The sequence below is a fragment of the Aspergillus costaricaensis genome (genome assembly GCF_003184835.1).
Source record: "Aspergillus costaricaensis CBS 115574 unplaced genomic scaffold BO79scaffold_42, whole genome shotgun sequence".
NCBI classification, from domain to species: domain Eukaryota; kingdom Fungi; phylum Ascomycota; class Eurotiomycetes; order Eurotiales; family Aspergillaceae; genus Aspergillus; species Aspergillus costaricensis.
Genome location: NW_020291842.1, coordinates 32,022 through 144,554, shown reverse-complemented (window position 1 = coordinate 144,554; position 112,533 = coordinate 32,022). Strand labels below are relative to the sequence as shown.

Here is a 112,533-nt window from a genome sequence, read left to right as displayed (position 1 = left end):
TAAGGTTATGAACTAACCTAAGTAAGGTGTATATTCTGAAATTGCATTATGCATTTCCTGTAATAAGCATAGGATCTACGTAACTAGTAAAGAAGCTTTGTACAGAAGAACGCAAGAGTACGCATATCAGGAACATCCTGTTTTGGAAACCGCCTAGCGACGGAGACCTCCGTCCTCCGCCTCTCCAACTGATTTCCATTACTGATGGCAGGAACAGACCATACCCAAATGGGATTCAGAAACCATACTAGCGCATAAAGATACACCCTAATAGGCCACAATACAGTCCCCGCATCCCGAATATGGTAAAGTCCCCCATGGGCCCATGATTTGATCTGTCTCTGTCGTGTGGCAGCGCCGGCGGGCAAAAGTACTCGGCAGAGAACCTTATCCAGTTATCCAGCTTGTGACGCAGGTGTTCCTTTAATCCCAATTTAAAAATTTGAGTAAAAAAAAACGAGGGGTAAAAAAAACGAAAAGGAAAAAAAAAATTTCTGGGTTCCAATTTACCCCTCATATGTGATCTTGCCATCTCCGTGCTCACTAGTATCCTCACCTATCCATCTCACTTGTACACGCTCCTGACCTCCGGTCAAGCCTTTTGATCATCTCCAACTCTACTTATCATATCTCCTCAATCGGTCAATTCCTGCGAACCCCTCGCACCCGCCGTCAAAATGCCTCAGAAGGTTTATGTCACGTACAACCAGGTATGCAGGTTGCTTTCGAAATCTCTACATTTTCCGAGCCCTTCAGCCACATGTAGATGGTCTTGGTTTTTGGGCTTGTGTGAGGCGTATCTGCCATTGCCGGTCTTGCATGCTCATACTTCTCGGTCATTTGGCCACATACCTACGTCGCAGCCTAGCTTGGCCGTCACACATTCGCCCGTTCAGTTTGCAACAATCCGCTAACATCCGAATGTCCTTGGCAGGTTCACAAACTATGCCAGGCCTCCGCTGACAAGATCCTGGACACCTTCCAGCCCAATCTTATGATTGCTATCGGCGGTGGTGGCTACATCCCTGCCCGCATTCTCCGGTTCGTCGGAATAAAACGCAACCTCATTTAGGAACCTTATTCTGACACTTATATTTCACGCAGTTCTTTCTTGAAGCGCACTGGCGAGCCTAATATCCCCATTCAGGCCATCGGTCTGTCGCTTTACGAGGACCTGGGTCGTGGTGACGCTGAGGAAGTTCCCGGAACCAAGGTCACCCGTACACAATGGCTGGACCTGAGCTCCTTGGAAATGGCCAACCTCATTGGCAAGAACATCCTCATTGTTGACGAAGTTGACGATACCCGTACCACCCTCGAATATGCCGTCAGCGAGCTCCAGAAGGACGTTGAGATTGCGCAGAAGCAGCTCGGCCGTGAAGGCGAGAAGACCAACTTCTTTGTCTACGTTGTTCACGTACGTTCATTATCACGATTTCGTTGCTTTCGCCGAAATTATATCCTTCATACGACTAACAATCTCTTCAGAACAAGGACAAGCCGAAGAAGGGTGTCTTGCCCGAGGATATGATGACTTCTGGCCGTTACCACGCATCCGTCACCACCGCTGATGTTTGGATCTGCTATCCTTGGGAAGCTAAGTACGTCATTGGACAAAGCGCCGGACTATGGATATATGAACTAACATATACATCTTACAGGGACATTGACGAGCACGACAGACTTGCTCAGGAGAACCCTCTCGTTTGAGCTTCTTCTAGTCAGCGCGATATTGCTCTCGCTTAGCCACTCTTTTTACCTCGTCTTTCCATGCCTAGAAATCCTGGTTAAGCCATCCACGCATAGATACCGGCTCTCGTTGGTTGCATATATGCTGCGTTTCGCGTTAGATATTGGAAGAAGAGTTTTGCATGTTTCAGGTTTGCTACGGAAAGGTGTTTTGATGGGTTTATTTGATAGAACAAAAGCAATTTTGGTACCATGAATGATGAAGATCTTAGTTTATATTTTGCTCAAGAACAGCGCCTGCGTATCTTTCAAATCACATAGACTGGTGTTGCCTCTTGATAACCGTTGCGATTCAGATTCGCTCACACAGAATTCGAAACAATTCCTTTTCTCCATGGCGTTCAATATAGAATGTAGATGGCAATGTGTCATAATGCAAGAGTCCCCAGATAGGGGAGTAACACCACAATTCAACAGTAATTCCAGAGTAATACACATGCCATGCAAAGACATACAAACAAACAAAATCGAATTTGACCGCTGAAACCCAATTACCCAGACTAATATAAGAGTTTATTTCAGTGTAATGGCGTGAACCACACCTCCACATACAGAACATCAAAGGAACAATGCTCCAAGGGCTCCTTTTGCCCCAGGAAAACCTAACATTGATAAGAAGCTAGTAGTAATAAACCGCCCCCATCCAAGTAAACCAGACCACCATATTGCACAAACCAGCCGAATCAACAAGAAAAGAAACTGATATGGTATTGGGAAGTGAGGGATTCGCTGATTTTAATCGACATCGACATTCGCTCTGCGCAATTCGGCCTTGGCCTGTTCGATCTCCTTTTGTAGCTCTTCATGCGCCTCGGGCACGTCATTGAATGTGAGGATGGCCAGACCCAGTCGGCCGAGAAGATAACAGCCAAAACATATTAAGGCGTAGAATGGGAGCTGCAGAAGATGAAGTGTGATGGTTAGCAAGTTGGGAGTGTGGAATTGCGGATCGGAGATATTGTAGATGAAGGAGGGGGTGGTATGGGTTGTTGGTCGCAGAGGTGGGCGATGGGGAAACGTACAACAGGGATGACTTCAGTCTGGACGGTCTCGTTGAGAGGAACGAGGCCAAGGTAGAGGACTAGGTAGAGCTGGACATGGTGGAAATTAAGCTGGTTAGTGACGTGGTTTGCGACAATTGTACAGCGTGTTTGTTAGACGGAGCTAGTAGCATACCGAGGAGACAAGTAGGAGAACGGAGAGAGTCTGCTGAGCACGCGTCATGATGATGTTTGTGTAAAGTCGAGAGGAAAAGACTTGGTCAAGATGAATTGAAGTAAAAGAGGGTAGAAGTGATGTTACAATGTTGCCCGGGTTTAGAATGAGAGACTGCGGGAGAGTTAAGCTGGTGTCTGTCTGTCTGTCTGTCTGTCTGTACGGAGCGCCTGGCCAAGTTGCCATATCGGGACTAGTCGGGCCGCCGTACGCCATCCCAATGCGGGTTTAGTTTCTGTTGCTCCTTGGTTATGGACACAAAATTGATTAATCAATTATTATTAACTAACTAGACTGCAGGGTAGTTACCTGACAAGGTAAGTAAGGGTCAAGGAGGGGTAGATTTACTTCCCCCTCTCATGACGTTGGGGGGGTCAAGTCTCTGGAAACTAGGGACCTGCGTCTGTCCCGTGGTTAGTTGGTATGTTGTGAGTGCTGTGTGCTGTGAGGTATAGAATGTAAAAGTATGGATTATTTCTGCAATGTTAGATTTGGCATGTTGAATAAAGAAACAAGTAAAAGGCTCCAGAAATTGCTTAATCTGGATATTTTGTCTCTTCTCGCAAGTAGAGCCTCTGGAGTAGCAGAGAGTCAGTAACTACTAGTACCTACTTACTACTTTTGAGAATACACCACCTGCATTTTATTTGCTCTACCTGCACCTTGGATTCCTCGGGTGCAATAGTTTCTCGCGCTAACTCCGATCAGGTGAAGAACACCATTGTCGCTCAATACTCTATAGAATTCATCCTAGCAATCATTTACAACCTCATGATTGAGCAGTTCATAACTCTGACATAGCATCAAATTTTAGAGGACAGCGCCTTTTTATTGTCTTACAATAACCACCTAGCTTGGGCTTGCCATACCGACCAAAAAGTGGGCTTCAAGAAATGGAACCCCCTAGTGGCAGGACTGACGTCCCAGGGAGCATGCAGAGCAACGACCATCAATCTGATTTGAACCCAGGGACAGTTGGGAGTGCTCATAGAGTACAATGTCCCCCTCTCAGTCAAGTTCTCTCCGAATTGGCTTCACTGCCACCGGCCTCCACACTTGCGGCAACTGAGCCGTTGCCATCTGAAGAACAGAAGAACTTGTTCGAGTCCCTGCAAAAATGCCTCAAAGCTGCAGAAAATGCAGACGTTTCGGACGCTCTGAAAGAGACTCCAGATATCCTTCAGAAGCTGTGGACGTGCAGATCACCTTACCTAGTACCAGCTGCAGAGGCTATGGCGAATGGCAGCAGAGCCCGTAAGTCATCAACCACTTCGGTGGTATCATCATCACCATCAACCAAGCACTTTTTGTCTTGTAACCTAGCTAATATGTTTGATAGCCTTATGGCGGGTATCCTATGGCAAGACTGGGGTTTTCGACTTCTTCCTTCAGCTTATAGCGTCGAAGGAGACCATTGATAACAGAGTCATCCTCCATGCGTTACGGCTCGTCGGCAATTCCTGTGCTGACACTAGTGAGTTCCCTGGCCCCAAGGGAAACTTGAAGAAAGCTCAATTCTGATTGTTTCCAGATGAGAATAGAGAGACTGTAGTGGAGCACAATTACACGGCTGCTATTGTACAGCACTCAAGCAATCCAGAATTGATTCAAGTGGTCATCCCTGTCCTTTATAATATTTGCATCGACTTCGGTAATTGGAACCCCTGCTCGGATTTCAAAGCTAGTTACGATGCTGACGGTTCATAGGGCCTGCTCAGACACAATTAGCTGCCGATAAGATAGTCTATATCCTCTTGAAATTAGTGAAAGATGGTGCCTTCAAGGACAAGGATGCCCTGCTTGACTACGTCTTTGAGCTTATCGAATTGGTTGGAGAACAAGGCATGACTTCGCTCCCCCCCCTTTTGCATTTCTATTCTAACTGTGGGAATGTTCAGAGCAAGGAATCGCCTCGTCTCCCGATGGGACTATCTCACTTCTTGTAGAACTTGCTCTTGACGAAGATGTCGCTTCCACCCCAGCCCGTTTCTCCGGTCTTGTCAGTGGCCTGGCGACATACCTAAACAATACGCGCTTTCAAGAAATCTGCATATCCAGTTACATAGTGCCCGACATTCTGGGGGTGCTCAGCCGGTCACTGACCTTTAAGACTGAGTCATCTGCTGAGGATACCCAGGCACTAGCACAGTCACGGTTGAAGATCAACCAAATCCTCGCGGAGATCTCTGGATCCACCTCATTCGCGCAGTACTATCCGCTGGATTCCCCTCTGGCCCAATCTCTCAAGACGTGGCTAAAGTCGACGGATGACCAGCTGCAGATATGCTCCTGTGTTATCCTGGGCAACTTGGCTCGCTCAGACGCGACCTGCGAAAGGATGGTTCAAGATCTAAAAATACATGAAGAACTAATCACTATCCTTAAGAGTGATGTTAGAGGCGCGGTCTTACACTCTGCGCTTGGATTCTTGAAGAACCTTGCGATCGCTGGTAATAACAGGCTGGTACTTGGAGAGGCTGGCATACTCCCAGCGGTTTCACGTCTATGGCAATACGAGTCCGTCCCCCAGGTTCAATTTGCCGCCACAAGCATCGCACGGCAGGTGATAGTGGCAGCGGTTGATAATATTTCTCGTCTCCTAGAGGGACTCCCCAGGGACGGCACTGATTCTAACGACGAACGGACGTATTTGTCTTTGCTACTTGCTCTCTTCCAGAAGACAGACTCTACTCCCATCAAAACAGAGATTGGACGCACTGTAGCCTCCATATGCCGTACTTTGGTGCCAAAGTCTCGGGAAGGGGATCCTACTGCTGTTGCCCGGCTGGACAGGTTCTTCGACTTACATGAGGATATCGCGCTGCCGGTTGGTGCTATGATCGCCCAATCACAGTGGCCTGTCGTCCGGAGTGAAGGCTGGTTCGCAATGGCCCTTATGGCGTCCAATAAAGGGGGCGCCATGGCAGTTTCAAGATCCCTACAAAGGATGGAAATTCTTCCACTGCTTGAGAAGACGTTGAGTGCAGAAGCCTCTGAACCCGCGGAGGAGACCGAACAATTGCAGACAAAGAAAGATCGTGACAACATTTCTGTCCTGGTGCAGGAGTTGCTGAAGAGCGAAGTAAGTCTATTCTCAGAACCAAGATTTTAGCCATGATTGGTATTGACGCCCCCTTGCCAGCCCGACACGCTTGCCGAAACCGATAAATCTACCATGCAGCAGTTAATGCACGGCCATGTGTCCAGGCATCTTCAAGACTCCAAGCCAACAGTAAATGGCTAAGAGAGCCTCATGCCTATCCATCCTCACAAGCATCTTATACCATCTTATGTCACCTCTGGTCTGATACAAATTATTTTTAGACAGTGGCTTGCCGGCCGGTATTGGCTGCAAAGATTTTGTAAGCTCTGGATGAGCTTTCCTAGTCAAATGGATAAAACCGGGTAATTAGAAGACTCCATAGAATGAAAGATGATCGTGAAGCGGGCGCCTGCATGAATGCGTAGAATGCGTAGAAATCGTATGAACTACTAAACCACAACTACGTAGTAGCAGTAAGTAGGAGAGAACAAGTGCTACTACTCGATGACGTCGCCCCACGTGCTTGGCCCGCCGGCTGGGCTTCCTGTCCATCCCGAAACTCCAACAAACAACCAGAAGCAAAGCAAAGCAAGCGCATCTCCTCTTCGCTCTCTCCCTCGCCTTTATTATGACCGCCCAGGCCAGCTATTGTGCTTTCGATGACTGATTCACCTGCTCTCGAGCCGGTGTCTTTACGAGAACATGAGGACGGCCGTCCTCGCGAGCCGTTTCTGTTTAAGCCGTGGTAGAAATCCACTGCTACTGTCCCGCCTTCTTCCGCAGCCTCGATTGCGTTTCGCGCGCAGGCCATTATGGACGCAGCAGCCTTTGCGAAGACCCCCGAGGGGAGGTCCCTCGATCAGAACTGTTCTCATTGCTGCTATGACGCCAGGAGCATTCCTACAACTGGCCGAGGATGGAGATGACGACAATGGGAAGACCGGCGAGATGCAGATGCTGGAAGTCTCGCGCCAGGAGGTACGAAAGACCGTCGACGACGATGCGCGAGGCTTGAAGCGAATCTGGCAAACACTCTACGTCTTTACATACTGTTACATATATGATCCGATTGCGACGGGCTTCCGGTTTGTCCATCTCGTCATAATCTTCCTACCTGTCATCCTTACGGCTCCGACGATATGCTTTGGAAAGCAGTTGAAGGATCGCGAGGGCATACGCACAGGGACTCTCTGGTGGTATAGGTTTTTGGTCCGATCTATGGAACGCGCAGGCCCAGCGTTCATCAAGGTAAATAATTAGTCGTCGAGCTCTTTCACTCCGTACTTTACTCATTCGCGGTCTTCATCTAGCTTGGACAATGGGCGGCCTCACGTACCGATATCTTCCCACCGGAACTCTGCGACATCATGTCATCACTGCATTCTAATGCACCTGCACACTCATTGCATCAAACGAAGCGAACAATAAGGAAGGCGTTCAATTGGCTGCCATTCGAAGACATATTCGAGGAATTCCAAGAAGAACCATTGGGCGTGGGCGCTATCGCGCAGGTATACAAGGCGAAGCTCAAGCCCAATCTTGCGGGGACCGATGACGACATCGATCTTCATCCACATGGTCTACGAGACAAGGTACGAAAGAACGTAGGGGCGTTAGTCAAGAGCTCTCCTCAAAGGGTACCATCGTCCTATGTAGCCGTCAAGGTGCTTCATCCGAGGGTAGAACGCGTGATTCACAGAGATCTGAAAATCATGTCGTTCTTCGCATCCTTAGTCAACGCCATACCTACCATGAATTGGCTATCTTTACCGGATGAAGTTCATCAGTTTGGTGAAATGATGAAATTACAATTGGACCTACGCATTGAAGCCACAAACCTTGTCATGTTCCGTGAGAAGTTCAGGTCACGCACCACAGCCTGGTTCCCATACCCGTATCTGGACTATTCTACCCGCGAGGTGCTCGTGGAGGAGTTTGCACAAGGTATTCCCTTATCGACCTTCCTCGAGGTAGGTGGAGGCGTCTATCAAGAAGAGATCGCGAACGAAGGCTTAGATGCCTTCCTCCATATGCTGTTGATCGACAACTTCGTCCATGCGGATCTGCACCCCGGGAACATCATGGTTCGATTCTACCGGCCGAGTGAATTGGACCTGTCACTGGGAAATAAGTCTCGCGCATCGGAGGCACCATCTGCGGAAGAGGTTGATGTTACAGAATCTGTGCTCGCACGGTTGCGCCCACATATCAATAATCGGCGCGACTGGGTGAAAGCGCTTGATGATCTAAATAATGAAGGCTATCGACCCCAGCTCATATTCATCGACACTGGACTGGTGACTCAACTTAATGAACTTAACCGGCGCAATTTCATTGACCTGTTTCGCGCCATTGCCGAGTTCGATGGGTATCGAGCAGGTGAACTCATGGTCGAACGATGTCGTCAACCGGATGCAGTGATTGACCCATATTACTTCGCTCTGGGCATGGAACACCTGGTGCTAAATATCAAGTCACGCACGTTTGCCCTCGGTAGCGTCAAGATTGGAGATGTACTGAGTGATGTCCTATCCATGGTCCGTAAACATCACGTTCGACTCGAGGGTGATTTTGTTAATGTCGTTATCTCATGTCTTCTCCTTGAGGGCATTGGACGTAATTTGGATCCCAACCTTGATCTTTTCAAGAGGTAGGTAGATCCTCTGGCTCTGTTACTTGAAACGGCCCACTGACTGATTCGTTCTGTCATTTAGCTCCCTTCCCATTCTACGGAAATTGGGATCTAACACTACCTCTTTCAAATCCGTCCGGTCCGGCGACATGTCCATGCTTCGCGTATGGGTAGGGCTCGAGGCGCGCGGATTGCTCCAAAGCAGTTTCGAAACCGTCGAGCAGTGTGTCAAATACGATCTCTTATCGCCTAACATATGATTGCAGATGCAAGGGCAAGGATCGAACAACACAGCCAGCATCCGCTTACTTCTCCAAGCGGTCCAGGGACAAAACACACATATTCAGCCAATGATGGTTGAGAGACGTAACAGGAAATCGAGGCGCGATGTATACTCTTGGTTCTATACGCATAGAGGTCCACCTTGATACCCATCTCGCCGCCAGGCACTGAGCGACAGATACCCATAACAGCGCGGGTGGTCGAGCTTTCCACTACTCCCCACAATTGGCACGGTTAGCACCGATCTTCCTTTTCAGTCGTGTCTCGAGTGATGTATTGCCGGAATACATCAAGCAAATGACGGATTGAGCTGAAATAACTGCCGAGGCAAAGCCATCCTGTACAGTATATTAATATATAGTAGCCAGTCACTTAAGCACAGCATTACGATAGATTACAAACACGAATTGTACCTTTCATATCAGCGCCCACGATTTGATGGCAGCATGGATTCATATATATTACAAATCAAGATAATTAATATCAAGACAAATTCCACATGAAGGGAAGAGAGTGGAGCTGAGAGGATGGCACTAAAAGCCCAGAAAAAGCATGCAACCAATAGAGAGAAATAACCCCGGTCGTTCGATTTGACGACGAACTTTCCTGATACTACAGCATCCACATGACGTTATAATAAAGACATAGCCGAAATGAATAGAGAGGGGCGCGCAAACCAAGTGATCCGAACGAACAAGAACATCAATACTATAGCAGGGCGGTTCCACAGAATGAACGAAGAACCGAGATCAGACGCCTGCGCCTTCCCAGAGTGTTAAGAGTATCCTGCTGAACGTTGTCGACGATGCTTGCGGCCATGCGATGCTAACGACAATCAACTGATCGATAGATCAACCAACCAGTCGGTTAGTTTTCCCGAACGGAGGCGCCACTGGCACGCCACCAGACATCTCCTCCCCATCTCATTAGTCGCTCAACAGCGGCAGTTGGGGTGTCCAGGGCAGGTCGGATATCCAAGTAGAAAACAGGCTCTCCGGTGGGTTCGGGAGGACCGGAGTAGTAGTCAATAACATAACGGACTTCCTTAGGACCGGATGGCGTCTGCCGCATTACGAACCAATCGTGGCGATCGAAAGGTGGGTTTGATCTACAGTAACAGGCAAATGTTAGTTAAGAATCCCCAAACGGAAGAAGAAACAGGAGCTAATGGGAGTACTGACTCGAATTTGGCAGGATACACCCAGCCCAAAGCCTGAAGGATCCGTGCCTTGGGCGTTAGGTCTTGCGGGCGACCCTGGAATCGGATGAGTCGCGGCGGAGGAACATCCTGCTTGGGAGCCCTGGACATCTGCTCCTTAAGCTCGTCCATCACGATGTTCTCCTCTCCGCGACGGCATTTCTCCCAGCCATCTGCCAAACCCTTGGAGAATATACGCTCCCACCGAACAATCTCGTCCCAAGCGCCCTCGTTCAAGAAGTTGTGAACAGCAACCATGGCCTCGACGGCATCCTGCGGGGTATCGGTGTAACCTTTGCGCAGCATGGCGTTGTACATCTGCTGGGGGGAAGGATATTCCCAGTTCTCATTCATATCGGATCTGGGGATGGACGAGACTTCTCGCTCCACCGGGAGGTCTACAGTCTGGTTGGGCGCCCTTTCCTGGGAGATCGAGGCGAACATGTAGTTGAGAGGGTTCAGCTTTGAGAGCGTAGATCGCGAGTCGGAGCTGGGAGCTGGGTTCGAGGGAGGCTGCGACTCCGGGGACTTGGACTTCGGAGGCACATAGAACGGGGAATCTGTAGACCGGACTGGACAGGCACTGGGTGGTTCGGAGGCGGGTGACGGGGCTGGCATAGCCGGTGTGGTGTTAGATGCGTGCATAGGACATCCTGGCTATAAGAACCCGTCAGATTTCTCGCATCTGCGCATAAGTAGGGTTTTTTACGTACGGGAGGAGAGGCATCTGAAGATGGCACAGGGTGCGGAGCCGCGGGCGCGGGCTTTGTTTGAGAGTCTGCCCAGAACCAACCCATTATTGATGCGCGATGGAACACAAAGAAAGTTTAGACGAGAGGACGAGGAAGTTGACGACAGACTGCCGGACGCAATATGCTAGGGAGGGAGTGGGGGGCTGTCAGAAGATATCTCCAGCAAAGGGCGAGGACAAAAGCGATGATGTATAGCGACGGTATCGACAGTAATTTCGGCGATACGAAATGATTTTATTTGCAAGCCGGAAAATTCCCGCCCGCCGCCCACGTGATTCCGATTATCTCCGCCATTGTCCGCAGCCAATCAGGTGTGAGCTGATTGACTTCCCTCTGCAGGCCTGAGGCACTGCTGCGGTCAGAGTAGAAACAAGTACTTGATACTGTGGAGGCCACCACGCCTGCAAGAGTGATTCTTTCTAATATTAAGCAGACTTACTTATGTACAAGTATTCGCTCCATCCGGCTCCAAACCATCCTTACCATCCTGGTTGGGCGACCTCTTAGATAACAACAATGGCATGTTCCAAGACGCAAAAGGGCTGGGATAGAACAGACCCAACGACAAACGGTTGAGGAGAAGTGATGAATAATCTGATGAATGTCTGGAACGCCAAATGAAATCCCCCGGCGCCCTCCAGTAACTGAGAAATCAGATAAGCCCATAAATATCTGCACAAACTCTCCCGGACCACTATACTGAAACAAGAAAACTGAAAGCGGGGTCCTTGAAAGAAATAAGTCGATCAGAAACAGCACTGGCTGGGAAAGACAATAAAAGGAGAAAAAAAAAAAAAAAAGACAGAATAAGAAAGGGAAATCGTTCGGGGGTGTCTGCATGTCCGATCAAACGCTTAATTGGGCAATCTGAAATATACAAAGGGAGCGGAAAGCCGAGCCAGCTCGACATTGACAGCCATTAGCCTTGGACATCCTTCACCAGCCTGGTCAGAAGTGCATATCCGAATAGAATTGCAAACCCAAGCCAGATCTTGTTGCGGCGGACCCAGCTTTGGCCTGCTTCTCGGGCGACATGGCCGCCTTCCATCACCGCACCGAGCCCCGGAGCGCTACCATTCGGTCGTCGGCGAAGCGCACTTGTCTCTGGAGAGCATCTAGTCGCACTAGGATCAGGCATGAGCTGGCCAGTGTTGGTGTCGATGCGACTATCCTTCATCCACCTCCAATTTTCTTGGTCAAGCTCTGGCCACTCCGAGCGAAACTTTAGACCGCCGTCTCCAGCTTTCACATTGTTGATACCCTTGGCAGTAGGGGTCACGCCTGGGGTCGCGCTGACATGGGAACCGCCACCAGTAGAATTCCACCATCTAGACCGCGCCGCCAGCACTCGTCGCTCTGCCTCCGATGCGCTCACGCTTCCGGTGGTCATCTCCTCGCTCGTCATAAAGGAGAGCAAGCCAATGAGAATGGTTGAAACCTCCCAAGCGGGATTAAATGACTTTGGATGAAAGTCACTGATGCTGAGGCATAGCCGAGTTGATGGTTGAAAGCGACCGCTAGGAGTGTGCATACGAATAGCCGGAGGAGCGAATGGGTACTCGGGAGGGAACATTAGGGTACCCCAATACTGGCCATTTTCATACGGTGTGCCCGGGGGTCCCGTGAGAATGTAGTGCCATCTAGATGAAAGGTCAACTTTAGTCGCAAACAGGCGACGCAGGTAGTGATAGACTGCTACAAATGACGTACTCAAGTATATTGGACTCTGACGGATGTGCCACAATGTAAGGCGGGGGATTCTTTTGAATGTTCTGGTATTCGCGAGTAAGCTGTTCATCTGTTAGTTATACAATGCAATGGAATGGTTCCTTTTTGATAGGGCGCAACGTACGCGCTTGAAAGCCGCTTTTGTCGCCATCCTTTTTATAGTTCGTTCTGGGTCTGTTTGCAATAAGATCGGAGACGGGGGCGAAGTACGGGAGGACAAGAGAACGAAAGTAGCGAAGGTCAGGGGCGACAAGGGTAGAATTAATAACAGAGACTGAGCTGTTGGGAACTGGCCCAAAGTCAAAAGGGGCGGACAGGAGCAGATCGCAAGGCAAACGCTATCTGACACCAAGGCGATGGCGGAAATGGGGGAGAGAGGGGAGAGAGGGAAGATCTGGGTCTATAGTTGGTTTTAGTTGCGTTGCGGCCTGGCTTGTAAGGAACCCCCCGGAGGCACCTCGGGGAACGGTCACGTGCGAGGGCGGATGGCCTCATCTTCGCCGCTTCGGAAGGGAAAGCAGGAAAGGAAAAGCAGGTCTCATCTGGCCATTGCCGCCGCAGCAATGTCCTCCCCACTTTCTGCTGATGACGAAGATGTTCGTGATGCGTCCCCATTAGTTTAACCCTGAAGGAATTACCCCGGGCACTATGCACTGACCACAAACGGCATTCTCTCTCTTCTAGATCTTCGCGCGCCTGCAACAGCGTGCCGATCCGAAAGTACTGAATGAGCAGCAGCAGGCAGTCGATGAGCGCGTTCGTGCGATTTATCAGAAGGCGCAGACTCGTCTTGGTGAATTGGTAAGCTACTGTTCCCTCATGGTTGGCTGTGGGCCATGTATATGATCATTACTATTACTATACATCGTGCGTCATGATAGCTGACCTATGAGCTTGTATAACATCAGCTCGACCAAAATTCCACGTTGCCATGCACTATTTCTTCGGTAGAGGTTCACGGAGCTCGCAACACCCGCCGAGGCTTCCTGGAGCGAATCTTCGATCCCCTTCTGAGCAGTAATCAAGACAGACCCTATACGCTCTCCGAGGCCTTGCGGGAAGTTTCGGCACGTGCGGACAAGCTCAACAGATTCGGTTCGTCCCTTTCCTGACGATAGCTAGCTTAAGGCTCGACTCTAATTTCATGTTTAGACATCTTCCAACAACCCGTTTCGGTATACTTGGACCAGTCCGAAGTAGACGGGTCGGGTATCCCGAGCATTAAAGTTCATCTCTCCGGCAAAGAAAGGTCCCGGGTGCTGTTGAAGACAGGTACTGATCTTGGAAATGCCGAAGGTTCGGCTTATGGCAACCTCCTGTGGCGTAATGTGTTCGGAGGTGCAGAGAACCTGAACCTAAATGCGTCTCTGGGCACCCGAACAAGGTCTGCTTATCAAGCCACTTTTGACACCCCAGTCCTGAGTAACCCGGATCTCCGTCTGGAGCTTGGTGGTATTGCCAGTGCCACGCAGAAGTCCTGGGCGAGCCACGAGGAGGTGCTTCGAGGAGGATGGTCCAAATTCCGCTGGGCAAGTCCTTCCGGTCAACAACATGAATTCGGCTACAACGGTTTCTGGAGACAGATGACTGGACTTGCCGAGAACGCATCCCCTACTGTTCGAGCTGATGCAGGCGACAGTGTCAAGAGCAGCGTGTTCCACAGCTGGACCAAGGACCGAAGAGATAGCCCGCTTCTTCCCTCTCGTGGTTACTACGCGAAGTTGTTCAACGAAGTGGCTGGCTGGGGCCCTCTCAAGGGCGATGTCTCCTTTTGGAAGTCGGAGATTGAAACGCAAGCTGCGATTCCCATTCCGATTCCTGGCATCAAAGGAGACAGTGGTATCAGCTTGACTACTGGCTTCCGCGCCGGCCTTCTTTACCCTCTTGGCCTCGACAGTGACTCCAAGCCCCAGCTCTCTCGCACGAACGACCGGTTCCTACTTGGAGGCCCTACGGATGTCCGTGGATTCCGTCTCTGCGGTCTTGGTCCCCATGATGGAGCAGATGCTGTCGGTGGTGATGTGTATGCTGCAGGAAGCGCCAATCTTCTGTTCCCGCTCCCCAGGGTAGGCGCGGAGAAGCCTCTCCGCCTGCAAGCTTTTGTCAACGGCGGACGGCTGTTGTCCCTCCGCACGGCTGATAAGAACGCACCTACTTCGGGAGCGGAGGTCCAAAATGCCATGGCTTCCACGGTTTCAGAGCTGACCAACGGTCTGCCCAGCATCGCAGCGGGTGTCGGACTTGTCTACGCCCATCCAGTGGCCAGGTTCGAGCTCAACTTCTCCCTACCCCTGGTACTTCGCAAGGGTGAGGAAGGCCGGAAGGGGCTGCAGTTTGGAATCGGCATTAATTTCCTGTAGAAAATATTTTACAATGTAACAAACTAGATAGAGGAGGGGGAAGGGAGACTGGGGAGAGTTGCTCATATTTCTATTATTTCCTAAGGGAGTTTCCGTTCCTGTCAGAAGCATGAATCAATTAAGCGTTGATGTTCTACGATTATTAGTTCGTTAAGTATACAACTAATAACTATATCTGTAGCAATATGAAGGAAGCGATGCGGCTGGTGGCCTTGAGGACTCAGGCAACTCATCTCACCGCCCGCCAGCTGTTCTCTCTCTACTTGCAACTCCTCGTCTCCATCTCCATCCTCAACTTCCCAAATCACTGTCTCCCCCTTTGCTTACTCTTCTAGTCGATAGCGCGACATTCCGACACGTACACTAGGTCCTACAGTTTCTACTCATCTCTTCAATCCGACATCAACCCCAAAGCCTGGCCGCAATGGCCCAGTATTACCCCCAGCAGCAGCCTTACGGCGTACAATCATCGGCGCAAAACCTCCAATTCTACCCTTCATCCTATACCTCCGTCTCGGGCCATACGACCCCGTCACAGGCATCCTACGGCGGCTTCGGTGGTGCGCCTAACCCAGCATCTCAGGCATACCCCGTTGGAGGGGTTGGTGGCGGATATGGCGGCTTCGGGTCCCCTTCTGCAGGAGTCAGTGGAAGGATGGGTGAGCAAGGAGGACTGAGGACCGGATGGCTCGCTGCATTTGGCACGGAGGGCTACGATGGGGAGCCGCCACTTCTAGAAGAGTTGGGAGTCAATTTCGAGCATATCCGCACGAAGGTGTGTACATATTGCAAGCCCCCCCCCCCCCCCCCCGGTCTGATCAACCAGCTATATACAGCAGGAGCTCTAGTGAAACCCAAGCTTACCATTGCTCCTACCTTATAGACCCTAACAGTGCTCAACCCTTTTGCGCGTATCGACCAACACCTCATGGATGACAGCGACCTCTACGGAGCCCTTCTCTACATCGTCCTATATGGAACATTCCTACTCCTCTCCGGCAAGGTCTTCTATGGCTACATTTACGGCGTCGCAGTCTTCGGGACCGTAGCTTTACATCTCATTCTCAGTCTGATGTCTCCCGCCCTCGATACGGCCCCCGTCCCCAACGCCGCAGATCCCGCCAATTACTCTCCCCATCACAAACCCACGATGTCGGACTCCTCCGCTGCCGGCCACTTCTCCGCTACTTTGACCTTCCCTCGATCCGCTAGCGTGCTGGGATACTGTTTCCTCCCGCTAGTGCTAACCAGCTTAGTGGGGATCCTGATCCCCATGGACACTCTGTTCGGATACTTGTTGACTACCGCCGCCGTGGGGTGGTGCACGTACAGCTCCTCGGGAATGTTCTGTGCTGTGGCGCGCATGCGTGGAATGAGGGGCCTAGTCGCGTACCCACTGGCATTGTTTTATGTGGTCTTTGGGATCATGGGTATCTTTTCGTCTCGGGGAAGTGGGACTCTGGCTGCTAAGACGGGCGCGGCGTGATACATATTATACATGCAAGCATGCACAGACGATATCTGATTGAAATCATGACAACGAATCATTAAGCTCTCCCTTTCTTCTATACATACTATTTAAGCAGACATGGATTGTTCCTTGAACTGCGTAGATTTATAAATTCTGAATTTAGATGTCCACGAAAAGAATTCAAATATAATATCAAGTCTGAGGGATATCTTCCAGCCACAAGTGCGTAGCAGGCCTCATTAGATATAGTATTCTAACAGTGATAGTGATCCGCATTCAACACGCGAGAGAATACACAATGCTTGAATAGTATCGTTGCTTAAGTGGCTGATAATATTCTGCATGGTATTTGACCACCAACAAATTTCTATTTACCGCTGAAGCGAATACGTGCCTTCCCCCTGTGCAGGCGCCCAATTTTCTAACCACTCTCGCGCCTTGTCTAGATTCCCCGCCGTGGTTTCAACGGCGGAAACGCACCACGGCAATGCATAGGTCTTGCCGTCAGCTACTGCGCTCTCAGCTGAGAGCATTTCTGCAGCAATACGACGTTGCTGGCCTGCCTGATCCGTGCAAAAGTAGAAAGGAGCGGTGTTCGGCGCATCTCCTTGAAGATTGACGGCGTCGAGCAAAGGCCGCACTGCGGCTAGAATAGCAGCCGCGCCCATCGGAGCAGACACACCAGATGTGGAAGACGGTCTAGCTTGCTTGCCCGTCTTGCAGTATTCGTTTTGACACCATGACTTGCCGCAGCCGCTCATCATCTGAGAGAGGTAGCGGCGCTCGATGCGCCGCCGGAGCGCTTTGCCTTCGGGATCGTAGGTGTCTACGTACAGTGGTCCAAAGCAGATGCTGCATAGACCGAGCTTGACTGCAGTCTGCGTACCGCGTCCGTCAAGCGTCCGTCCGCAATTTTTATTTAAGCATATGCGAGGAGTGGGTCGAGACAGGCGTTCTAGATCATGATGACGAAGGTGCATCTTCATGTCGCGAAGACGGATGATTTTGTCACAAAGGTGGCATTCGGTTGTCCGGCCACCGTCCACCAATTCATGTGGTGTGAGGCCGGAGACTAAAACGTCCGGATCATCCATCTCAGGGTCTGATTCACTCTTTTGAGGGACCACAAGATGACAAAATTGGCACAAAATGGGCTTGGCTGGACAGACAGTTGTGCGGTGTTGAGCGAGACGTGGTAGGTCCTCCGCCTCAAATCCACAGCTACTACAGGAGCGCTTGCTGTGAAAAAAGAGATTGTGTCGAATCTTTTCCGCGTCGCCGGTGCCATAAGCCGAGTCATGAGGACAATGCCAATGATTTTGCCATTCCGAAGACCGCTTCTGGAACACGTTCTGGCACTGGGGGCAGAGGATGTTGTTTCGAAGGCAAAAGTTCTCATGTAGCATCAAAGTCCGTTCAGGTACCCATTGACGACAGTTCTTACACTGGACATCACCCGGTTCATGGCTTTCTGGCTCGATGCCTGCAGCATTCTCAGCTTGTGCGGGTGACGAGCCCACATGAACCTGTAGACTATACGGCAGCGCCGAAACTCCAGTTTCTGAACTGGCGGTGGAAGTGGGTGCATGTACCGATATGTACAGCATCTCAGCGCCTTCCATATCCACATTCGTCGGTTGGATCCTAATCCGTTTAGTCGGCCGATTAGATAGGTCACTGAAAACATGCTCATCTTCCCGCGGTCGGTTCCTCTGGTGAGCAGAAAGGGGACTGGCAAAGAGGCAGAGATCTGCCTCATCGGCACCCTCGACAGATACTTCCAGTGCATTCGTAGGATCCCATTTGTGGACCTCGTAGTCGACATAGTCCCCAAGCGCAACCTGGCCAGTTACTACTTGACCAAGTCGCAACTCGCCCCCAACAGATGTGCCTGCCCTATTCCCAGAGACACGAGCAGATTTCTCCAATCGTTTCTCCAACGTTTCTCTGGCTTGATCCTCCGTCAAGGCGACAATATCCACTTCCAAGTCCGTATCCACAACGCAGATGCCATTGCCATGAGGCTCGACTTTGTCAACCAAGAACTGGAATGACCGATCGCGCCCCCCTGCAACAGTGAGGACCTCTCCAGAGGTTAATGTGGTGTAATTGTCCCGCAGCTGTCGTTCAAGCAAAGCCTTCCAATTCCCCGGGTCGTATCCAGCTTCTAGAGGGCGCAGACGGACATAAGTACCTTTTGGTAACTGCTGCGCATGGACCGTGACCGTGGTCGGGGCGGCTGGCGCATCGTCTGTCACTTCACCATCAGTACCATCATCATCGTGTGGTGACGGTCGTCCAGTGGCATCAATGCCAAGTGCCCCGCGCAAAAAGGTACTGAGACCAATCTCGTTCTCTGGCGCAGAGAATTCACGAACGCCAGCATATACCACCCGCTCGTTCTGAGGATTCACGATGCGGAACGTAAGCGGATGGGGCAATTGCTGCTGGCGATCCACCGCCCGTTCGCGCGCCTGGGACTCGGCGGCGAAGGTGTGCGGATTAAAGGGATCGAAAGTGCTGGTGTATGGGCGTGCTGGACCTGACGAAGTTACCTCTTGAAGCGGGGCAGCCGCGAGAAGCTGCTCGAGCGCGGATGGCGGCAGTATGATCTTATCGCCGGAAAGCTTGGGAATTTGCTGGGCTGGAGCAACGGTCAATTGCGACGACCAGCGCAAGGAACCTTGGTTCCCCGTCATGATATCCGAAGCGGGAGGGAAAGAGGTATGTGAGGAAGCAAAGGGAAGGAGAGTGTGGATGGGAGAGTGGAGACGAGGGCAGTAGCGGAGACCATCATGGGTCAAGAATCAGAGATTAAGAAGATGGTGGGCGGGGGGAGGCGATGAATGATGAAAAGAATGCATGCATACATCAGCCATTGCGGCTCATCTCAGGTTGCGAAACACCGCGTGCCTTCTGGAACTCCAAGCGCCGATTTGTCATCTAACTTCAGTCTGTTTACTGTCCACTTTTCCTACTACTACTACTTCATCTTACTACTACTTTTTGACAATTAACGATCCTTGTTTTACCTCCTCTTGCTTCCTAGGGCCTACAACCCTTTCAAGCTTGATACACTCAAATTATGGCTAAATCGTACGCGCTGCAGTGGTATTCTGAGTGGCGAGAAAAGCACGCCGGCTAATATAGTACTACCAAAAGAAAAAATATATATATATATATATACATATGAAGAAAAAATGAAAGAGACGAGATCGTGAACCCTAACGAAAAAAAAGCCTCAATATAGCAAGATGAGATCAGGCTGAGAGAGGTTGAGCATACTTAGATGTTTGAAGGATCTCAGAATTGCGTGTCTGCTCCAAACTAGCTCATGGGAGCCTCGACTCGCACAGGATGTCAGTACAGTTCTCTCACCCGATGCCGGGTACTGGCATTGCACCAATCGCACTGTGAGAATGCCAACAAGGTCAATGTGAGTCGCAAAAGGGGTTTGGGTGACTTAAGGAGCATACCATCGTCGACGAACATCCCTCATTGTGCTCAACACAATATTCACCACGGCAGCTTTGGCAAGTTCGCTGGCATTCCGTCTTGCACTGGACACACTGCACAAGCTGTTAGAACAGCGGTAAATATAAACGTAGTCTCATTGACTTACCGTTGGACCGCATTCCCAGCAATCTTTGCTTACACCGCGGCTGAAGTGCTGTTCGATTTAGTCAGCCAATTCTTCTACACCATACGGCGCCTTTCAGATACGAACACTATGATCTTCGGACTGTTCAGTACTACCCAGATTGCTCTGCGGGTTTCTGAACGCTGTCTGGTGCGGCGAAAGATTGTTCCGTACACGCTCTGGATGAGGCAGGCAATCCTCACAGAACCATTTATTGCAACGATGGCACCACCGATCTGTCAAGCAATCTGTGCAGCGAGCGATTAGACTGGGCTGCTCGTCCGGAATCAACACCGGCCTTTTTGCCTTGACTACAGAGGAAGAGTGGAGCGGTGGCGGCGTGAGCAGGGGAAGGTTTTCATCCGGGGACTGGCCCCAGAAGATCGGGCCTTCGGGTGAGGTGTGGCAGCCATCGCATCCTCGGGGCCCTAGTGCAACAGTTGCCAGTTTTGGCGCAAGCGGCGGCCGGCCCTCTGGCTGAGATGCACTCTGGCCTTCCGGCATGGGAGTGGAAAGATCAACGTCGTGACGAGGACCACGGCACAAAACAGCGTCAAATGCAATGATACCTTCGCACTGCTTGATTGTCTCTGCCCAGCCATCCTCAATGCTCCGCTTGAAGAGCTGCCCGGACGAGCGATACCATGCATCCTGTTGCTGTGTGGCACTTTCAGCAACTTCACCAGTTGCAGACCCGTTTTCCGGACTCGGAGTAATGGACGATTGGCTGCCACATCTCGAGCTCCACCAGTCGCGGTATCTGCTGCGGATCACCGCACGAGACTGTTGGAGGGGAGTAAAGTGATAGATTCCTTTAACGCGGGGTGTGCCCTTAGGGCGGGAAGGCCGTACCGCATGGGTCAGCACCTGCATCAATTTCCGCTCATTGAGATGGCGGCACTCCCTTATAGATAGAATGTTGACGTTGAAGCGATCTGTGAGGACAATTTCCGCAAGCAAATCCGCTGGAACGGACAGTCCATCCAGAACCAATGTGCGCACGTCCTGCAGGATCGACTGCCTTTGGAGACTAGCAAAGATGCCCCTCAGAGGCGCAGAATGAACTTCATCCTCGACTACGGAGTCTTCCCCTTGCTCACCACTCCATACTTGCTCTGCCGAGTCTGTCGTAGATGTGCTGGCTGGTTTTGCACCACGGCATTGGGTCAGATCAAGGTGGCGGAAAATGTAGGGAGTGTCCACTATCGATGACCGAACCTGGCGGGAAGTAGATGCTAGAGCCAACAATGAGGAGGTTGACAGATATGGGGCCATATGGTCGAGGATTAGACTGTTGGATAAGACATCGGCCAAAGAAGCGCGCTTGGGCGCAATCGGCTGGACAGGCCGAAGGTGTTGCTTGGACGCGGTCTTTACATGATCATCTTCATCATCGTCCGCCTGTACTTCGTGGACAGCCGGGACAAGTCCCAGCTCCTTGGGGGTCAACCGACTCGCGCCGTAGAAAAAGTCCGGCGCACGGTCGATGAGATTTTGACGATATGCTGCCACGGCACCCAAAGCGAGCTCATCTCGCTTCGTAAATAAAGAGGATGCCGTAGGTTGGATCTCATGGAGCGCCGCTCTAGCCTTGGCTAGTTCTGTCTCCAGAAGATCGATGGTCGATTGAAGGATGATGGGCATGGCTTTGGTACTACCGGGATCGATTGCGGTGACTAAAGTGGACCATAGCTCACCGCTGGACATACTAGGGAGTTATACAGAGGCTCTGGGCGCCAAAAGAAGAAGTGTCACGGGGGGCAGCGAAAGGAAGAGTGGCAATGCGACAAGAATGAGATCACCGGACTAGTGGACGACGATCAGGAAGTTGTTCGTGCGCAATCTGCACCACTCAGGCCAGCTGGTTGGGTAGTTGGGCAGGGTGGCTAATAATAGGATCTAGAAGTGCTATATAATGCTTGGATGTATATAGTACTTCTTTCTCCTCTGACGGGCTGGTCGGGCCGATTTGCGCAGGACAGTCAATTTGTATGCTGCATCACGATAGGATGAAGTATGAGTGTTCTCTGTTACTAGTTCGCGGATATTGAAACAAGCACGAACAACGAAATATTACCTACCCAGTAGACAATGGAAGTGACTGAACAAGCGTGTCCGTGGGACCCTATCGGGGTGAAAGGACCAGTAGGCAGGAGGAAGGCTTCAAGGGGAGGAAAGATGGCTTCTAGAATGCCGGTGGAATTTGGGGGGGGGGTGCCTCAAGAGCTTATTTTCAAATACGGGGAAGGGAGGGAAGATAAAGAGCCGTAGATAGGGGTGCATACGAGCCTGTAGGCAAGAAGGTTTGGGAATAAAAGGAAACCTCGTTGACAACAGTAGCTGGGGAGGAGGCAGTTAAATACTTATTCTTATATAGCGAAAAAGAAAAAAAAAAAAAAGAAAAGAAAAGAAAAGAAAAGGTAAAAGAAAATTAAAGGAACAACACAGACGGCAATGAAGAGAGAGCCAAAAGAAGGAAGCCGGTGTGGGAACCCAAGAGGATAGAGCAGACTAAATTCATGCAACCACTTGAAACGGACAACGGGCAAGAAGGCGAGAGGATGGCAAGATCCTCACCTCAGCAGCGACCTACATGGGGGGAGGTTTACCATGCGAGCCGAGCCAGTGATCTACTTCGGATGGGCCTGAGAGAATGAATAGATAGATGGGAGCTGCAGGTTGTACTCGGTACTCCGGACAGATCATCAGACGGGCCAAGCATTCATCCAATCCGCCAGGGTGGGTCGCAGGTTGGGGGTGAGAGGGGGGAAGGAAGGCAAAGGCAAAGAAGAGGAAGAAGGAGCAGAAGAAGCAGCCAGAGATCACCTAACTAGCCAGACCATGCATGACTCCAGACGGACCGAAAGGATAGGCCCACACCTTTTTTCTTCCCCCCGGGGGGAAGGGGATACTAAGAGTTGGGTAATTGGGAAAGATTGAGAACAGCTAACTACTACTACGTACGTACTTAGTAGATTATGCATTAGCCATTAGCCAGTCACCAACTTACTACTGTACCACGCTGTAGAACTACTAGTACTACCTACTACTATCTGCTATCTAAGAAGGGGGGTGGTAGCATCGGTGTGATTGGGGGTTTTGAAGGACGGACCATCTTATCCGGATGGAGAATGCATCTTGCCTCCTGTCCAGCCAAGCCCTCTTTTCCTCCGATTATCAGTTAAGTAAAAAAGGAAAAAAGAGGACAGGGGGTGAGAAAGTTCAAGTCGGATAAGGTAGTAGTACTAGATAGACTACATAGTAAACCAGAAATGGTGACGGAAAATGAAAGCCGATAAGCATACCCCAACATAAGTCGGATAACAAGGTAATGACATAAAAACGGACAACTCTCTCTTATTGGAAGAGATAACAGAGAAATTAAGTAAGATAGTGAATAATAATATTGAATCAGAAATAGAATAGCTAAGACAGGGCTCTAAAGTTTAGGCTGGATGATGATGATCTGGCAAAGAATAAAAAAGATGGACGGTGACCAATGCATGGCTGCCGAGGCCGGCGTCCTGGCAGATTACCTATTTGAGCTGCCTTGTCCCAGATGGGTTGAATTCCGTGGGGAGACGAGGGAGAAATTTAGGGCAGATGGAAATAATTTCTCCTAGAGTCTTCATCTTATCTAGAATACCATGGAATGACTAGTACTCTACTACCAGGTAGAAGCACTACTATAGTGGAAAGAAAAATTGGGGGAAGAAAGAGTATAATGAAAATACCAAAGATAAAGTAGTACTGTGTAGATAAATTTGGGAAAGTACAGCGACCTGTGCCATCCTAATCATCCAATAGTAGAAATCCTCCCCGCTTCCCCCAGTAGTTCCATTAATTCCACCCCATTGCATCTCCCGGTTTCTCGTACGAGACTGTCTATTATGGAGTGGAAAAATGGAGACCTAACTGTTAGTCCATAACCATTCAGAAAGAAAGGGGGGAGGGTAAAAGGAAAAGTGATCCACCTTCTGGGAAGGTCATCAGATCTGGACTGCCCCACTTGAGCCGAGACCCTGAGCATTTTCCATTCAACAAAACAATACTAGTACTCAGTAATCCGCGGAGTACTTCCTGACCGTAGTTATTTTACTGTATGGAGTAGTAATACTTCATCCCCATCCCAAGAGACTGCAGCACAAAAGTTGATTATTAAGACAAGGACCCGCTGGTCACGCGCACGTCAAAGTTCTTCCTCTCGACGCGTCAACCGGAGATCAACCGGCCAGTCGGGATTCTGGAAAGCCGCTATGAAGCCTATCATTACTCCGTACCTGAGTTTCGGACTTTGTGCTCCGGACGTCCAGACGATGCTAGGGATGAGAATACAATTAGGCGTTATGGGCCCTGCTTTAACGCCGAGCGAGTCTCTACAGTAGTCCGTTACATGGAACATATCTATTTACATTATCCACAGTCCCAACTTCCCAAGTAAATGAATGGCGAAGTTCCTTGAAAGTATCTTTTCAAGTAACCAGTAGTAAGTATTATCTTGATGTATAGTAGGCGGTGACCTGCTCATGCTTTCTCCGCATAGATGCTGGCGATCCACTGCCAACACAAGCAACAAAATAACATGTCATGCCATCTCCTCCTGTGCAGTACTATGGCCTGACCCAAGCTACCCCAGACGTCATCCTATAAACCCCCAGAGTCACCTTAAGATTTTTACCTTTCATACTTTCATACTAATTGATCACGCGGAGCTTGAAAGTAAGATGTGGTAAAATTGGCGAAACCTTCCTAGCCTTGCAGCTGCACACCGTACATGCCGAAGTATGTTTATGGGGGGGTTATTCCATTGTACAGGCTAATTCAGATATACGTGTCTCACAAGAATTTTACTATATCTGCCTATCACCTCGCAGTCAAACTTCCTCCCCTGCAAACCCTACTTATTCCAGGTCCATCTTGGCGGCTTGGCTGTCGCCGAATCCATGTTGCCCATCCCTCTGCCAAGCCTGGTGTTGCACAAGATTCCTGGCGATGGACAGACAAAGAGTAGGTAGACTTCGGCATAGCATAGTACATATCAATCTAGTACATAAGTGTACTATACAGTCAGTAGTGGACTCTTGGCGGTCAGTTGAGCTCACTTGCTACCATCTTGTCGATCACTGCAGCACACAGTACTAGTACTTACTCACTAGCTGATCTGTACTTCCCTTATAAGCCCAAAAAGAAACTCTTGCAATCACGTAAAGAGGCAGGTAAGCAGCCACCGTGCATGTGCCTTGACCTTGATAACATTTCACTAAGACTTCACCCTCCCCTGATCGGTCTTGAAGAAACATGGCGCTGCAGTCTCCCCATTAAAAGCTTCCTTTCCATACGGCATACGTCATACAAGCATCCGGGGAAAGGGGAGGCGATTGTGGCACATCTCCCCGGGTTAGGCAAGATATTGGGCATGAATAAGATCTATGACACGACCATCGAAGCATCATGTAGTTCATCCATTCATCCGCCAGTAGACAATGCCAGACTTAAGACCAAATAGATAAGGTAATCACGCAGTAAGTATTGCCCAAGTACTACGAAGTAGGCCATGCCTGACTATGTGAAGTAGATGACGAGATGATCATCTCCTGAGCATCCAATGAAAGACGCACTTCATTGGTTTGCTACGCCTTACTTACTCTTCCGGACTCTTAATGATGGGCCGTATGTCAACCAATTATTCAGTCACAAATCACAAGGGTGTACTTATGCCTAGTAGTACAGCCAGATCCGAGACTTATTCTTCGCGTCCACCCGACCGCTAACAAACCCCCGATTACGATACTGTATGAGCACAGGGAGGCCCATCTTAGACCTCAACGTCACACACAAACATACCCGTTCTTCAACAGGGACACGGGGAAGAATTATGTGTGGGTGTTATGATTGGAATACATATGTGGCGATGTCGGCGAGGCGGCCATCAGAGAACATCGAAAATAAATGCCAATAGTTCTTGCTGTAGTAATCTGGTACTATTCACACGCCAACCCTTCTTTACTTGAAAAGCTTGGAGACCGCGACTTCTTTGTCGTCGTGCTTGTTGAGGATCTTGGCGGTGGCTAGGTCGAAATCCTCCTGAGTAACATGTACTCGCCGCTCTCGCAGAGCGTACATGCCTGCTTCCGTGCACACACCCTTCAGTTCAGCTCCAGAACAGCCGTTCATCTTCTCCGCAATCTTCGTTAGGTTGATGCCTCGCGTCAAGTTCATCGACCGCGAGTGGATTCGCAAAATATCGGCACGTGCTTCCACCCTGTAAGACGGAAATCGATTAGCAAACCGTAACATAATCTTCACCTGACAAGAGCCAAGTCACAAGGAATACTCACGACGGCGGGGGGAACTCAATCTTCCGGTCAATCCGGCCAGGACGTAACAAGGCCGGGTCCAGGATGTCAAGCCGGTTGGTGGCCATGATGATCTTGATGTTCTTGGTAGGCTCAAATCCGTCCAATTGATTGAGAAGCTCAAGCATCGTCCGCTGTACCTCTGAATCACCCGAACCCGCCGAGTCTATGCGGCTGGATCCAATGCTGTCGATCTCATCCATGAATATGATACTGGGAGCATGCTCTCGAGCCATTACGAATAGCTCGCGAACCATGCGGCTACCTTCACCGATGTATTTTTGCACCAATTCCGATCCGCTCACTCTGATAAACCGACAATCGGTGTGATGGGCTACCGCTCGGGCAAGCAGGGTTTTGCCGGTTCCTGGAGGTCCGTAGAGAAGTACTCCCTTTGGCTGTGCGATACCAAGCGACTCGAACAACTCCGGATGTTTTAAGCCAAGCTCGATGACTTCCTTGATTTCCTTGATCTGCTGGTCGAGTCCACCAATCATGTCATACGTGCTGTCAGGCACCTTCTCGACCATCATTAGCGACACCAGCGGGTCAACCGACGAGGGTAGCATCTTCTCCAACTTATAGGAATCCGAGAGCAAAGCGACCCTCTTTCCTACAGTGAGCTTGCTGATATCAACGCCATCCGCAATGTCCACCACTATAGCGTCGCAAGAGAAGTTAGTAAGAGACGCACGGAGTTGAGCAAGCAAAGACTCGAGCAGCAAATTTGCAGAGGGTATTTACCATATTTGCCCTCGGGATGCACTTTGACGAGGACTTTCTTGGTGCTCATCACTTTGACTACCTCCCCGACATAGGATCCAGGCTGTTGAAGCAGGCCGAGCTCTTCCCGAAGTAACCGCACCCTCGAATTATAGTCATTGCGCTGTGCTTCCAGTCTCCGTAAGACAGCCTGACCCTGAATGATTTCGAGCTTCATGCTCTCAATCTTGTTGCGATAATAGTTGTCGAGCGCCATGATGGACAGCCAGGTATGACGCTCCTAGATACGGCCACAGCGAGGCGTGAATCACAAAGAACTGGACGTCGGCGATCTATTTGACTTGGGGGCAATCTCAGGAACCAAAAGAGTCCTTTTTGAATCGGATCAGAGAAATCGGAAGAAAACAGTGGAACTGTGAGACACAGTGAAGGTGATGAAAGGCGTGGTTATGGTAGCTGGGTCGAGAGAGCTCTTGCGGGATAGGTACCGCAGTTAGCTGTTAGTTTAGGTGAGGTAACCCGAAGTAGGCTACTACTAGCTGATATCAGCAGAGCGCTTCGGACAGACACCAGCCACAAGGGCTGAGGCTAGTGCAACAGGTCATGTGATGTAATACTCTCTGGTTACCTAGTAGAGTGGGTGGGTAAGCCACCCAACCAGGACTGTTAGAATAATATGACACCATTCCAAACACACATGTTAACAACAGTCACGCTGGAGTTAGGCCCATCATACAGTCAAGAATAGCGGCACAACAGCGTGAAAGCAAAGCAATAGAATGGGGTCATTCAGGCAGATATGATGGGATCCCATATTTCGTATGGTGAATGTATGTACTGTACGTAACGAGGGGGGTACACGCATTACGTAGCTGGTCAGCGCTGTGGTACGCAGTAGATACACATCCACATGTTCTCCAGTCAAATGTTGATCAGCTTCAACCCACAGCCTACCCAGGTCAATCTTTCGGCATCCAACTCGAATACTATTGCTGGACTCGTCTTTGAAATTGTGCAATCCTTCTTGGTCGCGTCTGTGACCTGCATATCTACGGTCTCAGCTGACTGCGGGGATGCGAGTGAGACCTTATCTCATGATCTCACTAACTAGCTAGCTGCTTTTCTCATTTCGCGCCTGCTTCTCTACCCTCTCGCTTTCTGTCCGTCCCGGATTGTTTTTTTTTCTTGGGCTTACTCCAACATGTAACTTAGTTGCTTTTTGGTTCATGTTAAAAGAAAGATATCTCCGTTTCTGTTTCAAGTGCAGGCCACTCTCTTTTACTAGTGTTTCTCGAACTATCCTTTTCCTGGCATCCCCCAGCCTCCCTGTTTTTCCAAGATCATCACAAAGACGGTCAAAGGGGGCTGGTAAAAAAAAAAAAAAGTTGCTAAGAAAATCGAGTCTCGAAACAAACTGACCAACCATGTCAAACAACGACGAAAGGGAGGGTCAGGGTCCTTCTCATCCCATCGATCCCGCCGACTCATCGTCAAACGTCGATAACGAGGATATGTCATCTGGAGCTTACCGTCAGCAGAGGAATGCGACACCTTCCAGGCGGAATTATGGTGCGCTCTCTCGCTTCTTTGCCCCGTTTTGATCCAAAAGACTAATTTCTCCTGTAGGGACCTTGGATTCTCCCGCAAGGATGGACCTTGATCCCCGTCTGGAAGAGAACCAGCCAGAAAGCTCGAGTCGCATGCCTACCTCTCAGTCGACTTCCACCCCCCCGCTGCAGCCCGACAGACCGAGAAAACCATCTGTAACCCGCCGTATGTCTTCTAAGCGACAGGTACCTCACAAGGGGCAGGAATTTTCTACGGAGGATGATGTACAAGAAGTAGAGGAGGATATAGCTCTGCAACACGCGTCCAATCCCCAGTCATCGCCTAGGATACGTCCCTTGAGAAAACAGAGCTCGACTCTGCGACGAAGACTCAATGCCCGCATGAACAGCCCATTGATTCAACCGGAAACCGAAAACGAGAGCGAAGAAGTGATTGGCCTGCCTGATCCGGGTACGGAATTAGAGCCTTCGGCTGAACAGTCGGAGAGTGGGAGCCCTGATAGTAACGATAACAATGATGAAGATGAAGCAGAGACTAGTGATGCCGAAAGCTTCACGCTGAAGGATCGCCAGCAGGCCATCAACGAGACTCACCCTTTTGGGATAAGGCTCTGGAAACCTGCCTTGTACAAAAAGAGCCGTTCGGTAGAAAAGACCGCCGAAGGCGATATCCATTCGTCGCCTGGCGGTCGCGTGGGCAACTTGTTGTTCTTGACTAACCTTCTGTGGACAGTATTTTTTGGTTGGTGGTTAGCCCTGGCTGCGCTTACAGGTGCTGTCGCTTGTTTCGTCTTCGCATATTCACCCAGCGCACTAGAATATGGGAGGGTTTTCTCGGGACTTTCGTGGTACTTGATATATCCATTTGGCTCCTTCGTCCGTCTGGACACGGACGAAAATTACGCAGAAGAAGACGAGGGCGAAGGCCGCAGCATTAGTGAGTACGAACAATGGCAGAATGGCGACTTAGAGCATGGCCGGCTGTTCTTCGGACCTCGACGCGATCGGTCACTGGTCGGGAGAAGAAGAAACAGTGTCGACTCGGCCAGCGAACAAGATAGTCTTCTAGGGCGAACGCAAAGGGGCAGCCCTCGAGAGAGTCCCCTTAGCCATCCTAAGCGGCGCCTATTCGGTCGTGGCGAGTGGACGCTTGGCCGCGTCGTATTCTTCGTCTTTTTCTACTTTCTCGTAGGGCCTCTAATGCTTCTAGTCTCGCTACTTTGCTGGTTATTGGTCTTCTGGATTCCCATGGGACGTGTGACCATTATCCTTTTTGATCACCTTCGTCGTCACCCCTTGGCTCTGTCGTACCATTCCGACACCACCTACACCAGACTCAGTCCCGGGTCCTCCTCATCCGTCCTGTTATGCACCTATCGTGCAGCAGGATTGAGATATTGGAAGTATACTGTCGGCGGGACCAACATTTTTTTGATCAACCTTCTTGGTGTCGTATTATTTGTCATCTTTGACTACTTTCTTCTCAGCGAGACACTGGGCCTCCAATCTGCCATCACGCACCCAGGTCTTATATTCACCCTTGCGCTTGTCTCCATCATTCCCTTGGCCTATTTCATTGGACAGGCCGTTGCATCGATTTCCGCTCAATCCTCCATGGGCATGGGTGCAGCTGTGAATGCCTTCTTCTCGACCGTAGTTGAAGTCTATCTTTACTGTGTTGCTTTAACCGAAGGCAAAGGGCAACTTGTTGAGGGCAGCATTATCGGTAGCATCTTTGCAGGTATCCTATTTCTTCCGGGACTTTCCATGTGCTTTGGCGCTATCAAGCGCAAGACCCAGCGGTTCAATGTGAAGTCTGCGGGCGTCACGTCGACAATGCTGATGTTTGCGGTTATTGCTGCATTCGGACCCACGCTCTTTTACCAGATATATGGCAGCGTAAGTGTCACTGCCTGCTGTGTGATTGTCCATCTAGCAATTTCGCTGACAACCTGGTTTTTAGCATGAGCTCAACTGCCGCTTATGCGTTACCACTGTAGGAACAGAGGACAGCGATTGTCGTCGCTGTTACTTTTCGCAGACGCCGGCCGTGAATGACAGCTTTTTCCGGAAGGCCGTCCAGCCATATTCGTGGTTCGCTGCTATATTCTTGTTCCTATCCTATGTCATCGGGTTATGGTTCACGCTGAGGACCCATGCTGCTCTCATCTGGGCGACAGAAGTAGAGGAGAAGAAGGCTGTAGCTCTTGCAAACGAACAAGCCGCCTACGAAGCTAGACACGGCGATTTCCCTCACATTCAGGCTGGGAGCACTGGTGGTTCCATCACCAAGGGCTCGGTTCGGGATTCTCAACTGTACAAGCGCATACTGGGGCAGTCGCTAAAGCAGGTCGGACTATCTGAAAACCCCAATGATCATAACGCCCAATCCGACTCTACCTCCTCTTTGCAAGGAAAGAGCACAACACCATACCTTGTGCCCCCTCGGACGGAAGGCGACGATAGCAACCCCAGATTGAGAAATTTCACTGGTCTGTCCAATGAAGACAATGAGGATCTTGTGCGCCAGGTGACAGAGGTTGCCGCAACGGCTGCTGCTGTTGCCGCTCGCGATGCGGCCCGAACAAGGAAGCCCATGGCCCAGCAAGCAAGCACGCGTCAAGCGGCTAAAAGTCCCGCAGATCAAGTGAAGACCTTGCTTGAGGAAAGCGAGGATATCGGGTTGGAGCCTGGCCATACTAGCGGCGGTCATGATGCACCCAACTGGAGTAAAACGAGAAGTTCTATAATACTTCTGGGTGCTACTATTCTTTATGCTGTCATCGCAGAAATCCTCGTGAACACGGTGGACGTGGTCTTGGAAAGTGTCGACATCGATGAAAAGTTCCTTGGAATCACGCTCTTTGCCTTGGTCCCCAACACAACAGAGTTTCTGGTATGTATTCCTCAATAACCGCTGCCAGCAAGATCAGATTAACTTATTCATCTGGCCCACAGAACGCGATTTCGTTTGCTATGAACGGCAATATCGCGCTGTCCATGGAGATTGGTTCAGCCTACGCTCTCCAGGTCTGCCTTCTGCAGATTCCTGCTTTAGTTCTATTCAGTGCTCTCTACGCCCGCGTCATCGACCCTTCTGAGCTACTAAGCCACACCTTCAAGTATGTTTGATCATGCCGTACTTTTTGTCCCTTAGAGACAATGTGTGAAGCAAGAAACCTTGCTAACAACCTTTCCCTTACAGCCTTATCTTCCCGCAGTGGGACATGGTGTCCGTAATCCTTTGTGTCTTTTTGCTCTCCTACGTGCACGGCGAAGGAAAGAGCAACTATTTTAAGGGCTCTATCCTCGTTCTTACGTACCTCGTGGTTGTGATTGGATTCTATCTCTCTGGCTACAGCAACTTGGAGACCATGGGTGTCGATCGTTTCGATACGCTGGCCCTTGGTCCGAGTCCAGTTGAGAAGTATTACACGATCGGTAGGTCCAGGAGTGGAAGGGCTTTTTGAGTGTAGATTAATTTGTGTGTCTGCCTGTCAAATCCTTGGTGAGGGCTGGAAACCCGTCCGCCCGAGGGTTGAGGCAGACACTTTCGCTGCGGATTATGCGTGCATTGCTCCCGTGTTTTAGAGTCTGACAAGATTGCCCGAAATTGTTTAACATTTGCGTGTTGGTTGGGGCTTTTCGAACATGTATATCTGCCACATTATTGAAGTTGTATAATTAGACTTTCATAATCGGTTACTCATGGTCTGCTTGCATGTCTTGCGTAATATTCTATGGTAGATGCGTGTAACAAGTACGGCTATCTTTGCACGCTAGCTAGTAACATTGCCCGCAAGTTTTGTCAAGATCTCTCTGCATCCTTCAGTAAAAGAAGAGGGACTGTAATTTTCCGCAACGCGAAAGAAAAATGGTGAGTGGATAAAGTAGGTTAGGACTTCCAGGAGGCGACGGCTTGGTCTACGAGAGCTCGGTACTCCTGCTGCTTGTAACATTGCTCCAGGAAGACCTTGTATTTGGCGTCAAGCAAGGCCTTCTCCGTCTTATCCGTAGTTGGGACGACTTTCTTTCCCGGTTTGCTCATGCGGTCCATGATAGACCATAGATCTTCTGTCTTGCCTTCTGCGTCAGCACTAGCGGCTTTGGCACCCAGCATGGCTGCACCATGGCAAACAGCAGCATGAATATAGCGAGGTATAAGCACAGGCATGTCACAGGCAGATGCTATCAGTTTTACCAAGATGTCATTTTGGCACTGAGAGCCCGACATGAAAATGGAGGCGAGGCTATGACCTGCTTTGTTCATTGTCTCCACAATTTGCCTGGTTTGTAGCGCGATAAATTCGAGCGTGGCATAGTAATGAATGGCGAGGCCATCCACAGACTTGTCACTCGTCATCCCAATCAGAGAACCTGTCATTGCAGAGTCTGCAATGGGGGAACGGTTGCCCCAAAGATCGCCATAGAAGAAAACGTGTCGGCCTAGATAAGAGATACTAGGAGCCTTCTGGTCATGAACCATTTCTCTAAGATGCTCGTTCAGATACTCATATATATTGGCGTTGTACGACTCGGCGATCGAGAGTGCCTGATTGAACGCGGGGTGGGTCTCGATAACATGCTTGAGCAGCTCCCCGGTTGCGGACTGGCCACCCTCAGCCATCCAATATCCAGGTTGAATAGTATCGCGGTAAGGCCCCCAGACACCAGGAACAAAGACTGGATCTGGGGACATCGCAAGATGGCAGGTCGATGTTCCAGCGACGGCGGCCAATCGAGAGAATGCCTGCGCTTTATCGTTCTTGGCGACGTCAGAGCTCAGCTGTTCCGACTCAAGATCAACCTTAGCGCCGACGGTGCCAATCCAACCTGCATAGGCATCGATAACGCCGCTGCCGATTGCAATCCCCGGGGGCAGACCCAGCTCTGAGGCAGCTCTGTCACACAATGTGCCAACCAATTCACCAGCGCTAAGATAGTTGCCATTCTGAAGCATCAGTTAGCCGTCAAACTCATTGGCAGGTAGGATGTGGATGAAGGGTAAGACGTGTGGTTGATAGGATCATCAAAGAAAAAGGCTCACCACCCCGTCGACACCGCCCATTCGCTTAAAGTCATCCTCTGACAGGTCCTTCAGACCAATCTCCTCCAAAAAGTCTTCCTGCCAACCTTTTACGCTCCCGTCCACCCCGACGGGAACATATCCCTGCTTGCAGACTACACTACAGAAGCTTCTCTGCTCGGCGCCGGTGGCAATGTAAGTCAGGGCATCAGCCAGGTCAAAGAATTTGCACTGGTCAAAGAGCTCTTTTGGCATATGGTTTTTCAGCCACAGGACTTTAGGGATCTCCATCTCGATGGACATCTTTCCGCCCACATAGCGGAGCAGATTGTGGTTCGTGGCATTGATTCTTTCGGTTTCCTCCACTGGGCGATGGTCGAGCCAGAGGATCACATTGCGGTCCGAGTTGAAGTTGGGACCCGTCACGGATATCGGTTCGTTCGTCACATTAGAAAAAACCGACAACGAGCATGTCGCATCGAACCCAATGCCCCTCACGGTCTCTGGGTCAATGTTGTGCTGGCTGATTGCGCGCTGAACAGCTACACAGATGCATCGCCAGATATCGTTCGTAGATTGTTCCTGAATGACAGGAGGGTCAATCGGAGGCCACACATACCCTTACGATAGTGACCAGGCAAGATAAAGGTTGGGCATCAATACGTACATAATATCCTTGTTGAGGTTGCCAAAGACCGATGTTCTCAGTGGCTAGGCCGACAATATCGCCTTTGCTATCGATTATACAAGCGCGGGCACTGCCAGTCCCAACATCAATTCCAATATAGTGGTCTACGCGGACCTGTATCTCATCCCGCGTATCTATCGACGCCTGCCTAGAACCCTGCCGAGAGGGTCGTCGATAAGGCATCTGAGTAATAGAAGCCATGGAGTTAGGATTTGGAACGGCGGGAGACACTGGGATCGAGCGGGGAAAGGCCTATATCTGAACGATAATGGGGCATGAAAATGAGCACGGCAGCTGTGGAGAGACAGGCAATAGAAAAGAACTGGAAGGGAGGGGGGGAGGATTCTGTGCGATTGATGGGTACTGCAGCCAATTGATTGCTTGGGGTGACACAGACTTAGACACTTACACCTGATTACCTGATTGACTTTGTTAGGCACCTTCGGGATGAAGGAAAGAAGAGAAGGGGACAAGCAGCAATCAAAAGAGGAAAAAATAGTCGATTAGGTGCACTGGTTCAAACTCCATGGATTTACTTATTCATCCGGTAGAGATCATTCTGGGAGCTCCCCCCACCTTCATAAAAGTACCTGAGGAGTATGATTGAACTATGTACTTATGACCGACCCACTTCCCTCCTCCTCTTCCTGTTTATTTTCCTGCGGGGATGGGAGGTAAATAAAAAAAACCATTTGTGAATAGCTGCCAGTGGATATACCTACAGTATTCAAGGGGAAGAAAATATATCAGTCTATAGGACGCTCGATCTGTAGTTATATATTATTCTGTGTATGATGAGAGTATGCGGGGAACTCAAATCAAATCCATGCATTGCAGAATGCAAACCAATACTAGTACTTAGTAATTTAGCGGGTAACTCTCCGCGCTAGTCAAACATTCCACCGGTCGCTGCCCTCCGGAGCTTGGATAATCTAGATGCTGGCAGTAAAGCTAAGCTGGTTCCAAACCTTCCCGCCTTTCGACTTTCGGTTTTCTTCTTCAACTTGTCTCAAACAACGTCCTCCCCTCCAAACTTAAAACCTCGCCTCAACTGATCAAGCAACTGTTTATCTGCAGCTCAGGAATCATGCGGTCCTCCTACTTTAATCTCCTTCCTGCGCTCTCCCTATTCTCCCTCTCCGCAGCCATCTCCTCATCCTCTCAACCACAGTCAGCCGAGATCCTATGCTGGCCTGTAGCTTCTCCCGAACCGTCCGTCCTGGCTCACGTCTCCTACGATTCGACCACCTTGCAACCGGAGTTCACCTTTTCATCAACGAATATCGCTGCAGCGTGCGGTGACAACGAACCGCAGGATGTATCCAATGACTTGATCCGCCTGGGCTTATACACCTCTACGTCTACCAACACCAAACAATGGGTAGGGACCCTCGCCTCACGGTCCTCCCTTATAGGGAGTGAGAACGACAGGCCAACAATTCGGCTTCACGTCGGCCCATCCAACAATATTTACTACGTTGACTTGCTGCCGTCCACCTCATCAACTTCTTCTCCTTCTACGCCAGTAAGCCCAAAGCTGGAGCTGTTGTCTAGTCAAGCGGGTCCACGCCCACATCTCAATCAGCCTATTGTGCTTGGTCCGGATGGCAAGAATGCGGAGGAAGTCGTCGAGAAAACCATCTTCCAAAAGTAGGTCATCCCACTGACTATCGCTTTCCGCCCCCACCACCTCTTGAGTCGTCCAGGCTGAATGGTCTAACACGTATCTAGATACTGGTGGGTTTTCCTCATTGTCACCTTCTTGGCTATGTCTGGCGGTGGGGAAAGCCAGTAGATTCTTGACACAATCATTTCGTAGATCAACTGTTCTCCTTAGACATGGTATACTAGTGTTACTTGGCTAGGTTTGTTGCTGGGTGCAAACCCCCCCAAGACTTATTTTAATTATGAGCAAAATCAATGTGGTCGTCCCAGCCGGTTATGCGTCCCCTCTAGAACGTCTTCAGTTCAGCTCATATGCCACATTCATATTCCAGTTTCGCCAGATGCTCGGTGGGCTCTGGCATGAAAGGGAAAAAATAACCATGCTGAAACGTGCGAGCGTGTCCCGGCATCAGCTATGCGCAAATAGATGATGTGGTGTTACCATACATCTCCCTTTGAAAACGGGAATTAGCACTGATATTATTCGCCTCCCAGAATGGAGGATCAGAAGAGGTAGGCCAGATGATGTCTTGACATGGTAACTTGTAGCATGCGCCCACTCTCACCGGAATCGGAGCTTCATGTCTATATTATGATAAAGTGCAATGGATCCGTGCTATAATTAATTGGTTCAGAATAGGGGATGGAACATGTTTACTCAAATTATCGTCCCATCTTTGTACTTCGCAGTTGATGTACTGCTTACTGTTAACCCCAAGCTCTAATTGTCACGATCAAATATGCAATCAGTGACCGACGATTTAGAAGGAGTGTTAGCAAAAAAAATCCGCAACTTCTGATCACTTGAATATAAACTTTGCCCAGAAGCTCTTAAGAACCCGGTGCACTTTCCATGCCCAATTGATAGACTGTTCTGTGACTACCCCCGGACGGGTCGAGATCACAGTATACCAGACCTCTGTCTGTAATGGCTACCAGGTCATTTTCACCTAAACCAAAGCGTAGCTGAAAGCATACAGCATCAAGTGAGAGGGCTATAGGCTGCAAATCAATCGCCTCAGAGCCTGGTGGCCAAGATGAGACCGGGTAAAATCCGGTTGCATTATGTTCAATCAACGCGCCTGGCTCCAGCGCCCAGATATAAATTGTTTTCCAGTTCGCAACAGCTATGCGAGTTCCCAACCTGGAAGCTGCAACTATGCAACCAAGTGAGGTATTCGAGTTCTCAAAGCCACGAAGACGAGCCACGATCGTCCAGTCCGGTAACCGCCGTCCGCGCTCAAGATGTAGTTCATGCTCGCAGTTACTGGCTCGACAAACAGCCTCAGAGGTCAGGAGGCACGCGACAGTCCAGTCCTCTTCACGATGTGTGGCTATTCCAAAAGAAAGGTATTTCCAGTGGCATCTTGAGAGACCATTCTGCACCCGGGTTTCATGTGTACCAAAAAATGGTACTCCAATGCCGAACAACAGCGTCAAATAATCTGAAAATTGCACGGGGCATGAGTTTTCATATAGTACAGACTGAGTTGGAAAAGGCAAGAGATCGATCTTCTGGAATGAACCGTACAAGGCTTGTGCACGGTACCGATATAGCAATTGACTAGATCTGTCATTGAACGCAAGTCCCACCACGGGCCCTTTTCCGACAAGACAGTTCCGAGTGTTTCTAGATTGGGCGAACCTATCTCCTTCATTCTGCTCTCTCGTCCTTTCCAGAAGGACGCAAGAATCGTAACTAATATCTGAGGTTGCGTCAGCATAATCAGGCAGGTCTGGCGAAAGTTTCATGTTAATTGAGAAAGGGAAAAACGAACCGATGACACCCGACTTTGCACTGCTATGCGGATTAGTTGAAGCCGTGTATAACACGACTTCATTCTCGCTACAATCGTAATTGTGCTGCCACGAAATAGCAAAGCTGCCGCCTGGCATAGCTGCAAGTGCCAGAGGCTTGTAATTTGCATGATCTGGGAAAGCACACACTCGAACGGGCTCGCCAGGCGAGTCAAGGGAGTGACATGAGAGGTAGTTCATTCCGTTAATGTTAGACTGCATTGCTTGCTTGATAAATGGGTGATTTGCGTTTGTATCAGTCACGTCCATGGCAGGCACAAACCGCTGAAGGACGTAGAGCCCACCATCTCCATCAAACGCCGTCTGGAGGACTTCGCATATCCCAGGGCGGTCATAAGGGAGATTGATCTCTCTGAGGGGTCTGAGCTGGCCATGTTCAATGCAAAAAAGATAGACCTTCTCCCGGCCGCGCGCGACAAGAGCAAGGGTTTGGTGATCGAAACTTGAAAAGGTGGATGCTTTGACATCGAGAACATCGTTCCCAAAGTCATAAATTACACGATCTGCATGATGTTGCGCACCATATAATTGCTGGAAGGCATTCTTTGTCAACAAGCGAAAGAGTTGTTTTGAGCTGAGGGAGCGTAGGTCTCGATTGACAATGCCCGGTGTTCGCCGTAGGTGATGCAGAAGAACCTCTCGGCAAGTGGAAGCGATCTCATGAATAATGCGACAGGAGAAAGCTGCCTCTAAGAAAGCAGGTGTGTTGCAGTTCTGAAGAACCAGTTGAATAAGTTCAGGTGGGAGGTTTAGGATCATGACACTAGATTCAGACTAATTCTTTGAGGCTGAATGTCAAATGAGGATTCGGAAAGGTCGCCCAAGTACTTCACTCAGGAGGGTTGAAATGAGATTGTACAACCTGGTGCGTAGTAGTGTCTTACGTTCTAGCTCAAAAATAGAACCGGAAAGTATTGTGGATAGTCAGGGACGAGCTTTGCTTAGTATTTGCTTTGGGGGTTGCTCGCTTTCCTTATATGAGCAGAATCTCAGGCAGCCGCCGCCGCTGCCGTCGTTACCTGTTGTTGCCTGCCTGTCTCGACTCTCATAACTTTGCATTCATCCTTCTGGCTTCTACAATCAATTACCTTGCTGCGGTTTAACTAGAGACCTTGAATATGATGCGGCTCTGAAATGGCAGGATAGTATTTGCTAAATGTAAGGAAGTATTCTAGACACTTAATGTACTAGTGAAGAGCACACCCGCTATGTTGTCCGGATCCACCCGCTTTGACCGACCGATATATTATACACAGTCTCTCGGGCAAAGTGATCTACAGGGCTTATCTAAAAGCAGGAAAGTTGGAAGATTGTAACCGGTGATAGGAAATATTCAGTGTCTTCGCTATGCTGATATGTGCCTGATCATTCGAAGAAGACGGGGAAATGAGGGATGTACAGAGGGCCAAAACTTCATTGCTAAACCCTGTACGCATATGACATAACGAGAAATATATCCAAGCCGTCTACTATCACGACCATCCCCAGTGTCTAAACGTCTAACCGTAATGAAAGACCCCTCAGCAACCTCCTATATCTTGCTCTTTCCCCATCTGCGCAAGTGTCCATTCTAAGACGCTCTCATAACACAGAACAAACTGGCTCAAATTTTGCACCATGCTTGGCCTCTGCGTTCGAAAGTCGTCTACCGTTCTTTCGATGAGATCCACATTGTCGGTATGGGACCATTGGTTCATATTTCCACCCGAGGCATGCGCTGCACTGCGTTGTCGCTTCAACATGTCCAGCACGCTATCCACTGTGCAGAATGTCCCAGTACGGCCACATCCTGCGCTGCAATGCACCAATACCGGCCTTGAGTTTGCGCGTCCATCGCAAGAACCAGGATGTGATCCAGTTGTTGCTGCTGTAACTTTATCACACTGCTCGATAAGTTTAAGAAGGTGTGCTGGTTGAGATGTGGTCCCAAAATCAGGCCAATGGGGATATTGTAGCTGCGTTACTTCGCGCAAGGGTTGGAATGGAAATGATGAGTGCGACAAGCCGAAATGCCTGACAATGATATAGGGACTGCCAGAATCTTCCGGCTTGTCAAGCTCCATATCAGTTGGCTGCGGATCTTGCGCATCCAAATAGATGAATTTCTGAGAAAAGTTGTTGACCTGACAAGGCCCATAATTGCCAGATTCCCAGTAAGGGTGGCATTTGACATGTCCCCGTTCAACTTCGGCAGTCAAAGAAACCACCAGGCGGACATCCTGTTCCCAAACAACGCGCCAAAAGTCCTGTGAGACGAATGAGCATTCGACACGTAAATATGTGCGTTATTCCACGAAAGGAATATACTTACATTGAACGTATCAGGTACGGGTGCTTGGGTAGCTATGTAATGTTTACCACTATAAGCTGCCTTCATGTGATTTGCGTTCACATAGTCGCAGCCTCCGGGCGACACATTTTGCAACCTCACCCTGGAATGATCGAATGGGTAAATGTCGTTGTATCTATTCTTTGTGCCTTTTTCAATTCCCGCCACGCGAAAGTTTTCCGAAGAGTCGTTCATTGTAGCGGCATCGGTAGACTTTTCGTAAGACAATGCCTTCTTCATACGTTCCAGCTCCTTTTTCTCCAGACCCAGAAACTTTTCTGAAACTTTGCGGCCTTTATCTGAGGACTCTGACACTTCGCGCAGCCAAGGAGGGAGTAAGCGTTTCTTGGATTCTGAAAAACTGTGGGGTACTTGAAGTGGGATCTGACCGACACCGCCGATGAGATCCATGTGTTGTCGTATGTTCCCGAAGAAAGGGATCGCGGCATGGGAGGACTCGGGGAGAGCACAGCCGCCTGCAACAGGTGCGACACTTGGAAGATCAATATGCATTCGAGATGGTCTTCCCGCGGGTGAGTCGGATACTGGAACTTGCTGTCCTTGAATGAGAGTGGGAAAGCGAGATGAAAAAGCTTTGAAGCCCCCAAGAAGTATTAATCCCTCACCGCTCCACCCTTCTGCAGTAAACTTTTTAAGAACATTCATCAGCGAACCGGCGTCTTTCATGTCAGATGTGGCAGCATCATAGACTATTATGTAACGACATCTCCTCCACCCCGCAAAGCTCTCTTTGTCAGCTTCATTCGTGAACGTATTTGTTAATTTTTGCGTGTCGAAGGATGGTCGCTTGAGAAGGGTTGTCGGAATACAAAGGTTCAATGATCCTCTAATAGACCCCTTCGCGAAATGCGCGTAAGGCCTTACATCCAGCAGCATGATATCCCTATGAGAGGACCGGAGAAGCTCTGCGCAGCGCTCAACCGAAACGCCATGCCCGTGAGTAGACGTCTGCCTCAAAGGAGATGCATCCTGTCGGGAAGGTATCGGACTCCGTCTCTGTAGGCTAGGATTCCAGGAAAGCCGAAATACCGGTGATTCTCTGTGTTCGTCATCGGCCACTACCCCGGTCTTCGGCAGGCCCACATAATCCTCAAAAGCTTTGTTTTTGGATAAGAGCTGTGCTTTGGGACTAGAAACCGGGGGCTGAGTGTATGATATCGCATCCCGGCTTCTCCTTGGATTACCAGGGCTTTCCACGCTAATAGAGAAGTAATTGGGACCCGAGCGTTCTGATACCGAGTTGTGAGGGTTGATACCATGTCCTAGCGGGGACATTTGAGATTCACGCAATGTGAAAAGGGCCGATGGAGTAGAGGAACCCTCGAGCTGCAGGTTTTGACACTCCGGGGGCCAAGGGGACGTAGGTGATCTTGTACCTGTCATGGCCGACATGACTTTCAAACTCTCAAGGAAATATCAGTGCCTTCCTTCTGCTTGCCAGCTTGTTAGATGACACGTCAACATTCAAACAGTCATTGCCATAGCGCGATGGATATAATCTCCGAATGTGAAGAACAATCTCAGAAACCGTGAGCGAGTTTAATTTCTCCGACAACTGGTGGGGAGAAAACACTGCTTTTCCATAAAGTATACACACTGGTCTGTCTCAGTATGTCAACAGAAATCCAGTGGCTACTCATCGAAGGCGTAGATACTAAGCCTGAATGAGAACGTAGGCTTCTGAATGAACCCGTCGTCAACCTGTCTTCGAGGGGTCGGGCTGAGAAGAGGGTCTGAACGGGTAAATGCGGAGGGGCAAATACACAGATAGCTGGAGGCGATGGTGGCCACACTGCGTAATCGGCCTGGTGAAATGCAAAATCTCAGAAGATTCAGATGCAATATAGTGGTGTCCTACTGAAGGAATGTAATGGATTCGCGGGTAAAAGCACTCAGTGATGAGGAATCTAAGTGACCGATGAAAGGCATGAGGAGGTCGTGCTCTCCTGACCAAAGCCGCAGTTGCAGGATCCCACGTCTCACTGAAGGGGCCCAAAACTCGTACTTCCAGCAGAGCAGAATTCTAAACCAATGGAGGACTTGAGGGGAGGAAAGTGGGGGACACAGGGATATGACTGATATCACTGATCCACAGCCATCATTTCAAGCACGTAGGGGAGTCGGGGGCCAACATTGGAAGAGCGAATGGGCTGGTGAGAAAACCGGAGGGAACGAAGTCGTTCTCTGGATATGACGTTATGGGTTGGTGGCAGAGGCTCGGGAAGCGGCAAAGTGTGCAGAGCCACTCGTTACCCACGCAGCAGCGGCCGGTCTGGATCGCTCAGAGCCACCAGGAACCGGGAAGGGTGTGGCGAGTCCATCATAACCCCAGCACTCATTCCCCCTCCCTAAAGCCCATCCGAAGGGCGCAACAGGAAGGCGAGACTTCATCATGAGTAGTACTACAACGATTTAATTCAGAAATGAAGCACACAAGAATAAATGTGTGGAGATGTGGAAGAGCACTAATATTGGTGACAAACAGATGCTTTAATCTGCTAAAGTGCCTCCCTTCTTGTTTAATTCAATTCCCCCCCCCTTCCTTACTCTACGCATTTCTTTGATGATGGAAGGAATCTAGTTTCCTCCCCCACATCCGCGTAAAGTCCCACGACATAATTTGTGTCAAATTCGTAGGCATAGCGCGACTACGCACTAACAGGTGGCAACAAAGCCTTGATAAAGCAGCCAGCTGACTTGGCTCTAGCTGCTACTCTCCATCGCAGAATAGACGAAATACATAGTACATAGCTTGGGCCATGTACCCAAGGTTACTACTAGCTGCCTAAGGCTGCCTAAGCTGGGAGACGCATGACCTTTGTGTAAGTGGGCTTGCGTATCATTGGAAAGAGTAGGGTGTAGTTCATGCGCGACTATGGTGACCTTGGTGCTGTGCACGAGTTTGACCCAACATTTAGGAGGATAAGCCAGCGGTTCAGCTCGGGTCTTTCTCGCACATACATCCTGGGAGGTATGGAATTTCAGGAATCGCTTCTTGTCAATTATGAATAGTTGCTGGCTGGACATGCTTCGTTTGGTACGGGACAAGTGAGGCATTAGTAGAAAACAAGTAGGTGCTTGTGGTGTACCACTAAGACTAACATACTTACTAACATACATGAAGTCGTATCAGCGTCTGCTGCGACGAGGCGAAACTGCAGATATCACCAAGAAGGAAGCATGATATAGAACCTTCATAGTCTGGCCCTTGGAAGGTACTTGTCGACTCTATAAAAAGGGTTCAATATCAGTGACGTTCGTCAACCTCACATTGCAAACGCGCGCCAATCATTATCATTACATACCAATGTGCGACCATAGGTAAGACTGAGCTACATCGGGCTTGTTAAGGGGGTTTAAAGGGAAAAGGAGGTCGCATTTATGTGGCTATCGCCAAAGAGTGATTCACATCGGCTCAAGGTCAATTTGGAAGCAAACGTGGCGCATCTCAGAGTTTTCCATCAGGCTCGCCTTTGAAGCGTTGTACTCTTTTTTGCTCCCAATCATCAAGATCTTTGGCCATAAGCCGCTGTAGCAATGGTACCAGGTTAGCTGCTATCCCACATCCCAACTAGATTACGCAGATCTTGCTTGACCGATAGGCGGGTATACTGACATAGTATTCCTCTCTTTCGTCACCAATAACTCGTCGCCGTGGATTTCGCTTGATGCCCTCATCGCCATCGGGCCCTTTGAGGCCTAGATTGATCGCTTCCTCTTGACTCAATTGTTTAACTTTGCGATCGTACCGCTCGTACCTCAGAGCGGCAGCGGGTGTTAAAGCAAAAGACCCGGAAACTATTATCATAATGAAAGGAAGGCCGAAGAGTAGGAATGGGCGTTTAGTTAGATGAGCCCGGTAGGCCGCGCCGATTCGTTCTCCGAGAGTAGACGATGCTGTTGTTGCGCGTCGAAACGTCTTGGCCTGAAATACCGGCATTGTGTAGCGGCACGTCAAGCCTTCCCCTGGGATGGAATTGGTTATGCTAATTAATGTGCTGGGCCAAACACGCGCCAATACTTGATAGCGACTACCCAGAGTTGGAAAGTGAATAGCGAATTGAAGTGAGGGAAAGCGGTCAATCACTGATCTCCGGTAAGCCCGACAAAGCTCGGCAAAAAAGTAAGTCCGACATACCTACGGAATCTGGGACTGCACGCCAAAACAGTTTATCAACCGACTTGTCGAATCGCAAACCGAGCGAAGACAGTATCAGGGTCGATCTCAAGAAAAGGTGTCATATTCATCTCTTCTTACTTTATTGACAGTGAGCTGCAATTTCTTAAACTTGCTTTAAACAAAATCATGCTTACAATATCTATTTGGATAGCAATTACAGTGGACGTTCCGTGACTGCTGGATAAACACAGACAGCATTAGCCCCCATATCCTCTAATGGCCTCGACGAACACCGGCTCCCTCTTTGGAGGGGGTGGCCTAGGAGCTGCTACGCAATCATCGAGTCTCTTTGGGAATCAATCTGGAACGCCGGGCCTTACAGGTGGAACAAGTTTCGCAAAGCCGTCGCAAGTGCAACAGCAGCCTACTTCGAGCTCGGTCTTTGCACAAGATCAGGCACAAGCCAATGCAGCGCCACCGTCCAGCCAGACGACCCAACCGGCTTTTTTCAACAGTTTACTAGAACGCGGAAAAAAGAGACCAATCTCTGCAATTGCTCAAAACGGCAATTTCGAGGAGCTGCCAAGTCTTCAATTGGGTCTTGACGACATTCGCAGAAAAGCTCGGGAACTTGGTGCTGGTGGCTCAAAGGAATTTCAACCTCAAGTACCACACAGCAAAGCGTAAGTTAACCTCCTTCTGCTTCAGATCTTGTCGGCTGATATTCTATTAAACCAGCCATTATCTGCTCGCGGCTTCAGGTGTATCTCCTGGCCACGCCTTGCGGGACCTGAAGGCTTTGGACCCTCAGGCATCGGTATCGACACCACTGAGAGAACAAGACTCTTTTGACCCAGACAACCAAAAATTCCTAAAAAACATACAACAGCGTGGTCGTCAAGTGATGATCAATGAGAGTCTTGCTCGGACCCAGAAAGATTTTGACTCATTCTTGGAAGAGAAGGTTGACATGGACTGGGAGGAACAGCGCCGGAAGATATTCCAGCACTTCGGGCTAGCGCAAAAAGACGATGGCGCTGGCGATATAAGAGGTAGCTTTGGACGCACGATGCGGCGACCTAAACAGTTCGGCCCTGCATCCACAAACGGCCCTACGCCTTCAGGTCGGCGAAGTGTATTCGGACGCTCCGCTTTAGAAAAGTCCGTCATCGGGACCCCAGGAACAGGGACGGCAAGCCTCCGACTCTTCGAAGATTCTACGGAGCGCAATGAGGGTGCGGGGGGTCACTCTGATCTTCGCTTCTTACGAGAGAAAATGGGCTACTATGCAGACAAGGTTCGGCAACTTAATTCTGCTAGGCTACATACTAGAGCATTTCCGATCCTTCATGAGTTCTCCGATGTTGAAGGGCATGCTGGCGGCGATGTAAGTTCCTCAAACAAAGCCCCGTACGCGGTTGACTGACTCTACCAGGTACCTCGACAATTGTACGATGCTTATAGAGCTTTGATAAGCATTGTTGGGGAGTCTCCAGATGCTACCACCATGAATGATCCCTCGGCTCTCGTGGAACGTCAGTTTGCCCAAGATTACTTGGATGAGAGCCCAAATTCGCGCAGAGCAGTAAGTCTGAGAAAACGGATTGTTGAGGGCTCTAGGTCTTTCCTGGAAAAGCTCTTTTACGACGAGGTTGAAAGTGTGATTACCAAAAACCCTCGGGAGGCCCAACTCGGTGGCATACCAACTGTGACCAATAAGATTCGTGCCTATATTCGGCTCAGAGCGGCACGGAAAGACCTTGCTCCTGATGGTACGGAGTTGCAGATGGTTGGCCAGGATTATTGCTGGATTCTCATTTTCTACCTCCTTCGCTGTGGTTTCGTTACCGAAGCTGCAGAATACGTGAGCCAGGATCCCGGTTTTAGGTCTCTAGATCACAAATTTGTGACATATATGACTACATATGCGCAGAATCGACGGTTGCCTAGAGATCTGCAACAAAAGATCAACGGCGAATATCAACAACGATCTCGCAATGCGCCTGATAACACAGTTGATCCGTACCGTATGGCTTGCTACAAAATCATCGGACGCTGTGAACTTGGCCGCAGGCGCTTAGACGGTATAAATCAAAGTGTTGAAGACTGGATGTGGTTACAGTTCAGTATGGCTAGGGAAGATGATAGAGCGGAGGAGATTGCCGGCGACGTCTTTGGACTCGAAGACATTCAAACTGATATCACGGAGATTGGTCAGCGAGTATTTGGAAAAGGCCAAGAGGGGCCCGGAGGCTATGGAACCTTTTTCTTCCTGCAAATCTTGGGAGGAATGTTTGAGCAAGCTGTTTCATACCTTGGTTCTTATGCTCCAATCACAGCTGTGCACTTTGCCATTGCCTTGGCATATTATGGTGTGTTGCGCGTCTCAGACTTTTACACGTCAGGTGAAGAGATATGTGAGTGGAAACCCGATATGCCGTGATGAATGCTATAGGCAAGACTAACAGCCACAGTGTCCTTTACTGTGAAGCAATACCCACAGATTAATTTCGGCTACCTAATCACGCAATACACGAGAGAATTCCGGACGGGATATGTGGAAGCGGCCATTGATTACTTTACGCTGTTATGCCTTAACGCCGACCTGCCCGGAGCTCTGGGTAAATCCCAAGCTTCTGTATGCCACGAAGCATTACGGGAATTTATCCTCGAGACCAGGGACTTTGCTAAATTGCTGGGCGACATCAGGTCAGATGGAAGCAGAATCAAGGGACTGATTGAACAACGTATTAGCTTGATCAAACTGGTCGATCAAGATGAGTTCCTCAAGACGATCACTCTGCAAGCAGCAGCTATCGCCGATGACAAGGGCCTTATAACGGACGCGGTCCTGTTGTATCATCTTGCCGAGGACTACGACCGCGTCATTGATATCATCAATCGAGCGCTATCTGACGCCGTTGCTGTAGAATTGGGTGGACCCGCCCTGAAATTGCAGCCTTTGAGGCCTCGGACCGATGAACATGAACTGGAGGCCGGCGGCAGTCTCAGCTTAACAACCGTGGATAATCCGGTTATTCTGGCAAGGAATATGATTGGGTTGTATAACGCAAATGCGATGTATTACCAACGAATCCGGCAAGTCAATCGCGATGCATGTGGATTGTTGCTTAGGATGATGGAAGCTAAGGTGGAGGTTGAGGCAGCAAAATGGACGCCGGCTTTGGATGTAAGTTGATCTTTCTACTCGGGTTGACAGGCAGCGACCAAACTAACGGTTTCCGTCTAGGCTATTAATGATCTGAGCATTCTTCCATTGCGGGCCCGAGGCTCCGTTCCCTACATTAGGAGCGCTGCCCAAGCCTTCTCGTCCTTCCCCCCAATAATTTCCCATAATGTCGGCCATGTGATCATGTGGTGTATCACATGTATTGGTCACGAAAGGGAACGGCTGAACTCTGGTACATATGAGAACGAGATTAGGCAGGGACTGGCGGATGAGTTGCTCGTCATGGCCAAGGATTTAATGATTTTCTCGGGGATGGTCAAATACAAGCTGCCGCCGAAAGTATATGAGACGCTGGCGCGAGCTGGAGCAGAGATCGGCGCTTATTGAGAAGCCAGCCCAATAGGAGGGTGCATTGGGCTTTAGCGCGTTCTTGACTTCAGTATTGGCTTTTACTCGAGTTAGATTCCACATGCAATTATTTGTCGGCGACTGAGGTAGATGCTACAACAACACAACGTAATCGTTACTCTGTAGCATTCATTCGATACCTAAACTATAGTTTGTAGAGCTGCATATTTACGACGCGTACCAATGAATAACTATATAAATGGCGCTTGGTTTCCGGCAAACGCGGGCGCTTTCCGCAAGAGAGGGTGCCAAGAACGTCGGCTGGATGACGGAGGGAATTGACAGCACAAGGATTAATCTGACCCTGAACACTTTTAGTCAAGGAAGAGCGCCTAGAAGTGAGTGGCTCGCACTAATAGACAACAGACGTCACGTATTTCCACATAGCAGCCCGACAAGTGCATCGTTTCTGAGCCATGATATGAGCAGGCTAGCTGCGGGGCCTTTTCGACCCGATATTGGACCACACCGTACGTGTCTCTCAAGCTGCCCTTGGTCTAGCCCCAGAAAACTCCGATGTTCGACATGGAACATGACCGCTCAGACGCGTCTGATACGAGTACAAAATCATTATCGCCCGACTCTGGGTCGGGCTCATCGTGCGATGATGCTCCGAACCGTGCAAAAGATGGACTGGAAGAAGCTCCATTGAACGGACGCATGGTGGCTTTCTACGAGAATGATAACAACCGCAACCACAATAATAATACAACGCCCGCCGACCTCATACCCCACGATGCGGTTCTCGAAACCGACCACATCTCTGGGAATGCGACGGAGTCTGCAAGACCAGAGGGATTGGATATACAAGGACCCGTGCAGATAGGAAGCGACCACAACTCCGCGAGCGACGATATCCCTAGAGAAGCAGATGTCGACGATCCCAGCTGTGAGTCCCGGTCAAGGGACTCAAGCTCGGCCACAAACCACAATCTCATCAGTAATCCCCCCAATCTTGCAAGGATACGCCAAGTGATGTTCGAGTGCAAGGATCCCATAGAGATTAGCTTGGAGGAATTTGAGACTTATTGGCCGTTTATCGACAATGTATGGGTCAAACAGAGGTCTAATTCCAGCAAAGAAGGACATTGCACCACGGACTATTATATGTGTCGTTTGCGACGCCCTACTCATCGTACGTCAGAAACTCGTCCTCTTCCTGAGGGCAAACGCCCCCGAAAGAAGAGAGTGCGGGAGGGTGGTATTTGCAACTTCCAGATCAAAGTTGTCAAGTTTGAAGGAGCATATTCGACGGTGACGATAGCGAGAACTCCAGGGAGCAGTCGGGTACATTCACATGACCTTGATTATATTGACCGAGTGAAGCGAAATTCTGGATTAATGGAGTTTGCGCGGAGGGAAGCAATCAAGGGGTATCTACCTTCCTCAATTTTCACGAAGTTCCAAGAAGAACCTGAAAAGCTTGTTGAAGCTGGGGGCAAATTCTGTACAGTGACGGACGTGCGCAATGTCTCGGCGAAGTGGAGGATACAGAACCCCGACGTTAAACTTGTGGCGCATGAAGGCTATGAATATCATAAGGGTCACGGCATTGTAAGGATGCGAGCGGCTGATGGTATCGGCAATACTCCGGGCGACAAGTTACCCTCGAATACAGCCATACACGCATCTTTGCCCCCGGATACGCTCTCCTTCCCTCGGTTCCCTCTAGATTTTCTTGAGCCTTATCTCCCAAAGCACAATGATCGCCGCCAGTTCCCTCATGTCACCCTGTCCTATGCATCGTCGATGGACTCTAAGATATCACTCCTGCCAGGCATGCAAACTGTGCTGTCCGGGCCAGAGGCTAAATTGATGACCCACTATCTCAGGTCACGTCATGACGCAATCCTCATCGGAGTTGGAACAGTGCTTGCAGACAACCCCGGGCTCAACTGTAGGCTGGAAGGCGCAGGTGGGTTCGGTGGCCTTGGAAGGATGTGGCAACCGCGGCCAGTGATAGTCGATCCCACAGGACGATGGCCTGTACATCCAGACTGCCGAATGCTGAGGACTGCAGTAGAAGGGAAAGGCAAGGCGCCGTGGGTAGTGGTATCCCCAGGAGCCAGGATTGACCCACAAAAGTTGATGATGCTGAAGGGCTACGGGGGCGATTATCTCCGTATCATGGAGTACAATCAGAACTGGCGGCTGCGCTGGGAAGCCATACTACGTGCGTTGGCATCTGAGGGGATCAAAAGCGTCATGATCGAAGGCGGCGGGACCGTTTTGAGTGAGCTTTTGAACCCCGAATACACCGAATTTATTGATACTATCATTGTTACTGTCGCTCCAACCTATCTTGGCTCCGGTGGAGTAAGTGTGAGCCCAGATTCCAAGCGGGATCAAGAAGGCAAGCCAAACGCTGCTCTGAATCCTAGGGACGTGAAATGGATGCCCTTGGGTCAGAATGTTATTATGTGTGGAAGAATTCGGGTTGCACCCCCTACTGAGTCCCCTACTACTACTACTACTACAAATGCCGAGTCGTAAAACACACCATTGTTGCTGAGAACAAAAATGTATCCCCCAAGACCAAAGGTGGCTGTCAGCGAAGTCACGATGGATGTTTTACAGGAACAGTTGGGAGGACCGTCTACTGCTACATATGGCAGCTTGGCAAGAGATAGCAGTCCCTACTACTAGTAGTCAAGAATGCCTGAGCAATGGAAGAAGTTGAGTCCTCGGAATTAACCAACTTCATGCAGGCATAGTTCCCAGGCCGGTACTATAGCTTATCTTGTACTCAAGGGCACCGAGATAAGATAGTATATTCAATAGAGGTTAGGGGAGAAGGGGGGAGAACAAAGAAAGAAAAACAAAGAAACGTCCCTGGGATGTGAATGACCAAGAAAACTCTTCTAGCCAAATATATGAAAACTGCTAGGCATCTTTTTTCTGAGTTGGTGTGTTCAAAGAACGGTGTTCTTTGTTTGTCGGGTGCCATTGTTCTTTAGTGTTGCTCTGAAATCAGATCGCAAAAACACAACAACAATAACAACAATAACACCAGAACTTTTATCGCGTGGGCGCATTCCCCACCCTTTCTTGTACCTTTTCTCTTTTCAAATCGTCCAGCGCCTCTTCGGTGGCTTTTCTCTTCCCCACCTCCCTCCATCTTCTTTCGTTTTCAACAGCTCATTACCTGGGTCACTGGTGAGCCTTTTTCTTTTTCCAACTCCCTAAGCCCCTGATACGCTTCCGGTGTATCACTGCAACGGCCAATCAGCCAAGACATAGTTGTTAATCTGACAGCGACTATGCCGCCCAAGAAAAGCGCACCCAAGCCGGCTGCGGCATCAGCTGCGGCGGCAAAGGTTAAACAGACCACAGCAACCACAACTACTACGACGAAGGCAGCTACGAAGGCATCCACCAAAACAACGACGAAAGCGAAGAAGACAGCCGCCACGACCAGTACTGCTCGCAAAGCTCCAACTGACAAGCGAGAGGCCCCTGCGAAGCCCAAGAAGACCACCAAAAGACAAACCGCGAAACCTGCCACGGCTCCCAAGAAGGGTGGTGGAACGGATGACAACCTTGCAAGCAAGAAGCGTGAAGTTGAGCCTGCGAAACGTGCGAAGCGGAAGCCGGAAGCTGTCGATGAAGCTCCAGCTCGCGATGTGAAAAAGGCCCGCGTTGCTAAACCCCGGGTTACTAAACCGAAGCCGAAGGTGGTCATCAACCATGCGCCAACCACTCGACTAAATGTCTATGTGTGCGGCGAAGGCAGCTCTGGCGAGTTGGGCCTGGGATCTGCTAAGAATGCAGTTGACGTGAAGCGGCCTCGGTTGAATGCCAACTTGCCAGCGGACCGTGTCGGTGTCGTGCAGGTCGCTGTTGGTGGGATGCATTGCGTTGCACTTACGTATGACAACAAGATCCTTACATGGGGCGTCAACGACCAAGGAGCACTTGGCAGAGATACTACTTGGGACGGTGGGTACAAAGATATCGACAAAGCCGACAATGAGTCAGACTCGGACTCCGATGATGACATTGCTTTAAATCCCCACGAATCAACTCCCACTGCTATTCCGTCAGAGGCTTTCCCAAAAGACACCGTCTTCGTTGAAGTTGCTGCTGGCGACAGCTCAAGTTTTGCCCTTACGGATGATGGTCAAGTCTATGGTTGGGGAACATTCAGAGTAAGTTTAGCTTTGCATACCCTTGTATAAAGAACTGCTTAGGCTAAGAGGCGAATTAGAGCAATGATGGTATCTTAGGTTTTGATGCCACCAATAAAGTCCAGCTTACGCCTAGTCTGATACCGTCTTTAAAGAAAATCAAACACCTGGCTTGTGGCGATAATCATGTCCTGGCACTGAACGAAAAAGGTGCTGTATTTTCATGGGGTTCGGGCCAGCAAAACCAACTGGGCCGTCGTATCATTGAGCGAAACAGGTTGAACGGCCTGCAGCCGCGCGAGTTTGGCCTGCCGAAGAATATTGTGCATATCGGCTGTGGGGCTTTTCACTCCTTCGCTGTTCATCAGTCCGGAGAGGTCTACGCATGGGGTTTGAACAGTTTCGGCGAAACGGGTATCAGGGCTGGTGCCGGTGACGATGAAGCTGCAATTGTGCATCCCACCGCAGTAGAGTCGCTATCTGGGAAAGCAGTTACACAGATCTGCGGCGGCGCCCATCATTCGCTTGCCATCGCTGATAATGGAAAGTGCCTTGTATGGGGACGATTGGACGGCTACCAAACAGGTCTGAAAATCGACAGTCTACCTGAGGATGCGGTTATTAAGGACGAGCGGGGACGGCCTCGTATCTTGATAGAGCCTAAAGCTGTTCCTGGAGTCAAGGCAAATACTGTTGCAGCCGGTTCAGACCATTCGCTCGTCATTGATGTTGATGGTCGTCCTTGGTCGTGGGGATTCTCTGCCACCTATCAAACAGGTCAGGGTACACCGGATGACATTGAAATAGCGACTGTCATCGAGAATACTGCCGTTCGTGGGAAAAAGTTAAACTGGGCCGGCGGTGGTGGACAATTCTCCGTGTTCACTGAGCCGGCAGCATTAGCATGAACGAAAAGCTAGTGCTAGGGAAAAATTGGAGATACACTGGCACTTCATCAAGAGTCCCGCGCAATGGCATGTTTCATGAGCCTTACCAATCTTGTAGATTATACTTAGACCAGTTGATAAACCATTGCAGACACGAAAGGGGAAGGAAAGGAGAAGAGAAAGAGAAGAAAGCACATTATGGTGGTATCTGCTGAAGCACAGCACTTTCGATAACGTTTGTACCTTATATTTCACGGTGACTCTCAAGGTAGAGGGAAAGAGCAAGGGTTTTTTTCGAAAAAGGAAAAAAAAAGGGGGCTGGCTAGACCGTGTCTGCGCCATGTTGAAATAGAATTAATTAGTTCACTATACGAAACATGTCTTGGTGCCCTAAGTGGTAGTATTGCTCGAAACATCAATGTTGTCTATGGAACCCAGGTTACCCATAGGCTTATTGCTTCAAGCCCATGCATCTGGTCCTGACAGATTATTATTATCAAAAATACCATCCTCGTGCTCTCGTAGAAGTGCTTCCAGCTCATCATCATCATCATCGTTATCATGAGTACCTTCTATGATCTCCCTTGGGACGCTCTCATCATCCGACACAAACAAATCTCCCTGCTGAGGAGCGTCTCCCAGCGTAAGTGAGGATGGCTCTCCAATGCCATGTGCTGGAAGCCCCTGTGCCACGCTATCTCCTTGGCCCACAATCGCGTCGGCTTCATTTAGATGCCCGATAGACATACTATTGTCATGGACATGTGGACCCGGGAACTCCGTTTGTTGCGCATCTTCAGAGTCGGTTGTGGGGAGTCTCGGCTTTTCCTCGTCTATCCATTCTCGTCGCATCGTCTGTAATCGTTTCGAATGACCCAATTTTTCTATAATAGCCAATCCATCGGCGAACTTCGCGCGAGGGAACAAATCATCGAGCCAAAGTTGGTAGAAATTTAATAATCGAGCGGCGTCCGAAAACTTTGAGAGACAGTTAGCTACGCAGTCGTCCCTCAGCGACAGTACGAATCGGTTTCAGCAGACCTCATGCCCTTTCCCTTTAAATTTCAGTTTGGTCTTCGCCGTAGAACGCAGTTTTGGTATGCCGGCTTGTGACAGTAATCTAATGAGCAATAAGCATTGTATTCAGAGCGCTCCCCCCTGTTGTCAGTCTCACCGGCCCTCATCCAGCTTGACAGTAGATCGTCGCTGCTTAGTGATTGTGACCTTTTCATCCAAGCCTAATACAGGTGCAGCAATGGGTCCACCTCTGTTTGAATCCACAGCTATATCTTGCAATGTGCTCTCTAAGCCGGCATCATAATCGAACAATGCATCATCATGGCCCATTGATGGGTTTGAGTAGCCCACATCTTTCTCCATCATCCAACGAACCTACTGATGACTTGTAAAATAGTGAAAATGACAATTTTCTCATGAAATCTGGTTATTGTTGACTGAACAAGTAGTACGCATACTTCGATGAAAGTCCGCAAATGACCATCTCGAACAGCTGTAAACGGATAGCGTTACGCGTCGCTCAAGACGCGTGCCAGGTTCTCAGCCAATTTGCCAGGAAAGGCAAGATCAGTACTACTAGTATCATATCATCAAAGTAGGGTAGGCGGTCGGGTTAGCGTGACAACGGGTTACAAAACCTTTTCAGCATAACTGCAACTATGCATTACTTAGGCTTTGTAATTATGAATACCTGCTAGTCTTCAATCGGTATGGCTTTGGGCTTGGCATAACTCCGTCCGACTTCCATCTCCAATGAAGCGGAAGCCAATCCAGAAACGTCCATTATAATTCATCCTCCACTGTCCCAGCCCGGTCACAATGGCGACTGATCACAAATCAATTCTTGTTCCCCCAAAGCGGGCCAATACAGACTACCCGGTAGGGTTGATTATTCTCTATCTGAAATGGAGTTACGGATCTTGCGGCTAACTTTGGCTTTTGTAGCTAATTGACTCCGACCCGTATGGACCAGCTTGACGTTGCCATATTGCAATTGACTCACTTTTTAAACCAGGCACTTGAGACGAGTTTTCGGATATGCAAGACCCTCTGACTACGCAGTGGGCGGCGGAATGGCCGCTGCGTCTCCTCTTGCGTTCTGGGTTATGGAAAGAGTGAGCCCTTCTCACGTCGGCAGGGGAGGGTTCGCTCCTGTGATGCGCCTAGCAACAGCCATTGGCCTTATTGGAGGTCTCCACGTGGTCTATCAGAGATCCTGCAGTCAGTGCAACCATGGAGCAGTTGTTTTGATCTACGCCCTTGTAGTACTAACGTTCTTGTGCAGACCGCTTCTATGGCTTCACGGAGAATTCGAGGGAAGCTGATATGGATATGAAGGAGATGGTGGACAAAGTCAAGAAAGGGGAATCCCTATATGGCACATCTAAAGTCTCTTCATACCTGCAAGGCGTTGCTGCTCGAAACTCTAGATACTCTGAGCTATTCATCCATGTTCTTCCATGGTTCAACCTTGTCAACCATGACCAGGTAAGTACAATGGAAGAGCCATCACCTTTCATACACAACCATCAGCGTCGGGTATAAATTTTGTTACTAACTGCAATACAAGCATGGCGTCGACACGGCCAAGTACTATCAGCAGGCCGAGCGGGAGCTGGAAGCCGAGCGGTTGAAGCAAGCTAGCTCCTAAACTTGTGACATGAAAGACGGTATAAGGATCGGCTCGTTAACGTTTCATTGGCTCTTGCGCGATATTGTATATTTAGTTCCTGAAACAACGCAAAACCTAAATGGAACCTTTTCCTCACTTCACCTTGATCGCTTCTACATGACATCGAAGATGCTTAGCCCTCAGCTTCCTTCATTGTGCGGCCGTTCGACTAAGTACAACCCGATCCCGCTCAGGGTGTAGGGGAGGCGATGAGGACTTCCTGGTCAAAATCCGTTTTCAATTCACGGTGCTTTTTAGGGCGGGGCTTGGGCGCTGCTCGAAAGAGTCTGTTAGAAGGCTTCCTTGTCACAGTTGTCAGAAGCTAGCCACCTACCCTTCTCATTTTCTTGTATGTAGAAGCGCCGAAGCAGCATGATAGCTTCCTTATGGAACAACCCGCCTTGCACCGGGTATGGTGGATCTATCGAGCGACTAGCATGAATTAGTTCTAGGTTCTAGGTGTGTAGGTCCGCGGGAAGGCAAGAACGGACTCGGCATGTAGTGATAGAATGCTACCGGTTCCCCCGAACCTGTCATTTCCACAGCCGAAGTATACTTTTCGTATCTGATATTGTCTCAAAGCAGATGCACACATGACACACGGTTCAACAGTTACATAGAGGTCTGTTGAACGCAGTGCTGACCTAGGATAAGTTTGGAGCATTTCTCCGATGGCAATGAACTCGGCATGTCTTGTACCCTGATAAGACCGGCTATGGTTTTAGATTTCACAAGCGCTTTCTAATTTTGCTTTGAGGGGGACTCTCCCAAGGGACAAGGGAAATTGGAAGATTCATTGAAACTTCCGAGTTCTCCATTGGGATTGATGATTCAGGCAGCTGGCTCACCTACATTCATAGATTTGTTTGTATCATTCATTCCAGAACCAACAATCTTGTTGTCATACACCAGAACACAGCCAACCGGGGTTTCACCGGTTGCAAGGGCTTTTTCTCCCTAGAACGAGTATAAGAATACCAATCTCCAGTGTCACTAGGGCAAGATACAATTACCATCATTAACGCCTGCTTCATGAAATAAGCATGTTCGGCGTTGTTCTCCAGCAACTCAGGCGGCATGTCACCAGACATCTCCATATTTCTTCCGCTAGACTGAGGAGGGCTTTGTGAGATTGTTGCTGGGAGGTGGGTTAGCTGAGTAGTAGTAGTCGGTACTGATGACACCAGGAATAGGCTTGATAACAAGTATAAGAGTCACCCGAGGGGGTCACTCTGCATGTACAAAGTCACTGAATTTGAGCACAAGTTTTACTAAGTTTCTAGACCTTATCTTTCCTTTTGTACCCCACCTGTTTCTACACAGGAAGCGGAAGAGAAACTTTCCTTGTAGAGCTCTGTGAGCCCGTAGATACCAGGATTTTGCCTTGAAAACCCATTTGATTACCCACCGCCCGGAAGTCCGCTTATAGTAGTAGTAATGATACCACCGCTTCCAAGTACTCCGTATACGATTACTATTCTGCAACCGTGCACATAACAAGTCGATATTTGGTGGTATTCACTTTGATAGCAATTGATAAGCGGGTTTCATGCTTTATACCCACATTAACTCGTGCATTAAAGAATCTCAACACATCACTGGATGGATGGACTGTGGGGAAACCATACATGTTACTTACACCGTACTACCGCGTCACTGAAACATACATGAGTATTACTATCCGTAGATCTTAAGCCGGTCTGATTACCACTCTTCGCGCTCAACGAGGCCTGGGAGAAATCAGGACCATGTATAAAGGCATCGCCAATGGCAACTAATAAGCGCAAGGAGTCTCGTTTACCTATTCCTGGGGTTGCAGATTGGAATCCTGCAGAGCCAGTTTCCTCTACGCTCGCAGCCAACCTTGCACCACACCTTTCATCACAGGGTGATGGGACGCTTGGTCTAACTAAGGAGGCATTTTCGCAGCTCCGGCATGAGTTGCTTGTGGGGAAATATAGTCATCTTCAGCTTAATGATAGTATCACTGATGTTAAGAAACTGATTTGCATCGTGCTGAAAGCAGGTCTAGAGCCCTGTATCAGAGATGATAGGTCGGAATTGCAAGGTCAACTCCTGGACTGCTTGGACATCGTCCAAAATGCTGTTGACAAAGCCCCATTAGCGCTTTTGGAGGTGCCAGAGCCAGAAGTTCTGGGAAAGGATGCAGCAAGTCCCTTGTACTCGTGTCTAGTCGTCTGGCTAGTCCATCTATTCTCTACCTGGGACAGTGAGCCTGTCGAAGATAGAATCGGTGGCATCCTCGCAAGTATGTTCAACGCTTCACACAATCATACGAAGCTATGGTCTACGTTTGTTGGTATTACTGCCTTTGTTCGGGCCTGCACTACTGGTTTGTGAGATTCCTCGGGTAGATCAGAGAGTCCTATACTGATCCCTCCAGAACTCCTTGATGCTCTTGACGCCTCTCAGTCTCGAGCTCGGCTTGTGGCCGGCTCCCCTGTAGTATACCCGAAGCAGCCCTGTACTTTGGATCTTGACAGACTTGGCCTGCGCTGTGGATCTCTGAAGAAATTGATCAGACTTGAGAGCTGCGCTCAAACAGTCCGTCTATGCCTTGATATGCTCACATCTACAATCAATGCTCACGTTTCTTATAATATCCCCTCTAAACGACAGGATTTGGCATGGCTCTCTAATAGTTATCGGCGCTTGTGGAAGCTCGCTGTGCTTTGGCACTCCAAATCAGATACTGAGGACGTCGCAAACCAAGTGCCAACCTTTTCACAGTTCCTGAGGTTCATAAAAAGATATTGTGACCATGTTCCACATACATCAGCGAAACAGAGGCTAGCATACATTTTCCTCCAGACATTCGCAGAAACCTTTGCTCTAGAATTGCTAAGCCAGGCTTCTGTTCTCCAATTAAGCCTAAGCCATGCCATTGACAGCTTCACTAAGGCTTTCACATCCGAAAAAAATATAATGCAATCAATGGGGGCTACTGTGCTACCTATTAAGAGTAACCTCGCATTGTTCAGTTCATTCGATACTTGTCTTCAGGTATATCATCCCATATGGCCCTCACCATAGCTACCGTCTGGTTAACTCAAAGCTAGGCTGCGATCGAATGCTCCCTCGTACATTGTCCCATGACTTACAATTCCAACGCGAAAGGTGCAGAGGCAGCTTTCTGCGGGGGGCATTCAACGGAATTGGTAGCTATTCACGAATTCCCGGGTTCTGACCACTCTTCCATTAGTGGTGTTGGGGCTGTCCGGATGGCCAAACGTCGCTGTCTCCCGCGATTGGATGCCTACAGAGAAGGCCAAAATGGGGCACAGAGGCTTATAGCCAAGTCACTTGAACTACTTGGCTGTGATCGGAGTGGCACCCTGGGGGATCTGAGCTGTGCGGTTCTGTAAGTCGACATGTATTGTCCCCATGAATACAATTGTTGACTGACAACGGAAAGTACATCATACATTGGACTATCGGAGCCGGACAAACTAAGATTCTTATGTGTTCTGTGCAATATCCCCTGTGCATTGTCTGGAAACCTGGTAGATATGTTGAATGTCGATTCAAAGGACAGTTTCAACTGTAGAATCTGTGACTCCAAATGCCATGATATCGAACCAGAAAGCAATTCCAGCATTGTCAAGAGCGATGAACTATGTCAGATCTTGAATCACATCATTTCGAACCTTTCACGGACTGCAAACCTGAGAATAGCTGCGACAGTTGCGTTAAGAAGGACGTTGATGCATACTTCCGACCCAGCTCATATGCAGCTTGCATCTTCTGCTTTCGGCGAATTTTGCCTCAATTCTCTCAGGAGCTCTGTCAGAGAGCTACGTCTTACTACAGGGTATATTCTATTGAAAGATCTTGCGAAATCTTTGAAGTGCTGACCACTCTTCAGACATTCGATAACCTCGTTCGTTCGTAGAGATCTCGACCACGAAACCCGACGAGGTAATTTCATTGTCATTCTGGACTGGTTGCGGAGCCTCTCTGAGAAACAGGAGACGCCATTACATGAGACATGTATTCTTACTTTATGTCATCTGGCGCAGTGAGTTTGATCCTGCCAAGTGGTTGTGAGCATTCGCTAACATATCGTATATCTACAGGTTTTCTAACGACGAAGAGATGAATATCATACTTCTTCGTCTGGTAGAGTACCTTGGACATCCGAACCCGTTTATAGGGGCGGTGGCTTATACCGAAGTACGTATGGACCCTGATATTGTGATCATATACTGCCTTCCGCATGTGACTACATTAGGCCAACATCTAATAGAACTTAGCTCTCAGGGCTCGCACAACATCTTTCTGTCACTCCGGCCGCCTTGTTCAGGCCTTTTTGGAGGACCTTGTCAGTGACCGTTGTGAGAAATTTTCAGTCTCGCCCCTACATGGCAGAACAGCTCTGCGACCTCCTGGGTATGAAAGTGGATGACTTCCTCAGATTGACAGAGACCTATGTCCTTCCATATCTGGTACTTACCCGGAAGCGCGATGTGATCATCAGAGTTGGGGCAACGTACAAGGACGCGAAGACACCATTCGATATTTGCTCAGAGAAGAACAATCTTGCATCGATACTCGCTTTTTTGCTGAGCCAACCATCGCCGAATCCAGAAGAATCCGTCATGTCCGCTTTGTCGGAAGTTGATGCTGCCTTTAGGGGCCGTACTCTGGCTGAGCTTTTGAGGATTGAGCCGATACTGATTGCCTGTGACCTACTCAAAGGCCTTGGCGACTTGGGGGAGGACAAAGGCAAGAGGGTAAGTCATTGCCGATTCCACAGCGCGATCGACGTTGACATGAAGGAAATGTAGTTTCTCCGCGCACTTCATCTTTTAGCCGTCCTTGTTCCACGAAAGTCAGGTCACACACCAAGACGAGCGAACCTTATAGGATACTTCATTGAGGAGCATGTCCTTGGAATCATTACACAGTTCGCTCATGCTGTAAATGACTTCCAAATCAGACAACCTCTGATTGAGAAAAAAAGGAACATTGCAGCGATTGGAGAGATGATAAAGGTTGCTCGTGGCCATATCAGTAGCGCCTTACCTCAGGTTCGTACATAAGTCAGCTCATATAATGTGATTTTCAGTAGTAAGCTAAAGTGACATAGATATGCGCATGTTTACGAGCTGCTCTTGAAATTCAAGAGCTGTGTAATAATGCATTCATCGTCTGGAGAGTCCTGATCATTTCCCTGCAAGAAGAGGAAGTTGAGCCCCTTATCGATCAGACACTATCAATTGTGATCAGATACTGGGACATTTTCACTGAGGATACAAGGAAGCAAGCGTACGAACTCGTTGATTACATCATGCAGTCTCACCATGAGTTGGTATGCGATATCTTCAATACCATGCCCTCGCTAGCTTCAATTCCAATACTCGACAAGCATGAAGCCACGCTTAATAGCATGAAAGAGAAGATGGATGTACGAAGCCATTTCCTTGCATTCATTCGTCGTTGTCAAAGTGATACTGCAACGGTTGTTGAGCAATCCTTGCATGAGCTAGTTCCTTATCTCTCCCAGAATGAAGAGTTCATTCATAGATCTGTTCTCAGTGAGATTCCAGATCCAGTTGTTGCACAGCTAACACGGTCATTGCTCGATTGTTGTGTGAAATTTAACACTAGCTCGGATGTTATAACCAAGTTATCGGCTGAATGTCTAGGCTTGATCGGCTGTCTTGACCCTAACCGAGTGGACACGGTGAAAGAAAAGAAAGGGATTCTGGTTTTGTCTAACTTCGACAGCATGGAAGAGACCTTTGACTTCATACTTTTCTTCCTCCAAAACGTGTTAGTCGAGACGTTCCTATCAGCTTCAAATACTAGAGCTCAAGGATTTCTTGCATATGCGATGCAGAACCTACTCAGGTTCTGCGGTCTTGATTCAGCCGTGGCCAATCGATCGCGTGACTTCCGAGCCGATGAGAAATATCAACGCTGGCTAGAGCTACCTGAAACTGTTCGCAACATTCTAGCTCCTTTCCTTACCTCAAAGTATACAGTTACCATTGGGACCCTAAACACTAACTGCAGCTATCCCTTGTTCACAGCTGGATTGACACATGGCAACTGGCTACGGACCTTTGTGCAAGATCTATTGCAAGCCGGGAACGGTGACAATGCGAAATTAGTATTCAGTGTTTGCAGCCGCATTGTGAAAGGCCAAGACATCTCAATAGCATCTTTTTTGCTGCCATTCGCGGTCCTTAACCGTACGGTTTCTGGGAGCCCACAAGAGAAAGAAGATCTACGCTGTGAGCTAGTGAATGTCCTGTCACACCCATTACCAGACACACACGACTATGTGTATGAGAACATCATATTGTGCAGTCAGGTGAGTAGCGTATTTCCATTTTATTTGTGCAGATTTGTTTGATTGCTGTCTCACACTATTCGAAACAGAGCATTTTCGAGGTCCTCGACTACCTTTCAAGGTGGCTACAGGGCAAAAAGAAACAGATAAATGGTCTCAGGAACCCCAGCCATCCTTCAAACCGTAACCACAAGGGAACATCTCGCGATGCTTTGTTAGACACCTACCATTCGCAAGCCAAAGCTGTCGAGATACTTCTGAGTTCGATACCTCCAGAGGTCATCTCCAAGAGGGCTGTTGAGTGCAAATCATTCTCACGGGCTCTGTTCCATTGGGAGCAATACATCCGACAGTGGAAAAACCAGCATTCTAAGCAAGGAGGCGCCGCCGTCGAACCTCTCTACCAGCGATTACAAGATATCTATAGCCGGATCGACGAACCAGACGGTATCGAAGGAATTTCAAGCCATCTGCACGTGTTAAACATCGATCAGCAGGTACTTGAGCATCGAAAGGCAGGAAGGTGGGCTACCGCACAAAGCTGGTATGAATTGCAACTTGAGAAAGAACCAAATGATAGCGAAGCACAGTGGGGTCTACTCGCATGTCTCAAGGAATCTGGACAACAAGGTATTTCCCTAATCAATCCCCGTCCAGCCGGTCTACTGACACATTCTTAGATGCCATTCTCACGCGGTTCGAGATCTTGAAAGCAAATAATTCATCTAGAAAGTTTCTGCCTTTTGCAGTAGAAGCGACCTGGATCACAAGTAATTGGGGAAAGCTAAATGAGTATCTTCAGCAGCTCTCGCGGTTGGGTAGGGGGGAATTCAATATTGAGATTGGATTGGCCCTCAATGCTTTCCGGCAAGGCAAGTATACGGAATTTTGGGAACATATAGAGGCCTTACGACTCAGTGTGGCCAAGTCCCTAACAGCCAACTCCGTGGTTTCGTTGCAGTCATGCCATGATAGCATTCTCAAGCTACATACTCTACACGAGGTAGAGTCTATAGCTCGCGCTAAATTTGAGGATAGTGAGAGCAATGACTCGCGCACAAAGCTACCTGATATACTGGATCGACGTTTGGATATCCTTGGGGGCTACATCTCTGATAAGCAATATCTCTTAGGCCTCAGAAGGGCTACGATGGAGCTAACGTATGTCGCTTTTGCCCTCTTTGTGAACTTCTCTAGTCGAATGCTGATAGAGCCTTAAGGAACGAATTTACCGATTCCGACATAGCCGCTGCTTGGCTAACTAGTGCACGTCTGTCGCGCAAAGGCAACTTCACCAATCAAGCCTACCAGTCGATGCTACATGCGGCTCGTCTTAACGATCGATCTGCCACTATTGAGCACGCACGGCTCCTCTGGAAAGACGGTCATCATCGAAAAGCAATACAAACACTGGAAGGCGCAATTACTGCTAATGAGTTCTCGTCAGAAACAGCCACATCTCAAGAGCGTACCTCATCGCTAATTGCAAATAATGGTGAACATCAAAATATGCTCTTGGCTCGAGTATGTCACCGTCCACAGGCTACCGACACGATCTGACTGTAACAATTATATAGGCACATCTGCTCCTGGCCAAGTGGACAGACAGGGCAGGACAAACACAATCAGATGCTATCGTCCAGAGATACAGGGAAGCTATAAAGCTCCACCCTAGGTAAACTCTATGTCCCAGAAAGGTACGGCAGGTGTTTTGAAGTGGAAGCTAACTGGTTCTTAGGTGGGAGAAGGCTCATTACTACCTAGGCAAGCACTACAACAAAATCCTGGATTTGGAAAAAGCAAAACCTCTGGGAAAGGAAGCACAGATCTAGTCAGCATTCCTATCCCTGACCTGCAAAATGATCAATGGCTCATTTTTCTTTTTTCCCCAGCTTGAGTGGCGAGGCCTCAAAACTAGTTGTTGACAATTACCTCCGGTCATTGGCCCATGGCAACAAATACGTATTCCAGTCCTTGCCCAAAATCTTGACACTCTGGCTAGAACACGCTTCTACCGTCGACCAGCCGTTTGATCCAAAGAGAGGCGACAACGAGTAAGTAGTGAATATTTTCTTCGGGATCTAAACATTTCAACTCCCGTTACCTTCACCTCGATGCGCATGCTGACTGGAATAATCGGGACGACTTAAAGAGATTTCCAAAAGCACACTCTGAGTCAGCGAAAAAAGAGCCTCGATGATATGCATACACAACTCAAGAAATATGTGAACAGGATCCCGGCTGCTCTGGTTGGTAACAAAGTCGAGTACCATATGAAAGATTGCTAACTAGAAACAGCTCTTCACCATTCTCCCTCAAGTTGTTGCTAGGATATGTCACCCAAATACGACAGTATACGACTTATTGACCAAGATCGTAGCCAGGGCAGTTAACTCATTTCCCCAACAAGGGCTATGGACTGTCCTCGCAGTGGTTAAGTCCTCTTCCAAGGACCGGGCATCCAGAGGAATAAACTGCCTGCAGAAGATTACGGTAGGTCAAGAAAGAGAAGTCTGCATCAAATCAGTTCGAGCTAATCTTAAGCAGGAAGTCAACAAGAAACTGAAAAATCAGCCATCGTCAGATATGCGTGGCATGATAAATCAAGGACAGAAGTTCTCAGAGGAAATGCTAAGGTTGTGTATAGCTCGCATCGAAGACAAAGTCCTGAGAGTCAGTCTGCGTGATCTGAAGTTCAGTCATAAGGTGGCGCCTTGTAGGCTTGTGGTGCCGTTCCAAGCAATGTTAACGCCGACGCTACCAGCCAGCCATAAACCTGAATACCTGAAAGGTTTCAGGGCCTTCCCTAGGGATCCTACGACTATTGAAGGTAACGCTTCTTAATTTGACTTCTGCAAAAACCTCACTGACTGTTGATAGCCATACTGGACGATGTGCAGGTCTTGAATTCTCTCCAGAAACCACGAAGGATAGGGATCCGGGGCTCAGACGGAAAAGTATACAACATTCTGTGCAAACCCAAGGATGACCTGCGCAAAGATCAACGGCTCATGGAATTCAACAACATGATCAATCGGCTCTTCAAAAAGGATGTGGAATCGAGTAAACGACGGATGTGTAAGTACTCAAACGTCTATCATATCCTCTGTGTTCCATTATCCTCTGACCGAGTGATCGCTGTGGCAGATATCAAAACGTACGCTGTGACACCGCTGAACGAAGAATGCGGGCTAATCGAATGGGTTGATAACCTTCGTACTTTGAGGGACATTGTTATCAAGCTCTTGAGAGAGAGAGGCATCGCGCCAAACGTAAGTTTTTCAGCTTCATGATGATAGCCATACAGCTATTGAAGTGGTTCTACTATAGTATAATGAGATCAGACACGACCTGAACGAAGCATGCTCCGACAACTCAAAACTCCATCTTTTCACAACAAAAGTTTTGTCAAAGTAAGTTTTCCGATTGCACTTCCTCTTGAGTCGCTCCGTTCCAAGACTAATCTCGATGCAGGTTTCCTCCAGTTCTGTATGAATGGTTCATTGAAATGTTTCCTGAAGCAGGATCATGGTTTGCTGCCAGAATTCGCTATACTCGTTCCTGTGCTGTCATGTCCATGGTTGGGCATGTCCTAGGGTTCGTCAATCCACAGTCTGCTGATATATGTCCTTTTCAGCTCATTTCTCTGCAGGTTAGGTGATCGACATGGTGAAAATATACTGTTCGAGGAAGGCACGGGAGGTGTTCTACATGTCGACTTCAATTGCCTTTTCGACAAGGTTAGGCGCCCGAGACCCAAAACAAACCTGCCTTGCATCTTTTTGGCTGACATGGATAGGGATTGACATTCGATATACCTGAATTGGTTCCGTTTCGTTTGACCCAAAACATGGTTGATGCGTTCGGTGCCTATGGATACAATGGTTCGTTCTAATCGACCTCTGAAACGTCCATGTACTAATATCATTGATAGGTCCGTTCCGCAAGACATGTGAAATTAGTCTTGGTCTACTTCGCCACAACGAAGACGCACTCATGACCGTTCTGGAGACGTTCTTGCATGACCCTACCACGGACTTCATCGGGAAGAAGGTAAGCACCACCCAAGATGTATACGCTCACGTTGCTGATAAACAGAAGCGTCGTACACATGCCAATGCCCCAGAGACACCTGCCGGTGTTCTAGAGAATGTTCGCAACAAACTTCGTGGCCTTCTACCTGGGGAATCAGTCCCCCTTTCGGTAGACGGTCACGTAGACGAACTAATTGTACAAGCAACGGATGTAAAGAATCTAGCTGCTATGTATATTGGCTGGTGCGCCTTTTTCTAGAGGTGCTTCTCGACACTGGCCCTGGTCCTGGGTGATTTGTGATTGCTGGAGCTAGATTGCGGATGACTTGGGTTTCCTAAATTTCTCCCGTGCACAAGATAACTTTACATTATTAATTATAGGACAAGGCTTCAAATTGATTCGAGTGTAGAAGTCCACCAGCCTGCACCCCATCATCACTCTGCCAGTCCCATGTAGTTGAACGACGCCAAGAACGGTAGCTTCATTGTGACATCCTATAAAGACTATCAAATGACACCAAGACCATATCGTAAAACAATCCTGGGTTAATGATGGTCTCTTCTTAGGCTCGCGCTCCGTTCCCTATCGCTGCGACTGCTATAGCCATAGCTGCTGTAGCTCGGGCTACGGCGACGGCGACGTTGGGAGCTGTCCATACGCGAGTGTGTCCGCCTTGGCGGTGGTGAAGTTGAACGGGATTTTGAAGAAAGGGATCGAGAGCGGCGTGGCGACCTGGAGCGCGACAGAGAGCGAGGCCTATAGATGTCATGTCTTTCCATATGCCGAGAACGGCGATATTTCCTAGCCGGTGGCGGTGACCTTGGAGCGCGACTATCCGACGGGGGTCCGCGGCCATGTCCTGGGCGGCCAAAGCTTGCTCTGCTATGTTGAACTGGTGGTGGTGAGCGAGAAAAAGCTCTCCTAGGAAGGACAATCGACACATTCAACGTGGCACCATCTAGCTGAGCTTCATGCATATGCGCGATGGCTGCCTCTGCATCCGCAGGATCGTGGTAGAGTATGTATGCAGTGCCCCTGTTTGTCATGACTAGTAGAGCGTCAGCCTGGGCATGTAGGAAAGCATGGGTCTATAGGACTTACAAGCTTTATTCATGGGAAGATCAAGACTTTGTATGTCACCAAAACCACCAAATATCTCCCGAAGATGTGATTCGGTAACATTTTTGGTCAACTTTTCAATAACTATCTTTGATTTCCGTTAGTTCCAGCATAAAACCTACAGACTGGGATGGATGCAAGCGCAACCGACCTTTGAGCTTCTTGAAGCATCGGCAGAGGGACTCGGGGTCCGACTGAAGTCTTTCTTTCTGTAACGTCTGGGAGCTGAGCTTCGGCTTCGGCTTCGACTACGGGATAGCGCTCTGTTGTGCGACGGTGACCGCGACCAGCTTCTGGAACGGTGACCATTGCGGCGAACAGCACCACGCTCCACAGAACGCCTCCGGGGTGTGGTGTTGAATCTCGATTCTGAGCGAGGGGACAAAGAACGCTGCAAGGATGGGGCCCGATCAAATTCCGAGGATGGCAAACGGCCACGAGAGCGGCCCCGAGTGTATTCTTCTGGCATCCTACAGGATCCACTTGGTGGAGGGAGCTTTCTAGGAAACCACCAAGGGCAAGCTGAACAGATTGTAGCAAGAAATAAGTCTGGGTAAGCGAGATATCAAGGGAGCGAGACGCATCGAAGGTCTGGTTGGTATGGAGTGGGGTTACCCAAGACGGATCAAAAGTTGCAGAGTAATTGGCACCTTGTTGTGTCATGTATGAAGGTCAGAGCCAGGTAGGTTTGCTATCCGCACGATAGGCGGGTCCCATGTTTGTTATCCTAATCCCCTGCACATCAAGAACCAATGCTAAAATATCATTCATTTTCTTTCTTTCCCGTTTTCTTTTTTCTCTTTCTCTTTCTCTTTCTTCTACTTTCTCGGTCTTGGTTTCTTTCCTTTTCGTCTAAGAATAAGAGAACCCACATGTTGAACAAGGTACCCAGTCAATTGACAGCAGCTCCATGCTTGAAGATTGGTTTATTACTTCCAAGTCGGAATGATCGCATCGTTATATAGTTTCTATATAGAGACAATTGTGCTCATATGTCAACAGAGTCACCCCACTGTTCGTACGCTTCAACAACATCAGCCGTTATTTGTCTCTTCACCTGCTTAAGCGCATACTCGAAATGCTCCCATCGGATATCTTGCGCTTCGCCGGTCTCCTCTTCTGCATCCAACGCAGCATCACCGGCTGTCTCACATATGCTCACGATCTCAGCCCCTGAATACCCGTCAGTTTTCATGGCCAACACGTTCACCTCAACTTCCGGGTTAATGACGGATTTGCGGAACCATATGTCCAAAATCTCCTTCCGCGCTTCGTAGTCGGGAGGTCCTATGTAAAGTATATTGTCCAATCGACCGGGGCGCATCAACGCCGGGTCTATCACTTCAGGTTTGTTTGTGGCGGCGATGACTAGGACACTTTTAAGCTCCTCGATGCCATCCATTTCATTGAGAAGAGTTGTAAGAACATTAACCCCGCCTTGTGATGAAGTGCCACGTTTCGAGGCGATAGCGTCTATCTCATCAAAGAATATGATGCTGGGCCTTGCAGAACGAGCTTTTCGAAAAATTTCTCTTAATGCTCGTTCAGATTCTCCGACGTACATGCTTAGGATCTCGGCTCCCTTGACTGCCAGGAAGTTCAGCCCTGCCTCCGTGGCTAATGCTTTAACCGTCAACGTCTTAGAGCATCCAGGTGGCCCGTAAAGAAGTACACCTTTCTTGCTGGTCAAATTAAGCCTCCTCATTCGCTCGGGATGCTTGGCCTTGTCAGAACTGCAACAACACAATTTAAAGGTGTGCGCTTACCTTCAATGGACGCTCCACTGCTTTCTGCAAACGTCTCTTAATTTCGTGTTGCCCACCAATGTCCGACCACCTGACCTTGGGCGTCTCCAAGAACACTTCCCGCATAGCAGTAGGTCGAGTTTCCTGTAGGGCTGATAGGACATCAACGTCCTTGATATGTATAGCTGTTCCTGTTTCAGGAGTGGCCGGACCTTCAACAGCATTATCGGCAGGTATGCGTTTGTCACCAAAATTAAACTCAGGATCCAACATCTGTCTTTGTCGTGCCTTGCGACTAATCAACTGAAGCAAAGCGAAGAGATCGGCACCCACGTAACCATGGGTTTTCTCCGCTATCAAGTCTATGAGGGTATCGCTCAATGCCGGGGATGGGGTTCCACATATAGCACGCAATATTTTGGCTCGATCCTGTGCTGTCGGAATATGCAGTTCAATCTCAGTTGCTAGTCGATGCGGTGTCCTCAGGGCATCATCGACATCATTGGGATGACGAGTTGCAGCCACAATCAAAACGAATGCATTCTTTGTAGCGTCAATGCATTCGCATAGAACCGATGCCAACGACTGGCTATCGAGCGATGTCCGTCTAGGCGCAATGAACTCCACCTGGTCAATCAGGATTGCACTGGGTTGAGAACGCATTGCTTCTTGGAATATATTGCGCATCTTGGATTCGGCATCCCCGATATTGCGGCCAAAGGCTGAGGACCCAATATGGAATGTTTGCCTCCACCCTGCTGCTTTAATCTGTTCCAGAAGCGCCGTCTTACCTGTTCCCTTCGGACCATAAAGAAGAATGCCTCGACTGTGTTCATAGAATGAAGGCATTACTAGATTGACTAGACCAGGGTTAAAGTCAGCAAGACTTTCATTGATACTCTCGATTTGCCGGTCCATCCCTCCCAGCCCAGTCGGCCGCACTTGGATATTGGAAGTTCCGCGCTCTAGAGGTTTCTTAAGATCTTCGCCCATTATGATCTCGCTGGTTTCGGCGAACCTGAAGAGAGTACAGGTAGTACTTCCATTTTCACCTGAGATATCTGCCACTCTGAAGCTCCGGCGTTGGCCCCTAAGCTCTACCTCAAATACTAGGCCAACAGTAATGCCATCGCATTTCAGAAGAGGAAACTCCAGGGACCATGACCAGTGGATTATGTCAGAGGGTGGAATCGCGCCGTATCTTGCAATCCTATCACTATCTGAACACTCTATAACGGAGACTTTGTCGATCTTATTCAGGGGCCCATCGACCTTGCATATTGTAATCTTCTCCCCAATTTTGAATCCATAACATTCCTGAAGAGTTCTTGAGGTCTGTACAACCGTATTCTGAATGTTCTCGGTCGCGTTCCAAGCTATTGCCGTTCTCGATGGACCGTCGGCGAGACTAATGTTGCACACATCTCCAGCTCTGAGCTTCAGAAAAGCCAGGGACGACGAGGAGAGATAAACGCGAAAGGCATCTCTATGATCAGTTCTTGTTTGTTTGGACAGCGGTCGAACTGTGAAGGCTCGAGTCTCGGACATTTTTTTTTTAGCGGTAGCTGAAGGCCCCTCCAAAAGTAACGCCTAGTGTCCCGCGTTCCCACTACTGCAGCTGAGTACACCTGCTCTCTACAGTATCATGACCTGCATAATGATTTTTTTTGTAAGCAAATCCTAGGCACCGGAAACGATAAATTTGACTTGTTGGAACATTGTGACGGCCTTGACTTACAGATAGGTGATCCGAGAAAGGCGTAAGTAAACTGGCTGCTGAGCGCGTATACTGAATTGAGAAAAGCGGGATCGAAAAGAAGGATTAAAAGTCCGATAAAGGGAAAACCAACACAAGCATTTGGAAGGCTCTTTCAGGAAATCTCCCTCTTTTCTATTGCTGCTATCCTTGACTGATTCATACGATGTAGAAAGACAAAGGATGGAGAAAACAGGGTTCCGAACAAAATCTGTACTCCGTAAAGTGTTCGTTCACAAATAATGGGCCATCTCAAATGGATATCCACACAGCCCCACTTTGAGAGGAGCAGAAGATACAATATTAACATCATGGTCTACTATACCGGCCGCAAATGTTTCTGAGTACTCGATAGTAACTTCTTTCCGGCACAATGAGAGAATGACAATGCCAGTGCTAGTGTCAGTGCTATATTAAGTTACTGAATGAGATGTGTTCAAACCGTACAGAGAAGACTAACTCTCACAGAAGTGCACATTACCGACGAACTTCATGCATTCTTCCTTCTACCTATCCAAGTAGCTTATACACCATCATCTTTGGTTAGTTTAGACCATGATCCTCCAGGAACATCTTTTTTCTGGCCCGCGTTTTTTATCAAAGCTCCTAGTGTGGTGATGCTCAATACCTCGGTGCTATCCCTATTCGACGATCTTCAATTTATAGTACGACCACCATCATGATTGTCTCCGGCTGCAGTCAACTTTTGCCAAGACCATTCAGATACGGACATGCCCCAAGTTTCCTCATGTTTATTAGGAGATGCTGGCGGGTGATGTATACCGCACTTGCAAAAGACTGTTTATGCTATACCTAATTTCACTTGCACAGTAATGAATACAACAGAGAAACGCCACCTGGGAAAATTCGATCGCAGTAAATGGATGACGACCCAAGACAGAACAGAGAGAAGAATGAAGGCATTCACAAAAACCATAAGCCCCTGCCTTCACTATCAACATACATGGGTTAGGAGCAGAATCGGCCAATTAGCTTCCCAGCATCTATTCGAACCGTGAACATAATGGTGTATTGAAGCCATGGCACACAAACCTGTAACACGCAAAGACATAGAGTCATAATGGAAAAAGATAACCCGAAGACCAAACGAGAGTGTACTAACAAATCAACAGCATTTCCCACCCGCGTTGCCGTTCAACCCAGAACCTTGCTGGTCTATGCTCACGCCCTGGGAGCCGACCTGTTCGGACTTCGACGTATCCATTCCTTTCTTGATATCGGATGCGAGATCATAAAATGCTTTCTCGATGTTGATGTTGTTCTTAGCTGATACTTCAAGGAATGGTATTCCCAGCTCATTGGCCAATTGCTGCCCTTGCTCAGTTGACACAGCTCTCTTCTCTTCCCAATCACATTTGTTGCCAATAAGGATCTTGTGAACGCCTTCGCTCGCATGTTGCTCAACATTTGAGAACCAAGTGCGAATGTCTAAGTAAGGCGATTGGGCATTAGCATCAAATTATCTCATGATCCACCTCGGGTTTAAGGAAAGCGTTTCTCACTTTGAAATGATCTTTCGTCGGTAACATCGTATACAAGAAGTATGCCCATAGCTCCTCTGTAGTATGCGGTAGTGATAGTTCTAAATCGCTCTTGCCCAGCTGTGTCCCATATCTGGAGCTTTACGCGTTTACCGTCCAACTCGATGGTACGTATCTTGAAGTCGATTCCGATGGTAGTAATGAACGACGGAGTGAACGAGTCTTCACTGAATCGCAATAGACAGCATGACTTTCCGACCCCAGAGTCACCAATCAGCAGTAACTTGATCTACAGAGACCGATATTTAGCTTATTGATTTCTTGGGGCATTAATCAATACTCACCAGGAAGTCGTAGTTCCTTGTACCAGCCATCTTGTTGTTGCAGACTTGAGGTATACAGAGAGCGAGGGATAAAAGCCGTGATAGTGAGTTTATGTTCTGCGTTGTGCTAATCCCTACTCGATATTCGTCTTAGTTGGGTTTGACGTTATTCTCCCCTCTCCTCTGTTGGTCTTGCGTGCCCCCTCTCTTTTCTCCTATCCCTTCCGATTCCGCTTATGGTTTCTCGACAAGTTTGTGTTTGGCTGGAATCAAGATTTCACTTCACTTAATTTGTCTGCTTGTCTCCGTCAATAATACCGACTGTAAGAGAACTCAAGTCTTCGAATAGTGGCAGGTGCTGGATTCAGGATCTTCCACGGAACCAGGAGCCGGTCCGGAGAATGGGGTCAGGGGACGGGACGGGACAAGACAGGTGTTGTATCGGAGACCTTTTGTTGAAGTAAGACTCGGCGACGTTGGACACGTTGAATTTCGGAAAGTTGCCGGGGGAATAATTTCATTCGATAGACAACAGTAGCACGACTTATCTTTGGGAACTGATTTCCTTCCAAGGTTTATTAGGAAGCTGGCAGCAGTATATGCACGTACAGTGAGTACATGTTCGGAGTAGTATCCCGGGCACTTGTGTAATCGCCTAGTATCGTCCGGTCTACCCAAGCGCACCCCACAGATGAAAGTATTTAACTATCAGCTTTTATACCACTTTAAGACAGCTACTGTTCATTTGTGGCTCCAGTCAGATGTTCCAAACACGATAGACAAAAACAATAATAAAATCAAGAGTATTACTTGAAGATATAGCATCAATACCCCGTAGCCTTGATCATATCCTTGGGTATTGAAATGGTCACTAACATCGAACACGTCATTTCACCCGGTTTACACTAGGATTGTCCGAGATATACCAAGGTGTAGAAATGAGCTTCCTTGTACATAAGCTTGGTGTAGATTGGACCACCACAATATTCTATCATTATTCGAAAATACGTCTACGACAGAACGTAAGAGATAATACAGTAATACTTGTCGATAATATTGTCAGCCGCCAAAGTCAAAAGGCATGAAACATGTTTTCCACCAAAAGAGTGAGCATAACGGATTGCATCAAATCCATTTTGAGTAGACCCAGCCCATTCGTTCAACAACCTTGAGTTGCCGGTCAATCGTATCTCGCTCGACTAATTCATTGATGTCTTCCTGGAATGAACGGAGATCTGCGCCTTTCAGTATGATCCGCGCCTTTGAAAGTAGGACTTCGGCGTTGCATATGAGGAGACCATAGTCTCTAAATGCCAGCGCATTGCCAGGAGTGGAGGCAGACGATGTTAAAGTCCGATGTACAATCCTACAGCGATATATTAGGCCTAAATCATATTGTTCTTTGGGACTAGGCCAGAACTTACCGCAAAGCATGCCTCAGTTCGTCCTGCTGCTTACCCATTCGGAAGCCCCTTCGACTGCCCAGCAAGCCGTAAAGCCAACGAAGAGTCGCAAATGACACCATTAAGCCTGGGGTTAGTCCAATAAACCTATAGAAAGTCAACGGCTACTCTGGTATTCTTGGCCGGAAGTCGTACCCAAAAACCAGCTCTTGGCTTTTCAACAGAGCGTCAATTCCCCCTATCGCGATTTCAACATCTACTTTTGTTTTCTGTATCTGTATTAGAAGTGCTCGCACCAAATCACCCTTGATGGTCCCGACAAAAGGACTACGTAGGTCATTTTCATATGCTTTCAGCACTGGTGTCAAGTCACCCTCCCGGACTTTAGCAGCAATGACATGGGTATCAAAAGCATCATAGTCATTCTTGTTCGGTTCACAACGATCAAGAACGAAGTCCACAACCATTCTTTCCAAACTCGCTCGATCGGCTTCCAAGCTGTTTCTACTCATCAATGCAATTTCACTCTTTTCATCATGTCTTATAGTGCCGACAAGCCTGCGGAGTGGGTCTACAACCCAGTTGTTCCAAAATTCGATAGTGGTTGAACCGAAATTGGCAATCCATTCCAAGAGCTCATGGCGCCTATTCCGTAACAGCTCCAGTGATGTACTTGTTGATAATAGTGCAAGGGTTAAAGGTAACCAAAAACGTACTAGGTAATGGGGGCGTCCAGAGTTGTTAATTGTTGTGGCTGAAGCTTTGGCATAGGCCGGTAGAAGCTGTTCAAGTATGTAGCCCAATTGGTTCATGACAAATCTCGGACCCTCAGATGATAGATCACTGCAGTAATGCATGCGCATCGACGTGACTTCTTGATTGATCGCCATGTTTATGTGCTCTTCGTGATTCCACGGGACACTTGCCTTTTCACCATCTTCGAGAAGCAATTTCATCAAGGCCACACTCTCAAGGACGTTGATCTGCCAGCTCTCAGTGAACATACCATGGCTATTGTCACCTGTAAAATTGTCGCCAACTGCGCATGAGAAACTGTTTCTTATGAGGATCCCTATGCTACAAGCATTCATATCTTTCAATGAACTCAATGTCTTCCGTTTCTGCCGTACATCTGACTTCGCTGTTGAGAGTGGTGATAACATCCTTCCCCGCCAAAAATGCAAACTTTGGGGAAGGACACACTGACGAACAGATTCGTAAAATTGCATCCAGCTGGGTTGACCGGACGTCCGGGAATTGTTCATGGAGTTAGCATGGTGCCAGACTTTTCGGGATCTGTTCCAAAGCACCACTGGCGAGGTTTGGAGCATATAGAGCCCAAGTGACCAGGGGGACTCCAAAACACTATCCCAATAGAGCATCTCGTCATTGAGGGAGAGTACATCATCTGATAGCGTATTCAGTATAACTCCGAGAGTCTGGACTGCAGCCTTAGCAGCTACGAGCCAAGAAGTGTCTACGACGTGTGCCATGAAAACATTCACGTCTGGCAGCGTGGGATCAGCATTGAGCACATCATCGGGGTATTCGGCAATTATTTTCAAAAGCCTTTCCGTCTGCAGTAACGGTTGAGACTTGGATGTCACGGAAAGTGAGTCCATGAGCTTCTCCAGTTTCGCGACATTCTCAATTGGGTATTTTGCTTGGCTTGCGTGTTTGTAGACGTCTAGCGATTTCGGATAGGCATTATCGCTTATTTGCCGCCACAGTTTATCAAAATGTGCATCCAGACCGTATGCCCTACGGTGACAGTGTCAATACTCCCCTCATGCTGACAATACGACTGAGTAACTTACTTATTTATCGCATACATTGCGAATGGTGAAGCAAACGGCAGGGTAGGGCGAACAATGAAAAGTAAGTGGAATAACCAGAAGGAATACTACTCAAGAAGTTCGGGTTTAAGAATAATGGCGTCATGCGCACCAAGCAAATCATGCAAACACCAAGCCCACTTTCACCCTTTGCATCATGTACTCTCTTCTCTCTTCAGACCAGATGATATAATCAAATGTATCAGTTGGTGGATTATGGCAGGGTAACACGGTGTTCTGAGCATTACCTGAATTGCTACTACATCTATCGTAAGGCGATTGAACTCACAGCGAGTCAAGCTTGAGGTAGGAGATAAATAAGGCCAATCAAGAAAAAAACATCCGTCTGCGAAGGGCTGAACATATTGGGAAATCTATACAAAAGTACAATGAACACCGGACACGGCAGTGACTATAATACAAGTAATATTTGTGTGATATGAAAGTTGTGCTCAGCACGCCCTTCGCTTTGTAGTCCTCGGGCCACTGGTTATGGCTTAGTAATCTGGCCCCTGGCCCCCTGTCTGAAATCTCCCGAACCATGTTGCCTCCATTCAGAAGGGCAGGTGTATGTACATGTTAAAATAGTGCACGGAGAGTATGTCTCATTAACCTACCCGGGTGCTGCCTAGATCTAATCCAGTCCACCAATATCTACAAAGCAAATGCTCTATACAGTGCAGTGAGGAGGTCGCTTTGATTAGCTGCTAGGGGTAGGAATAATAATTTAATTAGATAATAATAAGTAGTGAACATGCTAACGTATCTACCAAGGAATACAGACTAGTTTCCAAGCAAGTGGAGCTAACTAATATCGGTCCCAGTCGGCTAGCCAGTGGTGCCAGAAAGGTCCAAGGCCAGGGGGAAAAGGTCTCGCCACCTCGGGAGCGGCTGTCCTGGTCGCGCGCTTCTTCCACAAGTGTTCCTGAAATACCAGCCAACCTCTCACAGGCAACAATTCATTAACAACTACTTATTTGTCGCTGCAACACGTTTATCCTCGTTTATAACATTGGCCATATGCCAATCGCATAAACACGACTCTCTAAACCTCACATACCTCTGTCGTCTACGTATTCTCGCTCTGATAGCGAGGGTTTATTGAAGGAGAGTTGAGAAGAAAAGTGCCAAGGGCAAAAGCCGGCCTGCGTCCCTGTACAATGTGAGCAGCTTTTGATGTACCACCCGTTTTATATATGAGTTCTTACAGGACATAGGAATTCCACCTTGCTGTCTACGCCAGAATCATACTGGGGCCAGTTTGAAGAAATCTCCAAATACAATACTCATCTGAACGTGGTCGAAAGACTATGGACAGCATGGTATGCCTGGATGCAAAATGACGTTCTTGCAACTGGAATCATGTCTTTTGTAATGCACGAAATTGTATATTTCGGGCGTTCCCTCCCTTGGATCTTTATAGACACTCTCGGTTTGTTCAAGAACTACAAGATTCAAAGCGTGAGGCTCAGGATCACCGAAGCTTACTTGCCATTGTTCTAACTGGGTTACAGAGCAAGATACCATCCTTACGAGAGCAATGGGATTGTGCTAGATTTGTGCTACTCAGCCATTTTACCGTAGAGCTGCCACAAATATGGTGAGAAATACTTGATCTTCCTATGGGCCATTTGTGATGGCGTTACTAACAGCTCTAGGCTTTTCCACCCGATGGCCCAGTTTTTTGGCCTCTCTACCTCTGTACCTTTTCCCTCTTTGTGGACCATGGCTTATCAAATAGCGATATTCTTTGTCCTGGAAGACACGTGGCATTACTTTTCCCACCGTGCTCTCCATTGGGGTCCACTGTATAAAGCCATCCACAAGATTCACCATCAATATTCCGCACCTTTCGGTATGGCAGCTGAATATGCTTCTCCAATTGAAGTCATGATTCTTGGATTTGGTACTGTTGGTTGCCCAATTCTATGGTGTGCAGTAACCGGCGATCTGCATATTTTTACGATGTACATCTGGATCGTCTTGCGGCTTTTCCAGGCCATTGATGCGCACAGTGGCTATGAGTTTCCATGGAGTCTTCATCACTTCCTCCCTTTCTGGGCTGGCGCAGACCACCATGATCTCCATCACGAGAAGTTTGTAGGAAATTATTCCAGCAGCTTCAGGTGGTGGGATTATCTTCTGGACACCGAATACTCCCCGGAGGCTATCAAGAGGAGAAGGGAAAACAAGTCTGTGAAGGATACCAAGAAGGCTCAGTGATATTCCAGTCTTTGCAATGCCTGATTTAAAGGTGACCTGTATGGGCCATGTCTCAGGTCCTTATGGGCTCTCTGGCGACACGGCCATTCGGCGGGACTTGACCATGGTTATCGACGACGTGATACATCATTTTATGACTTACACTTGCTAATATAGAGATATGGATTTTAATTCAAGTTTTATTCTTTTGGGTCGATTGACTAGCTGAGGGGTGTCATGGCTAGGATTGGACTATATCCCTTGCCTCGAGCAGACTTATGTAATTTAGTTTATTGAAAATAGTTTTATCTCCTTGTCATATATGTTCTTTAAATTCTAGTTTTGATCCTTATGATAGGAAACAGGAGCAAGGCTGTTAAGGGGCGTTGTTGGAGATGTGTTGATGTTGGGCTTACATCATAGTAGCAACTAATATCTAACTAGTTACCCTAGACTGATTACTTATCCCCGGAAACACACCTAGTGTTGAGACGCCAGCCCGTGCGAACCTAAGACTGATGTCCGAATTTATTCTTAGTGCGCCTTAAGGAGTGATGTTAAAAGTGGAACATTCAGCAAGCACCAGTAGATAGTGTGATAGGATCTACTTGTCAGTGTAGAAAGCCTGTCAACTAGGTAAGGAATCAGCTATTAATACTAGAGATTTATTTAATAATGACAAAGATAGTATATTCATAAAATAAATTAATTCTTCAAAGATTAGTAGTCTTTTATAAAGAAATCAATATCTTATAGATATCAGAAAAATATAAAATTATTATTAATAATCTCATGATTATTATAATTATTATAATATATTATTTTGATAACTTTATTTCTAATTTTTTTATTTTATTATATATAATTTTTTTCTGAGACGAGCCACCTGGTTTATAGATTAGAAATAATCTTATATATTTCTAATTTAAAAATAATAAAAATTTAAAAATAAAAAATAAGAATCTGATGGAATATATAATAAAAATATGATTATATGTTATTTCTGTATAGCTTTACCAGTATTTAATTATATTTATATAAATAGGTTTACTAGAAGAAAATATAAATAAAAAATTCTATTATTTTTTTTCTTTTATTTTATGGTTATTATTTCTTTAATGATATATTATTATTCTATTTATTTTTATAGCTATTTCACGTGTTTTTTATTATTTCTTATATTATTTATTTATTAATTAATATATGTTACAGGACAAGCCCCTACTAGAGAACTCGGCTAACCAGCCTTGTTGCCGCCTGCTGACTAAATACAGAATATAAAATCTCAGGATCTTCAAGGCCCTGTTCTAAATAATAGTTATTTCTTCTTATTTAATAAGTAATATACTCTTAGAATTAAGAAATAACTTTTAATATTAAAAATAGTTTTTTAGATAAATCTATAATACAGAATCTGACTGTATAACTAATAAAATATAATAAAATAAAATAAAATAAAATAAAAAAATAATAAATAATATAATATAGTCATAATTTCTTATTAATCTTATTAATAAATTAGAGGAGACTGAATAATAAATAATAAAATAATAAAATTATTATTAATAAATTTAATAAAATGAATATAAACAGCTAAATTAATATATTATAAAATTATAAAATATTATTAATATTTAAATTATAAATAATATTTTTTATAATATTATTATCTCTTCCTCTCTGTACACAGTCTTGTAATTAAAATTTATATATTTAAAAATTAAATTTTTTAATAAATAAAATAAAAAGAATTATTCTAGATTTAAAATATATTTATAATTTAAATTTTTTATAAATTTAATTATATATTTAGATAATATATCCCGGGTGGCTTATATATTTAAATAACTAAAAAAAAATATAGAAAGAAAAATCTTATTATAATATTAAAATATAAATAATATAATTATTTATAAAAAGATAATAAAAAAACTGGATAAAATCTATAAAAATAAAAATTAAAAAATAAAAATTTTAAAAAAATTATACTTTCTCTGATAGAATAATAAAAGTTTTAAAAATTTTTTAAAAAATTTTAATATTATTTTAATCCAGGCAGGTAGTATAATATAAAAAAATATTTTTAAAATTATAATATTAAAAAATTTAATTAATTATATATTATTATAAGCTATTATTAGTCTAGAAAAAAATCTCTTTTATAAAAAATATTATAATTAACTTTAATAATATAATTATAATATAAAATAAATAATATTTAAAAAAAAATATTAAAATTATTAATAATATATACAGATTTATAACTTCTGTATAACTTTAATAAGTAATATAAAAAATATTATAAATTAGAAATATATTATTTTAATAATAAATAATAAAAAATAGAAATACACAGTTTAATTTAAAAATTTAAACTAATATAATTCTTATTTTATTAAATAAATCTTAATTAAAAAATTATAATAAAGAAAAAAAATAGATCTTTATTTTTAATATAAAAAAAATAAATATCTAATTTAAAATTATTATTAAAAATTTATATTCTAATTTTTAGTCTAAGTAGCTGTTATAAAATATAAAAAATATTTAATAAAAAAAATTATAAATAATAAGCAAGATAAGAACTAAAAAAAAAAATAGTTTTTATATAAAATTATAAATAAAAATTTTTAAATAAAAAAAATTATTTTTAATAAAAGATTTTTAAAAAGAAATATATAAACTTTAAATTATTATTTTTAAAAATTATTATTAACTGAATAGCTAATACCTGTATTATAATTAATATTAAAAATTTTATTTATAATATTATTAATTTAAAATATATAAAGAAGAATAAGCTGGACCTAATTTTTATTATTTTAATTTTAATATTTAAAATTAAAAAGAGAAAAATTATTAATTATATTATTTAAATATATCTAGATATTAGAATATATACTAAATTAAAATTATATATATATATATTTAATTATAATTTTAAATATAATATTATTTTAAGTCTTCCTTAGCTGGAGTACTATAATAAAAAAATTAAATTAAATTAAAATTAAATTTATTTTTAGATAATCTAAATCTAAATTAAAATAATATAAATATTTTAATTTAAATATATTTTTATTTAGATTTTAGCTACTGTCTTCCAAGTATAAATTAAAAAAAAAAGAATATTAATATTAAGAATAAAAATATTTATTATATTTTTAAAGAATATAAAAAAGATTTTATATATTAAATTTAAATTAAATTTAAAAAATAAGCTATTAGAATAATATTAGTAATTTTTAAATTTATTTAAACTAAAAAATACAGGAGCTTTATCTTTATATTATAAATTTAATATTAATTATTTTATTAAATTAAAAAAGAAGAATAAAAAGATATTCTAATTTTTATAAAAATCTTTATATAATATATTCTAGAAAAAACTTATTATATTTAAAAAAGAATTTATAGAATTATTAAATAAAAGATTTATTTAAATAAGTAGCTTGTCAGCTGTAGCTTTTATATTTTTTATTTAAAAATTAAAAAAAAATCTCTGTTTCTGTATTAATTATTATAAATTAAATATTATTATAAAAAAAAATTAATATCTACTATCTTTAATTTATAAAATATTAAATTAAATTAGAAAAGTATAATAATTTATTAAGCTTAATATTTTTATAATATTTTATAAAATATATATTATTAAAGAATAAAAATAGATAACAGCTTTCTATATTTAATATAAATTCTATAAATAACTAATTATTTTATTTAAATTTATAAATATTTCTAGTATCTTTTAGAAATATATTAACTAGATTTTATAAGAATACTTAAATAAATTCTATTTTATTTATTTAGATAATATATTTATTTTTTTAACTAAAATTTTATAATAATATTAAAAGCAGATTTAAAGAGTCCTGATTAAATTATAAAATATTAAATTATATTTAAATATTAATAAATATAAATTTAAATAAAAGAAAATAAAATATTTTAATTTTATTATTAAAGCTGGACAGGAAGTAAGTATAAATTTAAAAAAAATTTATATAATTTAAAAATAAAAATTATTTATAATAATTAAAAAAATATATAGATTTATTAAATTTATTAATTTTTATTATTAATTTATATTAAATTTCTCAGGATTGCTTAAGTCTCTTTATAATCTTATTAAAAAAAATATATAGTTCTAGTAAACTCAGGAATATTAAAAAAGTTTCTTATATTTAAAAAAAATATTCTATATAGAATTAGTACTTACTTTATTTAATTCTAATAAATAAATTATTTTTAAAATTAATTTTTTAGATTATAATCTAGAAGAATACTTGTTCTAATATAATAAAAAAAAAATTATATTTATATATTTACTTTTTAAAATAATTAATATTTATAAAATATAATTATAAAATTTATAATAAAGAATTATTAGCTGTTATTAAATATATAAAAATTTAAAATATTAAATTATATTTTATTTTTAAATTTAAAATAATTATAAATTATAAGAATCTGGAGTATTTTTATATTCTAAAAAAATTATTAAAAAAATATATCTAGTAGAATTTTTTTCTTAATAAATTTAATTTTTTTTTTACTTACTGAAAAGATACAGAGAATAACTAAATTAATATATTTTTTTAAAAAGATTAAGATATATTTAATTATTAAAATAAATAAATTATTATATAAATTTTCTAATTTTTCTAGCTAAAAAGGTACCGCGGAATTATTTAAATTAAATTTTTAAAAATAATTCTTATATCTGTTAATATAATATTATTATAAAAAAAAACTAAGAAATAAGATAGCTAATATTAAGAAATTAAATAAATAATTTAAAAAAATATTTAGAGATTTCTATCCAGTCTAGAATTAAAAGTTTTAATTTTAAAATATATAATTAACTTATAAGAAAATCTGATCTTTAAAAAATAAAAATAAATTTCTGATTATAAATTTTTATAAATAAAATTAATATAAAAAATTTATAATTTACTAGTAACTAGATATCTGGGTTAAGAATAAATATATTTAATAATAAATTAAAAATATTTCTAGTTTAATATAATATAAGATATATAAATATTTATATAAAACTATAATACCTGTAGAAAAATAAAAATCTAATATAAAAAAAAATATAAATTATTAAAATCTCTTTTAATTTTTGAGTATTTATAATAAGATATTAATATAAATTTTATTATTAAATTATTAAAGAGTAGCAGCTGTATAAATATTCTAGTTATTATAAATTAATTTATAAAAAAAATAATATTAATAACTATAAGAAAAATAACAGCTAAAAATTTAATTTAAATAATTTTAAATAATTATATATATTAATATAGCTTACTACAGATAATTATCTTAAATTATAAAATATAATTTATAAATAAGATCTAGAAATAACTATATTTACTAATAAATATTAAAAAATAATTATTTATAATATATTATCTCTAAATAAACAGGGCTACTGAATAAATAAATAATATTATAAAAATCTATTTTTAAATTTATATTTAATATAACTAGAATAATTAAAGCTAGTTTTTTCTACTTACTAAACTAGTTATTAATATTTAAATTCTAATATTTACTAATATATTTTTATTTTTTTTAAGTTATAGATATGAGCTGTTTTTCTTTAATTTTATTAAAAATTAATTTATTTTATATAATAAAACCCCCCGGAGTCCAGTATAAGTAGAAAAATATATTATTTATATTATTAAAGAAACTAATAACTGGACTAGAGTATTACTAGTATATATTTAATAAAAAATAAAATAATAAATAAACTAGTTATAATTATTTACTTTAATATATTAAATTAAAAATATAATCTAGTTAAACCTAAAAAATATTAATATTAATTAATTAAATAAAAAGCTGGACTAAAAAAATATTAAATATTAAATTATTAAAATATTAAATATTTATTCTATTTATCTAGATATATTTACTAAAATTTATAATATATTTTATATAAACTTACTATATTTAACAGCTATAAATTAATTATTATTTTAATAAAAAAATAATTAGCAGCTCCCAGCTATCTGTATTAATAAAAAAAAAAATATTTAATAAAAATTATTTTAAAAAAGATCTAATAATTAAAAAAATAAGATTAAAAATTTTATTATTAAATTAAATAAACAGGTTATATATAAAGTATCCAAAAATTAATTAAAATTCTCTAAGATATTACTATTATTTATATATAGAAGAATTTCTAGAAAAAATTATAATTAAATCTAATATATCTCCATCAGGGCTAGAGAAGATTTTATTAAATTAAAATAATAAAAAAAAAAAAATTATTTAACTAGTTATTAATACCCCGAAGGGCTAATTATTAATATTTTAAAAAATAATAATAATAGTTTTAATTATTTATATAACCAGGAATTAATATAATCTAGTAAATTTAAAGCTAAGAATATTTATTATTAAAAATAATTTATAAATTATTAATATATTTACCAGATATTAAAACAAATACTAAAATAAGAATAAGATTAATAAGACTATAATTAAAATAAATAATATTAATAATAAATATTATAAAAATATAATTATATTTATTTATTATTTTTTAACATAATCTTAATCTTCATGAAAAATTTATAAAAAAATTTTATAAATTATAATAATAAAAAGTAAGAGGCTACACAGACTAGCTGAATATTATATTTAAATTATAAATTATTATAAAACTTAGTAAAATTCTAAGATATAAATAAATTTATTTTTTTTTATAAAAAATTATTAGATAGGCCAGCAGACCAGAGAATATAGTAAATACTAATAAAAAAAATTTTTAATTAAATAATTAATATAATAAAACAAGACCAGAGCACAAGCAGGAGTAAATAAAATAAAATTAAAAAATAAATAAAAATAAATAAAATAAAATTAAAATAAAAATAAAAATTAATAAAACTGAGCAGAAGGTAGGAGAGAAAAAAAAAAAATATATAAAAAAAAAAAAAAATTATTTTTATATATTTTATATAAAAGAAGAATACAGGGGAGAATAAATATAATCTAAAAAAAAATAAAAAAAATAAAAAAAAAATAATAAAAATTTATTTTTTATTATTAAATTTAGAATAAAGTAAGATTACAGCTCTAAAAAAAATATTAAAAATATATTTTTTATTTATTAGAATTAAATAAAATAGTTCTATAAGTAATACAGCTGGAATAAAAAATAAAATAAAATTAAAATAAAAAAAATAATAATATAAAATTAAAAATAAAAAAAATAAATCTTCTTATCCTTATTAAATACAGAAAATAATAAATTTATATTTTTATATATATTTATTTTTAATTTAAGCTGGTCTAATACTTAGCTGGGATATAAATTATTTTTATTTATAAATAAAAAAAAAAAAAAGAGAGAGAGAAAAAAAGAGAATTTTTTTTTATAAAAATCTGAATTAATTATTTAATTAATAAACTAATTAAATAAATTTATATTAAAGAGAAAGTTCCTGCTTAAAATAATAAAAGAAGTTATATTAAATAAATAATTAAAATCAGAATATAAAAAAGAAAAATCTAGAAAATATTAAATATCCGGAAGTAAGAGAAGCAGGAATAATATAAAATCTAGAAATTAAATATTAAAGATAGAAATATAAATAAGAAAATTAAGAGCTAAGATAAAATATAAAATTATAATAAAGTAAATTAACTAGAAGTCTAAATTTAAAATATTCTAGTTTATAAATATACTAGTTTTTTATATTATTATCTTACTAGAAAAAAAAGATAATATTACAGGATAAATCTTTATTAAAAAACTTAGTTAACTAGTCTTATTACTGCCTGCTAACTAAATATAGAATATAAAATCTCAGAATCTCTAAGATCTTGTTCTGAACAGCAGCTATTCCTTCTTGTCCAACAGGCAACATACTCTTGGAACCAAGGGACAATCCCTAACAATATAAGAATATTTTTTTATTTTTTTTTATTTTTTTTTATTTTTTTTTATTTTTTTTTATTTTTTTTATTTTTTTTTATTTTTTTTTATATTTTTTTATATTTTTTTTATATTTTTTTATATTTTTTTTATATTTTTTTATATTTTTTTTATGTTTTTTTATATTTTTTTTATGTTTTTTTATGATTTTTTATATTTTTTATATTTTTGATATTTTTTATATTTTTTTTATATTTTTTTATATTTTTTATATTAAATTTTGTAATATACCTGGCAGAGGAGCCGGCTAATATTATTATTATATAAATATAATTAATAATATGAGAGCCAATCAAATAATCCTATTTAATATATCTAGACTAGAATATCAAACATAAGGGAGGAAAGAAAAAGAATATAAAAGAATATATATAAATAATAAAGATAAACAAGTAAGATAAAATAAATAAATTAGATTATATATAATTAATAAAATAAGTAAAAATTATATTATATATTTTTATTATTTTATTATTATTATATTATATTTTTATAAAACTAGCTGTTCTCAGCCAGAGAAATATTATTATTTTTATAATCTAATATAAACTTATTAATCTCAACAGTAGCCAGTTATTATAATGATTATTCAAAAAAATGTAGAACAGATAAAATATCTAGTATAATAACTTTATAAATAAAATAAGATATCTTTAGAATTCTTAATTAAATATTATATATAATTTATCTTATTTAAAGCAAGCTACTCAACTCTGTAATATAAATATTTATAATATAATAATTGATAATTATTTTTTTTTTAATTTTTATTTTATTTAATTTATTGACTTTAATAAAAATAGCAGTATTTTAAATCTAGTAAAGCAAGATTTCTAATAAGTTTTATAAATATAATTTCTTAAAATAAAAAATTAAATATATATATATATATATATATATATTTTAGGAGGTAAATCTTGTATATATTACTTATTTTATTAATAATTAAAACAGGCTTATATTAATTATCTGAACTTTTATAAAAGCTAACTCTACTATTAATTTCTTATATCAATAAAGATTTTATTATTAATATTAAAATTCTTTGAATAGTATTACTAGTTTATTTATTGAATTTATTAATTCTAAATTTCTTAGATACTTTCTTGAGTAAAAACTAGATTTATTTTATTTAATAAATAAACTTTTATACCTAATCTCAGGTAACTGTATATAATAAAAATCTAAAAAAATTATTTAATTAAATAATATTTTAAACTTATAATTTTTTATTATAAATAATCATAATCTAGTTGATTTATACAGAATAATAATAATATTATTAAAATTAATCAAAAATAATAATCTTAGTTAATAGTTTAAAAAACAGAATAAGCTGCTGGACTGTATATTAATTAATAATTTTTATTTATTTATTAATTTGAAAATAATATATAATAGAAAGGTTTAATTTAATTTATAAAATCTTGTAGAACTTGTTCCAGAAATTAATTATAAATTAATTTTTATAATTAAAAATAATTATATATAATAATTCTGTCCTGGCATATATCTAATTTAAAAAAATATATTATATATTTATTAAAATGATTTATTATAATATAAATTATATTATAACCATGGCAGTCTTTTGAAAAGAAATAAAGATTTATTAAAATATATTATTATAAATATATAAAAAATAAGATAAATAAGATAAATTTGAAAACAGATTATACCATATATTTTATATTTATATATTAAATAAATATTTATATAATATCAGATATCTCTGTCCTAGATAATGTAATGATATTAATATCTTATAAAAATTATTATTTTTATATATCTAGAATATATAAATAATAATTAATAATAAATCTTATTTAATAATTATATTAAAGAATTTTTATCAGAGATTACCAGCTAGTTTTAATATAATAATAATTTATATTTTAAAAAAATTTATTATCTAGCTGTTATACTTTCTTTTAAAAAAATTTGAAAGTAAATAGTTATAATTAATATTCGGCATATAAATAATTATATAAAAATTTAAATTAATAAAAAATATTATTATAATAAATTTAGAGAATACAGACTAGAACTCAGGAATAATTTTTAATTTTAATTTAATTAAGTTTTAATAATATTTAAAAATAATTATTTTTTAATTATTTAATAGCAGATTTCTTGCAGATAAAATAATTAATTAAAATATTATTATTTTTTAACTAATAATAAATAATAAAAAATAATAAAAAATAGTAAAAAATATTTCTGCTCAGCAGATCTATCAGATATTAAAATTTTTAATAATTATAGTAAATTTAACTGGATCTATATATATATATATTCATAATAGAAATGATAAAATCTAGAAATTTAATTTTTATTATATAAAATTTATATTTATAAATAATAGCCTGGAGGCCATCAGCATAAAAATATTCCAAAATTTATTTCTAAATTTTTAATAATATATTCTTAAGGTGTCACAAATTTTTCTAGAACTATTTTATATAGAAAAATATTTTTAGTAGATTATTTTAATTAAAATAAATTATTAATATTTAAAATTTTAATTATTAAAATTATAATTTATTTTAATTAAAGTCTTTTATAGAAAGCTCTAATAAATTTATAATAATATAAATTTATATTTTAAAATTAATATAAAATATAATAATTCAAGTATTTCCTGAAAATTTTTGGATTAATAAATAATATTTTACTAGTAATTTCAGTTTATAAAATATTAATATAAGATATTTTAAAAAGTAAAATATAGTAAAGCTACCCTAATTTTATCTTATAATAAAAATTAATCAAATTAAATAAATTAATAATATTAATAAAATTAATAATTCATTTAATAGGATTCTACATTTTATAAGTTATATTTTTTAGTATAATATTATATCAATTGAGATTAATAATTAAAAAAATATTATAAAATTATTATCTATTAAAATAAATAATATATATTAAAATATAATAGCTTTCTTACTAAATTCTATTATAATATATTTAATAATTAAAAAAAATATCATTACTCTGGAATTAGTATACTAGTTTGATTATAAATATTCTTATTTTAATATCTGTTAAGTACAGACAGATATTATTAATTTTTTTAATATTAAATATTCATTATAAAATTCTTATTTTTTTAGTTTAGTAGAGTCTGTAAATCTAATATATTTAAATAAATTTTAATTATAATTTTTAAAAATAGATTTTTTAAATATTGTTTTTTATTTACTTATTTTTTTATAATTTCCAGCTACTTAAACTGAGCTATTTTTTTAAAATGATTTTTAATTACATGATTTTATCTTTAATAAATAAAATATTATTTTTTAATTATTATACAGGCACAGTTCTCGGGCTTTAAATTTAAAATAAAATTAATAATTCAAAAATTTAAATACTAATAAAAATAAGAATAATAAGAAGAATAATATTTAAGATTATTAATAAAGTACAGCAAAATAATAAATTGTTTTTTATTATTATTTTATTATTTAATTAATAAAATCTAAAGCACTAGTACAGAACTCAATAAAGTAATTAAATTTTATTTTATTATTTATAAATTGAATTATAGTTATTTTTTTAAAAATTACAAATAATTACTGACATAAATTACTTTTTAATAAATCTTAATAATACTAGTCTCTATTACTAAATACTAGAATATAAAAATAGAATTATAAAAAATTTTAAATATTATTTTTAGTTTTTAGTATTAGCATTAGACATTATAAACTTTATTTAAATTAATAATATTTTTATGAAAATTAATTCCTTTAAAGCAGAATTAAAAGATTAGATATTTTTTGATATTTTTTGAAATAATTATTTACATATATATATTATAGTTAAAATAATCAGGTAGTCTACATTTTTTTAATATTTATTATATTATATTTAATTAATTTTTGAAAGTCAGAATTTTCTTATTATTAAATACCATAAAGTTAGTGATTTTTAAAGATTTCTTAAATTTAAAAATCTTAACTTTCTAATTATTATAAATTATATAATATATTATATTTTTAAAGAATATTATTATATTTCTTAACTAATTTATTTTGTTTCTGGATAAATATATTATATTTATTAATTATAATATTCAGTTTTATTTTTATTCTATTTATAAGATTAAAAATTAGATTAAAAATCTTCTTAAATTTTTTATATATCTTACTAAATTCTTCCTGGATAATCTTTTTATAATTATTATTTTCTTTTATTTAGTAAAATAATTGAATATTATCTTAGATCTTTTTATATAGAGTAAAGCCAGCCCAGCTTTTTTTAATTATTATAATTTTAAAAAATTATTAATTAATTATCTTTTCTAGAAATTTAGTGTAAGCTGTTCTGTCTTAATTATTTTAATATAATCAAATATATATTAGATAAATACTAATAGTTCTACTAGATAATTATTTACTTATAGTATTGATTAAAGAAAATAATAATTAATTATGGTATTTAATATTATATAAAAGCTAATTAAATAATTTTATTTAATATATTTAAACTAGAATATCGAACATAAGAGAGAGAAGGAAAGAAATATAAGAAAATATATATAAATAATAAAAACAAATAAATAAAATAAAGTAAATAGAAGAAATAAATAAGATCATATACAATTAATAAAGTAGGTAAAAACTATGTTATATACTTCAGTCACGTCGCTCACCATCATCAATAAAATATAACCTATTTGTGAAATAGTAATTAAATTATATTAATTATAATATATTCTAATAAAGTATTACAAATCTGAAACTATAGAGACTCAAAATATTTGAAACCAATTATATTATTAATAAAAAGAAATTTATTTTATATTAGCAGTATAATAGCTGTTAAGATAATTATGAATTAATAAAGATTTATAAATTCTTTTGAATATATTTTAATTAATATATCTAGATGCCTGCTGGTATATTTAAAAATATTATTAAATTAGTAAAATTCCTAGAGTAATATTATAATTACTTCTTTTATAATATAGAGAATAAAAAAGATAAAATATTCATAATTTTCAATAGAAAAGTTCTTTATATGGTTAATAAATATATAAGATATTTTAATAAGGTTTTATCTAAATAATAATTAAATATCACTGCTATTATAGCTTATTAATGATATAGGAATCTATATATAAAAGCGAATTAATTTATTAATTAATATATTAATATTTTAGTAGTAATATATATTTAATTATAAAATATATTCAAAATTATTACTATAAGATTAACAGAATAGATATCTAAAAACTTTATCTTGTATTTAATTAATAATCTTAGTTTTGTTTTTAGACTTTAGCTAAATAATTATTATAATTTAATACTCTAATTATAGTTAATCTTCAGTTTAAAAATAAATAATTAAATAATATTCTAGACTGGTTATTTAAAGATTTTCTAGTAATTTTAAATATGTTATAAAGATAATTTAGATCTTATTTATAACTAAACTAATATTAAATTAGGTTAAAATAAATTTATTAATATATAAAGACATGACCTGTTATCTTCTAATAATAATATATTTTAAATCATATATATTTTTAATTTAATAATAATATTTAAATCTGCTTTGATTAGCTATTCAGTAATATTCTATTAGATTTTCTTTAGCCGTTATAGCCTCTAGTATATTTTCTGATGATCTTTATATTTTTCTATTTATTCATCATATTCTTGCTAGGGATTTACTGGTTATATTTATCTAATTAATTTTTTTGTAATCACATATGGAGTATATTATAAATTTATTTATATTTTTTTAGATATATATAAATAATATACTTAGAATCTAATAAATTTGAAGATTTAAATGAGTCTTATGAACTTTAAAACCAATTTTTATTATTTTTTAAATTATAAGTTCTGGATTAATAGCTTGAATAATTTTTTTAAAATAATTTTTATGCTTATTATAATATTTCTTTTTTATTATTTTATAGCTATCCTCTTGTTTTTCTAAAATTTGTAAATTTATTTCAATAGCTGAAACCTCTTGTTATTAATAATTATTTTTAATTCTGATATAAAAGTCTAGTAAATAATTATATAATATATTATTAAATAATAATTCTGTAATAATATTATTTATATTATTATAAGTAAATTAAATAGTTAGCAGTATTACTAGCTAGTTAATATCAATAATATTCTAGAATTTAATTTATTCTTTTTATTTACTTATTAGTTTTTGGATAAAAATATTATTAAAAATTTCAAAATTATATAAATGTTATAGACTAGGTTTATCTAGAATTTATAAGTTAAGATTAATTCTTAATCTGATATAATCTTATTAAAGGATCTGAAGATTAATTTAATTTATTTATGAAAGAACTTAGTAAAATCAAAATCTAGAGTAGTAATTATAAATGAAGTAATAAAGAAAAAATAATATTGTAATGATTAATTAATAATAATAAGAATACTGTTGTTTATTTATTTATTTACTTATTTTATTACCTACTCTGTTTCAGCACCTTGCAGGTCATGCTGGAGATCCTAGCTAGATCATATAATCTTATCTAATTTCTTTGATTATAGCAGTGACTATCTTAATTTCTTTTATATAAATAAATTATGTAGGCAGTAATAGTATGTAATTATCTCAGTATCTTTTATTTATTTAATATATATATTTATAGGATCTTAAATATCTTACTAATCTTTCTATATATTTCTCATAATTATTTATTTAACATTCTGTTTAGAGTTATCTTGCTGACTTAATATCATTTCATAAATCAATTAATAATTATTATTTTATATTATATTTCATAAAATCTCATATTTAAATCCCGTATTAGATATCTTCATTAAATTTCTCTGTTAAATTTCTTTGTTAGATTTTTTTATTAAATCTTTTACTTATTTACGAATTCTTTATCATATATTATATTGTTTCTATAATATCTACCTGTCTTATGTATTAATTTATCTATTATTTTATATATTAATTTATTTATTATTCTATAATTACCATGCCTGTTGCTATCCATATAACTTAATTAATTAATTCTTTATTTCTAATTTTTTTCACTAAATATTACTAGAAAGAAAAAAACTTATATGATTTAAATATAGAAAACAGGTTTTAGAAGACAAGTTCCAGTACTTCTATTAATTATATAAACTCATATAAATAATTATATAATAGAAATATCTATATTTACTAAAGTTATTAAAAACTAGATACTACTAGAAATCCGATTTAGGAATAAATATCTGATCTTTAAATCTTAATATAAGTATTTTTATAGAGAAGATAAAGCTGTTAAAATATATTAATTAATTTATATAAATTATAAAACAGGCTGTATAATCTTTATAATCCTAATATTTATAAATTTATTTTTTTCCAATCTCTAGATAAATAATAATCTAAAGATAATAAATATTAAAGATGTGTATTAATTTAATAAATAATTTAAAAATATTTTTAATATTTCTTTATTATTCGAATAAATCTTTATCTAAAATCAATTAATAAAAATATATGTCAGATTTTAATTCTCTCTAAAAAAATAAAATCTTATTTAATTAAATAAAGAACCAGTAGTAAGCCGGCTATTTTTATAGTTAATATATTTTATTTTAATTTAAATACTAAAATGAATATGTCAGATCTGTAGATCTAAATATATCATAATTATATTCATAATTATATTTATATATGTATTAATACTAGAATTATCTATATAAATCTAGGAGATTTCTAGAATAAAAAATTATTTTTATATAATATATTTAGAAATAATTATGTGCAAAGATTAATACTACAAAAAATCTAATTATAAAATATATACTTTAAATTTTTATATAGCAATATTTCTAATTTAATTTAACATTTGATTTCTAAACTATAATTATTTTAATATTAGTAAAAAATATAATTTCATATTATGTATATTTCTATTAACTGTATAAAAGTCTCTAAAGATTAATTTATTTATATGTTTTTATATAACAATCAAAATCTGGATTTATTTGTTATAATATTATTCAAAATCTTAAATAAGAGATATTATAAATTTTTTAGCTGAAGACTGTATTTAGATTTTTTTAATATTATGACTATTTATAAATATTTTATATAGATTAGTTACTAATTTAGAATAATTTTAAGTAATTTAAATAATTTTTATATAAAAATTATCTAATTTCTACAAATCAGAGATTCTTTAGAATTTTATTTCAGAATAGCTAGTCTTTCTGTCTATTTAATTTATAAAATATAAAAATAAAGCAATTAAAATTTCAATAGCTTAAATCCTGGTATATACATAATTATATTATATTATTATTAAATCTTTATACTAGAATCTTATAATTCTATTTCTCTGTGAGATTCTCAGTGATTATATTTATATTATTTTTAAAAGATCTTGTGTTATAATATCTACATTATAAAAATATATAAAATTTAAAATAATAATAATTTTTATAGAATATTTATATTAATCTAGTATATAGCATGTTATATTCTAATAAAATTAATATTATATAATATTATTATAAAAGGTTCTAGAGCTAGTTAATATAAATAAATAAAATATAATATTTATAAAGATTATATAATAATTACTTATAGAATATATTATTAAAAATTCTAAAAATATTTAGAAATAAAATAAAGATTATATTTTTTATTTTTTGTTTAATATATATAATTTTTAATATAATATATAAAGCAGTCTCTATATCTTGGTTTTTATAATTTTTAAAATGATTATTCAAAAATAATCTGTAAACTTTAGCTAAATAACTTAATTAATTGATTAACAAAATCTCTATAGTCTTACTAAGAATATTAAATAATATAATTAATTTATAGATTTTTAATATAAAATATTCAAATTTACTAGACTTACAGAGAATTATTCTTTTAATTTTACAAAAGTAAATAAAGTAATAATTAATTTTAATATAATAATTAAAAAATTTGATTAATATAAAGATTAGAATTTCTGAGATAATTTATGATATCTAATTAAAAATTATAAATAAACAAGAAATCTTATAAAGCTTAAGTATTTTAATAATATAATAAATCTTATATTTATTAAATAAAGATAATTTAACTAGTTTAAAATAATGAAAATTATATATATAATCAAAATTAGCTGCCAGAGAGGATAGAAAAAAGTATTTATCAAAATTTTTATTTCTTTTCTAGAAAATAATATATATTAGTTAATATTTTTACTAAAGATATATATATATATATATATATTTAATAAATCTTTCATCTTTTAAATCTTTTATATAATTTTTTATGTAGTAGTTATATTATTAATATATATAATTTATTATTAATAAATAATTTTATAATTTTTATATATAGCCTGTTTATATATTCAGAATTTTATAAAATATATAATATATATTTATTTTAAAGTCTTGTAGCCAAAGTATATATAATAATTTATAATATTTTATTTGAAATATCTATATAATTATAATAACTCCCAGCAGGTCTTATTAAAACTAGATTTTATTTATTAATTTAAATAAATCCAAAAAACTATCTGGTTATAAAGATTTGATAATGTATCAATTAAGTTATATAATATTTTTGTATATAAAGCTGCTATTAAAACCAGTTATCATAATAAATTTGATAAATATTTATAAAAGATTCTATTAAGTATAGCAAGATCTAGATTTTTTAATTTTAGTAAGATTTAATTTTGTAAACATTAGAAAAAATTTATTTTTTATTAATAAGTTATCTAAGTTTCTGTATATATTTGTTATATATATATATTAAATTGATTAATTAAATTTTATAATATTATATAGAGATTAATAATAAAATTGAATTGGATATTTCATAATTTTATATTATTTTTTATAATACTTATCATATTATTTCCTGAATCATTCTTATTATTAAAATTTATAATAAAGATTAACTATATAATTATATTGATAAAAATTATATAAATAAATATTATTTTATAATCTACTTTAGTTTTTGGATATATTAAGTATTCTTTTTTAATTATAAAAAAATAATTTAGTCCTGCCCAGAGAGAGTTTTATATATTTAAATCTTAATTATAATATATTTAATATTTATATTTATAATTTATTAATATTAACTATATATATTCAGGACTTTAAACAGGGTATAAACTTTTTTATTTATTTTAATTTATATTAAATTATATATATTATAAATAAAGATTAATAATTATATTTATAAGACTTGCTCAGAGATTTATTCGGAAATATATTATGTAAATTTATCTAGAAACTGCACAGATTTTAACAATAATAATATATATAAAAATATAAATAAACTGTTAGTTAAGATTTATGTATATATAAATATAAAATACCTCTCTATTAAGTTATATCTATATAAAACAATTTCTGATTTTTTATTAAATAAATATTAAATATTATATAATAAAATTCTTAGATTTTTATTTAATAAAATCTTATATTTCTCTGTGTCTCTCTTATCTATATTTTAATTTATTATGAATTAAATCTTTCTCTAAACTCAAATAATACTAGTAACTAACTGGTATTAGAATTAATAAAAAGTTTATTTATATTAGTAATAATAACTACAGGGATAATATTAGTATTATAATAATCAAAAAAGCTTGTAATATTGGCTGTTTTATAAAATTTGAAATAATTTATATAATATATCTTAAAAAGCTTATTAAAATTAATATAGTTCTAGTTTTCATTGGATAATCATATCTTGTAGACTAGGAAATGAATAATTTTAACTATAATTTTAATATTTTTATTTTACTACCTTTTATGCCCTCAGAAATATATAATATAAGTATTTTTATTATTGGTTGAATTAATATTGTTTATAATCTGTAATATTAATTATAAAATTATATTATTTATACAGAATATATAGAAATTATTTAGGATTTTTATATAATGAAAAATTTAATTTAATAAATTCAGTTATCACTTTACTTGTAATTAATTTATAGGATTTATTTATATATTATAATTTATTAAGATATACACTAATACAGGATCTTCAGATATATTAATTATTATTTATATGTTAATAATTTAAAAAATTTATAATTATAATTTTAATATGATTAATATACGTGGAGCTAGAATATTTAATTTTTTATTTATGTTATATTTTCAAGATCATAAACTGCTATATATTTTAGCTCTTAATGTTTATAATATTCAATATTAAGTATGGAATTATTTATTTAGAAAATCTTTTATCATATTTAATTTTATTTTAAAATTTTATTTAATTTTATAAGTTTTTTACAAATTATTTCTAATACTCAGATATATAAATATTCCCTATTAAGTTTTAATATATATTTTCAAAAACTGTATATGTTATTACTAAATATAATATATAAATTTATATGTAAATTAGTTTATTTTCTATTTTACATTTTAATAATATTAGTTTATATTCCTTTACAGATTAATAAAATTATTAAATTATTAAAGAAGAAAATTATAATATTCTAATTAAGATATAATAAAATATTTATTAATAAATATTTTATTATTATATTATTTCCACTAGAAAAACAGCAGGAAGTAAAAGTAAGAAATAAGATTTATTATTTTCAGATTATTTTAAATAAAATAATATATATTTTCTGTAAAATAATATTTTATAAATAAAGAATTACTACAGAAAAGTTACCCAGCTGAGATACCAGAATAAGTTGAATTTTGTATTAATACTTTATAAAATATATCATTTTATGAATAATATATGAAGAAGTTAACAGAGGCCTGTATAATAATTTAATTATTAAGAATAATTATATTATATATTTATTAGTATGATAAGAAAGTCCTGACTAAGACTATTAATTAAATTTATATAATAAATATCATTAATAAGAGTTACAGCTATATTAATTGTAATAAGGTTGCTAATATATATTATTTATATATTATTAAAGTCTACAGAATACCTGATACTATATAATTTTATAATTATTATTATGCTAATATTATTCCTGCGACTGTTATTATTTATAGAAATTTAAAACAAAATTCCAAGTTCTTAATTTTATTTTGATATTTTTTTAAATGTATTATTTCTATATACAGCTGGGTTTACTACAAAAGAATTATAATAAGATTAATAATTTTAAGATTAAATAAATCTACTAGACTTTAGTTTAGGAATTCGATAAGATCTATTCAAAATTTTTATAAAAAATATGAAATCTTACTTAGGATACTTTTTCATGATTAGTTATTAATTATATATATTATAGAATACCCGGTAGAATGGTAATACTGGAATTTATAAATAATTATTCTATATAATTTCCCTGAGAATAATATATAATGTTACATAAAGAAGTCTAATAATCTGGTAAAGTGTATGGTATGAAAATTAATCTTCTTAAAATTTTAATATCAAATATTATTTTTTACATGTCTTTTATATAGAGTTATTATATAAAAGTTAAGGAATCAGGCAGGATCAAGATAGATATGTATTATAAATCTTAAATATATATTTTTTTGTATTATATTAATAAGTAAAGACAGGATAAATGTTAAGTTAATTATTTTATTTTATATGTTTTTTTAAGTCCTTCCTGGTAAAGGAGGATTAAAATAAATATTATACTTTATTATTAATTTAACTTTAATATTTTATAAAATAATTAGTTATGTTACATAATATATAGTTTATGAGTAATAAAAATATTATTATCTGACCAGATAGATTAGACCATATTGAATAAATAGAAATTTAATTTTGATATTTAATAATATATTTATACATATGTTAGTTAAAAATAATTATTCAAAAAATATGATTCTAGATAAAGATATAGATATTATATATATATTTTATTAACAATATCTTTACCAGCTGGACTAAACTAATTATTCTTATTTGTATTTTTATTATTACTAAGTATACTTATATTTTCAAATAAATAAAATATGAGAAATAATAAAAAACTCATAAAATATTAATTATAATTTTATTTTTCTAAATATAATATAATAATAGATATAAATATATATTAATCAGTAAGAAAACTTAAAATTAAATAAATAAATATAAATATAAAATATTATTATAAGTTTTGAATATATCAAAAATTAAAGGAATTATAATAATGTATCTGCTTTATCAGATAATATAAATATTTCTAAAAGAAATAATATTTTTTTATAAAAATATTTTTATTATTATTTTATATATCTGATGCAGCCGGAGCTTATAGTATTAAAGTTAAATAATTAGGATATATAATAATAATAAATTTAAGGACTTTATTAATTATATCTAATATGTTTATAAATTAATAATTCTTTTAATTTATATTATCATTTCTACCTAACTTATATAATATAATTATAGTTATCATATCAAACTAACAGGATAATACCTATAATTTAAATAATCATTAAATACTTTTAGGAACGTTTTTTCAATTTGTAAAAAATATTTATTATGAAATATAATTTAGGATACTGTCCAGGCTAGATAATAGAATAATATGATATAATATATATATATAATATTATAGATTTTTATGGAGCAATCTATAATTTTACTCAGATTAGTGGTAATACTCTCAAATTAATATTTTGAAAATAATCTACTTTTACGTTTAGATTCTTGATCATTAATAAGAATATTATTCAATGTACTACTGGAGTCCTGTAAAACAGATCTAAATATAAAAAGATTTTTTAATATAAGCTTATCTTACTAGTTAATAGAATCTCTACATTATTATATATTTTCCTAATTTATCTATTATATATAATCCAATATTTTGATAATTATTTTATTTATAATATGTTAAACTATACAGAATCTTTTCTTATTTTCTTTAAATATATATACTTGTGTGACGGCGAGTGATGTCTCAGGGTCACATGACTTCTGTTTTGTTTACTTTATTTGCCTGTCTCATATAGCTTGCTTACTTTTATATAATTATATATTTTCTCTAAGCTTCTTTCTTTCTTTCCTTATACTAGAAATTCTTATTAGATAATATTAAATTTAATTATTTAATCAGTTTTTATATAATTTCTAGTATTATTTTATTTTTTATTTTTTAAATTAATATTATATACTACCAGCTACCTAGCTTAGCAGCTAGTATTATCTTTTATATATATTTAATAATATTAAATATAACTAAGATAAAATAATTTAACTAAAATCTAAATTAAAATAATTAATAAAAATATTTATAATAGCCAGAGAAAACTATATTAAATTAATATTAAATATTATAAATTTTTAATAATATTTAATAATTTTATTAAAAGAAAAGTTTAATAGCAGGAAAAATATTATTTATAAATAATTTTATAGATTATATATAAAGAATCCTAATAAAATCTTTAATATAATTCTTTATATTATAAAAAAAATAAAAATAAAAATATATAAAATTATCCACCAGCAGGATAAGCTTAATAATAATTATAATAAATTAATATATAAATATAATTTATATATTATTTAATTTTTTTAATTTAATAACCAGAGCAGCTAAGTAGCTGAAATCTTAAAATTTAAAAAATTAATAAAAATTTCTAACTTATCTTTATTTAATAATAATAAAATTATTAATTTTAAAGACTGGCTTCTTATGATATAATAAAAACTAAAAATTAATATAAATTATTTAAATATAATTATTATCTGATAAGCTTATATAATTAATTATTATAAAAATAATATTAAAAAATATTTAATTTTTTAATTTTATTCTGATGCTCTGAACTCTTATATAAATATAATTAATATATTTAAATATCTAAAAATTATTTATATTAATTTAAATAAGTTTTATAATATATATTAATAATATTAGGAGCTTAAAATAATAATTAATAATAAATTTTATAATTTTATATCTATATTCTGTTATCTTATTATAAAGATAAATATTATTAAAATTTATTAAAAAAAAGATTTTTATTAATATTTTTTATTTAAATTATAAAAGCTAATCATATCCTGCTTTAATAATAATAATATAATATTTAAATAATATATTAAAAAATATACTTGATTATCAGACTTAATTAATAATATAATAAAATATTATAATAAAATAAATATCTTAAGTTACTAGCTATTTATATTAATTATTATTATTATTATAATTATAATTTTTTTTATTTTAATTAAAATTTTTTATAATATTAATTATATTATTAATATAAAGCCAGAAAATATACATATATAATAATTAAAAAATATTATTTTATTTATCAGAAATAAAAATATTTAATCTAAAATTATTTAAAGAAAAAAGCAGATTAAGTTAAATTATTAAAAATAATAAAAAATAATAATTTAATAAAAAATAATATTTAAAAAAAATCTCTTTTTTAAATAAAATAAATATTAATATTAATTTATTAGATTTATGAGATCTGCTAGGCCAAAAGAATAAAAATTTTATTATTAAAATTTTAATATTAAATAATAAATTAGTAATATCTATATATATTTTTATTAATATTAAAACTAATATTTATATTTATATAAATATTATCTTTATTATTTAAATAATTTATTAATTCTGAATTAATACTGTTTTTCTTAAGATTAATTATATTATTATAAATTTTAATAATAAGATTATAATATTTTTAATTTATATTATCTAATTTATATTTATAGTTAACAGACACCAGTTCTGTAATATATTATTTCTAATATTTAAATTAGATTATTATAATATTATCCTGGAATAAATATAATTTATAAAATAAGAGATTTTGCTAGATTATTAATAAAATAAATTAATATAATTTAATTATCTTTTTTTATAAGATAAAGTCAAGATTAGATTATTATAATAAATTTTCTGGAATATTTTATTATAATATTTAATTAATTAAAATTACTAGTAAGATACTATCTGATAAAATTATAATTTCTAGAAAATAATTAATACTTTATTATAAATATTTTTTTAAAATAAAGTTTAAAATATTTTAAATCTACTAGAGTATTCTATAGAAGATTTTAGCTAAAATATATTAAAATCTAATAAATTAAAATTTTTAATATTAAATTTTTAGAGCCTCCCGGAGCCTCTAAAAAAGAAATATTTTAAAAAAAATTAAAATAATTTTTATTAGAACTGCTATCTTTCATAGATATTTTTAAAATTTTAAATTAAAAATATTTATTATATTTCTAAGTATAATTAAAAAAGTTATTATAAAAAAGACAGATTTTTATTATAAAATATTTAAATTAATTAAAGAAAAAAGATAAAACAGACATTTTCTAAATATTATTATAATTTAATAAATATTTTTTTTAAAAAAAAATTAAATATTTTATTTATCTTCCGATCCCATAATTACTATATTTAATTAAAAAAAAATAATTTATTAAAAATAATTTTTTTTTATAAAATAATTTTAGAACAACTTAAAGCCGCCTGTAATTATATTATTAAAAATCTAAAAAAAAAAGTTATTATATTTAATATAATTTTATTTATTTTTTTTATTCTAATAATAAAGAAGTCCAGAGAAAGATTATACTTATATATTAATTATTAAAAGTTTAATATTTTAATTTATAAGGATTTTTATTTTATTTTTTTAATTAATAAGATAATAAACTATTTTAAAATATAAAAATATTTATAAAATTTGATATCTACTAAGACTTTTATTATATTTATATAAATTCTAAATTTAAAGATTTAATTATTTTTTAAACCTGCTATAGAATCTTCAAGTATTAAATATTATTATTTAAATTTATAAATAAACTAATAATTTTTTAATATTTTATTAATAAAGTTTTTATAGATTTCTTGGACAAATTTATTATAATATATATAAATAATATATTAATTTTTAATAAAAATAAGATAAAATATAAATTTTATATTTATTAGATTTTTAAGTATCTTCAAGCAGCTAGATTTTAAATAATAATTTATAAATATAAATTTTATATAATAAAAACTAGATTTCTAAATTTTATTATTATTACTACAGATATTTAAATTAATTTTATAAAAATTACTGTAATTATAAAATAATAATATTTAATTATTATTAAAAAAATCTAATTATTCCTTGGATTCTGTAATTTCTATTAATATTTTATAAAAAATTATAATTAAATTATTAAGCTTATAAATTAACTTATCTAGAAAAATATTTTATTTATCTAAAACTAATTTTATAAAATAATTTTCTAGATTCTGAAGTAGATCCTGATATTAATTTTTATATTAATTTATTATAATCTGTTTAAATTTATATATATTAAAATTAATATAATTAATAAAATAATTATAAAAGTTCTTTATTAATAAATTAAGAATATATAATATTTTATAGCTTATTATTTAAAAATTATATTTTTATCTGAATATAATTATAATATTTATAATAAAAAAATATTTATTATTATATATATTTTTACAGAATAGAGAGCAGAACTAGAAAGCTTATAATAATTAAAAAAATTTATAATTTTTATAGATTATTAAATTTTAGAATATTTTATAATTATTAAAAAATTTAATGCCTGGCAGGCCTGCTGGATAAAAATATTATTTTAATATTATTTTATTATTAAATATTAATTTAAAAAAAATAATATACTAGTTAATTATCTTATATAAAAAGAGATTAATTTAAAAATAATTAATAATTATTATTACTAGGTACTGCTAAAGCCTAAATTTCTAGAATCTAATATAATTTTTAATCTAGTACTAGTAGTTCCCGTAGAATAAAATCTTTATATTATAAATTATATTCTAAAAATAAATATAATTTATTTCTTTTTAAAAGATCTCCGGGAGTAAGCTTATTAGTAAAAAATTAATTATTTTTTATAAGATAAATTATTTTTATATTAAAATAAACTAATAATTTCTGATAAAAATAATCTATAGATCTAGTTATTAGATAAGATTTATTAATAATTATTATTAATTTATTCTAAGTAAATAAAGATAATAATATTAATTAAATACTAATACTTCTAGAGTACTTAGAATAAGAATATCTAATATTATATAAATAATTATTTAATTTATAAAAAAAAGAATATATATTAAGATTTATTATCTAGATTATTTTAATTCTTTCTAATTCTTGATTAATTATAATAATATATATTTATAAATTTCTACTTTTTCCTGAAGAACTATTATAGATTTAATATTATTTTTATAATAATAAATTATTTTAATAAATATATAATATTTATTCCCTACATAAAGTAGATCTTTGTATAAGATATAATTTATTTATTTATTAATTAAATTTATATTTAAATAAAGTTTCTTGATATTATTATCTCTGATTAAAAAAAATAATTTATAATTAATTTTTAAGATAAATTATATTAAATTTTATAAATTAAATTAAAGTTTTTAATAATATATTATCTACAGACTAATAAGTAAATAGAAATTATTAATTAATATATAGTTTAATAATTTATTTTATTTATTAATTATTTCTAGAATAATTAATTAAAATTATTATTATTTATTAATTTTACTATTATAGCTCTGTTCTATAAATCTACTAAATTATTTTTATTTATAATTAAAAAAAATATAAATTTTAAATATTATTTAACTAGATTTTTTTAATAAACTTACTATTATATATTATTATCTGAGATTAAATCTATAAATTTACTTATTATATAAAGCAGATTTAGATTTTTATATAAAATAAAATCTAGAAAATACAGGGCTAGTAGATATAATAAACTAATTAATCTTATTATTTTATTAATTTTAATATTAATAATAAAATCTTTATTAATATCTGTAACTGAAGATGGGGCTAATTTTTAGAAAAATTATTAAAAAATTAATATAATTTTATATTTATTATTAATAAGATTAATAATATATGTAAAATTTATTTTTTTAAGAATATATATATATATTCTATTTTCTATTTTAAGAAGCTCTGCTTATATAATATATTTAATTTATTATTAAAATAAATTTAAGATACTGCTGTATCTATTAAAATTAATAATTAAATAAAATAAAAGATTAAAGAAATTATAACTAGTTATCTAAGATATAATTATCTCTAGTATAAAATTAAATAACTAGTATCTAATATAACTAATTATATCTAGTATCTAATAAAAAATTTTAAGAATATCTTTTTCTACTTTTAAAATTATTATATAAAATATTTTATTTATTCCAGATCTCTTAAGTATTTTCTATAATAATTAATAACTATAGAGACTGATAAATTTATATTAAAATATAAAGAAAATAATTTATCTTTAGCTGAGGACAGCCAGACCTAAATAAAAGAATAATATAATAGTAAATAATATCTTAGAATTATATAATTTCTATTTTATTTATTTTATTTATCTGTTTTACATGACTTATTTATCTTTATATAATTATATATTCTCTCTGAGCTTCTTTCTTTCTTTCCTTATACTAGAAATTCTTGTTAGATAGCACTAAATTTGACTATTTGATTGGCTTCCACAAATTAGAGATAATGATATTAGAGAATTTTATTTAAATATAAATTTAATTAATAAACAGACAGGTTATATCTTATATAAAAATCTATTTTATATAAAAAATAAATACTATATATTTATTAAGATAATCTACTATTATAAAAACAGTATTAAATTTATAATAATTCTTTAAGAAAAAACAGAAATTTATAAATATATATTATTATAACTGATCAGGAATCAGAAAAAATTAAAATAATTTAAATAATAAATCTTAATATATATTCTTTTTTTATAAATTAAGTAATTATTTATATAATATTAAATATTCCTGTTCTAAGTACTCTAGAAATATTAGTATTTAATTAATATTATTATTTTTATTCACCCGGGGTAAGCTAATAATAATTATTAGTAGATTTTATTTAATAATTAAATTTATAAATTATTTTTATTAAAAATTATTAGTCTGTTTTAATATAGAAATAATTTATTTTATAAAAAATAATTAATTTTTTATTAATAGGCTTACTTCCAGAGATCTTCTAAGAAAAAATAAATATAGTTTACTTCTAGAATATAATCTATAATATAAAGATTTTATTTTATAAAAATTATTAATATTAGATTAGGGACCATGCTGGATTCTAGAAACTTAGATTTTAATAATATTTAATAATAATAATTACTAATTATTTTTAAATTAATCTTTTTCTGTATAAAATAATCAGCTAATATATTATTTTTTTCTAATTAATATTTAATAATAAAATAATATTAAAATAATATTTCTGCCTAGTAGATCTACTAGATATTAAATTTTTTAATAATTATAAAATATTTCAAGACTTAATAATTTATAAAAATTATAAATTTTTTTAATTATTACAGATCTTCTAATTCTGCTTTCTATTCTATAAAAGTATATAATATATAATAATAAATATTTTCTTATTATAAATATTATAGTTATATTTAGATAGAAATATAATTTTTAAATAATAAATTATAAAATATTATATATTCTTGACTTACTAATAAAGAATTTTTATAATTATTTTATTAACTATATTAATTTTAATATATATAAATTTAAATAGATTATAATAAATTAATATAAAAATTAATATTAAGATTTATTTTAAAATCTAAAACATTATTTTACAAGACTAGTTCCAGATAAATAAAATATTCTTTTAAATAAGTTAATTTATAGATTTAGTAATCTGACTATAATTTCTTATAAAATACTAATAAAAATTATAAAATCTAAGAAATAATTAAATTTCTTTAATAAGAATTAGATATTATTATTTTATAATTATAATAATTTTTATAGGATCAACCTGAATATCTATAATAATAATAATAAAATCTAGAAATCTAATTTTTATTATATAAAATTTATATTTATAGATTATTACTTAGAATCTAGCTGCCTGAAAATACTTAAAGATTTAATAAATATAAAATTTATATTTTATTTTATTTTTATTAAAAATTAATATATTATCTATATATACTATAATAAACTTATTTAAGAAATCTATAAAAATCTTATTAATAAAATATTAAAAGATTATTAGTCTATTTATAAATCTGAATAATAATATTTAATATTTAAAAATTTTATAATAAATTTAGAAAATAATTAAATCTTTAGATTTAGAATTTATATAAATATAATAAAAGCCTTAATAAATATTAAGTTTTATAAATATTTTTATATTCCGGAGGTGGTTTATTATTTTATTAATTAAAAAATAAAATAAAGATTCTTATAAATTAAAATATTAAGTTTTTAATAATTAATATATAAATATAATTCTTCTTTAAATTTTTTTATTATTAGAATAGAAAAAATAAACAGGACTGTATTAAATATAATAAATCTTTTTTTTAAATTTTTAATAATATAATTACAGACAGTTTTAAGTTTTTCTAAAATTATTTTATAAAAAAAAATTATTCTTAATAAATTACTTTCTTTTAATTAAATATAATAATTATAAGATTAGAAAATAAATAAAATATCTAACTTCTTTTTAAAGAAAATATTTATTAAATTATAATAATATTTAAAAAGAATCTACTTTATCTTCTTTTTTTTAATTAATTTAAATATTTTATAATAAAAATTTATTTTCTTTATAATAGCCTTCTTAATTATATTTAAAGATATAATAAATATTTCTGATTCAGGATTTTAAAGATATTTATAAAAAATAATAGTTCTGATAAAAATTATTTTAATTTTTTTAAAAATATTTTTTTTTAGAAGCTCCGGGGGGCCCTAGAAATTTAATATTAAAAATTTTAGTTTACTAAATTTTAATATATTTTAACTAAAATCTTTTATAAAATATTTTAATAAATTTAAGATACTTCAGGTTTTACTTTAAAAAAGAATATTTATAATAAGATATTAATTATTCTTTAGAAATTATAATTTTATCAGGTAATATTTTACTAGTAATTCTAATTAATTAAATATTATAATAAAATATTCTAGGAAATTTATTATAATAATCTAGTCTTGATTTTATTTTATAGCAGTCTAATTTAAATATCAGAAATAATATATTATAGAATTAGTATCTATTAACTATAAATATAAATCAGATAATATAAATTAAAAATACTATAATCTTATTATTAAAGTCTATAATAATATAATTAATTTTAAAAAAAATAATATTAATTTAGAATCAGTAGATTATTTAAATAATAAAAATAATATTTATATAAATATAAATATTAGCTCTAATATTAGTAAGAATATATATAAATATTACTAATTTATTATTTAATATTAGAATTTTAATAATAAAGTTTTTATTCTCTTAGCCTAGCAGATCTTATAAATCTAATAAATTAATATTAATATTTATTTTATCTAGAAAGAAGACTTTTTTTAAATATTATTTTTTATTAAATTATTATTTTCTATTATTTTTAATAATTTAACTTAATTTATTTTCTTCTTTAAATAATTCTAGATTAAATATTTTTATTCTTAATAAATAAAGTAGTATTCTTTAATTATTATATAAATATATTTTTTTAATTTTATACTGATAATACAGCTAGTATTATAAAAAATCTTAACTAAAATAAAAAAAATTATAATTATAATAATAATAATAATTAATATAAATAGCTGGTAACTTAGAATACTTATTTTATTATAATATTTTATTATATTATTAATTAAATTTAATAACCAGATATACTTCTTAATATATTATTTAAATATTATATTATTATTATTAAAATAGAATATGGTCAGCTCCTGTAACTTAAATAAAAAATATTAATAAAAAAATTTTTTTTAATAAATTTTAATAATATCTATCTCTATAGTAAGATAGTAAAATATAAATATAAAATTATAAAATTTATTATTAATTATTATTTTAAATTCCTGATACTGTCAGTATATGTTATAAAATTTATTTAAATTAATATAAATAATTTTTAGATATTTAAATATATTAATTATATTTATATAAAGATTTAGAGTATTAGAACAGAATTAAAAAACTAGATATTTTTTAATATTATTTTTATAATAATTAATTATATAAGCTTATCAGATAGTAATTATATTTAAATAATTTATATTAATTTTCAGTTTTTATTATATTATAAGAAACCAGTCTTTAAAACTAATAATTTTATTATTATTAAATAAAAATAAATCAGAAATCTTTATTAATTTTTTAGATTTTAAGATCTCAGTTACTTGACTATTTTAATTATTAAATTAAAAAAATTAAATAATATACAGATTATATTTATATATTAATTTATTATAATTATTATTAAGTTTATTTTATTAATAAATAGTTTTATATATTTTTATCTTTATTTCTTTTATAATATAAAGAATTATATTAAAGATTTTATCAAGATTCTTTGTATACAGTTTATAAAACTAGTTATAAATAATATTTTTTTATTATTAGACTTTTCTTTTAGTAGAATTATCAGATATTATTAAGAATTTATAATATTTAATACTGATTTAATATAGCTTTTTCTAATTATTATAAGTATTTTTATTAATTATTTTAATTCAGATTTTAGTTAGATTATTCTATCTTAGCTATATTTAATATTATTAAATATATATAAAAAATAATATTAACTGCTGAGCTAGATAGCTAGCAGTATATAATATTAACTTAAAAAATAAAAGATAAAATAATACTAGAAATTATATAAAAGCTAATTAAATAATTAAATTTAGTGTTATTTAACAAGAATTTCTAGTATAAGAAAAGAAAGAAAGAAGCTTAGAGAGAATATATAATTATATAAAGATAAGTAAGCTACATGAGGCAGATAAACAAAGCAAATAAAACAGAAATCATGTGATCCTGAGACATCACTCGCCGTCACAATATAAAATAAAATATAATATTATTATTATTATTAAAATAATAATATAATATTTATATGTACAGGATATCTTAATATCAAAATCTTTTAAAATAAATAAATAATCATTTAAATGTATTATATTATAGAGTATAAGAAAATTAATAAATCAGAAATTAAACCAAATTATAATTAAATTATGATTTATATTTTATTATTAATTTCGACATAACTGACAGTTAATGAATTAAAATATAAGATATAAAATAGTTTATGTATACTAAATCTTTTTATACATGATTAATTTCTTTAGAAAACAGCAGCTTTAAACTAATGTTTTAATTAATAATTAAATTAATTAAAATCTTTACTTCAGATTATTAACAGTTGTATTTTAGAATAATCTATATTAAATAAGATAATTTGAAATTACTGATAATCAATAATTATTATAGATACTTGTAGTTTTTTATAAATAATTTCTGATATTCAGATATTCTTTTTTATAACTCCGGATTATATATATATGATTACTTAGAATATATATTAATTTAAGTAAGCTTCTAAATGAGTATTATACTACTAAAATTTTATATTTTTTTATTAAAGAATCTTTTGTAATTAATAGACTTTTTCTACAGTTACCTTGTAATATACTAAGTTATAATATATTTATTTCTATTTATCATTACTATTAGTATAATTATTATAAATTATTATCTTAATATTAGTATTCTAATATTAATATTTTCTATATTATTGTAGATTAAATTAATATAAAATATTTAAAATCCTATATTAGATAAAATTATAATTTTTATTACAGTAATTCTTACTCCCTGTTGTTATCATTATTCTGATTTTTAAATAAATATAATCCTGTCTGGTATGATATAGCTAACTGAAATTTTAAATTCTATAAAATAGTATTTTATATGTTAATTATAGCAGTATTAGATTAATTATTAAAAGATTTCTTTTTATATATATTACCTGACTAAGAGATTAAATGAGAGTTAGGTAATAAATTTAATTTGATTACTAAATTATTTTATTTTTCTATATTTATATTAATTGATTATTAATTGATTAATTAATTAAAATATTTATATATATTTATATCAGTCCTATAGTTAAGTAATAAATAATAGTAATTTGATAGCCAGGTATTATACTGCTAAAATGATTAAAAGAATTACTCATATTTAAATTCTTATTATATCTTTATATATGTAAAAGACTCATAATTTTCTAAATCTTTTATATTTATTTATGTATGTCATGATTATATAAATTAGAAAAGTTTTTATTTATATAAAAATATTTATCTATCTAAGATTCTGTTTATTACTATATTTATTACTAGAAAAATATAAAACCTGTTTTAGTATATTAATTATTATATAAATATTATTGTTATAATATTATTCTCTATATAACTAGCAGAAGAAGTATTGTTATTAATATAAATATATAAAAATATAAGTTTATTATTATTCTATAAGAATTGTTTGATTGATTGATTTTATTCATACACGCTTATGTCAGCCCTACGGCCGAGTGACAGATAATATCAATCTAGCAGCCAGGTACTGCTACCAGGATGGCTGGATAAATAAATTACTTATATCTAGAATCATATAATATATAATATCTATATATATAAAATATTTATAATTCTCTAAATTTCTCTATACTTATTTTAATATATTACTGTGTTTTATATAAATCAGAAGAAGCTCTAATCTATATAAAAATCTTATATTCATTCAAGATTCTATTTATTAGATTTATTTATTACCAGGAGAATATAAGACCTATTTGATTGTATTAATTATTTTTAAATAAATATTTTTATTATAATATTATTAAAGACCAGACTGGCAGGTCTGATTGCTAGTACTTATTTATAATTATTTATAAAATATTTAAATATTTTTAGATATATACCTGCGTGTTATATATATATATAAATAAAATATATTAAATTAATTATTTTTTTATTCTGTATAAATATCTAGTTGATTCTTTTATTTCAATTATACTAAGATAGTTTATAAAAATAATTTCTTTAATTTATATTTATATCAGGGCAGAGTTTTAAATTTAACTAATGTTATATAAAATAAATAATTTTAGGGTAAACTTTTAAAAAAAATACATTATATATATGAATTATATAGATTAATTATCTACTAGACTTTTTATATTTTATTAACTAAGATTTCAAAATACACATGGCATACTAAGAGTGAGATTAATTTAATTATATATTTAATATTGATATTTTTTCTCTAGACAATATTCTCAGTACTAGTCTTAATAAAATAATTAGTATATTTATTATTAAGGATTTTCTTATAATCATAAAATTACTACAGGGAGATAATCTAGCTGAGATAATAAAATCAATTAATTAATATATATAATAATATTTTATATAATATATTAATTTAACTAGTAATAGTTAAAGAGATTAGTACAGGCCTGAATAATAATCTGATTATCAATAAAAATAATTAATCTATATATTTCTAGAAGTATCAAAATTAGTAAAATAAGAGTATTATAATTATTTTTAATATAATTTATAAAATATAGCTGTTTGATAAGAATCAAGGTTATATTAATATTATTAAGTTTTTTAATATATATTATATATATTATATTAAAGTTTACAGAGCGGCTGATTATACAGGATTTTATATTTATTATTATACTAATACTACTACCGTGGCTGCTGCTATCTATATAAATTTATAAAGAAATCTTAAATTATTAATATTACTTGAT

At 38.0% G+C, this 112,533-nt stretch overlaps 26 protein-coding genes across 26 annotated transcripts; 11 read left to right on the top strand and 15 right to left on the bottom strand.

The window, feature by feature from the left end:
- Nucleotides 1-473: 473 nt before the first annotated feature.
- On the top strand, nucleotides 474-2,008 carry BO79DRAFT_211439 (xanthine phosphoribosyltransferase). Its single transcript, XM_025683023.1, has 5 exons — nucleotides 474-710; nucleotides 935-1,041; nucleotides 1,105-1,417; nucleotides 1,489-1,601; nucleotides 1,662-2,008. The coding sequence occupies exons 1-5, from the start codon at nucleotides 678-680 to the stop codon at nucleotides 1,708-1,710; spliced, it is 615 nt and encodes a 204-aa protein (XP_025535115.1). The 5' UTR covers nucleotides 474-677; the 3' UTR covers nucleotides 1,711-2,008.
- A 476-nt stretch (nucleotides 2,009-2,484) lies between these two features.
- BO79DRAFT_232524 (dolichol-phosphate mannosyltransferase subunit 3) lies at nucleotides 2,485-2,973 on the bottom strand (the record flags this gene model as incomplete). Its single annotated transcript, XM_025684238.1, has 3 exons — nucleotides 2,485-2,646; nucleotides 2,772-2,861; nucleotides 2,926-2,973. 3 exons carry the CDS (start codon nucleotides 2,971-2,973, stop codon nucleotides 2,485-2,487), a joined length of 300 nt encoding a protein of 99 aa, XP_025535114.1.
- A 923-nt stretch (nucleotides 2,974-3,896) lies between these two features.
- Nucleotides 3,897-9,304, top strand: BO79DRAFT_181347 (ABC1 kinase family protein; the record flags this gene model as incomplete). The annotated part of the gene is made up of 10 exons (XM_025680144.1): nucleotides 3,897-4,218; nucleotides 4,304-4,438; nucleotides 4,496-4,615; nucleotides 4,672-4,793; nucleotides 5,075-6,046; nucleotides 6,107-6,196; nucleotides 6,715-6,721; nucleotides 6,900-7,255; nucleotides 7,318-8,657; nucleotides 8,722-9,304. 10 exons carry the CDS (start codon nucleotides 3,897-3,899, stop codon nucleotides 8,897-8,899), a joined length of 3,642 nt encoding a protein of 1,213 aa, XP_025535113.1. The 3' UTR covers nucleotides 8,900-9,304.
- A 484-nt stretch (nucleotides 9,305-9,788) lies between these two features.
- Nucleotides 9,789-12,444, bottom strand: BO79DRAFT_232521 (uncharacterized protein; the record flags this gene model as incomplete). Its single annotated transcript, XM_025684237.1, has 4 exons — nucleotides 9,789-10,029; nucleotides 10,103-10,776; nucleotides 10,833-10,883; nucleotides 11,812-12,444. The coding sequence occupies 4 exons, from the start codon at nucleotides 12,442-12,444 to the stop codon at nucleotides 9,789-9,791; spliced, it is 1,599 nt and encodes a 532-aa protein (XP_025535112.1).
- A 697-nt stretch (nucleotides 12,445-13,141) lies between these two features.
- Nucleotides 13,142-16,471, top strand: BO79DRAFT_181337 (Yip1-domain-containing protein). The gene is made up of 6 exons (XM_025680143.1): nucleotides 13,142-13,195; nucleotides 13,284-13,400; nucleotides 13,508-13,694; nucleotides 13,752-14,955; nucleotides 15,374-15,734; nucleotides 15,843-16,471. Exons 1-6 carry the CDS (start codon nucleotides 13,163-13,165, stop codon nucleotides 16,443-16,445), a joined length of 2,505 nt encoding a protein of 834 aa, XP_025535111.1. The 5' UTR covers nucleotides 13,142-13,162; the 3' UTR covers nucleotides 16,446-16,471.
- Nucleotides 16,472-16,801: 330 nt separating this feature from the next.
- Nucleotides 16,802-19,243, bottom strand: BO79DRAFT_203059 (putative ubiquitin fusion degradation protein (Ufd1); the record flags this gene model as incomplete). Its single annotated transcript, XM_025681694.1, has 2 exons — nucleotides 17,600-19,243; nucleotides 16,802-17,542 (listed from the first exon to the last, which is right to left on the bottom strand). The coding sequence occupies exons 1-2, from the start codon at nucleotides 19,127-19,129 to the stop codon at nucleotides 16,802-16,804; spliced, it is 2,271 nt and encodes a 756-aa protein (XP_025535110.1). The 5' UTR covers nucleotides 19,130-19,243.
- A 276-nt stretch (nucleotides 19,244-19,519) lies between these two features.
- BO79DRAFT_203057 (uncharacterized protein) lies at nucleotides 19,520-22,273 on the bottom strand. Its single transcript, XM_025681693.1, has 5 exons — nucleotides 22,152-22,273; nucleotides 20,158-22,064; nucleotides 20,053-20,100; nucleotides 19,907-19,999; nucleotides 19,520-19,841 (listed from the first exon to the last, which is right to left on the bottom strand). The coding sequence occupies exons 2-5, from the start codon at nucleotides 21,775-21,777 to the stop codon at nucleotides 19,791-19,793; spliced, it is 1,812 nt and encodes a 603-aa protein (XP_025535109.1). The 5' UTR covers nucleotides 21,778-22,064; nucleotides 22,152-22,273; the 3' UTR covers nucleotides 19,520-19,790.
- A 3,682-nt stretch (nucleotides 22,274-25,955) lies between these two features.
- BO79DRAFT_203053 (proteasome regulatory particle base subunit RPT6) lies at nucleotides 25,956-27,647 on the bottom strand. The gene is made up of 3 exons (XM_025681692.1): nucleotides 27,171-27,647; nucleotides 26,409-27,084; nucleotides 25,956-26,332 (listed from the first exon to the last, which is right to left on the bottom strand). Exons 1-3 carry the CDS (start codon nucleotides 27,403-27,405, stop codon nucleotides 26,074-26,076), a joined length of 1,170 nt encoding a protein of 389 aa, XP_025535108.1. The 5' UTR covers nucleotides 27,406-27,647; the 3' UTR covers nucleotides 25,956-26,073.
- Nucleotides 27,648-28,299: 652 nt separating this feature from the next.
- Nucleotides 28,300-32,418, top strand: BO79DRAFT_248255 (calcium/hydrogen antiporter). Its single transcript, XM_025685698.1, has 5 exons — nucleotides 28,300-28,718; nucleotides 28,776-30,616; nucleotides 30,681-31,613; nucleotides 31,676-31,839; nucleotides 31,923-32,418. Exons 1-5 carry the CDS (start codon nucleotides 28,574-28,576, stop codon nucleotides 32,185-32,187), a joined length of 3,348 nt encoding a protein of 1,115 aa, XP_025535107.1. The 5' UTR covers nucleotides 28,300-28,573; the 3' UTR covers nucleotides 32,188-32,418.
- Nucleotides 32,419-32,428: 10 nt separating this feature from the next.
- Nucleotides 32,429-34,859, bottom strand: BO79DRAFT_203049 (FGGY-family carbohydrate kinase). Its single transcript, XM_025681691.1, has 3 exons — nucleotides 34,411-34,859; nucleotides 33,765-34,325; nucleotides 32,429-33,668 (listed from the first exon to the last, which is right to left on the bottom strand). Exons 1-3 carry the CDS (start codon nucleotides 34,630-34,632, stop codon nucleotides 32,613-32,615), a joined length of 1,839 nt encoding a protein of 612 aa, XP_025535106.1. The 5' UTR covers nucleotides 34,633-34,859; the 3' UTR covers nucleotides 32,429-32,612.
- Nucleotides 34,860-35,442: 583 nt separating this feature from the next.
- On the top strand, nucleotides 35,443-36,360 carry BO79DRAFT_290595 (uncharacterized protein). The gene is made up of 2 exons (XM_025688906.1): nucleotides 35,443-36,081; nucleotides 36,163-36,360. The coding sequence occupies exons 1-2, from the start codon at nucleotides 35,519-35,521 to the stop codon at nucleotides 36,224-36,226; spliced, it is 627 nt and encodes a 208-aa protein (XP_025535105.1). The 5' UTR covers nucleotides 35,443-35,518; the 3' UTR covers nucleotides 36,227-36,360.
- A 431-nt stretch (nucleotides 36,361-36,791) lies between these two features.
- Nucleotides 36,792-38,834, bottom strand: BO79DRAFT_211425 (F-box domain protein). The gene is made up of 2 exons (XM_025683022.1): nucleotides 37,875-38,834; nucleotides 36,792-37,802 (listed from the first exon to the last, which is right to left on the bottom strand). Exons 1-2 carry the CDS (start codon nucleotides 38,671-38,673, stop codon nucleotides 36,928-36,930), a joined length of 1,674 nt encoding a protein of 557 aa, XP_025535104.1. The 5' UTR covers nucleotides 38,674-38,834; the 3' UTR covers nucleotides 36,792-36,927.
- A 600-nt stretch (nucleotides 38,835-39,434) lies between these two features.
- On the bottom strand, nucleotides 39,435-41,656 carry ptpA (putative protein tyrosine phosphatase (Pyp1); the record flags this gene model as incomplete). Its single annotated transcript, XM_025678917.1, has 2 exons — nucleotides 39,435-40,160; nucleotides 40,226-41,656. 2 exons carry the CDS (start codon nucleotides 41,654-41,656, stop codon nucleotides 39,435-39,437), a joined length of 2,157 nt encoding a protein of 718 aa, XP_025535103.1.
- Nucleotides 41,657-43,712: 2,056 nt separating this feature from the next.
- Nucleotides 43,713-44,204, bottom strand: BO79DRAFT_221780 (cytochrome c oxidase assembly protein COX16; the record flags this gene model as incomplete). Its single annotated transcript, XM_025683532.1, has 2 exons — nucleotides 43,713-43,793; nucleotides 43,881-44,204. 2 exons carry the CDS (start codon nucleotides 44,202-44,204, stop codon nucleotides 43,713-43,715), a joined length of 405 nt encoding a protein of 134 aa, XP_025535102.1.
- A 251-nt stretch (nucleotides 44,205-44,455) lies between these two features.
- Nucleotides 44,456-48,062, top strand: nic96 (linker nucleoporin NIC96). Its single transcript, XM_025688905.1, has 6 exons — nucleotides 44,456-44,532; nucleotides 44,596-45,067; nucleotides 45,123-45,771; nucleotides 45,820-46,801; nucleotides 46,859-47,574; nucleotides 47,635-48,062. Exons 2-6 carry the CDS (start codon nucleotides 44,661-44,663, stop codon nucleotides 47,959-47,961), a joined length of 3,081 nt encoding a protein of 1,026 aa, XP_025535101.1. The 5' UTR covers nucleotides 44,456-44,532; nucleotides 44,596-44,660; the 3' UTR covers nucleotides 47,962-48,062.
- Nucleotides 48,063-48,498: 436 nt separating this feature from the next.
- On the top strand, nucleotides 48,499-50,523 carry BO79DRAFT_181305 (RibD family protein; the record flags this gene model as incomplete). The annotated part of the gene is made up of 1 exon (XM_025680142.1): nucleotides 48,499-50,523. One exon carries the CDS (start codon nucleotides 48,499-48,501, stop codon nucleotides 50,473-50,475), a length of 1,977 nt encoding a protein of 658 aa, XP_025535100.1. The 3' UTR covers nucleotides 50,476-50,523.
- A 713-nt stretch (nucleotides 50,524-51,236) lies between these two features.
- Nucleotides 51,237-53,298, top strand: BO79DRAFT_211422 (Ran exchange factor Prp20/Pim1; the record flags this gene model as incomplete). The annotated part of the gene is made up of 2 exons (XM_025683021.1): nucleotides 51,237-52,130; nucleotides 52,190-53,298. Coding segments are annotated over exons 1-2 (1,711 nt in total), but the record flags the coding sequence as incomplete, so codon positions are not given.
- Nucleotides 53,299-53,393: 95 nt separating this feature from the next.
- Nucleotides 53,394-54,459, bottom strand: BO79DRAFT_211421 (Chromosome segregation in meiosis protein 3). The gene is made up of 3 exons (XM_025683020.1): nucleotides 54,171-54,459; nucleotides 54,038-54,116; nucleotides 53,394-53,974 (listed from the first exon to the last, which is right to left on the bottom strand). The coding sequence occupies exons 1-3, from the start codon at nucleotides 54,374-54,376 to the stop codon at nucleotides 53,456-53,458; spliced, it is 804 nt and encodes a 267-aa protein (XP_025535098.1). The 5' UTR covers nucleotides 54,377-54,459; the 3' UTR covers nucleotides 53,394-53,455.
- Nucleotides 54,460-54,801: 342 nt separating this feature from the next.
- Nucleotides 54,802-56,069, top strand: BO79DRAFT_203023 (putative NADH-ubiquinone oxidoreductase 21 kDa subunit). Its single transcript, XM_025681690.1, has 5 exons — nucleotides 54,802-54,892; nucleotides 54,959-54,975; nucleotides 55,029-55,234; nucleotides 55,299-55,501; nucleotides 55,584-56,069. Exons 1-5 carry the CDS (start codon nucleotides 54,833-54,835, stop codon nucleotides 55,662-55,664), a joined length of 567 nt encoding a protein of 188 aa, XP_025535097.1. The 5' UTR covers nucleotides 54,802-54,832; the 3' UTR covers nucleotides 55,665-56,069.
- Nucleotides 55,876-57,018, bottom strand: BO79DRAFT_290586 (nucleoside deaminase; the record flags this gene model as incomplete). Its single annotated transcript, XM_025688904.1, has 5 exons — nucleotides 56,699-57,018; nucleotides 56,538-56,642; nucleotides 56,177-56,385; nucleotides 56,020-56,117; nucleotides 55,876-55,958 (listed from the first exon to the last, which is right to left on the bottom strand). The coding sequence occupies exons 1-5, from the start codon at nucleotides 56,780-56,782 to the stop codon at nucleotides 55,876-55,878; spliced, it is 579 nt and encodes a 192-aa protein (XP_025535096.1). The 5' UTR covers nucleotides 56,783-57,018.
- Nucleotides 57,019-57,415: 397 nt separating this feature from the next.
- Nucleotides 57,416-66,411, top strand: atrA (protein kinase MEC1). Its single transcript, XM_025680141.1, has 26 exons — nucleotides 57,416-58,038; nucleotides 58,090-58,709; nucleotides 58,766-59,067; nucleotides 59,122-59,517; nucleotides 59,572-59,724; nucleotides 59,783-59,879; nucleotides 59,960-60,439; nucleotides 60,494-60,736; nucleotides 60,796-62,025; nucleotides 62,094-62,634; nucleotides 62,685-63,165; nucleotides 63,225-63,528; nucleotides 63,582-63,679; nucleotides 63,743-63,835; nucleotides 63,897-64,058; nucleotides 64,157-64,253; nucleotides 64,303-64,497; nucleotides 64,552-64,834; nucleotides 64,885-65,082; nucleotides 65,152-65,276; nucleotides 65,335-65,417; nucleotides 65,479-65,601; nucleotides 65,657-65,744; nucleotides 65,804-65,888; nucleotides 65,939-66,057; nucleotides 66,106-66,411. Exons 1-26 carry the CDS (start codon nucleotides 57,453-57,455, stop codon nucleotides 66,295-66,297), a joined length of 7,374 nt encoding a protein of 2,457 aa, XP_025535095.1. The 5' UTR covers nucleotides 57,416-57,452; the 3' UTR covers nucleotides 66,298-66,411.
- Nucleotides 66,362-67,803, bottom strand: BO79DRAFT_240571 (RNA-binding protein with serine-rich domain 1). The gene is made up of 3 exons (XM_025685042.1): nucleotides 67,310-67,803; nucleotides 67,141-67,246; nucleotides 66,362-67,087 (listed from the first exon to the last, which is right to left on the bottom strand). The coding sequence occupies exons 1-3, from the start codon at nucleotides 67,625-67,627 to the stop codon at nucleotides 66,585-66,587; spliced, it is 927 nt and encodes a 308-aa protein (XP_025535094.1). The 5' UTR covers nucleotides 67,628-67,803; the 3' UTR covers nucleotides 66,362-66,584.
- Nucleotides 67,804-68,108: 305 nt separating this feature from the next.
- On the bottom strand, nucleotides 68,109-70,855 carry BO79DRAFT_203014 (putative AAA family ATPase). Its single transcript, XM_025681689.1, has 3 exons — nucleotides 70,642-70,855; nucleotides 68,925-70,553; nucleotides 68,109-68,875 (listed from the first exon to the last, which is right to left on the bottom strand). The coding sequence occupies exons 2-3, from the start codon at nucleotides 70,449-70,451 to the stop codon at nucleotides 68,147-68,149; spliced, it is 2,256 nt and encodes a 751-aa protein (XP_025535093.1). The 5' UTR covers nucleotides 70,452-70,553; nucleotides 70,642-70,855; the 3' UTR covers nucleotides 68,109-68,146.
- Nucleotides 70,856-71,703: 848 nt separating this feature from the next.
- Nucleotides 71,704-72,676, bottom strand: srgA (Rab family GTPase srgA). Its single transcript, XM_025689456.1, has 3 exons — nucleotides 72,506-72,676; nucleotides 72,183-72,450; nucleotides 71,704-72,108 (listed from the first exon to the last, which is right to left on the bottom strand). The coding sequence occupies exons 1-3, from the start codon at nucleotides 72,533-72,535 to the stop codon at nucleotides 71,786-71,788; spliced, it is 621 nt and encodes a 206-aa protein (XP_025535092.1). The 5' UTR covers nucleotides 72,536-72,676; the 3' UTR covers nucleotides 71,704-71,785.
- Nucleotides 72,677-73,609: 933 nt separating this feature from the next.
- On the bottom strand, nucleotides 73,610-75,721 carry BO79DRAFT_232499 (NCA2 family protein; the record flags this gene model as incomplete). The annotated part of the gene is made up of 4 exons (XM_025684236.1): nucleotides 73,610-73,850; nucleotides 73,909-74,034; nucleotides 74,083-75,648; nucleotides 75,705-75,721. The coding sequence occupies 4 exons, from the start codon at nucleotides 75,719-75,721 to the stop codon at nucleotides 73,610-73,612; spliced, it is 1,950 nt and encodes a 649-aa protein (XP_025535091.1).
- A 936-nt stretch (nucleotides 75,722-76,657) lies between these two features.
- Nucleotides 76,658-78,240, top strand: BO79DRAFT_203004 (sterol desaturase family protein). Its single transcript, XM_025681688.1, has 4 exons — nucleotides 76,658-76,884; nucleotides 76,940-77,183; nucleotides 77,237-77,322; nucleotides 77,381-78,240. Coding segments are annotated over exons 1-4 (897 nt in total). The 5' UTR covers nucleotides 76,658-76,882; the 3' UTR covers nucleotides 77,946-78,240.
- The last annotated feature ends 34,293 nt before the right edge of the window (nucleotides 78,241-112,533 follow it).

Excerpts from the sequence above, each read along its gene's own strand:
- BO79DRAFT_203053 (XM_025681692.1), bottom strand. The coding sequence starts at position 27,405 with ATGGCGCTCGACAACTATTATCGCAACAAGATTGAGAGCATGAAGCTC. Across the intron at positions 27,085-27,170 it reads GCATCCCGAGGGCAAATATG|TGGTGGACATTGCGGATGGC; the intron begins GTAAATACCCTC and ends GCGACGCTATAG. Across the intron at positions 26,333-26,408 it reads ATTGAGTTCCCCCCGCCGTC|GGTGGAAGCACGTGCCGATA; the intron begins GTGAGTATTCCT and ends TCCGTCTTACAG.
- BO79DRAFT_181337 (XM_025680143.1), top strand. The coding sequence starts at position 13,163 with ATGTCCTCCCCACTTTCTGCTGATGACGAAGAT. Across the intron at positions 13,196-13,283 it reads TTTCTGCTGATGACGAAGAT|ATCTTCGCGCGCCTGCAACA; the intron begins GTTCGTGATGCG and ends TCTCTCTTCTAG. Across the intron at positions 13,401-13,507 it reads AGACTCGTCTTGGTGAATTG|CTCGACCAAAATTCCACGTT; the intron begins GTAAGCTACTGT and ends GTATAACATCAG.
- nic96 (XM_025688905.1), top strand. The coding sequence starts at position 44,661 with ATGGCCTCGACGAACACCGGCTCCCTCTTTGGAGGGGGTGGCCTAGGA. Across the intron at positions 45,068-45,122 it reads CAAGTACCACACAGCAAAGC|CCATTATCTGCTCGCGGCTT; the intron begins GTAAGTTAACCT and ends CTATTAAACCAG. Across the intron at positions 45,772-45,819 it reads AAGGGCATGCTGGCGGCGAT|GTACCTCGACAATTGTACGA; the intron begins GTAAGTTCCTCA and ends TGACTCTACCAG.
- BO79DRAFT_203049 (XM_025681691.1), bottom strand. The coding sequence starts at position 34,632 with ATGGCTTCTATTACTCAGATGCCTTATCGACGACCCTCTCGGCAGGGT. Across the intron at positions 34,326-34,410 it reads AACCTCAACAAGGATATTAT|GAACAATCTACGAACGATAT; the intron begins GTACGTATTGAT and ends CCTGTCATTCAG. Across the intron at positions 33,669-33,764 it reads TGGGCGGTGTCGACGGGGTG|AATGGCAACTATCTTAGCGC; the intron begins GTGAGCCTTTTT and ends CTGATGCTTCAG.
- BO79DRAFT_211425 (XM_025683022.1), bottom strand. The coding sequence starts at position 38,673 with ATGATCCTAAACCTCCCACCTGAACTTATTCAACTGGTTCTTCAGAAC. Across the intron at positions 37,803-37,874 it reads TGCAAAGTCGGGTGTCATCG|ATATTAGTTACGATTCTTGC; the intron begins GTTCGTTTTTCC and ends ACGCAACCTCAG.
- BO79DRAFT_203004 (XM_025681688.1), top strand. Across the intron at positions 77,184-77,236 it reads AGAACTACAAGATTCAAAGC|AGCAAGATACCATCCTTACG; the intron begins GTGAGGCTCAGG and ends ACTGGGTTACAG. Across the intron at positions 77,323-77,380 it reads GTAGAGCTGCCACAAATATG|GCTTTTCCACCCGATGGCCC; the intron begins GTGAGAAATACT and ends TAACAGCTCTAG.
- srgA (XM_025689456.1), bottom strand. The coding sequence starts at position 72,535 with ATGGCTGGTACAAGGAACTACGACTTCCTG. Across the intron at positions 72,451-72,505 it reads CAAGGAACTACGACTTCCTG|ATCAAGTTACTGCTGATTGG; the intron begins GTGAGTATTGAT and ends CGGTCTCTGTAG. Across the intron at positions 72,109-72,182 it reads CGACGAAAGATCATTTCAAA|ACATTCGCACTTGGTTCTCA; the intron begins GTGAGAAACGCT and ends CGCCTTACTTAG.
- BO79DRAFT_203023 (XM_025681690.1), top strand. The coding sequence starts at position 54,833 with ATGGCGACTGATCACAAATCAATTCTTGTTCCCCCAAAGCGGGCCAAT. Across the intron at positions 55,235-55,298 it reads GGTCTATCAGAGATCCTGCA|ACCGCTTCTATGGCTTCACG; the intron begins GTCAGTGCAACC and ends GTTCTTGTGCAG. Across the intron at positions 55,502-55,583 it reads ACCTTGTCAACCATGACCAG|CATGGCGTCGACACGGCCAA; the intron begins GTAAGTACAATG and ends CTGCAATACAAG.
- BO79DRAFT_203014 (XM_025681689.1), bottom strand. The coding sequence starts at position 70,451 with ATGTCCGAGACTCGAGCCTTCACAGTTCGACCGCTGTCCAAACAAACA. Across the intron at positions 68,876-68,924 it reads CAGTGGAGCGTCCATTGAAG|CATCCCGAGCGAATGAGGAG; the intron begins GTAAGCGCACAC and ends GACAAGGCCAAG.
- BO79DRAFT_290595 (XM_025688906.1), top strand. The coding sequence starts at position 35,519 with ATGCGGTCCTCCTACTTTAATCTCCTTCCTGCGCTCTCCCTATTCTCC. Across the intron at positions 36,082-36,162 it reads GAGAAAACCATCTTCCAAAA|ATACTGGTGGGTTTTCCTCA; the intron begins GTAGGTCATCCC and ends ACACGTATCTAG.
- BO79DRAFT_248255 (XM_025685698.1), top strand. The coding sequence starts at position 28,574 with ATGTCAAACAACGACGAAAGGGAGGGTCAGGGTCCTTCTCATCCCATC. Across the intron at positions 30,617-30,680 it reads TTTACCAGATATATGGCAGC|CATGAGCTCAACTGCCGCTT; the intron begins GTAAGTGTCACT and ends CCTGGTTTTTAG. Across the intron at positions 31,840-31,922 it reads CTACTAAGCCACACCTTCAA|CCTTATCTTCCCGCAGTGGG; the intron begins GTATGTTTGATC and ends TTTCCCTTACAG.
- BO79DRAFT_211421 (XM_025683020.1), bottom strand. The coding sequence starts at position 54,376 with ATGGAGAAAGATGTGGGCTACTCAAACCCATCAATGGGCCATGATGAT. Across the intron at positions 54,117-54,170 it reads GTCAAGCTGGATGAGGGCCG|ATTACTGTCACAAGCCGGCA; the intron begins GTGAGACTGACA and ends ATTGCTCATTAG. Across the intron at positions 53,975-54,037 it reads TTAAAGGGAAAGGGCATGAG|TTTTCGGACGCCGCTCGATT; the intron begins GTCTGCTGAAAC and ends TGTCTCTCAAAG.
- BO79DRAFT_203057 (XM_025681693.1), bottom strand. The coding sequence starts at position 21,777 with ATGTCCAGCGGTGAGCTATGGTCCACTTTAGTCACCGCAATCGATCCC. Across the intron at positions 20,101-20,157 it reads AACAGTCCGAAGATCATAGT|CACTTCAGCCGCGGTGTAAG; the intron begins GTTCGTATCTGA and ends TAAATCGAACAG. Across the intron at positions 19,842-19,906 it reads AGGGATGTTCGTCGACGATG|TGCGATTGGTGCAATGCCAG; the intron begins GTATGCTCCTTA and ends GCATTCTCACAG.
- BO79DRAFT_240571 (XM_025685042.1), bottom strand. The coding sequence starts at position 67,627 with ATGCCAGAAGAATACACTCGGGGCCGCTCTCGTGGCCGTTTGCCATCC. Across the intron at positions 67,247-67,309 it reads ATGCTTCAAGAAGCTCAAAG|ATAGTTATTGAAAAGTTGAC; the intron begins GTCGGTTGCGCT and ends CGGAAATCAAAG. Across the intron at positions 67,088-67,140 it reads TCTTCCCATGAATAAAGCTT|TCATGACAAACAGGGGCACT; the intron begins GTAAGTCCTATA and ends ACGCTCTACTAG.
- BO79DRAFT_211439 (XM_025683023.1), top strand. The coding sequence starts at position 678 with ATGCCTCAGAAGGTTTATGTCACGTACAACCAG. Across the intron at positions 711-934 it reads TTTATGTCACGTACAACCAG|GTTCACAAACTATGCCAGGC; the intron begins GTATGCAGGTTG and ends TGTCCTTGGCAG. Across the intron at positions 1,602-1,661 it reads TGCTATCCTTGGGAAGCTAA|GGACATTGACGAGCACGACA; the intron begins GTACGTCATTGG and ends TACATCTTACAG.
- atrA (XM_025680141.1), top strand. The coding sequence starts at position 57,453 with ATGGCAACTAATAAGCGCAAGGAGTCTCGTTTACCTATTCCTGGGGTT. Across the intron at positions 59,518-59,571 it reads GAGCTACGTCTTACTACAGG|ACATTCGATAACCTCGTTCG; the intron begins GTATATTCTATT and ends ACCACTCTTCAG. Across the intron at positions 64,498-64,551 it reads ACTGCCTGCAGAAGATTACG|GAAGTCAACAAGAAACTGAA; the intron begins GTAGGTCAAGAA and ends AATCTTAAGCAG.